This window comes from Phymastichus coffea, unplaced genomic scaffold (assembly GCF_024137745.1).
Source record: "Phymastichus coffea isolate CEN01 unplaced genomic scaffold, Cenicafe_Pcof_1.1 PCOF00001, whole genome shotgun sequence".
Lineage (NCBI taxonomy): Eukaryota > Metazoa > Arthropoda > Insecta > Hymenoptera > Eulophidae > Phymastichus > Phymastichus coffea.
In genome coordinates, this window is record NW_026706812.1 from 3820011 (window position 1) to 3964189 (window position 144179).

Genomic DNA, 144179 nt, shown 5'->3' on the forward strand with positions numbered 1-144179 from the left:
AATTGATGGATTTCGTGAATCATCGTGTAACAACTATTCACTTCATGTATTTATGTACTGCATACAAACCTATAGCCGCTTTTGTATTCACATCAAAATGTGCTTTCTTGTCAGGCACTTCATGTTTCTCATCACTATTTATTGCAGTAACTGTTTGGCATGATCGACATTTCACATAAAAAATTGATGCCAAACTTATTTTTTTCTCGTCAACACAATCAACTAAAGACAGAATTGATCCACATTTGTTGCAGAATAGTTCTTGCGCCAGAGTGTCGAGATGGACGATTCGGCGTCCTTCAATAACAGATTTGGTTGCTGATGCTGTTACTGATGCTTTACTCTTTTCGATGTTCTCACTCCGTACTTTTTTTATATTTTTTCCAATCTGTACTTGCTTGCATCGCTGCTGATAAACTTTTTCTGTCACTCTTTTTCCTTTCCAAAACCACTTGTAATTTTTCTCACTCATTTTTTCAGTCCGTATAACATCAGGATACCTTTTATAGGTTAGCCCGCAAGCATAATAAATACACGCGGTAGCAGACGTACGTTGAGCGTTTAGAGCGGAGTATATGCGCGGCGTTGCCAAACTTACGATTGGTACTAAGCGAGTTAATATAAAGTCGAGGCGTTCTCTCAACTGACTAACTACGTACCCACCATACTCCCTTAAGTAGATTCAAACTTGGGTTGGTAGCAACCAAATTAAACCAAGGGAAAACGTTAATCGTTTTAAACCAGCAAGTCTAATCAACTCGAAATCGCGACAAACAAAAACTTATCATTATTGCTACCGCTCCTTCAACTCCAAATACCGGAGTCTGAACGCTCGAAGCTCTTCTACTGTGGGTGAAGAGGCGCTCACTCCGGAGAACCTATTGCCGGGAACCTCAGCCGCCTCGGGCTCAGTCACCCCGACGTCACGGTCAACCGAGAGACTCGCGGATACCGGCACCTGTCGGTCTGCGGCGTGAGCTCAATTCGTGTTGTGCTGGTCGCACTGGTTTGGGTTGGACCTTCCCTCGCGGTTAACGTTTTGCGTGCGAGCTTTTCCCGGTACCTCTTCCTACACCGGTGTCGGGGTTTCTTCGCTCTCGGCTCCCCGACAGAAGACTCGAGACTGGCCATCTCCGGCCTCGTCTCAGGATCCTTTGGTTCCGGCTCCACAATTTCCACCTGTAAAGCCTGAAGTCCTACGATCACTAGGGCGCTCCTGAGCCCTTTCCTCCTGCCTTAAAGGCATCACGGTAGCGCGGGTACTCGTGGACAAGGATGTCGAGTCGCCCGCAATTCCGGCAAACCAAACGTGAAAGAGGCTGGTTCAGGCAAACCAACCTTGGGTGTGATCCCGTTCTGCAATTAAAGCAGCAGAACGAGGGCACGTCTAACTCCGGGTCCAAGAAAACCAGAGCCAGGCCTTGCAGGAAACTACCCCGTAGCAAATGAAACCCGGTCTCGTCCACCCACGCGGAGAACGAGGCTGAGCTCGCCGCCGGGGAAGATGGGATAGGTCTTACTGGCTTAAGGGCTGGCCGTTCTGGCGCCACCGGCTCCACTATTCATGGGATCGGTGGCACCAAAACCTTCTTCCTCTTGCCGTCCCCTCTCGTCTTTCCAGCAGCGACGTCCATAACCATTCCTGAGGTCCCTTCCCCGTCGGCCGCCGAAGGAACCGGCAGCTGGAGGATGCGTGTTGCTTCAACAGCCGCTCCCTCCGCCGCCCTAGATGCCGTCGAAGCCAGACCAAAGGAGGATCTCTCAAAATTACATACGGGTAGGTTGAAACGCATTAAGAGTTTTCTCCTACTCGCATTTTATCGTGCCTCAGTCTCCTTTTTTCTCTTATCCTCCAAATACCCTGCTGAATGGTACTACGCAGGCCCACTCCTGCGGACCAATTAATACGCGCGGTCTGATCTTTGCTGCACGAGCGGTTTATAGGGGAAAGGAGCGAGGATGTGCTGCTGCGGAGCTACTCGAGCCAGCTTTCGAGCCGGCATCGTTTCTTCCTCGGAGTCGCTCGAGCTCAGAACAATCTCCAAAATACCATTGGTGGTATCTCGCACCGAAGTACTCCTATTCTCTCTTCCTATTGGGACCCTAGCTCTACGGCACCGATTCGCCGTCCTACCCGCGAGATAGCCAGCCGCGGCATCTCGAGAGTCCGGCGATTTCTCACCTTGGCTACTCCATTCCGCCTGCAAAAAAACAATCCCTTTCTTAGCCGTGGCAATTCTTGACTTCTCCAACGCTTCGCGAATGCAAAGCTTCGCGAGCCGAAATTCGGCGCTCCATTGTACCGCCTCATTCCAAGTGCCAGTTGGTGCAGCCAGACGGATAATCGATCCCGCCCTTCGGCTACCGGTCAACAAATGTATTCCTCGTCGGTCACTCACGAACGGCGTCAGAGGCGAAGGCAAAGGCGGCGGCACAGGAAGTTTCTTTGCCTTTCTGTTCTCGTCTCCACCAACCGACGCCTTAGCCAGCTACAAGGTACAGAAGGCAAAGCCGGTCGCCGAGCGGCTTGGCATGAGGTGGCAATGAAGCCTGCTGCTCAGCATGAGCCTCTCTTCTGTACATCGCCCTTTTTACAACTCTAAAAACCGTGTTCGCACCATCCGTAACACCTTGTCGCCTATATATCCAATGCGGTACTGCTGTGAGGACCCCCCTGATTTGGCTTATTGCACTAGTACTACGCTTGCCTTGATTTTGCGCGTATTGTTCGCGTGCGCGGTCGATCCTGCTATCCGACGGAGAGCGAGCCGATGTCGGCAACGCATTGTTAATACCGAGCCCAACTGCATTTTCGCCTGGCGGACGGATTGTTCGCAAGGAGCGGCAACACTTGCTCTCACCTGTCTGGCCTGCTCTTGTTCACGTGGTAACTCGGTCGTCACTCGGTGACCGTTTCTGGGACCATTTGAGGTCGACCTCGACCTCGAATGGTTGGGGCAGATACCGACAAATCCGAAGTCTCGGTGGAATTATTACCTACGGCCGTGGGGGTTGCTAATTCGATCCGCTCGCACTATAAATCCTCCCTCGGATCTTCGCACACTTCCGCGGATTCGTTCTACTCCAACGGCTCTTCATGCGGCTCGCGAGGATCGTTGACGGTCGCTTCCTCGCTTTCCTCTTCCTCCCCGGAACGTAATACGGCTTAACGTCTTTGGCATGGAAGAGTTTGAGCAGGATCTCTAGCTGATTACCCAGTCTGTACGTTTTGGAACCGCAAATCTCTTCAATCACGTACGGACCGGCGTATTTCAGCGCCAATTTGGTTGAAATGCCTTAGGCACCCGAAAAGAGAATCCTGTTTTTCTACCATACCAAATCTCCGATCTTAAACTCGGGTCGCCGTCTCTTCCGATCGCAATAAGCCACCTGACGCGCCGCTTCCTCCTTTAACTTGGAGTTGGCTAGCTCCCATAAATTAGGGAGCTTCTCCATATGTTCAACCCGATCTACCACAGCTTGACCCTCAGAAAACTCAAGGGCCTGCTGATCTTGGGATCTTTTGAACGTCAAAGGAAGTACCGGCTGACGCCAAAAATGAGCATCGTAGGACTATATCCGGTGGCGCTATGAGTTGCCGAGTTCAGCGCGAAGTTGAACTCTGACAGGTGTTCGTCCCAGCTCTTATGATCACAGCTCACGTACGACGTAATCATGCTTTTGAGCGTACTGTTTACTAGCTCTCTGGGATTCGCTTGGGAATAATACGCGGGAATCAAGGCGCGCTGAATGCCGTTCATCTGAAGGTATGAATCGACTTTCTAATTCTTCAACTCGGTTCCGTTATCCGACAAGAATACTTCTGGCGTACCGAACCTAGTGACAATCATCTCGTGTAATTTCTTTGCGATTGTCCTCCCATTGGCTTTGCCTATCGCTACACCCTCTACCCAGCGAGTAAATAGGTCTACAAAGACGAGAGTAGAAATATCTGATACGTACTCAAAACCTCTAGAGCTTTTGGGAAATGGGCCACTGATATCACCGGTCACCACTTGCCAGGGTCATGACACTTGTCTACGACCCATCAGCCCGCAAAGTGCCCCTTTTTCCACCTTGCATTGTTGACATACCGGGCAACTCTTCACGTACTCCCTCACCTGATGGTACATCATAGGCCAGTAGTACAAGCACCTAGCCCTTGAGAAAGTACGCTCTCGTCCTTGATGCCCTGCCGTAGGAGCATCATGGATCTTCTGGAGCACCTGGTGCCTTTTCTCCCTAGGAACCGCAAACTTCCACGCTTCATCGTTGTCAATGAACCCTTCACCGTCTTGATCAGTGATACAGCTTTCTCCTTCCTCCCCCCCCCACTACCTTCCAAGTAGGATGTGAGTGTGGGTCTTGGCATATTTCCTGGTATTGTTGCAAATACCATGCGTCAATTGTTTCCGGCCGACTATTTATGGCACTCACTTCATTCTGATAAGAAGATGGAGGAACGTCTGGAAGGCATTGAAAGGATTCTACGCAAATTGGCCAAAGAAAGGCAGGATAGCCCTCCAGAATAGTGTAAAAGCCGATGGCGTGAGGGAAAGAAGAATTCTCCTTTTCTTAGGTCTCTTGGCGAGCGTCGAGAAATGCAGAGGCGGAAGATCGACTTCACAAAGCCTCTCCAGTGTTCTGCTTGTGACAAACTGTGCCAACGGTCGTAAATTCTGCCCAGACTGCAACAAGGGAAACGGCAAGGATAGCGAAGAGAAGGGATCATCTTCGCGCCTCCAATAAGTACGACCTGTCGCTGCTGGTCGTCGATTAAAAAGAGCAAGTTGTCTGCGACCCAGGGATCTAAACAGGTTCTGGTAGGGATCAAGGAAGTCCAGGCCCTAGCGGTACATCGGAGCAGAAGGTGATCGAGCTGGATGCCAACCCTAGAATAGATTCTATTCTATTATATTATGATAATAATAGAATAGCCACTCCCAGAATAGGGGAGTGGTCATCCTGGCAGGACCAGGTGGCCACATACAAGTTATGGAGGAGGTTCAAAACTCGATTGATATGAGGATCGAGCAACCCGAAGACCTGAAAGGTTCGGGCCCCTCCACACCGAAAGAAGCCACGAGTACGAGCAAGCCCATTGTCGTAGTATCAGCGGAAGGGGAGAAGCCGCTGAGAAGTGCGACGAATGGAGGAAAATATGCGACTCGTGGATATGACCCAGAGGATGAGACCAGATGGTGGTTGCGGGTAGACATAGGTGACTTTAAGATTAGAACACTCTATGATACCGCGCCTCATCCGTGGTCATGGGTCAGTTAGGGCTAAGATTGGCATCGGAGATGGGACTCGGACTTAATATGACCAGGGCGGGCGATTGCAAGGCTCGCCGATGGGCGCCCATGCCCCATCATTGGTCACGTGATGTTCCCTTTAAGGTAGGGAGAATCACAAAGAAGATAAGAGTCTCCATTACACCCCTACTCAAGAATGTTTGCTACGTAGACGCGAACTTTATAAGAGAATTCCGCGTAGTTTTGGATCCCGATGAGGATGAAGTATGGGTGAAGGACGCCTAGGTAAAATACCTATGGAAGTGGCTGAAATTGATGGTACGGCATTTCTCGCACCGGTAGGACTGTGAGAAGCCACAGAAACACAGCTTGAAGAAATCGAAGACCTTGTCAGAAGATTGATTCTTGATGGAGGTCAAGCTTTAGATTGTGCCCTGGGGGTTGAATACAAAATAGATATTGGAGGTGCTCGATCCATAAAACAGAAATACTACATAGTTTCTGATAGGGTGCGAGAGGAAATGCATGTACTGGTCAAGGATATACTGGAAAAAGATGTAATCAATCCAGCGACCAGCGGATGGTCAAGTTCAGTGATGATGGTAAAGAAGGCTGATGGAAAATATAGGTTTTGTGTGAATTACCAAAAGGTAAACGCAATAACGAAACCAGATCCCTATCCTTTACCATATATAAACGACATCCTAAGACGGATAACGGATGCAAAGTTCATATCCACGCTGGACTTTAGTAGTGTACCATCAAATTTCCCTAAAGGAAGAATCGAGTCCGATATCGGCGTTTACAGTAACTGGATTGGGGTACTTTCAATTTAAGAGAAAGCCCTTCAGACTGTGATACGCGGGAGCGATCTTCCAGAGGTTGATGGATAAGGTGAAAGCCCCGGATATGGATTCATTCGCTTTTGCTTACCTTGACGATGTAATTGTGATTTCGTCGTCATTCAAGAAGCATAAGCAGCACCTAGAAATGGTATAACGAGAATTCTAGGTACAGGCCTAACCATCAACAAAGATAAAGTCACTTCAGCAAGACGAAAGTCAGGAAATTGGGAGTTCTCGTTAACCAGGACGGATTAAGACCAGATCCCGAGAAGATACAACCGATATTAGAATATCCAACACCCTGGACTGTCAAACAGGTGAAGCGATTCGGGGAAATGACGTCATGATATAGACGTTTTATACCCGACTTCTCCATGATCGTTGAACCTATAAACCGCCTGACGAAGAAGAATGTACGTTTCTCTTGGGAGGAGGAGCAAGAGCGAGCTTTCACAAGGTGGCAGGAGGCGATGACTTCCACCCTAATACTGCATCCACCCGATCATAGCGGTCAGTTTGTACTACAAACTGACGTCAGTGACAGTGGGATCGGGGCAGTCCTTATACACGATAGAGAGGAGCGTGTGATTGAATACGTCATTCGATCACTCAACAGCGCTGAGAGGAATTACACAGTCTCCGAGAAAGAGTGCTTGGCAGTGGTATGGGCCATTGAAAAGTTCTGGTCGTACATTGAAGGGCATCACTTCAGGGTCATCACTGATCATAGTTGCCTGAAATGGCTCCACAATATGAGAAATCCTACGGGAAGATAAGCGCGGTGAGCGCTAGCATTGCAAGGCAATGTCTTCGATATTGAATATCGAAGGAGAGATCTCAATGTGGTACCAGATGCTTTGTCTAGGGCCTATGAGGAGAAAGAGATAAAAAGTGAGTTTCATAAATAGTCGGCCGGAAACAATTGACGCATGGTATTTGCAACAATACCAGGAAATATGTCAAGACCCACACTCACATCCTACTTGGAAGGTAGTGGGGGGGGGGGGGGGAGGAAGGAGAAAGCTGTATCACTGATCAAGACGGTGAAGGGTTCATCGACAACGATGAAGCGTGGAAGTTTGCAGTTCCTAGGGAGAAAAGGCACCAGGTGCTCCAGAAGATCCATGATGCTCCTACGGCAGGACATCAAGGACAAGAGCGTACTTTCTCAAGGGCTAGGTGCTTGTACTACTGGCCAATGATGTACCATCAGGTGAGGGAGTACGTGAAGAGTTGCCCGGTATGTCAACAATGCAAGGTGGAAAAAGGGGCACTTTGCGGGCTGATGGGTCGTAGACAAGTGTCATGACCCTGGCAAGTGGTGACCGGTGATATCAGTGGCCCATTTCCCAAAAGCTCTAGAGGTTTTAAGTACGTATCAGATATTTCTACTCTCGTCTTTGTAGACCTATTTACTCGCTGGGTAGAGGGTGTAGCGATAGGCAAAGCCAATGGGAGGACAATCGCAAAGAAATTACACGAGATGATTGTCACTAGGTTCGGCACGCCAGAAGTATTCTTGTCGGATAACGGAACCGAGTTGAAGAATTAGAAAGTCGATTCATACCTTCAGATGAACGGCATTCAGCGCGCCTTGATTCCCGCGTATTATCCCCAAGCGAATCCCAGAGAGATAGTAAACAGGACGCTCAAAAGCATGATCACTTCGTACGTGAGCCGTGATCATAAGAGCTGGGACGAACACCTGTCAGAGTTCAACTTCGCGCTGAACTCGGTAACTCATAGCGTCACCGGATATAGTCCTGCGATGCTCATTTTTGGCGTCAGCCGGTACCTCTTTTGACGTTCAAAAGATCCCAAGATCAGCAGACTGGGTAATTAGCTAGAGATCCTGTCCGAACTCTTCCATGCCAAAGACGTTAAACGTATTACGTTCCGGGGAGGAAGAGGAAAGCGAGGAAGCGACCGTCAACGATCCTGGTGAGCCGCATGAAGAGCCGTTAGAGTAGAACGAATCCGCGGAAGTGTGCGAAGATCCGAGAGGGGATTTATTGAGAGAGCGGATCGAATTAGCAGCCCCCACAGCCGTAGGTAATAATCTCATCGAGACGTCGGATTTGTCGGTATCTTTCCCAACCAAGAGAAGTCGCGGTCGACCTCGAAAGTCCCCGAGACTGTCACCGGTTAAGCAAGATCTGACAACTCTCCCTTAAAGGTAGAGTTAGAGGGAGAGGTAGGCCTCGAAAGACCGTGCCCATCGTGTAAAGGACGTTTGGGCCGTTAAGCCCAAATGGTAACCGAGGAGGGCCAGGGCGTTCCCGCGATGAATAACGAGCAAATGCATAACTCGGTGGAATGCGGTATTGATATGGTTTTTCTTTGCGCAGAAACTTTCATCCGAGATTTGTTTTTGTTTTGGATGTTACAGATGGATCGGAGAATCGTCATGGACGCAGAAACCTTCGAGGTGGTAACGCAAACGCTACTAAATCTGCAGCTGAGCCTTGATGCGACGCAGTTAATACAAAATCTGCGTAGCTTTGTCAGAGTCCAGTTGGAGGGGGCCACCCGAAGGGAGAGCCTTAACGGATCAGTGGGACGGCGTTCTCCGGGACGCAACGTGGATCGCCTCGAAGAGGGCTTCCCGGGACGCTTGTGCCCAGACGGAAGACCAGAAAGAGGACAAGTGTTCCAAGTCCACCATGGACCGGAGGTGCAGACCCTCAAGTCCGGCGTACCGCAGACGTCGGACAGTGCGAGCCAGTGCCCAGGACCCACAAAAAGTGGTGGAGCATCGCACTGGGTCTGCAACCACCCCCGTATCCATGAGCAGCCAACTCTCCTTCTCGACTTCAGACACGTACGTCTGGAGATCATCGAGGTGGCGATTGCCTGGCGGACCTCCACTCTCAGGTGCAGGAGTACCTGAGACTCTTCTTGAACCGCCAGGGCGCTAAAGAACTGTTTGGGAAGTGGGCAGAGGTGTCTCAACACCAGTGGGCCTACGGAGAGGCCCTGCTGTAGGTGGAACAGGGACAGGAGTCTCTCGCAGCGTTCCCGGCGCCAACTCAGAAGAAGAGAGCCCCTGGAGCTCCTGGTGCTGGGCCGATGCTCACGGTGAACGTGGACGGGCGTGTGGCTCTCGACACCACAATCGTGGTGAGGTCGCAGGATGGACGTGTGACCGCCACCGTGGGAGGCGTAACCATCACCGCCTCCTAGGGAGTCAGCACTCAGCAGTTCCCTCGGTCTGCTGAGCAGATTCAAAACGATCGAAAAACTCAGTACCGATCGCAGTTGAGAGGCTGGTACATCTGTGGGGAACCTAGGGTGACCATCTCTTAACGGTGCCCGATGAGGGCTACACATTGGCGCTACCTGAAACATCGAGCGCCAAGTGTAACCAGGAAATGATGTAGGTTCTGGAGGGCTAATAAGAAAGTAGCCCTACATAAAGAGGGGAAGTTTTTTAATTCACTTGGCTCCTTTCGTTCTTTACTTTTTCAGGTTCCTGATGGCGGTGAATCGCGAGTATTCGTCCTGCACTAGTAGTCAGGACTTTTAGGGGGCTGCAACAGTAGTCGATTCGATTAATCGATCCGTTCGCGATTCGTCTACTCGCGATGTTAGTTCGAACGACTAAGAGAGAGAGGGCGTGCGAGGTTTTAAAAATAGTCAGTTAAGCCTCAGCTGCTTTCACGATAGTACCGTCTATACTTTTGCATAGTGTTTCGCCGTTATTTTGCAAATCAAAAGTTTCTAGGAATTTTATTGTGCGCGAATGATAATCAGCAGCATCAAAGTAGCAGCATGACAGCAACAGTATCTAAAGCAGTAGCAAGCAGCAGCAGAATTTTAAGCGAGGCAGCGCAGTTGATATTTGAGGAGCATCGACCGTTGATTCTCAACAACAATTACGGCTGATCCCTGTAATTGTACCGCAGGGTAGGTGCACCTCCCTTTATTATTGCGCCACAAAATACTTTCGAAAGTATTTTGTCAATCGCGGGCATAATTTTTTGTATTCGCGCCCAGCGTACTTGTCGAATTCTCTCTCTCTCTCTCTCTCTCTCTCTCTCTCTCTCTCTCTCAACGAATTATAATCAAAAATTGTGAATCCTATTCGTGTGCGTTAGTCTTTAGGCCCGTAACAGACTTGTAGTTTTTATTAATTAAACTTCATTAATGTTATTTCGCCGGTTACGTCATTTCGTTTCCTAATAGTTAATAGCTCTATAATGGCTTAAGTCTTAATCCGATTTCGTCTAGGGAATTAGTTGGATTAGGCATTACGTCATTTATACTGAAGATAGATCGAGTTTCAGAAGTCAAGTACTTAAGGTGAGTTCAACTCGGTTGAAAGGAAGACACTGAAACGAAAGTATCAAACTTGAAGGCGAAAACACGTATAACCATACATGTTTAACGGAGCGACGGTTAGCTCTGCATCATGGGTGTTTGTGCGATTATAAATTTCCATTTTATAGGATAACCAACCCGTTATATGGTGCCCAACGTGGGGCGAATCGACTACCGTTGCGGTACGTTATGTACAAATGTCAATATGCTTATAGCCAACCACTCTCACCTCGGAACTGTCTAAATCTTAAAATATTATACCTAAGATTATTGAAATTAGTGCCGACGCGTCGCTTCCCAACTGCTGTGACAAAGGGCCCATAAAAAAAATCCGGGCCGAAGCACGTTCATGGGATTGAGACTTCTTAATGACTCGCAGTTTCCGAGCTTTAGTCCGTCCGCACCACCTATCGTTTACGACCGTCGTTATTTATGGTACTAAATATACCAACGATTCCTCGGAACGCAGTACCATCGATGCATTTGTAATAGCGTCGGCGTGCAATACCGATATATTCACTACTATTACCAATTATTTATAAAGGGGAATGGCAAGGGAGGCGGTGTATCGCTCCAAGCAAAGCAGGAAGGAGAACAGCGGGAAAATGATTTCACACACACAACTCGTTGATAAACCGTTTATTACAACGCACTACCTTGAGTGCCGGCGAAAGTACAAACACTTATTAACAATAACGCGCAAACTTAATCTAAACGAGATGACCGGCACGTTAGCGCCATGTCACCTCGTTAACCGGCTCAAACAATTACTTAAATTACACACTGCCGAAAGCTACGCCGGCTCGGAAAAGCCTGGCGTAGCAACGCGAACCGTGAGAATCGCCGAGGAAAGGAAGAGATATAGAGAGAGAGAGAGGAATCGGTGACCTGACCAAATTCCAGTGGACGTCGCTGTTGCTGGCAGCCTTGAAGGTGTCCCACCGGCGGCTATGCTGGAAAACCCCTAGCTGCTGCGTGGACGGCGACCTGGCAGAAAAGGCTGTCGGGTAGTGCCTCGATGACGGCTTCTTGCAGGGCAACTGCTGCGTCGCTGGCAGAGGAAGTCCCGTCCAGCCAATCTGCTAAGGAATGCTGACTTCTTCCGGACAAAGGGCAGGCAGCGATGGTCACCAGCTAACTCGTACGACTCGTAAGACTGATTGCTGTCGCGCGCGCCGCGTAACTCTGTCTCGCGAGTTTGAGATATGAGAGCCGGCTTCTCACGCTTTCTCCCACCACTCGCCTCCTAATCGGCGGCACGCGGCAATGCCGGTCGCGACAAGTGCCGCGCGCCAAGCCCAACTTAGACTATAGTTTTTCTCTCTCTCTCTCTCTCGCACTCTCAATACTCGATCGCGTCGTCGCGTCCACGGCTTCTCCTTCCACTCTCGTGCGTTGCTGAAAAATAAATGGGCAGGCATCAGGCACGTGATAATAACGTGCGCTTGATGCCGGCCGTGCGCCTTTGCCTAAGAAGGAGAGGGAGGCAAGCACACGGTGCAGGCCATGACGGGCCTACACCGTCACACATTTTACACAAGGTTACAGGCCCTAAAACTAAATTTGGCAACTAGAAGAGGAACGAGGGTGAGCGTAGGGATAAACAAGTATTTTGAAATAGCTAGTATGGTTTCTTATATTTCTTCATTTTTCTGTCAGCTCTCGAATAAGCAAGACATTTTTTCTGACGACTGGTGCATAGCAACGTTTCTATTATAAATGTTTTCGAGTTTGCATGATCGACGCAAATTCGTCTGTGTGATTTTGTCAATGTAGAATAAAGTTATAAATATTTTTCTGCAACATCGATTTCAGTGATAACAAGTAAGTGATAGTTTTCATTTCACAATTTAAATATCGATCGATGTTTGATGATATATTACGAATAATACGGGGGCGTTGAAGAATAAATTTATTTTTGATTATTATTTATTCCGAGTAAAATTCATATTTTCAGTACGCCAAAATGAAATGATTTTCTTCTTAACGATTTTATTCACTGTGTGCTAATATTTTCAGTTTATTTTAAAATTATGGCAAAAAAATAATATATACTAAAAATTAATACGATTATAAATACTTTAACTTTGAATTTTCTCATTTTTCATATTTTCACATTCACTTGAACGATATGGAAAAGGGGACGTTTGGTTTACGAAGAGAAAGAAAGTGTCCAGATTTCGACGGTGTCCATAAAAAAGCCGTCTATGAAGAAAGTAAGCGTCCGTTTAAATTGCTCCGTGATTTAATAAATGGTTTACTAATGTCTGAAGAGTATAGAGACAAGGATGTTACTTAAAATAGTTATGTATGTAATAGTTGCTATGAAAGATTCAAGATCCTATCTGAAAAAAATTTGCAAGAAGCGCAAGATTCAACACCAACAGAGGCTTCCACCCAAGCGCAAGGATCTCAAAGTTCACTGCCTGCAGATTCTCAAGCATTAGTTGCCAGTATCCAGTTTTATGAAGAAGTGAATAACATTCTTGTTACGAACAAATTCCCTCTATCGCCATTCAAACGTCCTTCGAGCGTCGACCCGTCATCATTGCCGAACTACGCCAATCGCAAACGTAAGCAACTTTTCAACACCTTTTATGACAAAGTCGATTTTAAAATTATGAAACTACAGTTATATTAAAGGAAAACGTTCCCACGACTGAATAATACGTCGAGCGAAAGCATTAATCATACGCGAATAAACTATTACCGGATCAGTAGTGATTCTAGGTACAATTATCACAACAAGAAATCTAAATATATAACAAAAACTTTAATGATAAAACAATAAACTTAATAAGAATATAAACAATAGAAATAATGCCCCTGTTACATTAAATTCGGAACCGCGAACGCGCAGCGTATCGATTGCAGGGCTGTTCACCGAACCTCTATTTGTTTAATCGAGAAAAAAGATATAAAAAGAAAATACATTTTAAAAGAGAAGAAAAAAACAATTACACCCGAACAATGTCAATATACGACTTCGTAGCCGGCAGAGGTGCCGGGCTACGTAACATTCGATCGGCACCTCGGACAGAGAGAGAGAGAGAGAGAAAGAGAGAGAGAGAGAAAGAGAGAGAGAGAGAGAGAGAGAGAGAATCACAACACCGACCTTGCTCCGCGCTGTTGATATGTTGCTCTATCCTTTCGACTTCCTCTGCGAGATACCTCCTCTGGTTATATTGCACAATGCTGCGGTGATACAAAATTTCTTTGTTTACTATCCTCTTTGATTTTCTTTGTTATTGTTTGTTAATTATTGGTGATGTCGTTGTTATTAATGCCGTTGATGTCGTTGCTGTTATTAGTGCTGTTGACGTTGTTGCTGTTATAGGTGTTGCTGCTGTTATTAGAGTTGCTGTTATTATTGCTGTTATTAGTATTGCTGTTATTTCTTGAATGTCACTCTTGTCCTGGTATATGTGTGTGTGTATTGGCTGTGGTTGTTAAAATGCATTTTCAATTTTTTTTTGTTAACTATTTTCATCGTGATTAATTTGATTATTTAATTGCCCATAGAAACACATATTATTAGCATTTTTCCGATTTAATTTTTCCTTCGATTCCATTAAAGTAACTATTGAATAAATTCAGTGTGCCTACATATAATCTATAGAATCATATATTTAATTTTCAAAGTATTCATATAATTTTCAAAGAACACATCAACGCTTATGATGATAATGATTATGAAAATACTGTTATTCTCTTTTTCTTCGAAAGCTCATCATTATGTAACATTGCAATAGCCTCCAAATCATTGATACTTTTGCATAATATGTAATACGATGCATTACAAGGCTTTTCTTGAGAGTGTTACATTACTTGCAACATCTTAGGGAAGCCACCCCCATCCCATGCCGCCCCGTAACCAGCTGAATAAAATTGTTCTACTCGCGCCCTAATATAAGCCCTACTTTGTTTTCAAATTTGCCTACCCATGCCCGAAAAAACGATGCAGCAAGACAAACCGCACGATCCGACGGATGAGTGAAAAGTGGAGCGCACGATGAAAAGGAAGAGAGAGCAGTATGCACACACTCCCGTTCCGTGTTACCGGCTGGAGGAAAACACAGAGGAAATTTGACTTAAAAATACAGAAAAAATGCATGCACAGGAAACCCGCGGACACGTTACACATTCAGGCACTAGCACTGATACTCTAAGGAAGTTGTCACATCTGGGACGACCAGGAAATCGCAGATGAAGCGGCAACCGACAATCAGCTGTGTCAGGTTGCTGCGCACCATCGATGATACCTTGAGCGTCACACACACTGCTGCTGACCATTGGCGAATACCCGGGCACATACACACACAACACATGACCGAGGGGGATCGTAGACTGAGTGGGGCGAGCGAGACAGACAAAAACAAGAGCGAGTGAGACAGACTAAACAAGAGAAAGACAGACTATATAAAAGCGAGCGAACTAGCATTTAAATACAATACTAATTCGAACGCAAACTCGATAATGAGGATGCCACGAAAATAAAACCAACCTATGACTATTATATAATATGGTGAAATACCTAGCGATGCGACTTAAAATATGTAACGTACATAAGGAAAATTGAAACGCGACCGCTAGGATTTCCTAGGCGTACTCATAAGCTACAAATAATCTGTTAAATTAAATCCACATAATTGACTGATGAAATTTAAACCTCTGACGAATCGTGATGGTGACGTCATGATCAATAAGTGAAATAGAATAAAATTTGATTTCCGTCCGAACCGAAAAATAAATAGGACAAGGGGTAGATCTTTCTCATCAATCAATGCTGACCGACTTAAGGGGGGGGGGGGTAAGAGAGGGAAAATAGCGATGAAATAGAAGAGAAAGTGAGGGTGCAGTGACTTTTCTTATTTGCATATTGACCAATGACAGGGATATTCGGAGGGCGCTACAGATATCCGAATTAGCATATAGGCCAATAAAATGATTTCTTGTCGGAAAGAAGAGAAGTAAAGAATCTAGGACCGTGAAGAGCCATTACTCCTCCATTTTACCAGTGATCGTAAGCTCCGCTACAAGCAGATCCGTTACCACCCGAGAAAATCAAATGATTTGGGAAGCAATCGAGTGACTCTGCAGGTTTGAGATGCGTAAGTAGGCAAAGTGCCGCTCATTAGTAAGAGTTTGGTGTTTCTGCATGTGATTGCCGTATTTTTAATTCCGTTGTGATGCGTGGATCCGTCGACGCCGGAAATATAGTACTCCGACCGAATCGCGCTGATCAATCGCCATTTTTTTTTGACGAACTCGAGCTCAAGAAGTGTAGAATTCGGATAGCTAGATGAAGTGCTACTCGTTGTCGAGTATTTGGGGATTGTGTACAAAATTTATCGTGTGTTTGATTCGCCGGATCCGTTGCTGCCGTGCATTAAATAGCCTTGATTCCAATATGCATAATCAAATAATGTTCCTTTTCTGGCTATTTTGTAGATAGGTGAAAGCGTCTTCCATCAATAATCGATTTTTGCTTCTGAGCACCAACACTCAGCGATAAATTTGATTCAATGTACTTTTTAAATTTGTTTGCATGCGGATTGCGATGTTCTCCATTTGCTCCACACCTCTTCCGAAGATTAGTGTTTTCAAGAATTATTATATAATTTTCAATTTCTGATGAGTTGAATCATTTAAAATCAGGTTATTACGAAAAATAAATTACAGTAAAGACCATTTGCAGTCACGTTATCGTTTTCGAAGCAAATTGAAGAATTATCGATGTCATATGTATTTTCTTTCAGGCGAACACCGAATGTCTTGTCTAAATTAGTTTTCTGTCGAGTTCATGTAATAGTCGAACATAGTTTCCTAAAATCGAATCATCCAATAGCTGCTGCTAATGTTCTGTAGTTACATTTGAAGTAAGTTTGTCTAAATTTATAGCAGTATTATCAAATGTGATTCAGCAGTCTTATTAAATTCGTTATCATCATTATCATCATTAGAAATAGCCGATTGAAATGTAGTGAGCAGTATGGTAGTGCTTGAGCACTCGAGAGAGCGAAAGATAGTAGTTTTAGTGAGAAAGTTGCTGCGTTTGCTGTTGTCAACATAATGAAAGTTAAAAGTATGCTTGGTATGGGCGTGAAAATTACAAAACGAGGAAACAAACGAAGTAAGGGACTAAACATTGTCAACAATGAGGAAAGAAATATGTAAAACGTAAAAATCCATCAATTACAATGAAAAAAATATTAACATTATCTCGAGAAGTGTTATGCCTAGCAAAAGATTACTCTTCTTTATTCTTTGGGCTATAAAAGGTGCTAAGGAAATTGTAGAGAAGGCTGAAGGCAGAAAAAAAATATATGCCGCGTTTTCTACCGATTTTAAGTAAAGTAGGTGGAGCTCTTCCTTTTTTAATTCCATTATTTACTGCTTTAAGCGCCACTGGAGCTCTAGCTGAAGAAGCTGCTTCAATAGCAAAAGCTGTTAACAGTGTTAAAGCTGCTTAAAATGAATTGAAATAGGCTCATAGATATTATAAAACTATGGAAATTTTTGCTATTAGTAAAGGTCTTTATTTTAAACCGCACCGTAAAGGTTATGTTTTTCACCTAAATCCATATGCAACTGGAAAAGGTTTAAAAAAATCTCAAAGTAGCTTTACTTAATCGAACACTGATAGATAAAATATTGTATTGCTGTGCATTATAAGCTTAACCGGAGAGTGTTGTATTATTTAGAATATATAGAATATTTCAGGAAAGTCATCTTTGTCCTTTGTGCTCCCGTGGTATCCTGAGCACCATACACTTGCTGCTGCTAACTACAGGGCTAATGAACCCACACATGAAACACTCGATCGGGAGCGCTCCAGGAGGTGCTTCAGTGACAGGTAGCGAGATGACGTGTACACGCGAAAACGGTGGCGGCCATTTTTAGTTGCCGATACAGACTGAGCGGGAGCGAGTGAGACAGACTAAACACGAGCGAGCGAGATCAAATACTATAAAATAAGACGAAATTACGAATTCGAAAGAAATTAAAATTGGTGTGGAAAATTGACCATTCGTAGTAAATCACACACTAAATGACATACATGACTCACATATTGGACCGAGGCGAGCAAGTATGCGAGCGACAGAATTAAATTTGAAATAAAGAGAAATAATAATAAAAAATTAACCAACAATAGTTTTTTTGGATAACGGCATATGTAATTGATAAAATAGTTAATAACTACACTACTAACAATTAAATAGTTAACTCCATAACAATAGGATAAAAGTAAATCAAACAAGTTTTATTTTCTCATCTGAAAACTTTTGTTTATGTTTGGTTTACTGTATTTTTTAATTGATTCTGATTGATAATAACTGTAATAATTCAGTAATCTTTTTTCTAAACTTCATTTGTATTGCTTGAAATTAAATCACAAGCCTAAGGTATATCGATCAAAAACAATTATAAAACAGTAAAAATAAGTAAATTAATTAAAATAAATTATTTTGTAAGCAAACAGATAATAAATATAATTGACGGTATCTAAAAAATATTTACAATACTTTTGTGTCATTACTATTAATACTAAGGATATATGATACATTTTGTTTACCGCAATTACCGATTATTGACCTTAATGAATATAATAGATGTAATACTGTTAAAAATATTGTTTAGATATTTCATTGTCAAAAAGTACAACTATTATCATATATTTAAAAATAATATTATCAAAATCGTTTATAAATTGCGATTTTTATGAGGTTTTAAAAAAAAAAGTCCGTAATATTCTATTGCACTAAGGTATTGTAACCGTACGCGCACCGCGGAATCTTTTTTTAATTGGTACCACGTCTTTCAATACATCAGTCATTTGAATTTTATGACCTATTTCTATAGAAAAAATTAAAGAATCCGTTGACGCAAAAATTAAGCAAAAAAGACATACCTTTTGAGTAGTTCGTAATCTTTAAAATAAAAGTTATGGGCAATTCTTGGCTATTTCAAACAGTTTAAAACTTCAAATCACCAACTTTGTTGAAAGTTGGTAGACTTGTTATCTATACAGAGGTCAACATCTGTGCTGAGTTTTAGATCAAAATATTGATAAGGGGCCGACTTATCAACTGTTGAAAAAATATTGGACTTTTTTTTATTAATTCGGTTTCTCGGAGACTAATAAAGATATGGACATGATTCTTTTTTTAAAAGACGCGGAAAGAGTTTCACTTTTAAAATGTAAGTAATAAAATACCAAATCATTTATTTATGCCATTGTTATAAACAATTTTTTCAAAAAATCGACGATATCTCAAAAAACGATATTTTTTTTTTTTTTTAATTTTTGTACCATCGTGTTCCTTGTCATTTTTGACATAAGAAACCGTTGAGAAAATCGAGTGCCCGCTATTAGGATTAAGATAGCACTAAAATGAAACAAACCGCGCGCTAGCCGCTCGGCCGTCTGCTACTCGTGCGGTTCCAACGTTGCTTGCTGCAATTGCCTTCTTTAAAGAATAAATAATTTCATATTCTAACAGTCTATATGTATTTATTTAAATAATATATAAATGTATTAATTAAGTAAATGAACTATTTTTTTATACAATCTGATATAATATTGAAATTAAACATTTGCTCTCTGCGTTTGAGCGGGCTTGAGACCGACGCATATTTAGGATGCGGCCGCATTAAAAATGTTTTTTTTTATCGGACCTACACCATAATACTCTTAATAAGTTATTTACAAGTAATTTTACAAAAAAAACCCTTTAAATTATGCGTCTTATTTCAAATTCAGAAGAGTATGAAGTTTTTTTTTACTTTAATTTCCGTTGTATTGTAACAGGCTGTCGTTTAGTCGATAATCTCCTAAAAGTACCCGTATTTCAACTATACGAAGCCTTGTTATCTATGCGCTTGATGCGCATTATCCTACCTTACCTCGGAGTGCGCCTGCGCAGAGTCTCTTCAAAGTTCCGAGTTGGGTTCCCCCAACTCGCCACTTGGCGGCGCTGTCGCTCTTGCTAGTAGCGCTCGTGCGGCCGCCGCTGGAACTCAAGTCGTCGGTTCGCCTCTACCTATATTAGCGAGCTCCGTGCTACGCTACCGGCGAATTCGAACGAAATGTAAACAAGGCTGGGCGCGACCTCCGGACAAAGGATTAAACACAATAACGGAAAACTCGTCTGAATACAAAACCACGAATGATTTATTTAATGCAATCAATTACACGGAGGGTATGCCGAGAGTCTCACGCACGCACGCGTGAATGACAACACGCCAATCGAGAGAGAGAGAAAAGAAAACCGCGATTATCGCGAACTACCTACTCGCTCGCAACAACAAATTCTTCGCGCTCGCTGCGCGGATTCGCACGCCAAAACGTTACAACAGTTAGAAAGGGGAAGGTGCACCTACCGCGATACCGCTGAGGATACGGTGGCCAACCGTATCCAAATGACAAGTGGCTGAAACGCCGCTTCGTTTGTCGCTGCACCGCCTCGATCGCTGTTGTTGTTGTTGTCGCTACTGCTGTTGCTGCTGTTGTTGCTATTGCTACTGTTGATGCTGCTGCTGCTGCAGTTGCTGCTACCAACGCACCCACGCACTCAGTACCGCAATATCACCGGCAACAACGAAAGTTCGGAAGGCACGGTAACAGGTTAGGCGCACGGACTGACTGAGTAGCACAGTCATACTGCCGGTTGCTACCTCCCCTCCCGGTCAATGCCCCTTACGCGCTCTCTCTCTCGCGAACCGAGCGCGGCTACTTACATTTAGCCGCTCGTTAACCTCGCGCGAGTCACACGATTTTCGGCAATCGTTGCAGCCCCCTCCTAGCTTCGAACTACCGGATCGAACTACCCTATTGACTCGCGACCCAAGGATAGGATGGGGAAAGGAGAGAAACCAACACATCCTATTCTCAAAAAAATATGCTTTATTGGGCCATCCCGGACCACCGATGCCCCCCCGTCACTTGCCGGAGCCCCCTGGCGCCTTATGCCTGGGGTAGCGCCAGTGCTCCGCCTTGTTGGGGCACTTTGATGTTGTGGTGATGCCGGGGTGGCCGCAAAGGTAGCAGCCCCGGCCCGGTCTCCTGGCGAGGCTGGGCTCCGCCCCGTGGCCCTGGCTTCCGGACGGTTGTTGGGGCGGCGTGGCTGCTGACGCCGGGGCGGCGATGAAGGTAACGCCGCCCACCGTGGCGGATGTGCGTCCCCCTACGGTTCGCACCACCACGGTCGGGTCGGAAACCGACCCGTCCACGCGGACCACAAATTCCTGCCCGGCTCCGGGGGCCCCCGAGACCCTCTTGGGTTGGGTCTTGGTCGGGGGCTTGGCTGAAGTCCTGGCCGCATCCCTGTTCGATGGGGCCGCCGGTGGCAACACTGCCGGCGGGCCCGCGGCCTCAGGGGACTCCAGCCCCCGGTCGATGCGCATGAGGGCCTCTCCATAGGCCCTCTGCCGCCGGATTACAGGGGCCCACTCCCCCAGCATTTCCTGGGCGCCTCGGAAATCGAGGAACTCCTCCAGGTGGGCGTGCACCTGGCGCTGGAGTTCCCCGACAAACTCCCAGGCGTTCTCGAGTTCCTGGAGGCCTAACCTCACGTGCCTCCAGGTATTCTCGAGACCCACCTGCTGGGGGACTCGTGGGTGTGTGCAGACCCAGTGCTGCTGGCCGCAGGCCTCCCTTGGTCCGGGGCACTGGGTCGAGCTCTCTACCGTGGTTGCGCTCGACCCTGGGGTCTGCACACCTTGGTCCCGCGTGGACTGCGACCGACGGCCCTCTTCGGATGGACCGTCGGTCTGGGTGGATGCTTCCCGGGTCGAGGGTCTGGAGGTTTGGGCCCTCAGACCCTCCCGGAGGAAGTCATCCACCCGCTGGCGCGAGCGGCCCTCGCGAGCGGCCGTCTCGACCTGGGCCCGGACAAATCTTCTTAAATCGCCGATCAGGCGATCGGCGCCCGGACCCAATCCCAGGTCGAGCAGCAGCTGGGTGGCCGTCTCGAGGGCCTCCTCACTGATGACCAGCTTCCTCTCCATCTGCAAAAGAGAAGAAGTGGGGTCAAGGGATTTCTCAGGCTCAGCCCTTAACCTACCCGTCGCCGTGTAACGCTCGACGCTATTCTTTACGAGGACGTCCCGGTCCCCGGCGCTTTCCTCGTGAACATGGCCCGTTTGCGGGGGTAGCTGGCAGCACCACCTTCCGCACGTGCTGAGCGGTTCTACGTGGTCTGCCCCTTCTCCTTACCGCATTGCCATCCAGGTCGTCTCCACCTGGTTCTCGAGGTTCGCCCGCGGGGTTTTTGCGCGGCCTTCCTCGGCCCCGCTTAACCGGCGCCTCGATCGGTACTTCAGGAGCCTCCGCGGGCTTCTCACGCTCGTTCGAGGGGGCTGCATTCGCGACGCGCTCGCATATCGGATCCTCGCTGGATTCCTCGATCTTCGCTGGCGGGTCGCCTACGCCCTCCTCTTCGTCCAACGGTGCTGAGTCCCCGCCTCCCTTACGAAATTCGCGCCGACGTAGCAGTCATCAGACAGCAGTGGCGTTATAGCGACCCTTACATCTTTTGTGATTCCCCCTACCGTGAAGGGGAAAATCACATGACCCAGGATGGGACACGGACGGCCGTCAGCGAGCTTCGCATCTCCCGCTCGAGTGACGTCCAGGCCCAGTCCCATATCAGATGCCAACCTTAGCCCGAGTTGACCCATCACCGTTGTCCTCATCCGAAAAGGGACCGAGATAGGGCTTGAGGTCCTTGGCGTGGATTAGCTCGGGCAACTCTTCCTGCTGGTTACCTAGGCGGTAGGTATTCGTGCCACATACCTCCTGAATTACATAGGGACCAGCATACTTCGGCGCCAACTTCGCCGAAACGCCCTGAGCTGCGGAAGACAGGATGCGGTTCCGCTTCCACACCCAGTCCCCAACCCTAAAGTCGGCCTGACGTCTCTTCCGGTTGTAATAGACCGCCTGACGATCCGCCTCCTCCCTAGACTTAGAGCCAGCGCGTTCCCATAAGTTGGGCAACCGGCGCATGTGCTCACCCCATTCGATCTGTTCTTGGCCCTCGGAAGCTTCCCGAGCCAACTGATCCTGGGCCCTCTTGAAGGTCGAGGGGGGAGTGGGCTGTCTACCGAAGACCAGCATGGCCGGGCTGTATCCTGTCGCGCTGTGAGTTGCCGAGTTCAACGCGAAGTTGAACTCTGGCAGGTGCTCATCCCAGCTCTTATGGTCACGCTCCACGTACGATATGAGCATGACCTTGAGGGTTCTGTTCACTCGCTCGGTTGGGTTCGCCTGCGGGTGGTAAACTGGGGTCAGGGCGCGTCGGATGCCATTTTTCATCAAATAGGCATCGACCTCTTGATTTTTAAATTCGGTCCCGTTGTCCGAAAGAAAAATCTCGGGCGCGCCGAACCTGGTTACCACCCTCTCGTGCAATTCCCGTACGATGGTCCTTCCGTTGGCCTTGCGTACGGGTACACATTCCACCCACCGAGTGAACAGGTCTATGAATACCAAGATATATTCAAACCCTCTCGAGCTCTTTGGGAAAGGGCCAGTAATGTCACTGGCCACCACCTGCCAGGGTCGCGAGACCTCTCGACGACCCATCAGCCCGCAAGGTGGCCGTTGTTCCGCCTTGCATTGCTGACATACCGGGCAACTCCGCACGTACTCTCTGACCTGATCGTACATCTTCGGCCAGAAATACAGGTGCCTAGCCCGGGAGAACGTTCGTTCTCTCCCCTGGTGTCCCGCTGCCGGCGCATCATGTACCTCCTCAAGTACTTGATGCCTCTTCTCGGCAGGAACCACAAGCTTCCAGGCTTCCTCGTTGTCGATGGATCCTTCGCTCTCCTCAGCCGGATGGTAATGGTACAGTCTCCCACCCACTACCTTCCAGGTAGGCTGAGAATGTGGGTCCTGGCATACCTCTCTGTACCTTTGAAGGTACCAGGCATCGGCGGTTTCCGGCTGATGCGTCATGGCACCCACTTCTACCACCCCCTCCTCATAGGCCCTAGATAAAGCGTCTGGCACCACGTTGAGGTCTCCTTTTCGATACTCGATATCGAAAACCTGTCCTTGCAGCGCTAGCGCCCAACGCGCTAGCCTTCCTGTAGGATTCCTCATACTGTGGAGCCACTTAAGGCAACTATGATCGGTGATGACTTTGAAGTGGTGCCCCTCGACATATGGCCGGAACTTTCCGATAGCCCATACTACTGCCAAGCATTCTCTTTCGGAGACTGTATAGTTCCTTTCCGCGCTGTTTAAGGAGCGACTGGCGTACTCTATTACGCGCTCCTGTCCATCGACTTCTTGCGTCAATACCGCGCCTATCCCACTATCGCTCGCGTCAGTTTGTAACACGAACTGCGCGTTGGGATCTGGCGACTGCAAGATCGGTGCCGAGACCATTGCGTCTCGCAACCGTTCGAAAGCCTGCTCCTGTTCCTGCTGCCAAGCAAACGGGACGCTCTTCTTCGTCAGGCGGTTTATCGGTTCAGCGATGGTTGCGAAGTCGGGTATGAAGCGACGATACCACGACATCATCCCCATGAATCGCTTCACCTGTCTGATCGTCCGTGGTACTGGGTACTCCATTATGGGCTTGATCTTCTCTGGATCTGGCCTTACCCCTTCACGGTTCACTAGGACCCCCAGGTACTTGACTTCCGACTTACAGAAGTGGCTTTTGGTCTTATTCACAGTGAGGCCCGCACCCAGGATTCGTTGTAAAACCAATCCCAGGTGTCGCTTATGCTCCTCAAAAGACGGCGAGATAATAATCACGTCGTCGAGGTACGCAAAGGCGAAAGGATCTAAATCCGGGCCAATCACTCTGTCCATCAACCTCTGGAAAGTCGCGCCGGCGTAGGACAATCCAAAGGGCATTCTCTTGAACTGAAAATGCCCCAGGCCGGGGACTGTAAACGCCGTAATTGGGCGCGACTCCTTTTTGAGAGGTATCTGGTGGTACGCGCTACTCAAGTCCAGCGTTGAGATGAATTTAGCATCCCTGATCCTTCGCAGGATGTCGCTCATGAAGGGTAATGGGTAGGCGTCCGGCTTGGTTACTGCGTTTACCTTCTGGTAATTTACGCAGAACCGGTATTTGCCGTCTGCCTTCTTAACCATCACCACTGGACTTGACCACCCGCTGGTTGCTGGTTCAATGACGTCGTTGTCCAGCATGGCCTTGACCAGCGCGTGCATTTCGTCTCGCACCCTGTCGGAGACCGGGTAGTATTTCTGTTTACAGGGTCGAGCGTCTCCGATGTCAATCTCATGCTCGACCCCCACAGCACAGCCTAAACATTCGCCTCCGTCGGGAATTAATCCGTCGACGAGGCTAGCCACTTCTTGGCGCTGTGCTTCCGTGGCTTCTACCAGGCCTACGGGTGCGAGGCACGACGTACCAGTGACGCTTGCCACTTCTAACGGTACCGCCACTTTGGCTTTTGCCAAGTACAGCTGGTCCGTGTCAGGGTTCAGGTTGGCGCTGAATTCCCTTACGAAATTCGCGCCGACGTAGCAGTCATCAGACAGCAGTGGCGTTATAGCGACCCTTACATCTTTTGTGATTCCCCCTACCGTGAAGGGGAAAATCACATGACCCAGGATGGGACACGGACGGCCGTCAGCGAGCTTCGCATCTCCCGCTCGAGTGACGTCCAGGCCCAGTCCCATATCAGATGCCAACCTTAGCCCGAGTTGACCCATCACCGTTGATGAGGCCCCGGTGTCGTAGAGTGCCCTTAATTTATAGGCACCTATTCCCACCTGAAGCCACCACCTGGTCTCATCCTCGGGTCTGTACCTGCGGGGAGCTTTCGCCGTCCCTCTCCCCTCTGTGGACGGGGGGCTTCCACGGCTCTTCTTGCCTTGGGCAGCCGCTACTCGCGTCGATGTGCTCTTTCCCGCCGGTGTCTGGGTCGCCGGCGTATCCTCCGGAGCGTCAGGTGGTCTCCTGGAGCTTTTGGGTCCGGTGGTCTCCTCTCCGGCCCACTCAAACCCCTGCTCCACCACCTGAATCCGGCCTCCGTATCCTTCGAGGATACAAAATGCCCGGTCACCCAGATCAGGCATCTGTTCGGTCGCTGTCGCTTCTAATGCCGCTGTCCTGCTGGGTCTCGTGGGGTCCGATACCCCTGTCGAGACCTCCCTGAACCCTGAGGTCGTTGACGGGCCTCTGCCACGCTCAAACGACCTGCGACGAGAGGCCACCTTTACTGGGGACGCGGAGGGGACCTCCGTCCTCCGCTTCCCTGCCCGTTTCCCTTGTTGCAATCCGGGCAGTACCTTCTGGTAAAGCCCAGTTTGCCACAAGACGAGCACTTGATGGGTTGGGAGTAATCTATTTTCCTCCGCTGACCCTCTCGTCGCTGGCCAGGAGACCCTGGGGGGGTTTTATTCCTCCCCTTTTCTTGCGGCCGACCCCTCGGCCGCCTGGGAGAGTTAGCCTTCCTCTCCTTAAAGTACCGGTCCATATCGCGCCGCAGGGTCGCAATCTGCGACGACAGATCCTCAATGGGGTCTGTTGCCTGCGTCGCAGCGATTGTGGGCCGGTCCTCGGGTCTCTTGGCCGGGGTTTTAACCGGTGACTCGGGTTGCCGCTGCTCCCTACCCCGAGGCTTGCTGGTCATGGCCGCCGTACGGGGTCCTGCCCGGGGCGGTGGTGCCTTAGCTGGCACCCCCATGTGCTCGGGGTACAACGTGGACGTTGGCTCCAACCTGGTCCTCGGGCGCTCGTCGTCCCGCAAAGCGGTCTCAATTTCGGTCGCCCGGGCATGGAATTCGTCCACGCTGGAGAATGCATTCCTCCGCAGCTGCATCCGGATGGCGGGTAGGAGATTTGCATATAGCAAATCCAACTGCCTCTGCTCTGGTAACGGCGGACGCAGCTGGGCTAACATGAAGAGAAGGTGGCAGGCATATTCTCGTACCAGCTCTCCTTTCTCCTGGTACCGAGCTTGGGCCTCTTGCAGCAACCTTTGTTGCTGAAGCTCGCTCGACCCAAACCAACGTCGAGCGCCTGCCACGAAGTCGGCGTAACTTCTCCATTTAAGCTTGTTAAGCTCGTACCAGGTCCTCGCTACGCCTTCGAGGAGCTCTGATACCGAGCACAAGATTTCGCCATCTGTTAGCCCAGAACCTGCGCGTAGATCTTCTAGCCTCGACAAGAAGGTGTCTACGCACTCTGAGGCCGTGCCAGAGTATCGCAGCTTCCACCCTCTCACAATCCTACCCGCGTCCCGAGTCGCGTAGTACCCTGACGCCGCATTAGCGTCGTACCAGGCGGATCCTTCGGGGGTTGCTTGCCCTTCATCCATGTCGGCGTCTCTTGGTCCTCTTCTCGGTGGCTGCTCCATCCTTGAAGGCACCTGCCTTTGGGGAGCCTCTCGAGGTTCGCCAGGGGTCGGTCGCTGGGGTTCCGGGGTACTACCTGGTACCCTTGGGTCGTAGTGGCACGTATACGTGGATTGGAAATCCACGGTTCTCCTGGGCCGCTCTGGTACGACCGTTCGTCGACCGGTGGGGTCCCTGTTTCTCAACTGCTGGACCTCCACCTGCAGAGCGGTGACCTGGTCACTCCACCGTGCGCATACTTGGTCGTGCCTTTCCAGCATCTCAAGTATGCGGTTGATCCCGACACGGTTGCGCTCGATTTCCTCTTTCAATCGTTCAGTTACGCACCGTTCCTCTTCTTCTTCTTGAGGCTGTAACTCCTCATTCTCGAAGCGTCGGGCTCTTCGCCTATCTGGCGATCCGGTGGAGCCCTTGTGCTCACCTTCGACCCCCTCCGTGGGCCCCTTAACCTCGCCGGTCCCCCCTTCCTCTGCGGGCTCTCGCTCCCCCATCTCGCTCTGGCTCTCCTCTTCGAGGTTCTCGTAGACGGCGAGAGTCCGCGTTAGGTTCGCCTCCACCGCCTCATCTCTATATAGTAGCATGAGTGGGTGGGCGACAAGATCCTCGGCGTCGGCTGCTTCCAACTCGCGTCGCTTGGTCTCCAGCCACCTCTCGCGGCTCCGTCGCCTGCGTTGTGTGGCCTCCCTATCCAACGCCGCTCCTTGGAAGTCTAGGTCGATGTACTCGCCTAGCAACCAATATGCTAATCGGACTGCCTGCATCAGCCTAGGACCATCTGTGCGCAACTCCAGTTGCGTCAGGTATCTGTCCAGCTGTGTCGAAGGCAGTTCCGAAGCCCACCGGGTTATCGCGTCGGCGGTATCCTCCATGACGCTTATGCTGGGGTGTAGGTGACGGTTGAGGTTAATTTACCCTAGTCGACCACTACCGCCTCCTATCGCCCAAGGCGCGAGCGGGGTGTTGCGATTATTATCGCCAACCACCCAATTACGCCTTTATTCACAAGGCAACAATACGCGTGGCTTGTGGGTGTGTGCAGGTATCGCGCACTCTAAGGAAGTTCGAACTTCCGCTTCGCAACTACCTGCCTATAGGTGGAGGCTAACTGTTTGTTAGCTCCACCGGGTTAGTTAATCTAACCCTACACACACCCCTATTCTGCGCTCTGCTGGTACTGTCGCTCGGTGACTCACCCCCACTTAATTACCTTAATGTGTAATTAAAACACTTAAAAAAGTAAAAAGTTAACCTATATACCCTTAGTCACCTTTTATTTTCTCGTTAGAGCGACTACGGACGTCTCTTCGACCCTTGGGGTTAGTGTGCTCTCGGCTCACAAAAGCAGGTATTATTGGGTCGGAGAGGCGTCTTTCCCCTACCGCAGAGCACGTACCGAACGAGCCACGCGCTATTTTACCCGCTCGCACCTTATTACGCGCGCGCGCAAACGTCTCTCTCTCGCGCGCGTTGCTCTCTTTATTTGTGCACTTTCCCTCGTGTGTGAGTCCTAAATTAGTTGGGCGCCATGTAACAGGCTGTCGTTTAGTCGATAATCTCCTAAAAGTACCCGTATTTCAACTATACGAAGCCTTGTTATCTATGCGCTTGATGCGCATTATCCTACCTTACCTCGGAGTGCGCCTGCGCAGAGTCTCTTCAAAGTTCCGAGTTGGGTTCCCCCAACTCGCCACTTGGCGGCGCTGTCGCTCTTGCTAGTAGCGCTCGTGCGGCCGCCGCTGGAACTCAAGTCGTCGGTTCGCCTCTACCTATATTAGCGAGCTCCGTGCTACGCTACCGGCGAATTCGAACGAAATGTAAACAAGGCTGGGCGCGACCTCCGGACAAAGGATTAAACACAATAACGGAAAACTCGTCTGAATACAAAACCACGAATGATTTATTTAATGCAATCAATTACACGGAGGGTATGCCGAGAGTCTCACGCACGCACGCGTGAATGACAACACGCCAATCGAGAGAGAGAGAAAAGAAAACCGCGATTATCGCGAACTACCTACTCGCTCGCAACAACAAATTCTTCGCGCTCGCTGCGCGGATTCGCACGCCAAAACGTTACAACAGTTAGAAAGGGGAAGGTGCACCTACCGCGATACCGCTGAGGATACGGTGGCCAACCGTATCCAAATGACAAGTGGCTGAAACGCCGCTTCGTTTGTCGCTGCACCGCCTCGATCGCTGTTGTTGTTGTTGTCGCTACTGCTGTTGCTGCTGTTGTTGCTATTGCTACTGTTGATGCTGCTGCTGCTGCAGTTGCTGCTACCAACGCACCCACGCACTCAGTACCGCAATATCACCGGCAACAACGAAAGTTCGGAAGGCACGGTAACAGGTTAGGCGCACGGACTGACTGAGTAGCACAGTCATACTGCCGGTTGCTACCTCCCCTCCCGGTCAATGCCCCTTACGCGCTCTCTCTCTCGCGAACCGAGCGCGGCTACTTACATTTAGCCGCTCGTTAACCTCGCGCGAGTCACACGATTTTCGGCAATCGTTGCAGTATACAAAAATAAGTTGTATCAAAAATACATCAAAATACTGTAAAAAAAATTATTTATGTTAGTGATGGTGCCGGAAGCCAATATAAAAATAGAATGAATTTTCTAAACTTAGTTCGACATTACAGAATTTATTCTATTAGAGCAGAGTGGCATTTTTTTGCAAGTTGTCATGGTAAAAGTCCGTGTGATGGAATTGGTGGAGGTATAAAAAGATTAGCTCGACGAGAAAGCTTGCTCGGTAAAATCATAAGTAATTCTGCAGAATTTTACAAATGGGCGAAGCAAGCTATGCCTAAAATAAGGTTTATTTACTGCAGTCAAGAAGAATATGAAATTTTTGAAAGTAGCATGTATAGTCAATTAAAAGATGCTCTTACTATACAAGGAACACAATCACTGCATGCATTCATTCCAGTTAGTGATGACAATACAACGGAAATTAAAGTAAGAAAAACTTCATACTCTTCTGAATTTGAAATAAGACGCATAATTTAAAGGGTTTTTTTTGTAAAATTACTTGTAAATAACTTATTAAGAGTATTATGGTGTAGGTCCGATAAAAAAAAACATTTTTAATGCGCCCGCATCCTAAATATGCGTCGGTCTCAAGCCCGCTCAAACGCAGAGAGCAAATGTTTAATTTCAATATTATATCAGATTGTATAAAAAAATAGTTCATTTACTTAATTAATACATTTATATATTATTCAAATAAATACATATAGACTGTTAGAATATGAAATTATTTATTCTTTAAAGAAGGCAATTGCAGCAAGCAACGTTGGAACCGCACGAGTAGCAGACGGCCGAGCGGCTAGCGCGCGGTTCGTTTCATTTTAGTGCTATCTTAATCCTAATAGCGGGCACTCGATTTTCTCAACGGTTTCTTATGTCAAAAATGACAAGGAACACGATGGTACAAAAATTAAAAAAAAAAAAATATCGTTTTTTGAGATATCGTCGATTTTTTGAAAAAATTGTTTATAACAATGGCATAAATAAATGATTTGGTATTTTATTATTTACATTTTAAAAGTGAAACTCTTTCCGCGTCTTTTAAAAAAAGAATCATGTCCATATCTTTATTAGTCTCCGAGAAACCGAATTAATAAAAAAAAGTCCAATATTTTTTCAACAGTTGATAAGTCGGCCTCTTATCAATATTTTGATCTAAAACTCTGCACAGATGTTGACCTCAATATAGATAACAAGTCTACCAACTTTGAACAAAATTGGTGATTTGAAGTTTTAAACTGTTTGAAATAGCCAAGAATTGCCCTTATTTGCATTTGAAAAAAGTTACTATTTTTTGTTGTAATTATTTGGAAAGCTTGTAACGGGGTGGATATCGTTTAATTAATTTATTCGCACGATCGTACTGAAGGGCGCGCTTAATTACCTACGTCAAACACGAAAATCGGAGAGCAGAAGGGAACGGATGTCAGTCAACCAATGATTTGCTACCGTGAAATAAATACGTCGGAAATCTTTTCAGTATCGCAAGCGAGAACTTTTATTACCTCATATTATTACACTATGTTCGGCCCGCGTGTTTATGTTTACATCTCGCGCGAACGATAACAACATGCAGTGTCGGATCGCTCGCCGCTCATAGTTCGCTGAGTTATTACATGCACACTTTCTGTCGAGTCGAGGGATTAGTTCTTTAACAATTCTACCGCGATCGCGAAATTAAGCTGGCCAGCTTACCTTTTTAGCAGTCGTACGAAGAACGGAAGAACAAGTCGCACTCTTGTTGCGGTAAAGTCTGTCTTTGTCGCGTCGAGGTAGCTCGCGCTTCTCGGTTTTGCCCTCGATGGTGAAACTCCTCACTCGCACACTCTCGCTCGCACTCAGCTCCGTCAGGCTATCTCCTGTCGATCTGCCTTCGCACTCCAAGAAAAACTCGGGAAAACTTCGATATACTAGGTGGCACGGCTCTGCGATCGGGTTCTAATCCTCGACTTGCGGCTCTCCGTATTGGTAGTTAATCCTGCACTGGTTCGTTTTCAATCGCGCGCGTTCCGTCTCGTCGCGTGCCGAATTCCCTCATTACATTTTTCGTCTACCGGTAGGTGCTACCCCCGCAGGCAGCCACTAGGTTAGGCTATTAGCGCTAATATGACGATTACCGTCACAAGCTTAAGATGTTATACATATTTTAAAAAGTTTTCCTTTGATGTCTATTAGTTTTTAAAATATAGCCTTTTGAGAACTTTTTATCATTTTTTCTTAATAGTTGATAACTTTTGATATGATTAATATTTCAAGATGAAAATTTGGAAAAACGTTTACCTTACAGTATACAACAATTGTGCAAAATTGTTAAAGAATCCGTTATCTATTGTGGCTGAGGTCATCGAAATATTTAAGAATCCCATACATTAAAAAAATATATGACTTAAATACTCTATATATTATACATACTGTTCTATATTTTTCATTCAATATTGTGAAAATTGTGCGAAAAAAGGATTCAGGATACCAGGTGGAATGCACTTTTGATAATTAAATGGCTTAGAATTTATTGATCACTACAAGGAAATTCAATATATGAATGACTTACTAACTTATCCTGACAAATCGACGGCCCTTCAAACATTGAAGGCTATATTCATTTACTTTTGTACAGTCCATACACTCATGTATATACCCTACAATATTTAATTATATTTACAAAGCAGCTAAAACACTATCAATTTCCAGTGTTTAATAATATCTTTTGGCACCGTCAAAATAATCATTTTATTTGATCTAATTGAATTTGTTCATTAAATTCAAGTATGCCATGTCATAATTATAAAGTGGATCAAAATTCCTCCCATTTGGTTGACAATGTATGTCTGTATTCTGTTTCTGAATTTTGATTTGTAGTGTTCAGGATGAAAATTTGTGAATAGGACAGTAGGGCGAAACATTCCGTCCACTGAATATGAATACCAATAAGAATCGGACCACATCGTTAGAAAATGTCTATGATCCCGGCGTATCTAGATCTTTTTTACAAGCTATAAGAGAAAAGAATTAGTCGTGCAAAAGAGGAAAATGATAGTACACAATTCCACGATGCAAAGCTAATTGCCACTCTGTTAGCTATGTATGAGTATACGTGTTTTCACCTTTAGATCTGTCATTTCGTTCCAATTTTAAGAAACACTCAATAATGAACTCACCTTAAGTCACTTGACTGCTGACTCTTGTTACTCGTACCGTGTAAACAGGCTTATATTTGGAATTTATGTTTAAATTATTTCAAATAATAGGATTGAATTAGGCGTTAGTCTGGGAGCTAAAGATTATTAAAAGGGCAATTTAAACTAAATCTCTTTAATGGGAGTGAATTTACAATTTTACTGAGGACCGAAAGTCTTTCGCGCGCATATAGATTTACATTAAATTCCTGGGATAAATAGAGAGAGTCAGAGAGAGAGAGAGAGAGAGAGAGCGAGAGAGAAAATACAAGGCGAATTAACGCTCTGCGCGGCGTACTGAAAGGGTTATTCGGCGTATATACTATATAACTGCTTCGAGTTACTGTTTTGTGCGAAAGTCGCGATTAGGGTAGGTACACCTATCATGAGTTACGGTTACGGTGATTAGCCATAACAGTTAGTGCTGATGCGTCTACCCTCACACTTCTGTCCGATGCGGGGGGGGGGGGGGGGGGAGATGATGACGTTGCAACTGTTGCCGTGCGCTGGATACTGCTGGCAAGTGTCACTAATCGCTGCTACTGGTGAGATAGTGGCTCAAAACTAGACATTTCTATTCTGTTGCCTATTTTCAACTCACGAAAACCAAACGACGTCTCATGCAAGTACCACTCAGACTCTAGGCAGTAATCAACATCGTCTCGATTGCCGGTTCTATCAGTACTGCCGATACTTCCCGCGTGTGCCCCTTCTGTCCAAATCGCTAGCTTTCACTCCTCGAGTGCTACTGAATCGTCAACGTCTCCATACTTTTAATCGATTACTGCTGTAAAGCATGACTCTCGTTTGATACTTCCAATTCTAGTTTCCACTGTTTCCAGATTCTTCGACGAGCTTATATTTTCAATTAGTATTATAACACAATAGCACAAATTTCAAATAGTATATTTTAATAAATGGAGATAAAAGAAAAATTTTCAATATCAATAAATATAATATAAGTATAATAAATGAATACAATAATAGAAATCATCAACTACAGCAATGAGATATGTATTATATATTCTATCCTTTTATATTATTACACTAAGTATTCGATTCTTTGTATTATTTTTATTTTTTCAGGATTTCATTACCAGAATGGACTTCTAAATTTAAGATTGTGTAAGGAGTCTGACAAGAATGCTACCAGAGAAACCCAACCCAACCAAATGCGAGAACCTGAAGTCTCAAACATAAGTGATTTGGAGTGTATATTAAAAGTGATGACACGAGCATTATGCATTGCATATTAAATGTGGGAATGTTTGAATTCAAGTTTTTCAGAGATGAGGTTTATCGGTATATCTTGACGCAATGACTTTGGACAAGGGACAAAGATTACTCATGAATAAGTTGTGCCAAGCACTTTACTAATTAAGCATTAATTACAGCAATTAAATTGTTGTTATTCAATTTTAGAATTATAATATATATATGTGTCATATACATCTGCTACACCTGCTTCGTACTACACTAGCGCTCTCATATATACAGGGTGTCCCATTTTAAAGGAATCACCCCGATTTTCGACGGTTGGCGTCGTACAAAAAAATTGTTCAGACAACAGTTGTTTGGGACAATGGGGGCAACCTTTCTGTGAAATCCGATTTGACCTTGAGATTTATTTTCAAGGTTATTAGTAGATCAAAGTCATTTTTTTAAGAGGAACCCATATTTTTGATCCCGGAATCGGAAAGAGCGGAAAATTCTACGTTTAGATAACGTATTATGTGTGAGGTGCGGTTGACCCCCCCCCCGCACCTAAGGTACTGTAGGGGTCAAATTTATGATTTTCTTCATCTATGCACAGGGATGATCGGGCAAGAGTAAGGTTAATTGTAATAACCCAATAACGTTTAGATAAAGTATTATGTTGGGGGAGCGGTTCACCTTCCCATCCCAACGGGGCAAGGGTTAGGTTAATAAGGTATTGATTACCCAGCCAGTGAAGGTAAGGTATCGATTACCCAGCCAATGAAGGCAAGATATTGATTACCCATCCAATGAAGGTAAGGTATCGATTACCCAGCCAATATTATCAATACCTTTCCTTCACTGGCTGGGTAATCAATACCTTACCTTCATTGGCTGGGTAATCAATACCTTGCCTTCACTGGCTGGGTAATCAATACCTTATTAACCTAACCCTTGCCCCGTTGGGATGGGGGATGAACCGCTCCCCTAACATAATACTTTATCTAAACGTAGATTTTCCCGCTCGTTAGGAATCCGGGATAAAAAATGCGGTCCTTATTCAAAATATCTCTTGGTTATTGGGGTTATTGGGGTTATCGAGTTATTGGGTATTGGAGTTATTGGGTTATTACAATTGACCTTACCCTTGCCCGATCATCCCTGTGCATAGATGAAGAAAATCATAAATTTGACCCCTACATGACCTTAGACGAGGGGGGGGGGATTAACCGCACCCTACACATAATACGTTATCTGAACGTAGAATTTTCCGCTCTTTCCGAATCCGGGATCAAAAATATGGGTTCCTATTCAAAAAATGACTCTGACCTTCAAATGACCTTGAAAATGAATTTTGAGGTCAAATCGGATTTCACAGAAAGTTTGCCCCCATTGTCCCAAACAACTGTTGTCTGAAGAATTTTTTTGTACAACGCCAACCGTCGGAAATTTCGGGTTGGCTCCTTTAAAATGGGACACTCTGTATAGGGTATTTAAAAGGTAATGAAACACCCCACAAATTTACTTAGTAAACTATTATTTTAAAAGGTCAAGGTCATTCTATGGGTAACTTTTTAGAAGGAGTCGACTGGTAACCTTGGATTTGACCTTGAGCGTGCCCTTCAATGATATTTCAAGGTCAACTTAGTTTTTTAATTAGAACCCGCTATTTTGGTTTACGGCATTCGAAGGAACGGGAAATTTTACATTCAAAAATGTATTTTGGTTATGAGTCACAGGGTTATTGGGTCATGGGATTTCAAGCCTTTAGTTTTGAGAACGGATATCGAAGGAAGAGCGGAAAATTTTACTTTTAAGCTTGTACTCTAATTATTGGGTCAATGGATCATGGGGAAACAAGCAGCTAGTTTTGACAACAACAATCGCGAGAGCGGGAAGTTTTACGATTAATATTGTACTGAGGTGTTGGATCAACGAAGTCCTTCAAGAATAGCTGATGATTTTTAGATTTGAGCCAAGTATGGGCTGGGTACACGTAACCTTTAAGGTCATTTTATATTTAGCGTTGTCTCTCACATTCAGGTTGCTTCATTTACGTGAGTTCCCTTACCTCTTACGTTCCAGGTGTAACAAAACTCTTTCCTTTGTTACCAATTCTTTGCGGGGTAAGTGAGGCACTTTCGCTCAAGGCAATTGAGGGAAGAGAACGAGGAGAGGATGATAAATGAAATATAGAAAGACAGAAATCAAATCTCACTTACAACCTATTATTATTATTAATTATTCACACTAAACATACGCGCGCTTAACATAATCTAAATTACCGACCAACAAACTACAAATAGAACAATAAACTACTTAAGACAATCACAAATGACATTTCGCATTTCATCTTAATACCCAATCGCGTACTTAACCTATTACAAACTTACTTAAAAGCTACGTGAACTAATACCGGGTAAATTGCCCGGCACGTGGGCGCCTGGACAATTCACCGGTCGCAACTTACATCACTATAAATTAAACTTAGCGCGAACCTTAGTGCCAGGCAATCTCTTTCGACGCGCACCGGCCGTCGCACCACCAGAGAGAGAGAGTGTGGAGAGGAAGAAGAAAGGAAGACTTGACCTTTGTTCACCGCTCCTAGCAACGTCGTGGATCCCGGGCGATGTGCTGCCGCAGGAAGTACCGATCGTCGTCGCAGGTCAGATCGTTGCTGGCTGCTGGCTGCTATCGCCGACCAGGTATCCGCAGGCGACGTTGACTCTCATTGTAAGGGTGGCTGGCTGCGGTCGCAGACAAAGCCGTTGCCGGTAGGGTATTACATTTACTTCTTAATAGTAGGCTAAGTGATGATAAAAGACAGTAACAGCATTTTGAATTATTTGAGTGGGAATGAATGTTGATTCATCTGCGATCCTTTGTCATAATTTATCTAAAACTCGGGTTTTGGTTTGAATATCCTGTCCTTCAGATAACCCAAATAAAACTAATCTAGAGGCATCAAGTCAGGTGATCTGGCAGGCCATTCAATTTTGTCCCTTTGTTCTATCCACCGAGCAAAGAATACCTCATCTAAGTAAGCGCGAACGTCTCTTGCATAGTGTTGCAAATTGTTTCTAGCTATCTTTGTAATTACAGGAATTATTTGGTTTGCAAGCAAAGCTTCATATTTTTGAGCATTCAAGTTACTTTTAATAAAAATTGATACTGTGATTTATCTTCTCGGATCCAGTGAGGATTTTCATCGGATCTATATCTGGAATGATGTCTATTCAATGTTGCATCAAGTTAGAAAGATGCTTGATCTGAAAAGGTTATATTGAATGAAAAGAATAGATCATCTTGTAGAGATGTGTGCCACCATATCTTTACAAACTTCAACGCGGCGGTCGAAATCTTCTTCATTGCATTTGTGAACAAGTTATTCGTTGTAAGGATGGAATTTTGCTTATTTGATTTATTGCATACAAAATGTCCAGTAATTTCGGCGGTTGCAATCACGACGCTCTCAGGAAGCTCGATTATAATCCGCTTAGCAAAAACATGGATGATGCATATAGTGCACCATATGGCCAGCCTCGCGGCTGGCCAGGTCACTTTGTGCAAAAATCTTTTGTCAAAGCGGCGGACGACAATTGTCTTCCTTAGCAGAGAACGGAGACTCCTCAAACAAACAACTCGTTGTTTCGGGCGAGGATGTCGAAACTTCTCTCTTTTGTGTACGGGCATATACAAATGCTGAAGTACAAAATGCGTCACCGATTGCCCTCGACAAGCAACTAACGCTAGTCGACCCGAAGTGAATGCAATGTATATTTGAACGAAGACTTGCAATCACAAGTGCGGATGTGTGTACCTTCACGTGGTGGGGCTGAAAACGCTGTATCTGCAAAGAAACAGTAGGCAAAACACACAACGCTTGCCCTCAGGGCTATAGGCCAACCGGCCAAACAAAACATAACAACACGGACCATAACAATACGTGGTGAGGTGTGGCCTGTAAACGCCCAAACATTCATCGCGGAGTCTACCACACCTCAAGAGCTCAACTCGAGCCCAGAAAAGCCAAAATCCGGGAATCACTTGAGGGGAAATCTCTTGGGATTGTGGTACCGCGCACCCTCTTAGAGGACGGGAGACCGCTCCGGGAACTAGTTACAGAGGGCCAATGGTCCCGGCAATCCGAATATAATTCGGGTAGATAACAAATTTCCCCCTATCGACTAGCAATCGGTAGGTGCCACTACTGTGGGTAAAGAGTCGCGGCCGTGGTCATAGCAGCCACCCAAAGTTCTTTGCCTCGAGTTCCCGGAGTAAGGCCCGACACCAAATTGTGCGAGAGAACAGTCCATTGGGCCGAGTAACTCTCGATGACTAGAACGCACTACGGATGCCAAAACCCTTAGGAAAAATGTTTCCACAGAAGGGCAGCATCCTTCCTGCTAAGGAATTGCTTTTGAGGCCTAATAACTAAAGCAACTTTGCAATTGAAAGCGAAATTAGTGGCTGTCAGCTCCTTTTGAAAGCGAAAACCATGCACTGAAAGTCCATCAGATCCAGTGCTGCTAATGGCGAACACAGGCTAAGATGATAGTAAAGGCGGAAACCCGACACGCTCAGTCAAATGCTACTTTGGTTGCAACTCGTCTAACACCTAACCCGGACTTGACCAAACGAGGTTTGATTGAAAATCAAACCCAGCGTGAAACAAAAACACGCTGGTACACTCGTAATTAGTTTTAAGTTATATTATAATAAGATTAGTCCTAAGCAATTAACTATAATTTAAGCAATAGCATAAGCAGTAGTATAGTAAGTAGAAAATTAAGTAGTATTAAGATGCGTTAAATAAATAATAAGAAAGTTACCGATTAAAAATTAAGAATCACAAATCAAAATCAAATGAAAGAATAGATTATTAATTGGAAACAAGCAAACCAAAATCAAAACAAAAATAAAAAACAGATCAAAAGCTAGAAAAATAACTAGCTAATAAATCAAAATGTAAATAAAAGAGCCATGGGACCCCGAAACCATGGAGAAACCCGATAAGGTAACAAAGCTCAAGCCCAAGCAAACACGCACACGCACAAGTACTCACTGCTCGCACTTGAACGCTACTCGAACGCCACTTGCTTAGTTGAACGCGAAAGTTAACGCCAGGACTAAAGTCGAAAGCCACCCTCCAGATCGCCAGCAGCGATCCCAAAGGAGGAAAAATATAACTAGGAATTGCGTTGTACCTTGAAAGCGACATGGTCAACCACTCTAGGTTTAACAAGGCGAGGAAACGTAAGCAGGAGATGACCGTTGAGAAACCAGAGCACTGCTCTAACACTCCGGTATCAACTCAGTTTCCTTCGCAACCGATCAAAACAGAAGAAAGCAAAGACGATTGCCCACCAGTTAAGAGGGTTAGGTTGAACGCGCAACAAAACCCCGAACTGGGCCAGAAATTGAGGATCATACAATTGAACCTCAACAAAAGGCAAGTAGCCAACGACGAGCTGGGAGAAATCATGACGGACAGAAATCTTGACATACAGGTGGCACTGGTGCAAGAACCATATCACTGGAATAACGCGATTTCAGGTATGGGCAGCATCGCAGCTATTCATGGATCCAAAAAGGGTGAAAAGATTCAAGCCGCGATACTTTACAATCCGCACAAGGTCACCGCTGTTAAGATTTCTAATCTGTGCGACTCCCATTGTGTTTGCGCACAAGTGGTCGGAGCCTTTGGCGAAATATACCTCGTAAGCATCTACTGCCAGTTCAGCCACAGCAGGAAGACCTATCTTGACAAACTAGCTGAGACTCTGAAGCAATTGAAAGGCAAAAGAGTCTTAGTTGGAATGGATGCAAATGCCAAGTCAAAGATCTGGTCTAATACACAGGACAAGAATGGAACGGTCATTGAAGAATTCATAGACCAATTTGGGCTAATAGTGGCCAATAGAAGGGACCAACTTCCAACGTGCCGTAGCACAAGGGGCGAGACGGATATCGACGTAACTTTACATACGTCAAATCTGTCAAACTTCTTGGCTAGCTGGGCGGTGAAAGAATGGACCACCAGTGACCACAGGCCCATAGTGATCGAACTGGATTTTGCCTCACAACCAGCCAGACTCATACGAACAGAAGAAACACTAGAACCACGGTTCAACATGAGAAAAGCTGATTGGGAGAAATTCGGCAAACTTTACAAATTCGAAAAAGAAAACCTAGCTAAACTCCCTTTAAGAACCTCTGAAGACATTGAAACATATGTTTCAAAACTTGAAGAGGTCCTAGTAAGGGCAGCAAGGAGCTCTATTTCACCCAAACAGAGAAGAACACGCTCTCTACCCTGGTGGAACCCTGACTTGCGAAGTAAGAGGCGAGCGATACATAAAGAACGCAAAATCGTCGCTCTGAAAGACAAGGAAGGATCGAATAGGAAACAAAGAAAAGCCCTCCAGAGATCACTTGAGAAATTGAGTCAAATGAAATCCGAATATGCAGTGGCTGTTAAAAAAGCCAAACGCAACAGATGGAGAGACTTCTGCACTATCGAAAGCGAAAAGAATGCTTGGGCGTATCCATACAAACGAGCATCCAACAAAGTCAGAATCTCAAAAGCAATGTGCACGGTTAACTGTAATGGTTCTGTCACAAAAGATTGGAAAGAAACAAGCATGACTATACTAGAAAAATTAATGCCTGATGACGACCCAAGCTGCGAAAATAACACACATGCAAAGATCCGCAGAGATATGCGGCAGGTTCCAGTAACCGGCAACGCAGAGCCTTTCCTAATAAGGGAAGTTGAAATAGCCCTTAAAGCGAACAAGGCAGGGAAATCACCAGGCAAAGATAGAATAGAGTCGGAAATGCTTGTTAATGCAAAACCATTACACCAGGAACTGACACGACTTTTTAATGCCTGCCTAAAATGCGGAGTGTTCCCCAGAAGATGGAAAAGTGGAATGCTAATCACGTTGCTCAAAGGGGTTGAAAAACCAGAGAACGAAATTAAATCATATAGACCCGTATGTCTACTCCCCATAGCCGGGAAGACACTCGAGAGGCTTGTGATTCAAAGAATTTCCAACATTCTAAACAGCTCGGACTGGTCTTCGGAGGATCAATTTGGCTTTAAGGCAAATAGATCCACAGAGGACGCCATCAGAAGACTATATGAAATAGTAGAAGAGGCAGAATCTGATCCGTCGATCAAGTACGTAGCCGCTATTCCACTGGACGTCTCAGGAGCATTCGATGCCTTATGGTGGCCAAGCCTGCTTTCCCAATTGAAAGAAAGAAACTGCCCGAGAAACATCTATAAGCTCCTCCAGAGTTACTTCAGTGATCGAGAAGTGGGCATATATGCCCACTTCGAAGAAACACTGAAAACAGTGACGAAGGGGTGCCCCCAGGGCTCAGTTTTCGGACCGGTAGGCTGGAACGTCATCTTTGACAAACCACTCCGGTCAATCAGGGACGCAGGATACGAAGTACTAGCCTACGCAGACGATGTGCTTCCTATCATTAAGGCAAAAACACGCATTGACTTTGAAAGACAAGCCCAAGAAATCATTAACATAATGACGGACTGGTGCAAGTCTGACAAAATGAACTTGGCAGTACAAAAGTCAGCACTAATATGGCTAAAAGGCCAATTAAGCGAGAATAGGAACCCTACAGTCAAAATTGGGAAAGACAACATTAGAACGCACAAAACAGTCAAGTACCTAGGAATCACAATCTCGAAGGGCTTCCGACTGGAAGAACATATTCGAAACGTGATTCAAGACTGTAACAGTACCTACTTCGAGCTAAGCAAAATAGCAAGAGTAATTTGGGGCCTAAAATTCAATTCTTTGAAAGAGATATACAATGGCCTCTTAGTATCGAAAGTTACATATGCCGCTGCAGGCTGGTGGCAAAGGACCAACACCAAACAGCAATCTGCCTTAGAAGGATTGCAACGATCGGTCCTCTGCAAAACACTCAAAGCTTACAGATCGATCTCTCATGAAGCAGCACACGTGCTTGCAGCCTCTCGACCGATAGCTCTAGAGCTTGACGCGAGAGTTGCAAAGTACTGCGTCAGGAAAGGGAGATCGGTTAAAATGCACGGCATCCGAATTACATCAGAAGAACTTCGATCAGGCAGACTAAAAATCTCAAAAGCCATACAACTCATCAACGATGAAATCGAAAGGGTATGGCAGGAGAGATGGCAGTCGGCCACAAATGGCAGGAGAACGTACTGCTACTTCCCAGTAATCAAAGACAGATTAATGAAGAGGTGGTTAAATCCCAATCATTCCAGAATCTGAATCAGATTCTCTTTAACAGCGAAGAATTAAGGAAACTAATAAAGCCATTAATAGAAGCCGTTGAAGAAGAGGGCCACAAATGGCCTTGCCCGGAAACGACCCTAGTATCTAGCAGGAAAATCTACAAAGTCTTTGAAGACTTTGTTAGAAAAGTCATAGAGCCCAGGGAAGGAGCACCTATAACAAAGAGAAAGCGCAGAAAAGTAGTTACAAACTACAGTAGAAAGATACCACCTCTTACAAGGTCCCTAACCAAAGGACAAAAACTCGCACAATAATCTAATTTTTGAACTCAGACAAGCTCATAAAGCTTGAAATTTTTGAACGATAATTTTTGAACATCAACTTCAGAACTAAATTCCGAAGTCTGAATACTTGAACGCGACGAACCCCGTTTTGACCCAACGACAGAATTTTGAACCAAATGCATGGCATAACAGGCAAGAATACTGAAAACTGCCTGGGGAGTCGTCTTGTCGGCTAGACGAGAACCCGCCCTGACATAACAGTCAAAAACCAAATTGAAAGAGCAAACATCAGTATCAGCCAAGCCATAAAACCACTCTTTAGAAAGCGAGATCTGACTTTGGGACAAAACCGGGTAATAACAAACTTTCGAATGACGGATACCCACCAGCGTGAGCGGGGACGACCGAAACGCAATGGGGAGACGTACCCCGGTATGTCGAAGCGATGGACCTGTGAGTCGTGGGAGAAATCCCTTAATACAGGTACGCAGGGTGGGATGTTTTTCGAACGCGAGCCCAAGAGGGGGGACTTAGTTGGTTGATCGTCTTAGGAATCTTCCTCTGGCTGTCCTGGCTGAGTCTCCCCTCTGACATCCCAATTTGGGTTGGCCTCTGCGGAGTAGTGGTACCAGGTTAAGCAAATCTCGTAATATTTGTATGCTGCGTGCTTCCGACGTAGTAGACGTTGGGGCAACTAGAGTCCCGTCGCGCCCAAACCGAGGGTCAAACCTTTAGTTCCGCTCTCCTTGAGCGTCGAACCGTGAAAAGATCGGTACTCCTTCCGAGGAGGTCGCCGCTTTAGATTAAAAAGGTTCCGACTCACTGAGTTGCGCCAGGGATGTCGTAGCAAACTTGACTTCCGGATCCCCAATATTTGAAAGCGAAGGGGTGAAAGACAGTGGGCTATGCCAACTTATTGGCGCCCAGAGAGAGGGGTGGTCATGTCTTGGAGACGCCATATCACCCTCAAATCGGAAAAGTGTGAAACAACGCATACACTAGCTGTCCAGTAATTTCATGTTCTTGAGAGGATTTGCGGGTGGAATTATCTGCATCTTCAGTAAATGATAATAAAACATCTAGCGACTTCTCCTCATTTGTTGCTGATCTTGATCTGTCTGATCGAGGTTATTATTTAACATGGCCGAAATTAGCAAATCTATGAACAGTATTTTAAAGGTTTGATAATGCTATCGGAGATTTTTCAAACCTAAATGTGGTATTGAAAGCCATCCTTATTGTCCTAAAAGATTTTTGTAATTGATCCCAACCTCTTATCATAAGAAGTGTGACTCTTTCTCTTTCAGTGAGACGTTCCATTCTGGCTTCAATATCTAATCAGTACTTTATTTCCACTCTGAGTCAAAAAGGTTAAACTTAAAACGCAGATGAAATTTGGAAAAACTGGTAATCGTAGTCTGCTAATACGATTTTGAAAATGTACCTCTTTTTTTACTAGAAAACTAGTACACTCACAATTAATAAAAATGTTTGAAGGATAAAGGAATTTGCAATTCGTTGCTTCTTTTAGTACTAAGTGGTAATGACGAAGTTTCAAGTAATAATATGCAGTCCTTTATTTGTATCTATTCATTTATTATTCTATCAATTTTTTTGGTTTTTACTTACTAATTTTTATTTTTCGAATAAAATATTTTTATTTTTATTTATTGCTCATGTTAATTTTTTGAATAATGTTCTAGGTTTTTGAAATTGACATTTAAAATTTAATGCTTTCTAGTGAAAATACATGAAAATGGAATTTTTTATTTCAAATTTGACTTTTGAGTTATCTCTCCGTGAGGGCGGTTGCAATCACGACGCTCTCAGGAAGCTCGATTATGGTCCTCTTAGCAAAAACATAGATTATGCACATGGTGCACCATATGGCCACGTTGTGCAAAAACCTTTTTATCAAAGCGGCGGACAATAATTGTCTTCCTCAACAGAGAATGGAGACTTCTCAAACAAACAATTCGTTGTTTTGGGAGAGGATGTCGTAAAATTATCTTTCCTGTATGGCATATGCAAATGCAAATGCTGAAGTACAAAATGCGTCACCGATTGCCCTCGACATGCAACTAATGCTGGTGGACCCGAAGTGAATGCAATGTGTATTTGAACGAAGACTTGCAATCACAAGTGTGGATGTGTGTACCTTCACGTGGTGGGGCTGAAAACGCTGTCTCTATAAAGAAACAGTAGGCAAAACGCACAACGCTTGCCCCTAGGGCAAAAGGCCAACTGGTCAAACAAAATAAACAACTCAGACCATGACAACACGTGGTGAGGTGCAGCCTGTAAACGCCCAAACATTCAACGCGGAGTCTACCACACACCAAGAGTTCAACTCGAGCCCAGAAAAGCCAAAATCCGGGATTCACTTGAGGGGAAATCTCTCGGGATTGTGGTACGTGCACCCTCTTAGAGGACGGGAGACCGCTCCGGGAGCTAGTTGCAGAGGACCAATGGTCCCGGCAATCCGAATTTAATTCGGGTAGATAATAAATTACTCCCTATCGACTAGCAATCGGTAGGTGCCACTACTGTGGGTAAAGAGTCGCGGCTGTGGTCATAGCAGCCACCCAAAGTTTTTTGCCTCGAGCTCCTGGAGTAAGCCCGATACCATTGTGCGAGAGAACAGTCCATTGGACCGAGTAACTCTCGATGACTAGAACGCACTACGGATGCCGAAACCCTTACGAAAAATATTTCCACAGAAGGGTAGCATCCTTCCTGCTAAGGAATTGTTTAAGCCCTAATAGCTAAAGCAATTTTACAATTGAAAGCGAAATTAGTGGCTGTCAGCTCTCTTTGAAAGCGAAAACTATGCACTAAATGCCCATCAAATCCAGTGCTGCTAAAGGTGAACACAGGCTAAGACGATAGAAAAGGTGAAAGCCCGGTATGCTCACTCAAGTGCTACTTTGATTGCAATTCGTCAAACACCTAACCCTGACCAAGATAAGGTTTGATTAATATCAAACCTAGCGTGAAGATAATACGCCGGTACATTCGTAAGTAGTATTAAGTTATATTATAATCAAATTAGTTTTAAGCAGTTAATAATAATTTAAGCAGTAATTTAAGCAATAGTATTAAGAATATGATTAAGAAAAGTTACCAATCAAAAATCAAAAATTAAAAATAAAAAATAAGAAAGAATTATAGATTTAAAAATTATTAAATCAAATCAAATCAAATCAAATGAAATAAATAAAATCAAATTAATTAAATAATCTAACAATAAGTTAGAAAGCTAGGAAAATAACTAGCTCAATCAATTGTAAAATATAAGAGCTATGGAAAACCATGGGGAAACCCGACAAGGTAACAATCGAAGCTCAATTCAACACGCACAAACATACTCACTACTTGCACTCGAACACCACTCGCTTAATTTGAACGCGCACGTTAACGCTAAAACTAATAACCGAAAGCCACACTCCAGAAATGCCACTAGCGATCCTAAGGAGAAAATATATAACTAGACATTGCGTTGTACCTCGAAAGCGATATGGTCAATCATTCTAGGTATAGAAAGGCGAGGAAACGAAAGCAGGAGGCGACCGTTGAGAAATCGGAGCATTGCTCTAATACTCCGACGTCAACTCAGTTTCCTTCGCAATCAAACAATTTAGGCGAAAGCAAAGACGATTGCCCACCAGTTAAGTGGTTTAATTCAAACGCACAACAAAACCCTGAACTGGGCCGGAAACTGAGGATCATACAATTGAACCTCAACAAAAGGCAAGTAGCCAACGATGAGCTCGGAGAAATCATAACAGACAGAAATCTTGATATACAAGTGGCACTGGTGCAAGAACCATACCACTGGAATAACGCGATTTCAGGTATGGGCATTATCGCAGCCATTCACGGAGGAGAAAAAGGCGAAATGCACTGCTACCAAGATTTCTAATCTGTGTGACTCCTACTGTGTTTGTGCACAAGTAATCGGAGCCTTTGGTGAAATTTATTTCATAAGCGTCTACTGCCAGTTCAGCCACAGCAGGAAGACCTATCTTGATAAACTAGCTGAGACTCTGAAGCAATTGAAAGGCAAAAGAGTCTTAGTTGGAATGGATGCAAACACCAAGTCAAAGATCTGGTCTAATACATAGCACAAGAATGGAATAGTCATTGAAGAATTTATAGACCAATACGGGCTAATAGTGGCCAACAGGAGGGGCCAACGTCCAACGTGCCATAGTACGAGGGGTGAGACGGATATCGATATAACTTTACATACATCAAATCTGTTAAACCTCTTGGCTAGCCGGGCGGTGAAAGAATGGACCACCAGTGACCACAGGCCCATAATGATCGAACTGGACTTTGCCTCACAACCAGCCAGACTCATACGAACCGAAGAAACATTAGAATCAAGGTTTAATATGAGAAAAGCTGATTGGGAGAAATTCGGGAGACCTTGTAAATTCGAGAAAGAGAACCTATCTAAGCTCCCTTTAGAAACCTCTGAAGACATTGAAACATATGTTTCAAAATTTGAGGAGGTTTTAATAAGGGCAGCAAAGGACTCTATTCCATTAAAAATGAGAAGAACGCGCTCTCAATCCTGGTGGAATCCTGACAGACCGAATAGAAAACAAAGGAAAGCCCTCCAGAGATCACTTGAATAATTGAGCCGAATGCAGCAGCTGGCGAGATCTCTGCACTTATGAAAGCGAAAAGAATGCTTGGGCGTACCCATACAAACGAGCATCCAATAAAGTCAGAATCTCAAAAGCGATGTGAATGGTTAACCGTAATGGTTCAGTTACAAAAGACTGGAAAGAAACAAGCATGGCTCTATTAGAAGAATTAATGCCTGATGACGACCCAAACTGCGAAAACGATGCACATGTAAAGATTCGGAGAGATATGCGGGAGGTTCCAGTAACCGGTGACGCAACGCCTTTCCTACCAAGGGAAGTTGAAATGGCCCTTAAAGTGAACAAGGCAGGGAAATCACCAGGCAAAGAATAGAGTCAGAAATGCTTGTCAACACAAAACCATTACACCCGGAACTGACGCGACTTTTCAATGCCTGCTTAAAATGCGGAGTGTTCCCCAGAAGATGGAAAAGTGGCATGCTAATCACGTTGCCAAAAGGGGTTGAAAAGCTCGAGAACGAGATTAAATCATATAGATCCGTATGTCTACTCCCCATAGCTGGGAAGACACTCGAGAGGCTTGTGATTCAAAGAATATCCAACATTCTGAACAGCTCGGACTAGTCTTCGGAGGATCAATTTGGCTTTAAGGCAAATAGATCCATAGAGGATACCATCAGAAAATTTTATGAAATAGTAGAAGAGGCAGAATCTGATCCGTCGACTAAGTACGTAGCCGCTATTCCACTGGACGTCTCAGGAGCATTCGATGCGTTATGGTGGCCAAGCCTGCTCTCCCAATTGAAAGAAAGAAACTGCCCGAGGAACATCTACAAGCTCCTCCAGAGTTACTTCAGTGATCGAGAAGTGGGCATATATGCTTACTTCGAAGAAACACTGAAAACAGTGACGAAGGGATGCCCTCAGGGTTCAGTATTTGGACCGGTAGGCTGGAACGTCATCTTCGACAAACCACTCCGGGCAATCAGGAATGCAGGATACGAAGTACTAGCCTAGGCAGGCGATGTGCTTCCCATCATCAAAGCGAAGACACGCATTGATTTTGAAAGACAAGCCCAAGAAATCATTCATATAATGACGGACTGGTGCAAGTCTAACAAAATGAAGTTGGCAGTACAAAAGTCAGCATTAATATGGCTAAAAGGCCAACTAAGCGAGAATAGGAACCCTACAGTCAAAATTGGGAAAGAGAACATTAGAACGCACAAAACAGTCAAGTACCTAGGAATCACGATCTCGAAGGGCTTCCTATTGGTAACGTGGTTCAAGACTGCAACAAAACCTACTTCGAACTAAGTAAAATAGCAAAAGCGAACTGGGGCCTAAAATTCAGTTCCATAAAAAAGATATATAATGGCTTCCTACTATCGAAAGTTATATATGCCGCTGCGGGCTGGTGGCAAAGGACTACCATCAAACAGCAATCTGCGTTAGAAAGATTGCAGCGATTAGTTCTTTGCAAAACACTCAAAGCCTACAAATCGATCTCTTATGAAACGGTGCACGTGCTTGCAGCCTCCCGACCAATAGCTCTCGAGCTCAATGCGAGAGTTGCAAAGTACTGCGTTAGGAAAGGGAAATCGATAAAAATGCACGGCATACGAATAAAATCAGAAGAACTTCGATCGGGCAGACTAAAAATCTCGAAAGCCATACAACTCATCAACGATGAAATCGAAAGGGTATGGCAGGAGAGATGGCAGTCGGCCACAAATGGCAGGAGAACGTACTGCTACTTCCCAGTAATCAAAGACAGATTAATGAAGAGGTGGTTAAATCCCAATCATTCCAGAATCTGAATCAGATTCTCTTTAACAGCGAAGAATTAAGGAAACTAATAAAGCCATTAATAGAAGCCGTTGAAGAAGAGGGCCACAAATGGCCTTGCCCGGAAACGACCCTAGTATCTAGCAGGAAAATCTACAAAGTCTTTGAAGACTTTGTTAGAAAAGTCATAGAGCCCAGGGAAGGAGCACCTATAACAAAGAGAAAGCGCAGAAAAGTAGTTACAAACTACGGTAGAAAATCGCCGCCTCTTACAAGGTCCCTGATCAAAGGACAAAAACTCGCACAATAATCTAATTTTTAAACTTAGGCAAGCTTAAAGCCTGAAATTCGAACTCCAGAACTCAACTATGAAGTTCGATGACTTGAACGCGAATTAGAATACCCGATTTAGCCTAGTGTCGGAGTTTGATTCGAATGTGCGGCATGACTGGCATGAATACTGAAAACTGCCTGGGAAATCGCCTTGTCGGCTAGACGAGACCCCGCCCCTACCTAATAGTCAAAACATTAAATCGAAAGAGCAAACATCAGTATCAGCCAACCATATAAGCCATTCCTTAGAAAGCGAAGCCCGAAATTAGAGCGAAAATCGGGAATCTTCCTTTCGAATGACGGATACCCATCAGCGTGAGCGGGTATGACCGAAACGCAATGGGAAGACATGCCTCGGTACGTCGAAGCGATGGACCTGTGAGTCGTGGGAGGAATCCCTTAATACAGGTAGGCAGGCAGGGTGGGATGTTTTTCGAACGCGAGCCCAGGAGGGGAGGCTTAGCTGGTCGATCGTCTTAGGAATCTCCTCTGACTGTCCTAGCTGAGTCTCTCTTCTGACATCCCAACTTGGAATGGCCTCTGCAGGGTAGTGGTTCCAGGTCAAGCAAATCTCGTAAGATTTGTATGCTGCGTGCTTCCGTTGCGGCAGACGTTGGAGCAACTAGAGTCTCATCACGCCCAAACCGAGGGTCAAGCCTTTAGTTCCACTCTCCCTGAGCGTCGAACTTTGAAAAGATCGGTACTCCTTCCGAGGAGGTCGCCGCCTTAGATTTAAAAGGCTCCGACTCACTGTGTGCGTCAGGGATGTCGAAGCAAACTTGACTTCCGGATTTCCAAAGTATTTGAAAGCGAAGGAGTGAAAGACAGTGGGCTATGCCAACCTATTGGCGCCCAGAGAGAGGGGTGGTAATGTTTGATTACGCTGTGCCACCCTCAAAACGGAAAAGTGTGAACAACGCATACACTAACTATCTCTCCGTGAGATAGATATTGAATGAATGGTATCTGTAAACGAAACGTCAGGAAGAATTGGTAATCGATATAAATATTTTAAAGTTAGACTCTGAGGAACTTACATAAATTTAGCACCTTTATCGTGAGACTAAGGGATCTCAGGCAAACTGAGCACCTCAAAAGGAACAGATTTTATTACGTCCATGTCGTTCCTGGGTATCGCTAAATGTAAAAGTAATGACCTTGAAGGTCACGCGTACCCAGTCGATGTTTGGATCAAACCTAAAACCATCAGGCAATTTTGAAGGTTTTCGTTGATCGAAAATTTCAGTACTTTATTCCTGATAGATTTTGTGTTTGCTGATTGAGAATCAAGCATAAATTTTGAATCATCCATATTTTATTTGTTTCTGTCAGTTATAATCAAGATTTATTATCAGCAATCACAAAAACTATTTCAAGGATGGCTGTCTTGCAAAAATATAAAATTTTATGTAACGAGGTGGTAAATTTTATCTAACAAAATAGGGAATTTATTAACACACAAACTCCCTAAATACAGAGATAACCGCAACTCCGTTAAGCACGTCACTTGACTTGTAACACTTGATCTATCTTAGGTGTGAGTGACCTAATGCTTAATCCGACTAATCCCCTATACGAAATCGGATTAAAACTTAATCCTTTATAGATCTGTTAAACTATGAGGAAACGAAATGAAGTAAACGGCGAATAAAATTAATAATGTTTAATTTATAAAAAACTACAGTATTTTACGGGCCGAAACTAACGCACGCAAATAGGATTTATAATTATTGATAATAATTTTGTGAGAGAGAGAGAGAGAGAGAGAGAATTCGAAATTTGCCGCAAAATCTAATGCTCGGCGCGAATACAAAAAATAACGCTCGCGATTGACAAAATACTTTCGAAAGTATTTTGTCGCACAATAATAGGGAGGTGCACCTGCCCTGCGGTTCAATTACGGTGATCAGCCGTAATTGTTGAAGAAAATCAACGGTCGATGCTCCTCAAGTATCAGCTGCGCTGCCTCCCTCGTAATATCTGCTATTACTCTGTTGCTGCTTTGATTGCTGCTGCTGTGATGCTGCTTGCTGTGATGCTTATCGCTTTCACTCGCACAAGTCCAAAAAATCCAGGAAATAACTTTTAGCAAAACGGTAAAACACTATGCATACTAAATTGGCGACACTCTCTCAAAAGCAGCTGAGGCTTTGCTAACTATTTTCAAACTCTCACGCGCCTTCTTAGTCGTTCGAACTAACATTGCGAATATACGAATCGCGAACGGATCGATTAATCGAGCGACTTTCGATTGCCGTTGCATTTACAATAATTTGTTCAAATTATCTTCAAAAAGTTAATCTTACAAATTTAAAATCAGTGAACTCAAAAATTATTGGAAATATGTGCATTTTGCAAAAATTTGAAGGCTTCAGAAATTTATGTCAAGATATGACACTTTTTTAAGTAAAAATAAAGAATTTTAAAATAAAATTTCAGCTTAAACAATTTTTGTGATTATATTTTCAATAATTATTTTTCAATATAATAATATTTTTTGATATATTGACATCCCCTTCTTGATTATTTTGTTTGTAACTGACCATGGTGTATTAATAATAGATCTCAAAACCTTATTCTAGAATATTACAATATCCATGTTTGAGTTTGCAGCTGATCCCCGTAGTTGAATTCGATATATTAGACTGGTTTGATTATGTATTTATATATTAGTAATTTATTATTGATCTATAACTAGGATTTTATGCTTAGCAGCCAGTAGAATTTTATTTTCAGTAGAATACGAGGGTCGTTTGAAAAGTCCGTGCAAAAATAAAAACTACTTGATTTTTTTTAATAAATCTTTTTTATTTTTCAACATAGTCTCCTTTTAGGCTTATACACTTCATCCAATGCTGCTCTAGATTGTTAATCCCTTCCAAATAATAGGATTTATCCAAGTCTGTAAAATAGGCATTGTAAGATATGCTACTAACTGAAAATAACCTTGATACGCACTAGTAGCGCCATCTCTCTGACTTTGCACGGATTTTTCAAACGACCCTTGTAAATTGTTTACGCTTAGTCCAGATGTAATTTCTCTATGTTAACCGGTAATCTCAATGCATCTCTAAGTATTTAGCTTTGTTACCTTGAGAAATTAATTTGTTGCTTCTAAAAAAGGTAGAGAAGCCAAGCAGCGAAAGCGGCCCTCCATGAATAAAGTATATTAATGGTATATCTGCGGACGGGGTAAGCGCACTCATTGCATGGTCTCTCCACATTTCGGATAAAGACAGTATGAACGCGTTCAGTTTTCTATCGGGCTTAATCGATTGTCAGCGCTAATTCGGTATTCCCGACGAAGAGTTGCTTATCGTGATAGGCACTACGTTTCGCGATAAAGCGCGCTCGTGGTATGAGGTTCATTGCGGTATGTGGAAGACACTGAAAGACTTTAAAAGAAGTTTTTCTAGCGAATTCTGCCGGCGATTAAATAGAGAGCAACTCTCAGGTGAGTTGCGTCTCCGGACACAGGGTGAAAACGAGAAGATAACGGATTACGTTGCGGCTTTCCAGATGATTTTGTATTGTTTTGATCCACTGGTATCGGTAAAACGCGAGCTAGCGATGACCATAGAAGGTCTACCAAGATCCAAGATATAAGCGATATCTCGAAACTAAGACCTTCTCTGATCTAAATAGTTTTAAAGAGGCGGGTTTAGCTCTTGAAGATCGGATGGCTGGTTGTAAAAGGTGGCAAAAGCCACCAACGGCCGACGCGACGTTATTCCCGAATCGGCGTATGCAGACACGAAGAAGTTTACCGGTAAACAGAAATCAGTCGAAACCATAGACAGTTTAAACGACGCGATTGATGAGGTCCTAACGGCTGAACCCTCTAAAAAGAAAGCCCAGCAGAGCAGAACAAGAAGCTAGGAAAGAAGGGCAAGAAGCAAAATGGTGAAATTGCCGTGTGTTTCGTAGAAAGACGAAAGTATTTCCTATATAATGAAGGGGAAGTATAAGGTTGTAATATAGTCGCGCTTTCTCCTCTCTCCTAGTGGCCACGTACTATTTCTTTCTCTCTCTTTTCTCTTCTCCTTTCTCGGTATACTTACTCAGCATGCCTAACTACGATCTAACTATATGACTTTTCTTTCTTTCTTACTTAAGGAGAGTAGGGTGACAGCGCGTTATCGGTTAGTTGTGGAGGTCAGGCAGTATAAATCATTCGTCCGAACTGATCACACGTTTTGAATTCTACATTCGTTAAACAGAATTTCTTTAACCTATTTAATTTATCAATGTAGTATAGTTAAGCTTAATTAGTTTCAATTAAAATAGTATTTAATAGACCCGTATTTATTCTAGTTACTAAAGAACTCTTCCAATCAGTTCTCTTTGTTTGAGTCATGCTATTTTAGCAATCGCCGCGAGACAAACCCTCCTCAGGTAAAACAAACACAATTTACACAAACACTTATACGTATCATTGGTTGACTAGCCACAAAATAGTTAATCAAGTCCACAGTGACTAAGAAACTATCAATTCATCACGTACATTATATTGGTCGACTAGCCAAGGGTTTTTCTCCATTTAGGCGGGTTCCGTTTGCGCTTACGTGCAAACATAGTTTGCATGCAAGATCAAACCTAACCGAACCTTGTAAAGTTTTTTCTCAATTATTCAGGCCAATAATATATCGATCATATTGGCCTAAACTACGCATTCATTATTTTATATCCTTTCATAAACTACACATACATTCACGAACAATCCTTTCAGACTGAGAAATTTAATGCTAACACCGTGGCTACAGCTGATAAGTAACAGCCACAGGCGACGAACCAGCTTGCGAACGGAGCCACGCTTGCTCATCACAGCGCGTAGGCTTCGTATGCCCCGGCTGCAGGTGTAGCCCTTAGCTTGGTTCCGCAGCAGCGCAATCATGGAGGTAGCAATTCAAATCGGCCATTTACGGGGGCCTGTTTCAATTGCAACGCGTTAGGGCATAGAAAGGCTCGATGCCTAGTAGCTCAGGTTGATCCGCGGATAGTTTGCTACAAATGCCGACAACCACGACATTATGCTAACAACTGCCCGACGCGAATTTCCGAGCCGACGCTTTACTGTCAGGTTTGTGGATTAATCGGCTACGTGTATAGAGATTTCGCTACTTGCAACCAGGTGAAGCAGGGAAACCTCAGTGCGGAAGCCGTCGACCGCTCGACGACTCCTCCCTAAGATGGATCAAGCGGGCCATTGAGGTAGAGAATGTGCTTTGCGCAAGGAGCAAAGGCACCGTGCAAGAAAGGAATATAGTTGAGGTAAAATGGGAAGGCAAGAACAAGGCAGAAATTGCCAGCTCTGCACCTCTTCTCATAGACAAGGTAATAGGGGAATATTTGAAAGTCAAGGCTAAAGTCAAGCGTGCAGTATTTGTAGAATATGGGGATCTGGAAAAAGGTAGTAAGGAAATTGTAGAGTTTAAAAATGTGTTTAAAGGCGATTTTAGAAGTTCGACGTTGAAAGAGTTTCGGACGCAGAGTGACGAGGACGTGAGTTTCCCTAGTAGGATCAGCATTGAATCCGAAGAGGAAAATAAACGCGACTCGATACAGCAAGACGCGGAAAGTCTTCAAAAAGGTCGACACACTAATACACGGGAAATTTTGCCCAATAAGGATGCGCATTATGCGATGGGGTTTAACAAATTTTGCGCGAAAGTTCGCCCGAGAAGTGCCCAGCAAGGCAAAGTGAGTTACCATCGTTGCGCACGAACACGGGTGAGGCAAGTTCGAGTATTTCGCCCACGGTTGGGCAGGCTTCGGAAAAGACCGTTGCTTTAGGAAATCAGGGCGAATCTGCCGTAAAATTTGTTTGTGAGAAAGCGAGCTCAGGCGCTGCGCACCCGTCGGAGCGGGTTGCGACAATGGTCTTGGTCACGCGCGATAGAGGTGAGCTTGTAAATAATAGGGTTTTGTTGTGTGGACGTTCGGTTTTGGTGAGGGGAGGGTCTGAGTGGAACTCAGAAATCCAGAAGAAAACGGCAGATGAATCGGACGCAGCGTTAGTTGTAGTCGTAGGTTCTTTATCAAGGTCGACATAGGCAGGCAAATCTATATAGCGCTGCTAGATTCAGGTGATAAGATATTGATTGTGGGACCGAATCTCGGCTTACGGTTTAGGGACCGTTCAAAGCCGTCTACGATATTTGTACAGGGCATCTCGAGTGAGAAGCCGCGAACGTGGGGCGACTCAAAGCTGAGTTTTGAAATTGGTGGTAGGATGGATTGGTTAATGGCGACGGTAGTATCTACGCTTAAGCATCAATTAATTTTAGGAGCCGACTTTTGGATAGCGTGGGATATAAATATCAGCTACGGTAATCGCGCTTGGCGAGCAGGTAACCAAGGCGATTGGTATCCGTTAGCAGAGCAGAGTAGTAACGAGATAATCGTTTTTGCGGAATGCGCAGGTTTAAGTTACTACGAGGAGGCTTAGCGAGAGACAATTCTGGCGTTAGTTTACCGGATTGTCCCTGAGTCTGGTGAATCTCCGGCGGTTCCAAGAGTTATCGAGCACATCATTGATGTAGGTGATGCGCGCCCTATAAGACTCCAGAACGTCGAATGTCGCCTCCTATATTAGCGTTTACGCAAGAAGAAACTATGCGGCTATGGAAGGCGAAAATAATTAGGCCATCGAATAGTCAGTGGAGCAGCGCGCCGGTAATAGTACATAAACGGGATGACTGTTTCGTCGTCACACGTTAATTCGTTAGTTTGTAAGTATGTATTTTAGAGAGTGATTAGGGCGTCTCGTGGTGGCAGCACATGCCGGACGCGGCTAATTGCTTGCTCGCCACGCGGTTGCCGGCGTTCAAAAAAAACATTCAAAAAAAAAAGAAAAATAAGGGCATCATGCCACCTGAGGCATCATGGCTCAATAGTTACAAGATAAATCATTTTGGTGCCTCCTGTGAGTTTGAAAATCTCGCTTTGTTTAGATCGTGTTGTGTCTATGGGTGATGTCACGTGCGCGCGTGTGAGTGTTTTTTCTAGAACAAAGGAAAGCGGTGAGCTCACCAAAAGAAATTAGTGCGGCGAGCGCGCTGAAAGAAACAGTGCGGCGATGGCGCCGAAAGGGATGATATGACGTAGTGACGTCATGCAGGTTATACGCCAAGCAACGTTGTCGCTAGCCATGGATAACCTCAACACCCAGTTAATCACCGCTACAAGGGGAACAATAAGATAAGTCATCATTTTACGGAATATAATTCTTTTTATTTTCGTTTGTCAACATCGCGGAGATGCGCGATGGAATTAAACATCTTGAACAAAAAATAAAAACGTTCAAGACCCTTATTCAAAGTTTAGCTACTTATCTCGAGGGTCCAAAGGTAAATCGTGTTAACGTGAAATTAAGGTTGTCAAATCTGTCAACCCTTTTTCAGGATTATTTCGAGCAATTTGAGAAATTTTCAACGTTAGATCCGGAAAATCCGCTAGTCCCGGAATTTAAAACAATGGAGACGAGCTACTACAACGTATCAACAAAGGCGACGGAAATTTTGTTAAACCCAATAACCCTGCGAACAGCCCCCGTCGTTTGTAAACTCTACTTTAAATACTTCAATGACTGATCGACATCATTATCCCAAACTGCCGGCGATCGAGATCCCAACATTCAATGGTGACCCATAAGAATGGATTGCGTTTAAAAATAAATTTGTCGCGCTCGTCCATTCGCGAGCAGATTATAGCAACTTGGTTGAACATAGCCGCCTTGAGCATGTGCTTAAGGGCCAAATTAAAGCTGAAAATTTTTACTCTCAACGAAGAAAATTATCCGAAGGCGTGGCGAACGCTTCTTAAGGTATATGATTCAAAGTTCGTGTTGATTACTAAACATTTAGATGAGTTTTATGACCTCCCTTTCGTAGATCCTAAGAACATCGCGTCTACTTTGTCGTTTCTCGTTGATCTCACTAAGCAACATTTGTATATGTTGGAGCGTCTTGATATCGTCATGGGAGAGGAAGCAGTTGTTCGGTATTTGAAGAGGCGTTTACCAAAGTTTATCAATTCCAAGTGGCAAGAAACGCTCAACATGAATAGGTATCCTATCCTACAGGAGTTTTATAACTTCAGTGCAAATACGGTCTTCAGACTCCGTTCGATAGAACGCGATGCCGGTGAGAGCGACTGTAGAAAAAGGGCAAATGACGGTGCGCAGCAGCAGGCAAACAAACGCAACAAATCGGTTAGGTCGTTCGTCACTTCTGCGTCGCGAATAATTGATTCAGCAAAGTCCTCTTGCTCATTGTCCGTTTGCCGTTCAAAGAGAATAAACACACCCTCGCAGAATCCAAACAACAGTCTCTGCGTCGCTTCTACAATCTAGAAAGGAAGTTCAGGGTGAACTCGTCGTTAGAGAAGGAGTACTCCAAGGTTATGAACGAAATGATTTCGTTAGGTCACGCAGTTCTGTGCGAGGATGATGACAATGACGGTTATTACCTTCCCCATCGTGTAGTGATCAAGGAGTCTAGTGAAACGACAAAGGTTCGGTCGGTGTACGACGCATCGGCTAAAACATCGACTGGCGTATTCCTAAATGACATCCTTATGGTAGGCCCCACTATTCAGGACACTGTATTTCAGCAATTGATTCGGTTTCGTGCACACTCTTACGTCATCACAGGGGACATTGAAAAGATATATCGTCAAGTGTGGGTTTATCCAGACGATCGCAAATACAAAAAAATCTTTTGATATCATCAGGGTAGGATTTGTGTTTTTCACTTAACTGTCGTTACTTTTGATGTAGCAGTAACTCCCTATTTAGCAATTCGGACTCTTCAGCAACTTGAGATAGATGAAGCGTTGAGTTTTCCTCGAGTGAGCACTTCTACTCAAAAATTTCTATGTAGATGATTTCTTGGCAGGAGCAGATACGTCAGATGAAATCAGCCCAATTCACGAGGAGATAACTGTTCTTCTTCAACGAGGCGGTTTCCTCGTTCGAAAATGGGCATCAAATGATCTCGAAGCATTAACTTCCATTAACAAGGAAGTCCTCGATCTTGACCATTTGGTTAAGGAGGTGCCCTTGCAAAAAATATTAGGAGTAGTTTGGGAGTCTAGGGCTGATATGTTTCAGTATTGCATCACTCAAATTGATCCTCAACTTAAGGTAACTAAAAGAACTCTTCTCTCAGCTGTTGCAAAAATCTTCGACCCACTTGAACTATTAGGACCCATAACGATGTTCGCGAAATTCCTGATTCAAGAGTGCTGGAAATCAAAGATTGACTGAGACGAATCCGTCTCTCAACAGACTAACCAAATGGCGAGCTTTATTTAGCGAGTTATCCCTGATAAAAAACATCAATTTCGATCGAAAAATAGTTCTTCCAGGCGCAGTGCGCATCAAAATACACGGTTTCTGTGACGCTTCTCTTCTTGGGTACGATGCCTATCTATTTGCAAAGTCCATCGACGCTTAGAAAAACGTTCTGGTTAGGCTTATTTGCAGCAAATCTAGAGTAGCTTTCTTAAGCGGATTAACTATTCCTGGGTTAGAGTTATACGCAGCATCAGTCCTCAAAAGATTTGTACGTCCAGGTCCGATCTCAACTGCAGATTTCTGTTCACCAGGTGATTTGATACTCTGATTCCTCAATTGTTCTGTGTTGGTTAAAAAAGGAGCATCAACAACTGAAAACTTTCAAAGCTAATCGGGTATCCAATATCCAATCAGTGAGAGACCAGGTTGAGTGGTTGCACGTTCGTTCAGAAGACAATCCAGCCGATTCTCTTTCACGAGGTCAGTTACCGTCTGAGTTCATAAAAAAATCTCTATGGCAATCTGGGCCAGTATGGCTCGCTAGAGAGAGAGAGAGGATTGGTCTCCAGTCGTAGTTTCAGTACCACGAGAAGTTCAAGGATTAAAGGGGGAAGTATGTTTAGTCAATACCAAATCTTCTTCGTTTTCCGAAGCTTATTCACAATTCTCTTGTTATGAACGATTCGTTAGAGTACTAGCTTACATCTTGCGTTGGAGAAAAAACTTATGCTTTAAAGGCAAACCAGCTCAAATGGATTGTGAAATTCAACATGATTCCGTGCGAAAACTAGAAATTAGCAAACGAATGCGTCCGCTGACTCCGTCTGAAATCAAGGAATCCGAAAGGAGGATTTTGGAGTTAGTTCAAAGGGAGGGTTTTCCTGTAGAGTATGATAGTCTATCCAAATTATCCAACAGTTTAAATATGGGTACATGTTTCGACAAGTTGTGTAGATTCACTAGCGACAACCTAATTCGCGTAGACGGTCGCCTCAAGAATTCTAAGCTTCCTTACGGGCAACAACCCCCGATACTCTTACTTCAAAATCATCCTGTGACAAAAATAATCATTCGTCATCATCATGAAGGCAACTTGCACTCCGGGATTCATTCCACTCTTTATTCAGTTCGTCTAAAGTTTTTCATTTTGAATGGAAAATCGCAAATAAGGCAGGTAATTCAACGACGCGTTAAATGCATTCACCAAAGACCGAAGATTGGCCACGCAAAAATGGCAAATTTACCTGCTCCACGGGTCTATGAATCGTTCATTTTCAGTTGCCCAGGTGTCGATTTTTTTGGGCCGTTCAACATTAAAGAAAAGGCTTATACGAATAGATCGTTCATTAAAACCTACGGTTGTATTTTTATATGCTTGGCCTCCAAGGCCGTCCATGTCGAATTGGCTATCGATCGTCAACAGAAGGTTTCTTGGCTGCTTTTCGTAGATTTATTGCTCGCATGTCTATTCCGATAACGGAACCAATTTTGTCGGGGCAAACAATGAATTGTCTCTTTGACACAGAGGCATTTCGCACGGAAATCAACAATTACGCATTTTCAAAAAGAATTGAATGGCATTTTAATCCACCTGCTTCACCACACTTTGGAAGTCTGTGGGAAGCGGCTGTAAAGAGCTTTAAACATCATTTAAGGTGCATTCTTGATAAGCAGCTCACATATGAGCAATTTAATACTCTTCTTATCGAAATTGAAGCGATACTGAATTCGTGGCCATAATACGCTCTTTCAACCGATCTCAACGACCCTCTGGTTTTAACCCCCGCTCATGTATTGATAGGTCGCCCTTTTAACATGTTGCCTGAACAAGCATTTTCGTTAGTTCCAGAAAATCGGTTGTCTACCTACCAGTTTTGGACCAAAGCCAGACAGAACTTCTGGGAGAAATGGCATAGAGAATACCTTTATGAACTCCAAGTTCGTCAGAAATGGACAAAGGGTGATTCCGAGTTAGCTCCAGGTATGGTGGTACTGCTCATTGAAGACAACGCCTCAAGTGGACAATTGTCACTGGGTGTAATCATAGAGGTGCATCCTGGTAGCGACGGCGTAGTGAGAATAGCTTCAGTCAAGACTGCGAAAGGCGTGCTCAAGCGGAATATCATACGCTTATGTGTGCTTCCTATTATAAACTCTGAATAAGTTTAAGATTTTGTTCATAGGATAAGGTTCTCGATGCGTTCTATATGTGAATTAGGTTTAAGACTGTATGTAATCAACCAGACAGTCCCTCCAAAGGAAACTGTCCCGTTTAAAAACTTGTCTAGTCGCCACTTAGTCAAGCTTTTCCAAAAAGCGCTGTAAATTAATACTAATTTCTTCATAAGCGCGTTATTTTGTTCATAATTATTTATGGTTAGATTAGATGCGCTTGGTCAAAGCCTCAAAACTCTCTTCTGAAGACGTAATGATTGCCCCAGATGTGTGCGCTGTGCTTTGCCCTAAATAAGTCGAGCCATGTTGTGTTTGAGAGTGCAACTAATAAGCCTGGTCCGAGAATGGTCAAATCCGAAATTTCACAGCCAGAAGCTCAGAGGTCACGCCGAGAGGGTGGCTTATGTGAAGCGATGATCCCGAATGGAGTTCAGAGAGAGGCTGAGGTTATGTGCTGAGCACTATTGTTCCAAGTTACTTTGTATTGTTTCACAATCTGCTTCATTAGTTATCAAATATCTGTATTCCACAGCGTGGGCCGGGAGTATGTTCCGTCGTCACACGTTAATTCGTTAGTTTGTCAGTAAATGATTGAGAGAGTGATTAGGGCGCCTCGTGGTGGCAGCACATGCCGGACGCGGCTAATTGCTTGCTCGCCACGCTGTTGCCGGTCAGTCTCTACTAACACTGTTCCGGCTTCCAGTCGTGAGCACGTGCTTACAAGGAAACCCCCCCAACCCGACCTCACCGATTTCAATAATCTTTTGATATGTTATAGTTCATCAAAAAATAAGACATACGTATTTTTTTTTATCGGCGGAAAAACACTTTGAGGAGGTGAAAACAACCCTCAAAGTTCACCCCCAAAAATAGATTTTCCAATGTATCTCAGCATCTAATTGATATTTTACGACCAAACAAATTTCATATCACTTCTCATGTGAAAAGCAAACTAGCACATGCAATTCCGACCACAAGGGATGCAACCCTTATTTTTTTTATTTAAAATACTATCTATTTCATGGCTATTTTTATGAAAAAAATTAAAATAACCCGAAAAAAATTGGAAAAAATATTACCCTACATAAAATACAAAAATAAAGTTAATCTAGTCAAGCTTTTTTTCAAACTACCCCCTTAAAGTTGAAAAACCACCCCTAAAAAATTGTTTTCAATACATTACAGGTGGTGTTGATAATTTAGTGTAAAATACGTTAAGCATCATTTATACTGTACAAACACAACTATCTCGTGCAGTTTCGACCACAAGGGTTGCAACCCCTAATTTCTGTCATCGAAATTTGTACCTTCTTTATTCCTATTTTTGAAAAAAAGTTCATAATGAGCTTAAAAAAATTGGAAAAAATATTACCGTGGATAGAATAAGAATAAAAAATTTACCTGTTCAAACTTATTTTCAAAACCACCCTCAATGTTGAAAAACCATCCTAAAAAAAGTTTCTGACATATCGTTGTAATCTCTTCTAAATCAAATAAGCTATGATTCCATAGCTATTTTGTTGCTCTCTTTTAAATTTTTTACGTTCTATCGTTTATTAATTCTATCAAAAAATAAATAACTTTTATTATATAAAAAAACAAGTCAAGAATAATATAATATTATAAGTATACCTAGAAGATAAGTATAGTTTCTCGGATGTGCAAAAATTTTGGTATATGAATGATAGTATTATCAGAATTTTATTTACGTCCTACTATCAACGTCTCTGACGAATGTCTGTTATTTTCATGATTGATAAATATGAGTAAGTAATTCTTCATCAGTAGCCAACACAACTTTCTTGTTGTTGGACGTATTGTATCGACTATTGAACTAACAGCATAATAAATAGTAATAAGAATATAAGATTATAAGTACAAATAATAATAAGATACTATTCCGTTAATTCGTATTTCGTAGTACCTGCTACGTAAGTATAACTATAAAATTATTTTTTATATGCAAATAATTTTACGGCTTTTTAATATTTGTTATTAAAAAAATTGAAATTACACTGATTATGAGGATTTATTAATTAATGATGTTTATAATTATTGTTTACTTATTGATTTGTTTATTATTATTGTTTATTAATTAATATGTTTACTTTTTAATTGATTAATTAATTTTTTTCATGAATGTTTTCTATAAGTTTGTTTATCATTATTGTTTACTTATCAATTTGTTTATTTATTTGTTTTTATCCTAATTTGTTTATTTGTTATTCAGTTTATTTCTTATTCCCCAGCGATATCAGGAGAGACCTATACAGAGGAAAAATAAGGAAAAAAAGGGGACGGATGGATGGACGGACGCACGGAGAATTTCGCGCCTTCTGTTTAATATAATAGAAGATATATAAGATATATATATATATTTTTTTTTTTATTTCAGATTAAAAAATGAAAATTAACGCTCTGAACGTTTTAAATTTATTATTAGCTTACTTTCAAACTCTACAAATACCTGAAAGTAAGACAAATTATAAAGAGATTCAATTGTCGGAAAAAATTAAAAGCATTTTAATAGATTCCGTGAATGATTTCAATGAAGTAGATATGATCGTTGAAGATACATTAGATTTTCAAGAAGATTACAAAGATCATGCTGCAAAAATAGTAGAAGATGAAGTTCAACACCATTTTCCTGACGATTTCGAAGCACCCACCGACCATTGTACCAAAGACAATGAAGATGTCAGTTTTGAATATAAGCAAAGAGCCGTAGAATACTGGAGAAGTGGCAAAAAAAAAATTTAAGTGTTGAAAGTGTACGTCAAGAATTTAAGAAAGTTTCATCTTTGAGTCAGTTGAAACGTTGGGCTCATACAGTCAAGAAAGGTGGTACTTATAGAGAAAAAATTGCAAGAATTTGTCAGTACACTTTTGATAATTTTAAAGCAGCAGTAGACGCTGGTTACATCATTCATGATCGTGACATACGTCGATGGGCATTGCAAGCTCAAAAGATTATAGGATCAGAAGATGTAAGATTCAAAGCTTCGGATAACTGGCTTTGTAAATTCAAGAAAGCTCATAGAATAGTATCCCGGAAAATAAATAAGTTTATAACCAAGAAAACACTAGAAAGTAATTCAGAACTAACGATTAAAGCAAATACTTTTATTGCTGATGTTAAAGCAGGCATAAGAATAATTGGAATTCATAATGTGTTTAATTCTGATCAGAGCGGATTCCAACTGGAAATGCACTCCGGAAGAACGCTAGCGGTTGAAGGAGAAAAGCAGGTACAGTGTTTAGTACAGTCAGTTTCTTCAACAACCCACAGTTATACTATACAGCCACTCATATCAGCCACAGGAGAATTACTGTCACCACTCTTTTTAGTTTTGAAGGAATCTAGCGGTGAGTTTGGACCCATTGTTGAAACCACTTTATTTAGACCCGAAAATGTTTACGTAGAAGCATCTAAATCTGGAAAGTTGACTACAGGTATACATAATCCCATCTAGTTACAATTAATGTCATTATAAATGATTTTACAAATAAGATTTTTGATTTTAGATCTCTTTAAAATATGGCTGCAAAAAGTATATTTCCCTAATGTAGGTTCCAATACGATGCTGTTGCTTGACTCCTGGAGCGGTCATTGTGACAGTGCCATAGAAACTGTAACTCCACGTGATAAAATTATAAATTTTAAAAAAGTACCGACTGGCACAACGGGAAAAATTCAGCCACTTGATGTTTTTGGATTTCGCATATGGAAGAACTTTGTCCGCCAATTTTCAGATACCGTAATTTTGATGAATTACACAGGACTACAAATGGGAACCGGAAAAAGTCCTTCGGCAAAATTGATACCCTATATGTATTTCGACTAGCATCTAGATTGAAAGAAAAAAATTGTCTGGCTCCTGGTACTTCCATCACATTTTACCGAAATCATGATCAACAATTTAGAAAATTTTTTTCGAAAGAATGCGATTTAGTTTATTGCAACGACGTTGCAGGACTGATAAATGAATTTGGAAACGTAGAGTATGAAGCTATTGATTGGCGTCTGTTTATTGATTCTTCTACGAGAAGCTTGAAAGCAGTTTTACTCCATAACGGTAACATATACGCCCCTATACCAATTGGTCATTCCATTGTCTTGAAAGAGGAATATAGTAATCTCGATTTACTGCTACAGAAATTGCATTATGATACTCACGGGTGGCAGTTGGTTGGAGATTTGAAAATAACAACAATTTTGTTGGATCAACAAAGTGGCTTCACGAAATATCCATGTTTCATTTGTGAATGGGATAGCCGTGCCCGAGATCAACACTATGTGAGAAAAGAATGGCCACTTCGACAAAATTTGACCCCAGGTAATAAAAATGTTTTACACGAAAGTCTTATACCTGCAAATAAAGTCATCCTCCCACCCTTGCATATTAAGCTTGGTTTGGTCAAACAGTTCATTAAAGCAATGAAAAATTCACAAGACGAAAGCAACGCTTTTATGTATCTCTTCGAGAAATTTCCAAAACTTTCGGAAGCAAAGATCAACGAAGGAGTCTTTGATGGTCCACAAATAAGAGAACTATTACGAGATGAAGAATTTGAAAGAAGAATGACGATAAAGGAACGCAACGCGTGGCAAAGCTTTAGAGAAGTTCAGCATAAATTTTTAGGAAATAATAAAGACGACGATTACGAAGATATAGTAAATGAGATGTTGGGTAATTACAAAATAATGGGTTGCTTGATGAATTTGAAAATTCATTTTCTTCATTCTCATATTGATTACTTTCCTGAAAATTTAGGAGACTTTAGCGAGGAGCAAGGAGAGAGATTCCACCAAGACTTCAAAGACATCGAAAGAAGATATCAAGGCTATTGGGATGTGAACATGATGTCAGACTATTGTTGGTCTCTTAAAAGAGACACTACTACTCCACACAAAAGAAAAGCGCTCCGCAGATCGTTTGCTAATAAAAGAACGCGTCATTCGTAAATCTTTTTGATCGACATCACTATCTGAAATCAAGTCTATATATCAAGCTAGGTGAATTTTAATTGCTGGAATCGATTGGCAATATCCGCGCGAGAAAACCATAAAGAGAGCTAACACAACCATGAACTAAGTTCTCACCGTAACTCATATTTGAATTTGAGACCGAGGATCCTCAGATTTTGATTTAGCGCGTCGAAATACCTAAAGATACGTGACCAAATTATAGTTAAAAATCTGTAGTGTAATGATGTATATGGAATACATGAATTTTATCGATCGGTGAGTCATTTGACCCAACCCTCAGATGACCTTGGAGGATCATGTTGGAAAAAATAGAAAATACATATTTGGACGTAAAATTTCCCGCTCTTACCGAATCCGTGGTCAGATTTTATGTTTTTCCGTAGTAAATGCGTTTGACCTTCAAATGTCCTTGAACACGACGTGCTGGGGTTATGTGGACCTCGGATTTGGAATCAGCGCGTCGAAATACATATAGGGTATCAATTTTGCCGAAGGACTTTTTCCGGTTCCCATTTGTGGTCCTGTGTTATGATTTGGATTTATATAAAAGAAACAACATTATTAAACTTCAGTCGTTAGTCCACAATCAATTATCTTCACCAAGATATACTAATCTTTTTAAATATTCCTGGTTCAAGAGTGGTTACCTCACTAAAAAACCAGAAAATTTTGACAATCCTGTTGCTTACAGTTTTGGAGATTCCTGCAATACACATTGTGACATAGAAGGATGCAAAAATGTGGCTATTATACGTTGCGGTTGGTGCAAAAAATCATTATGTTTCGAGCACTTCTATGAAGAATATCATTATTGTAAGAAGTATGAACAATAAATCCGTCCTAATTTTTTTGATTGTTTTTAATTGGTAACTGAATGAATTATAGTAACGCATGTAAAAATCAATTAAATATATATTACTTGGCAGTTTACAATTTTAGTCACAAGAAAGGAGAAAAACTCAACCAACAAAAACAATGGCAATGCTATCAACCCTCCTAATCACCGAATGGCGATGGTAATAAACCTCCCCCTAATAACCCTCCTAATATCCCCCAATGGCATTGCTTACAACCCCCCATTAACCTCTTAATAACTCCCCCCCCCAATAAGACCCTCCCCCTAATAACCCCCTAATAACCCCAGTAGTTAGCAGGGTTGATAACGTTGCCATTATGTTATTCGGTGGGTTGCAAGCATTGCCATAAGTTTGCAAGGGGGCTCAGCTATGTCTTCGGGCTATTAGTGGGGGGCTAACGGCATTTTCATTGAAGGTTTTTAGGGGGTTATTAGGGGGGGTTGTAAGCATTCTGATAGTGCGGGTTAGTGCGGGAAATTGCCATTGGGATATAAGGGGAGTTTTAGAAATTGCTACTGGGTGATGGATCATTTTTGGACAGATTCGGAATCGGCGCAACAAAATACTTTGGAAAAACGTTGTCCCAGTTCTGGGTCTTGTTGGGTGATATAATCTTGAATTGGTACATATTTTTCGTATTCTATCCACGACAATAATTTTTCCAATTTTTTAAGCTCATTATGAACTTTTTTTCAAAAATAGGAATGGAGAAGGTAAAAATTTCGATGACATAAATTAGGGGTTGCAACCCTCGTGGTCGAAACTGCACGAGATAAATGTGTTTGTACATTATAAGTGATGAGCAACGTATTTTACAGTAAATTATCAACACCACCTGTAATGTATTGGAAACAATTTTTTGGGGGTGGTTTTTCAACATAAGGGGTGGTTTTAAAAATAAAAGGTAAATTTTTTATTCTTATTCTATCCACGGTAATATTTTTTCCAATTTTTTTAAGCTCATTATGAACTTTTTTTCAAAAATAGGAATAAAGAAGGTACAAATTTCGATGACAGAAATTAGGGGTTGCAACCCTTGTGGTCGAAACTGCACGAGATAGTTGTGTTTGTACAGTATAAATGATGCTTAACGTATTTTACACTAAATTATCAACACCACCTGTAATGTATTGGAAACAATTTTTTGGGGGTGGTTTTTCAACTTTAAGGGGGTAGTTTGAAAAAAAGCTTGACTAGATTAACTTTATTTTTGTATTTTATGTAGGGTAATATTTTTTCCAATTTTTTTCGGGTTATTTTAATTTTTTTCATAAAAATAGCCATGAAATAGATAGTATTTTAAATAAAAAAAATAAGGGTTGCATCCCTTGTGGTCGGAATTGCATGTGCTAGTTTGCTTTTCACATGAGAAGTGATATGAAATTTGTTTGGTCGTAAAATATCAATTAGATGCTGAGATACATTGGAAAATCTATTTTTGGGGGTGAACTTTGAGGGTTGTTTTCACCCCCTCAAAGTGTTTTTCCGCCGATAAAAAAAAATACGTATGTCTTATTTTTTGATGAACTATAACATATCAAAAGATTATTGAAATCGGTGAGGTCGGGTTGGGGGGGTTTCCTTGTTAGTGTCGCGTTCTTAAAATTACGTTTCATTTTTTAGACATTCGTGCCCCAAGCTTAAGTGAAGACGCAAAACAGCGTATTGCGCACCCTTATTCGATTGTAAATTAATTCAAGTAAACCAAAGGTAAATTATTAGTGATAGTCAAAATATTGCACCACGTGGTGCAACACACTCACTCGATGTCCAGCGTTTGAGAAGCCATTCAAGTTCACCGCATTCATTGCTACTAATTTCACAAAGTTTATTATCAGGTGTTTTAAGTACGTCTTTGTCTCAATAAAAACTTATGTGTCTGAGATTTCTTTCAACTACGTCATTCATTTTATTAGTGTGCAGTGCTCTGAATGTGTGTGTGTGTGTGTGTGTGTGCGTGCAAGCGACATCATTCTGTTGTTCCTTGTTTCATTTCTTTGTCGAATTTAAAACTTTGTATTCAGTCGTCGTGTTGCGTGTTAGTGTCAGTTCAGTGTAATTTTCTAATCAATAAACTCATAGGTTTTTTATGCCAGTCAAGGCTTTTTCCCATTACTTGAGTGTAATTAATTTAACGCCTACTATCAATATTAATAATTAGCATTTACATTCAAAAAAAAAGAAAAATAAGGGCATCATGCCACCTGAGGCATGATAGCTCCATAGTTACAAGATAAACAATGACGGCTATAGATTTTGTCTCGATTTGAGACCGGTAAATAAGGTTACAAAAGTAGACGCGTATCTGATGCATAGCATTAATGCTATTTTGGACAGGTTATGCGGAGCAGTCTTGTAATAGCGTCAGCCGTCCTTGGCCGATAATCCTTTCCCGCTATCACCAAATTCTTTAAGGGGGAGGTAGGGGAGGCGGTGTATCGCTCCCAGCAAGGCAGAAGAGGAAAGGCGATCGTAATAAACATTCAAACCTTTTACCAACCAAGTACGTTTATGCACCCCTTTTACTTGCACTGCGATGGCTCTTCCTTCGTGGTTGGCGCGTGTTTGGTCAAGGTATTCGACGACGGCGAGCATCCCATATGCTACGCCAGTCGGATGCTAAACGCGCACGAGCGAAATTACACGGTGAGCGAAATAGAGTTTCAGGCAGAACTTTTTCCGGTAAAAAAGTTTCGGCCTTATATAGAATGCTCACACTTTGTCATCGTTACGGATAATAGTGCGCTCACTAGAATTCTAAATAAACGCGAACTAATAGGTCGATTGGGAAGATGGGTACTAGAATTTCGACAGTTATATTGCGAAATAGTACATAGAAATGGAGCGCTGCACCATGTGCCGGACGCACTTTCGCGAGAATTTGAGGACGAGCTCGAGGTTTGCGCAATCGATAAGATACAGCATGCTTGGTATCTACAACGCGTGAAAGATGTTCTTCAAAGACCTAAGAAATTTGAGAATTGGAGAGTAGAGAATAACATCCTGTATCGGTTTATGCGCGATCACTTGCTCGATCCGGTAACTAATCATGAGGAATACTGGCGCCTGGTGGTGCCGTTGGAGTACCGGGAAAGGATATTGAAAGACGCTCATTGCGATCCGTTCTCCGGACACTTCGACCTGAAAAGACTTACGATCGAATTACTCGTGAGTATTACTGGCCAGGAGTATGGTATGATGTGAAAACATTCGTAGATGAATACTCTCAATATTAGAAGTACAAGGTAGACCGGCAGGCACCTAAATGCCTAATGGGTAAACGCATAGTAGAAAGACCATGGGCCGTGGTAGTGACTGACGTGGTAGAGCTGCTCCGTAACAAGAAAGGGTTTAAATACCTGGTGGTTTTTCAAGACTTATTTATCAAGTGGGTCGAGTTAATACTGCTACGTTCGGCAAACGGTCCTGCTTTTGTTGCCGCGCTTGAGATGTTAATCCTGTTTAGGTGGGAAACTCCGGAATATATCGTTAGTGATAATGCGAAGGCATATAGGAGCAAAGTGTTTCAAGACAGGTTGCGAGAATACGGTATCGAACACGTATTTTGCCCTGCGTATCATCACCAAAGTTATCAGGTTGAGCGTTTAAATCGAACGCTTAAAACGATGATAGCGATTTTTGTAGATGCCGATCACAGAAGGTGGGGATAGATACTTGCATGAATTTCGTCATGCTATCAATACGGCGACTCAGGCGTCTACAAAGGTATTGCCGGCGTTTCTAAACTTTGGTAGGGATCCGCGTACGGTAAAGAGTTTAAGGCGCGAGGTTGAGGTAAAAGCCCCTACTGTTAAGATAGATACGTAGACGTGGGAAGACAGGCTATCACGTTTAAATGCGTTACGTGACTTTGTAGCTAGGCATATTGATGAAGCTCAGAAAAAGCAATAGAAACACTACGATAAGGGTAGGCGTCAGGTACTTTTCCAGGTAGGTGATTTGGTTTTGCGCAAAGTGCATACGCTTTCGAGCGCAGCGGATGGTAGAAACGCGAAACTCGATCCGAAATTCGACGGACCGTTTGAAATTATTTCAGTAATTTCACCCAAGATCTACGAGTTAGTAACAAACAGTAAACATCGTACTACTCGAGTGCATGTCTCTGAAATTAAGCATTATGTGCCTCCGCGAAAGGTAAATGAATAGGTTCATGGGATGATTCAGGCATGATAATTTTTGTTCGATTCTTTCTTTCTTTTTTTTAAGGTTTAACGAGCGCAGCGACGAAAGTGGTAATGGTTGGGTCCGGAGACTCGATCCGTATCTCTCACATCGTCGAGGCTTCACGATCGCACGGGTAGATTCGCCGGAAGCTGCTGAGGTGATGGAGGTTAACCAGGCGTCGAGGTCTACCGCCCCGCTTTCGGGCTTACGGTAGGCGGCCTCTTACGAAGCCGGGATTGCCTCCTGCACCTCGTAGTTGTCCAGGACGTCGATTGGTGGAGGTGAGGACGGAAAGGCGAAGGAAATTCCGTTGCCGCCGACTTCGCCCTCATCTTCGACGCCGTTCGTAGACGATTGACGAGGGGTACGATTGCTAACGGGTAATCGAAAGGCAGGCTCGATAATCCGGCTGGAGGCGCCAACGCATACTTGGGATCATGCGGTACGTCGGAGCGTAGCGTTTAGGCATACGACGCTTTGCATCCGCTAGACGTCGGAAAAATCGAGGGTTATCGCGGCAAAAGGGGGAATTGTCTTTCCGCAGATGGAATCGAGCAACCAAAGCGAGAGATCGCCGGGCTGGCTACCTCGCCGGTAGAGCGGCGGATAAGAGCCGAAGCATGAGGGCTGCAATTGGTAGAGGGAGCAGGAATCCCTTGTTGCAAGGTGCCATCAACAATATATTGGAGGTGGAGCTGAGCACGAACGACTCCGAGGAAGAAACGATACCGGTTCGCGAGCTACCTTGAGTAGCTCTGCAGTCACACGTCTACGGTCCTCTCCCATACATGCCGCTCGCGCATCAGAGGTCGGACTCCGCGTACCAGTTTGTTCGCATGGGTGGGCCCGCACAATTTCCTCCAGCCGGTTATTTGGAAGAAGCTGAGGCTCGGCAGAATGCGGGAAAGAGGAAGCGCTCCATGCATTTCAACCTCTCCGCATGTAATTTCGAGAGGCTAGTCGAGTTCTCCAGTCAGACGATGACAGCATCCCGGGCGGCGGAAGGAGCTGTTGTTCAGGCGACAAGCACTCTCCAGCCACCGGTTGCTTTGGCGGCTAATGGTGGAAAGGCCTCGGGAATTGGTACGAGCACTGCTGCCGGAAAGTTGAACGAAAACCCGGTAGCACCGGTGCTACCAGCCTTTAAGGCGGTACGATCCCTTACGTCTTCCTAGGCGGCAAGCTCAACCTCCCCCTCAGCGCCTCCTTGTTGGGTAAATGAGGCAGGATTTCGCCTGGTCCGAGGTAGTTTTCTGCAGGGTCTAGTCCCGATCCCCTGGCACCTGGAGTTGGATGTGCCTTCGTTCCGCTGCTTCAATGGCAGAACGGGGTTACATCCCAGGTCGGCGTGCAGGGAACCGCCTATTCCGGGTCCGGTATGCCGGAATTACGGGCGACTCAGCGTTCTCGTCTACGACTGTCCGCGCTGCCGCGATACCACCTTTAGGGCGGACTAGGCGCGCAGGATGCTCGTAGAGGAGGGAAGGGCTCGGGTACGCTCCAGTGATCCGGTAGGACTCCAGGCTTTGCGGTCGGAAACCTTGGAGCCAGAGTCAAGGATCCCTGAAGCGAGACTAGAGATAGCCAGTCCTAAGTCTTCTGTCGGAGAGCCAAAGGCGATGAAACCCCGACATAAGTGCGGTAAGAGTACAGGGAAAGGCTCGCGCGTAAAACGTTTACCGCAGAGGGAAGCCAAGCTGGAGCCAGTACGGCCAGCACCGCGCGAGTAGAGGTCGTGACGTGGACGGAACAGACGCCGGTATCCACGAGGCTACCGGTGGATCGTGACGCCAGGGTAACTGAGCCAGAGGCGGCTGAGGTTGCCGGCTATAGGCTTTCCGAATTAAGCTCACCTCCACTTACGGTGGAAGAGCTCCGAGCGCTCAGACTCCGGTATTTTGAGTCGCTTGAGCAACAACAATAGTGGCAAATTCTTTTTGTCCAGTTTAAGTTTTGGTTAAGTCGCGACCTTTGGGCCATCGTGGATTAGTCGATTCTCCGCGATGACGGGCTTGGTATTTCGATTTGACGTTCCGGGTAAAACGATAAACTTTTGTCTTTGGTCTAATTTAGTTGTTACCAAACTAGACTTCAGTTTAATTAAGATATACTTAAGTTATTTATTTAAGTATGAGCGTTTAGCGTTGGTTGCCGGTTGCCAGTCGAGAGAGAGAAAGATTGTGAGAGTGGAGATTAGGCCGTTCGCAGGTGTGAACTTTTGTCTGGAAGAGGGTGTGACGAGAGCAATCGTTGCATTTGTTCTTGTCGGTATTTTCTCCAATTCCCCCTCTCTTTCGGCAAAGCACGGTGACAACCGTTAGGCGCATTTAAGAATGCGCCTAATGCATGGTCTTTGTTTCAGCCGACGGAGATAGCCGAGCGAGGCCGAGCCTGCCCGAAGCTATTACGCTGATAATAGAGGAGAGAGGTGTTAGAAAGAGAGAGAGAGTTAGGGGCGTGCACGCAGGAATAGGCAGGCGCGCGTCGCGAACCAAGTAGCACATTAGTCGCGCGCCGCCTAATAAGTAGATAAAGTAGGGAGAGAAAGAACGAGGAAGAAGCTGTCGATCGCGGAAGAAAAGACGAGCGACACAGACGGTAGTGAGTCGAGCAGTCAGTAAGAAGGTTTCCAGTCAATCAGGTATTAAGACGGTTTCGACGGTCAGCGGTTAAGAGTCGAAAGTGTAGTTGAGAACAAAGTGTCAACCGAATGCATACGCCGCCAAGGAGCCGAGAAGAACCGAGAGGAAAGAGGACGACTGCCTTGTTCCAGCATCTGCTCGGGATGCTACCCGGAGAAGCCGGCAGGAGTTACACAGCGATGGCCAGCAACATCGTCCGCAAGGCGCAGCCAGGCCTCCCGTTCCTGCATTCAAGGTCAAGGCTCGCAAACTAATTTCTCTCTCTCTCTCTCTCTCTCTTCAGCGGTATGGCACAGAGCGTAATTGTAAGCGTCAGGTAGGTAGCAAGGCGTGCACACGCCGGCTGCCTGCCCTAATTATGGTCGGCGTCATAAATTGCTAAAATAGAATGTGACACTGATGAATCAAAAATCTAACGCGTTATGGGGAATGGTAAATCCCACGAGCAATGAAAAGGCCCGTACCCAAGCGTCGTATCACAAATTACTTTTAAAGGGGAAGGTAAGGGAGGCTCTTTCGTTCCTCTGAACGATGACGATGGATCTCGTCATTAAATTAGCATTTTGGGCTTCGGCTTGAGAGGAAAGGAATGTATGGCGCAACAATAATCACTCGCGATAACCATTAACAATATTTATTCTCGACTTTAACAATAAAGAGAGACGACGCGAGTTTACGCGTCGTTCTCAACGTCGCGTGCCTGCGCTCGTGCGGACAATCGCACGGGGGCACGTTACAAAGATTTCGAGATAATACAAAGGAGGGACTCGTTATGGAATTCGCAGTGTTCGCGGAAGATCACGATGACTTCACCGATGCGTCACGCACTCGTGGATGTAAAGAGAAAGAGATTGATAGATTGATAGAGATTTATTTATGCCATAGCCACATTTTGGTCTTATGGCAATTTGCATAATGTAATACATACAAATAAAAATACAATATAAATAACGCATAACAAAAACGATCAGTCTGTAGTAGAACCAGACTACTATTTACAACAGTAATAACAATAAAAGCCGCCGACAGAAATTACAACAATGATAGTAGACGTAACATTAATAACAACGCGGAGCAAAACGTAAGCAAAACGGGACAGACGTGGCAGTTTGAGAATTGAGCAGTAAATAACAAATAAGCACAGTATACCCCTTGTGTTAACGCTAGACATTTAAAGCCAGACCAAGACAAACTTGTGCGCCAACTGCAACCAGCAACCATCTTACCAATCTATTCCGTGAAACAAATCTATTCCGTGAAACAAATCTATTCCGTGAAACAAATCTATTCCGTGAAACAAATCCATTCCGTGAAACAAATCTATTCCGTGAAACAAATATCACGTGATTTGAGGTACTCCAACAATCCCAGCCTAAAATTTGCATTGTTTCTCCCTGAGGCGTAAAGAAGTGGGCAATGAGTCCCAAAGAATCATGGCTTGTACTGTAAATGAACTTTCATATGCGGCAGTACGAGCCAGAGGGATAGCAAAGCTAGATTGTTGAAGACGCCCAGAGCGCCGAATGTCGCCTCTCGGCGGCGGGAATAAGGCATACAAGTACTCCGGCTTTTGAGTAGTAAGGGTTTGGTACAGTACCGAGGCCATAAAGTACCTTCTTCTCGCTCGGATCGGTAGCCAACCTAACTTGTCGTAAAAAGGCTTAAGACAGACGTCTTTCTTAAGTCTGAAAACGAATCGAACGCAAACATTTAGCAGTCGCTGGAGCTTAATGTTAAGATAATCAGGCGGATCGCAATAGACCAGACACGCATAGTTGAAGTGTGGCAACACAAGGGCAACAACCAACTCCTTGCGAAGGGCTAACGGCAGAGTCGAACCTCTTCTCCGCAATTTATGCAGTGCACCGTGCACACGCGATAAAACCTGGGCCACCTGCGAGTTCCTCTGAAGACTATTAGACATGATGAGCCCTAAGTCCCTTACAGTAGGCACGAGCGGAATGACGTTATCTCCAATGACGATTGGATATAGTGCACTCAAATCCAGAAAGCGTAATTGTTGGACTGATCCGAATAGCATAGCCGTTGTCTCAGCATAATTGATATCAATTCCACGCATGATTGACCAATTTACTACATGATTTTCATCCTGGTTTAGTTTCAAGATTCCATCGTTTACCTCATTAGGTTTGCACTGAATATAAATTTGGAGGTCGTCGGCGAAAAGCATACCAACAGAATGGAATAGGACAAGTAAAAGAGAATTTATAAATAACAGAAATATGATAGGGCCAGGTGCAGAACCCTGTGGAACCCCTAAAGTGACTACGAGGAACTCTGAGATGGTACCGTCAAGATCAAGCACTCCCTGGAAACGGCCCGTTATATAAGAGTAGATAAACATAACAGCATCATCCGAGAAGTTTAACTTCCTAAAAATGACAAGAAGCACAGTATGATCGAGAGAGTCAAGCGCCCGTCCACATGGACCGTGAGCGTCGGTCCAGCGTCAGTAGCTCCCGGGGCTCTCTTCTCTTGAGCCGGCGTCGGCAGCGCTGCGGAGGACTCTTGTCCGTTATCCACCCGCAGCAGGGCCTCTCCGTAGGCCCTCTGACGCTGAGCCATCCCTGCCCACTCCCCGAGCAGCTCTTCTGCGCCCTGGCGGCTCAAAAAGCGTCTCAGGTGCTCCTGCACCTGAGATTGGAGTTCTTGAGCGGACCGCCAGGCACTCTCCACCTCGTTGATCCCCAGACGCACGTGTCTGAAGTCGAGGAGGAGAGTAGGCTGCTCAGGGATCCGGGGATGATTGCAGACCCAGTGTGAGGCCCCACAGATTTCCCTGGGTCCTGGGCATTGGCTCGCACTTTCCGACGTAAGGAATACGCCGGACTTGAGGGTCTGCACCCCCTGGTCCACTGTGGATTTGGGACGTTCGACACTGTCCTGGTCCTCGGTCTGTGTCGAAGCGTCCCGAGAAGCCTTCTTCTGGGCGACCCACGATGAATCCCGGAGAACCTCTGCCACCGAGGCATTGCGTCTCTCCCTTCGGGTGGTCCCTTCCAACTGGACCCTGGCGAAGCTCCGCAGATCTTCAATTAGATCTAACAGCATCTGCGTGACCACCTCGAAGGTCTCCTCTTCGACGACGATTCTCCGGTCCATCTGAAACATCCAAAAACAACAAATTTCGGATAAATCTCCCTGTGCGAAGAAAAAATCCTAATAATAGCCGCATCCCACCGAGTTATACGCTCCCTCGCGATTCTTTGTGGGAACGTCCTGGCCCTCGTCGGTTACCGCTCGATTTTATCGGCCCAACCGTCCTTTGTACGACGGGCACGGTCTTTCGAGGCCTATCTCTCCCTCTATTCTCCTTCACGGGAGAGTTGTTGCCCCTCGCAGGACCGGTGACCGTCTCTGGAACCTTTCGAGGTCGACCTCGACCTCTCTTAGTTGGGGCAGATACCGGTAAATCCGACGTCTCGGTGGGAACTTTATCTACGGCCGTGGGGGCTGCTAATTGGATCCGCTCGCTATCCGATAAATCCCCTCCCGGATTTTCGCGCGCATTCGCGGAATCGTTCGCTTCCTCCGACAGCAGTTCATCTGGCGGTTCGCGAGGTTCGATGACCTCCTCGCTTTTCCCATCCTCACCCGGACCGTAATATGGTTTAAGGTCCTTGGCATAGAAGAGCTCAGACAGGATCTCCAGCTGATTGCTTAGCCTGTACGTGTTGGAACCACAAACCTCTTCAATCACGTACGGGCCGGCATATTTCGGCGCTAATTTAGCTGAAATACCTCGAGCAGCTGAAGATAGAATCCTGTTCCTCTTCCAAACCCAATCTCCGACCTTAAACTCGGGTTGCCGTCTCTTCCGGTCATAATAAGCCGCCTGACGCGCAGCTTCCTCCTTTGACTTGGAGTTAGCTCTCTCCCACAAATTAGGAAGCTTCTCCATATGTTCGGTCCAATCTTCTACAGCCTGACCCTCCGAACATTCAAGGGCCTGCTGATCTTGGGTTCTTCTGAACGTCAAAGGAGGTACCGGCTGACGCCCAAACATGAGCATCGCAGGACTATATCCGGTGGCGCTATGAGTTGCCGAGTTCAACGCGAAGTTGAACTCTGACAGGTGTTCATTCCAGCTCTTATGATCACGGCTTACGTAAGACGTGATCATGGTCTTGAGTGTCCTGTTTACTCGCTCTGTGGGATTCGCTTGGGGATGATACACGGGAGTCAAAGCGCGCTGGATGCCGTTCATCTGCAGGTATGAATCGACCTCCTGATTCTTAAATTCGGTTCCATTATCCGACAAGAATACCTCTGGCGCACCAAACCTAGTGACGATCCTCTCGTGTAATTCCCTTGCGGTTGTCTTCCCATTGGCCTTGCGTATCGCAACACACTCTACCCAGCGAGTAAACAAGTCTACAAATACTAAGATATATTCAAAACCTCGAGAGCTTTTGGGAAATGGACCAGTGATATCACCGGCCACCACCTGCCAGGGTCGTGATACTTGTCTACGACCCATTAGCCCGCAAGGTGCTCTTTGTTCCACCTTGCACTGCTGACATACCGGGCAACTCTTTACGTACTCCCTGACCTGATCATACATTTTAGGCCAGTAGTACAAGCGCCTAGCCCTGGAGAACGTACGCTCTCGTCCTTGATGTCCTGCAGTAGGAGCATCATGGACTTCCTGGAGCACCTGGTACCTTTTCTCCCTAGGCACCGCAAGCTTCCACGCTTCATCGTTGTCGATGGACCCTTCACCATCCTCATCAGGCTGATAATGATACAGTCTCCCTCCCACCACCTTCCAAGTAGGGTGAGAGTGTGGGTCCTGGCATACTTCCTGGTATTGTTGCAAATACCAGGCGTCAGTGGTCTCCGGCCGACTATTTATAGCACTCACTTCAATCCCCTCCTCCTCATAGGCCCTAGATAAAGCGTCTGGCACCACATTGAGATCCCCTCTTCGATATTCGATATCGAAGACATTGCCTTGCAATGCTAGCGCCCATCGCGCTAATCTTCCCGTGGGATTTCTCATATTGTTGAGCCATTTCAGGCAACTATGATCAGTGATGACCTTGAAGTGATGCCCTTCAATATACGGCCGGAACTTTCCAATGGCCCGTACCACTGCCAAGCACTCTTTCTCGGAGACCGTATAATTTCTCTCGGCACTGTTGAGTGATCGGCTGGCGTATTCTATTACACGCTCATCTCCATCGACATCCTGCGCGAGAACTGCCCCGATTCCACTGTCACAGGCATCAGTTTGCAGTAAAAACTGACCGTTCGGATCGGGTGATTGCAGTATTGGGGCGGAAGTCATTGCCTCCTGCAATTTCGTGAAAGCTCGCTCTTGCCCCTCCTCCCAAGAGAAACGTACATTCTTCTTTGTCAGGCAGTTTATAGGTTCAGCGATCATGGCAAAGTCGGGTATAAAACGTCTATACCACGAGGTCATTCCCATGAACCGCTTCACCTGTTTGACAGTCCGGGGTGTTGGATATTCTAATATCGGGCGTATTTTCTCGGGATCTGGTCTTACTCCGTCCTGGTTCACAAGAACTCCCAAGTACCTGACTTCCGTCTTACAGAAGTGACTTTTATCTTTGTTGATGGTTAGACCCGCACCTAGAATTCTTTTCAATACCCTTTCTAGGTGCCGCTTATGCTCCTCAAAGGACGACGAAACCACAATTACGTCGTCGAGGTAAGCAAGCGAATGGATCCATATCCGGGCCTATCACCTTGTCCATCAACCTCTGGAAGGTCGCTCCTGCGTATGACAGTCCGAAGGGCATTCTCTTAAATTGAAAGTGCCCTAATCCAGAAACTGTAAACGCTGATATTGTACGCGATTCTTCCTTTAAGGGAATTTAATGGTACGCACTGCTCAAGTCCAAAGTAGATATGAACTTTGCATCCCTTATTCGTCTTAGGATGTCGTTCATATATGGTAAAGGATAGGCATCAGGTTTCGTAATTGCATTTACCTTTTGATAATTTACGCAAAACCTATATTTCCCATCTGCCTTCTTTACCATTACTACTGGACTTGACCATCCGCTGGTCGCTGGTTCGATAACATCCTTTTCCAGCATATCTTTGACCAGCGTGTGCATTTCCTCTCGCACTCTATCTGAGACTGGGTAGTACTTCTGTTTGATGGGTCGAGCATTTCCAACATCTATTTCATGTTCAACCCCCACGGCACAATCTAAAACCTGATCCCCGTCAGGAATCAATCTTCTGACGAGGTCTTCAATTTCTTCAAGCTGTGACTCCGTGGCTTCCCATAGTCCTACCGGTGCGAGAAATGCCGTACCATCAATTCCAGCCACTTCCATTGGTACTTTCACTTGGGCGTCCTTAAGCCATAATTCATCCTCATCGGGATCCAAAATTGCGCGGAACTCTCTTATAAAGTTCGCGCCTACATAGCAGTCATCTGTGAGCAGCGGCGTAATGGCGACTCTGATTGTCTTCGTGATTCCCCCTACTTTAAAAGGGAACATCACGTGACCAATTATAGGGCACGGGCGTCCATCAGCAAGCCTTGCATCCCCCGCCCTGGTCACATTCAACCCGAGTCCCATCTCCGATGCCAATCTCAGCCTTAATACACAAGTAACAGCTGAGACGTAACTGCTAATTCAAAAGATCGCGCGCCCCCTCTCTCTCTCAATACTTAGAACTAACGCGCGAAAATCAGAATCGCGAACGGTTCGATTAATTGAATCGACTACCGTTGCAATATGTGTGGCTGCGTGATGGCAAGATTTATGTTCGAAAAGACGATAAATCGGAGCGCCGTGTGATTGTGACCGAAGTTGATCTTGATCGTTTGGAATGACCCACAAGCTCTACCTGCCCAATTAGCGTTTTCTCGAAAGAGTTGCGTATAGCCCACGTCAATATACCACCATCGTGGTCAGGTCGCAGGATGGACGTGCGACCGCCACGGTGGGAGGCGTGACCATCACCGCCTCACAGGGAGTCAGTGCCCAGCAGTCCCCTCTGGCTGCTGAGCAGCCATCACAGGACCGGGAGGCTGCTCAATCTCGGTCGCAGCTGAGGGGCTGCTACATCTGTGGGGAGCCTGGGGTGACCAACTCCCAGCGGTGCCCGAAGAAGGCTACACACTGGCGCTACCCGAAACATCGCGCGCCAGGTGTAGCCAAACGATGATGTAGGCCCTGGAGGGCAAATAAATTAGCCGAAATAAAGAAGGGAGTTTATTATTTTGTTTCCTTTCCTTCTTTATTACTTTCAGGTTCCTGATGGCAGCGAATTGCGGGTATTCGTCCTGCCCGGGTAGTCAGGACTTGGAGGGGCTGCAACGGTAGTCGATTCAATTAATCGAACCGTTCGCGATTCTGATTTTCGCGCGTTAGTTCTAAGTATTGAAAGAGAGAGGGGGCGCGCGATTTTTTGAATTAGCAGTTACGTCTCAGCTGTTACTTGTGTAGTACCGCCAAAATAGTTTAGCACAGTGTTTCACCGATTTGCCAATAAAAAAGTTTACTGGGATTTGGGATACGTGTGCAAGGGTGAGCGAGGAAGCAGCAACAGTAGCAGCATCACGGAAGCAGCAGCAACAGCAACAGCTATTATACAGCAGATTTGCGATCGAGGCAGCACAGCTGATTCGGATTGGAGGAGCACCTTTAATTTGCTTCAACAATTACGGCTGATCACCGTAATTGCACCGCAGGGTAGGTGCACCTCCCTTAATTATCGCGTGACAAAATACATTTGGTATTTTGTCCAACAGTGTTAGCGTTAATTTTTTGTATTCGCGTCGAGCGTTAGATCGCGCCAATATTCGTATCTTCTCTCTCTCTCTCTTTCTCACCGAAAGTTATTTAATTGTATATCCTATTCGCGTGCGTCAGTCTTTCGGCCCGACAAAGACTGTAGAGATTTTTTATTAATAAAATCTATTAAACTTATTCGCCGATTTCGTCATATAATTTTTCCTAATAGTTTAAACAATTGAAAAAGGCTTAGGTTTTAATCCGATTATAGCTAGGGGATTAAGTGGATTAGGAGCAAAGTCGATTACACTTAAAACTCATCGAGTATCACAAGGCACGTGACTTAAGGTGAGTTCAACTCTGCTTGATCGAAGACAACTAAGTTAAGTCAGCTGACGTTAAGGCGAATACACGTATTAACATACGTGTTAACGGAGCGGCGGTTTGCTCTGCATCGTGGGAGTTTGCTCTTAAATAAATTTCTCATTTTGCAGATTTACCCCCCCGTTACAATATTTATAATTTAAGGCCTCTGCACGTGATTTCTTCAACATGCGTAACTCATGCACCGACTGTGGAACCAACTCGTAAAGCCCAATTTCGCTGTGGGGCGAGCCACCGACAAGAGCAGACAGCTTAATGCTGCCGAATTTACGCTTAGCTTCAAGGATGAATCTGCGCACCTCGGGGGACTTTAGCCTAATCACCAAGGAGAACGATTCCACTCGCGAGGGCGGGTTTCGCTGCCGGTTAGCCGCCCTACCATCTGAACCCAGCTGGCTTGAAGTGTCTTGCGGCATCACACGACGCGTGAAGGGCCTTGTCTCAATGATATCCGCAGATAAATGGTTAATACCAAGAACTCCTAAAATTCGTGTAGCAAGATCATCGAGAGGCACGGCGCACGACGATGGCAGACGAGTCACTCTTATTTGGGTACTAGGTACAGCTCGAGCATAGAGATCCTTCAGCTGGTCGATCTCACCACGCATAACCACATTTTCATTCACCAGATTGTTTATTATTCTATCCTGCGTTTCAAATCGTTCAGCAAACGCATCTAGCTTCGCACTTGTTTGCGCAGCAATAGCATTCTGGTTCCGAAAAATCGCAGCCAATTGATCGGATTGAGAAAGTGTGCCCCAATTCTGCGGGAGATCATTATTATCTGCGTGCATGTTGGATGAGCTATCAGATGACAGATTCATATTGGTCTCCACAACATTACGCACACTATCAAAAGTGGAAGAACGGGCCGCAGCAGATAAACTAGCCGAGTTGGTAGCGTTGAGCAGCGCTAAATATTTTTGTCTCGTGATAGTCCGATCCAAATGGAGTGCGCAACAAGCTTCCGCTGATTTCGACTTAAGATAATAAGTTACGCAGCCTGGATGAAAAATACGAGCGCAAACCTCACAATATCTTAGTGCACCGGCAATATTACTAGAGCAACGCGCACACAATGTTTTATTACACTGCTTATTCATATCAGGCATTAGAAGCAACGGAAGACTCACTCATTCATTCATATAGGCACGCAATGACATCTGTAGTAAATTCAAGGAACACCGACACTTAACAATCGGTAATCGAGACGCGGCGCCCTCTCGCTAGACAAATCGGTATGCAAATTATATTTAAATTTCGCGCACAAGAATCCAAATACGCCAACGTAAACAGTCACAAACGAGTGACTTACGCATAGATTTAACGTAAGATTATGATATAAACAAGCACTGATAAAATGCAAAATACATACATGAACTAAACAAACGCCATCACAAGTCTCAAATAGGTATATAAAAGTAGATTTCACTGGACCACTGAGTTTCTCATCTCTTCTTAAATAGAGCAAACCAGTCGATGGTCATCAGAAGAACGTAATCACAGGCGCAGGCAAGTGATGACAAGGCCAATGACGGTAAATTCTCGCAGAAAGATGGCTCCAGAGCTCAGCAAAAATACACAAAATGTTGTGTTTGAGACTTTACTGGCTTAAATATAAAGGCCTGGTAGCACAAATTATTATCAAAAGCGTAGGCCAGTAAGAAACGCACCACCTGCGATCAAAAGTTGCTCAACTCGCAAAGCGAGATATCAGTACCACGCAATAAATAGCGGACAAATAAAATATACGTGCAGACTCACCGACAGAGAGAGAGAGAGACGACCTGACCTGGTGAAGCTGCTGGCAGGAATCGCCGCTGATGCCGCTGCAGGAACTGTTGCTGGCAGGAACCGTTGCTAGTAGTTGCTGGCAGGAACTGTTACTAGTAATTGCTGGCAAGAACTGTTGCTGGAAATTGCTGGCAGGCAGGAAATACTGCTGTACTGCTGGCAGGCTATACTGTTGGACTGCTGGCAGGCTCGGATGTGGCTTCCACGATGCTAGCGTCGTTGGAAGTCCTCTCTCTTTGCTGCTAACTGCTTGTCATCCTCTACTTCTTTGTCCGATGTGTTCTCTTTCGCGTGCGCACGCTCGGCCGTCAAACGATCCGTTTAACTCAGAATCTCAGATATTGCATCGATAAATAGTAATACAGAACTTGATAATTCTAAGAATTATGCCAAAGATAAAAATACATTTAATGATTCTCTATTAGTATCTGATGAGTCCGAACAAATGAAAATGTTACGTAAGGTATTACTGAAACATTAATTACACCACGGCTGTTTCTTAATCACCATCATTTTATTATAGCTTATCGTGTCTACATGGTTCTCGTAGATTGATGTACTTTTTATTCTAAACTATTTTTACTTGTTCCAATTGCTCTTTTAATAAATCTGATCACTTAAATTTTCAATTTTTTAACTACAATTTTTTTATTCATTTTAACTACAAAAAAAGAATTTAATTATGTTTAAAAAGAAAAATTTGTCTTCAAAAATATTATTCCACTTATATTAGATTAGTTTCCTTTTAATCAAACAAATTCTACTTCAAATATACTTGAGCAAAATATAACTGCGATGAAAAATTTATCGGTAAAATTAACGTGAAAAAATTAATCGATTCCATTAGATTTATTTTGTGACAATATTTAAGACATCGCATAAACTATTGATACATTTCATTTAATACAGGGTGACCCATTTTAATCGGTACACCTGGATTTTTCGAATTCCAAGACAGATAGGAAAAAATGGTTCAGATAAAAGTTGTAGGGGACGAAGGGGGCCAAACAATGGTCCTAACAAATTTGACCTTGAACTTGACATTCAAGGTTATTTCAAGGTCAAGTGGTTTTTTAAATAGGAACACCTATTTTCGACCCCGGATTCGGAAAGAGCCGAAAATTTCACGTTCAAAACCATATTGAGACATTTTTTTCACGGTCATTTCAAGGTCAAATCAAGGTCAAACTCCGAAAAATCCATTTTAAGTCGTTTTTCCACGAGTCACAGGCTTAAGTGGTTCAAACTGATCGTAGATTTAGTTACATCACTTAATTAAAGTAAGCCTTCGCCTCACACTGTACGGCATGCTTGATTTAAGTGAGTCCCTTCGCCCCTACCTTGAAATACTGATTTCCGATTGTCGCACCACGATAATTACTTCAGCTTTCTCCTTTAAGTAACGTCGTGTCAATAATCTTTTTAGGCTGATAGTCAACCATTTAAGAGCCAGCTATTAATTACTATTAAATTTAAATAGTAAAATGGTATCAAAAATATTAATAATTATAATATTCGCCTGTATGTGGTTGCGACTAAAAAAGAAAAACGTTTGTCACACTTTATTAATTGTAAATTTTATAAAAAACTTATTTGATGCTTTTTGTAAAAAACAGAAATGTTGTATCTTTATTTATTTTTTCGAAAGTTATGAGAAAATTGAAGATATGAGCTGTAAATAATGTGATTGTTTAAAAAGAATAGTCATAAATTTCGAAACAATAAATATGCAACATTTCTTTTTTGTACAAAAAGCATCAAAGCTATTTTTTCTAGAATCAAACTATCAAAAATAAAGTTTAATATTAAAAATGTGCGGAAAATATTAAAATCGGTCAGCAGTTCAGATATTATTACAAGAATCTTTGACTGAACAGAATTTATTTGTAAATGTGCTTTTAATGATTACATTATCAATATTAGTATTTTTTAAGTTTGAACGGAAATAATTCACAATATTTAAAATAAAAGCAAGTTTTAGTATTATGTGCAATTCAAATTAGAAATAATTTAATGATTATTACTTTATTATAAAACTTACAATTACAAAAGTGTGACAATCGTCATCATACATTTAGTCAGATAAAGTTACCGTAATCTAGGAACATTTTTCGTTTTTGGTCGCGACCGTATACGGGTGAATATTATAATTACACAGGCCCACAAAAAAAAATAAACTTGGATGTCCATCGACAAAACCCATGTACTCCTACGTATTTTTGCGCGCTGAGTCCGAATCTGGCATTCGTTTAACCTCAGCACGTCGGGTTCAAGGGCATTTGAAGGTCACATTGCAGAAATCAGCAATAACTAATACAAGACATCTGTCTGTTAAGTTTTTGGGGTCGCTGAGTTTAAATCCGGTATTTGTTTTTCTCCATGAGGTAAGTTTGAAGGTTAGTTCAAGGTCAAAGTTGTTTACTCTAGGAAAAATGAATTTTTGACTGCAGATTCTGAAAGAGCGGGAAATTTTACGTCCAGATACATATTCAATTTTTTTTAATATAACCCTCAAGGTCATGTGAAGGTCACTTAATCTTGTTGGATGGAGGATTCGTATGACAATAAGATAATGGAATTTCATGGGGCAAACTACCATGTCGTTATGTTTTCAGGGTCGCCGAATCCAAATCCGCGGTGTTCGTTTGTCTCCATCAGGCCGCATTGAAGGTCGTTTAAAGGTCAAATCCTCGACAATTAGTGAAATCGAGTCAAGTTATCATTCTAACATATTTTTTGAGCATCTGAACCCAAATATAAAGACCGCTTAATACCTCAGGGTCAAAATCAAGGTCATCCCAAGGTCAAATATACATTTTTTTTATTAAAAAAAGGAAATTTTGACCACAGTTGCATGAAAAATAGATAATTTCACATATTAGTGAATTATGTGCCATAAATTAGTATTTGAGAAAAATACTGAAGCTGACTAATCGTCGCATGACAAACAGCCACATATGGAGACATGGGTATCATGTATTACAAAACTCATGATTTTCTTTTTTTTCTTGTTCTTTTATCTTCGAATGATCTATGTAGGGGATTCCGCTTTCGTTTCTTTCCGTCGATAATATGTTCTCTTTTCAATGTCCAACAAAAGTCCGCTATCATATTTATGTCCCACCGGCCATGGTATCGCTGTTCCATTACTTTAATATCTTGGTGAAACCGTTCCCCTTGTTCTTCGCTATAATCTCCAAGATTTTGTGGAAAGTAGTCTAAGTGTGAATGAAGAAAGTGTAGCTTGTAATTCATCAAGCAACCCAAACTATTGTAATTTTTAAGTAAGTCTTCAACTAGTTTTTTGTAGTTCTCGCTCTTGTGATTCCCTAAGAAATTTTCCACTACATCCTTGAAGCTAATCCATGCTGCTTTCTCTTTATCGTCCATCTTGTCTATGAATGCTTCATCCTTTAACAATGTGCGGATTTGGGGACCGTCAAATATACCTTCTTTCAATTTAGCGTCAGATACTCTTGGAAATTTTGTTTCCAGGTACGAGAAACATAGCCCTTCTTTATTCAACGCTTTAACGAATTGTTTTATTAAACCAAGTTTAATATGGAGAGGAGGAAGAAGGACCTTGGATGGCTCTACTAATGGCTTGTTAATGATGTTATCCTTACGGGGTTCGAACGTTGATCTATCAGGCCATTCTGCTTTTACATAATGATTCTTATGATCCCTGCTATCCCACATACATAAGAAACATGGAAACTTTGTGAAGCCTGATTGCTGACCTAGCATGATGGTAAGAATCTTGAGATCACCACAGATTAGCCAGTTGTGTTTCTTGTACTGTATTTTATTTAATACCAACTCAACATTTTTGTAATCTTCTTTCAGGGTAACCGAATGGGCCAGAGGTATTGCAGAATATTTATTAGTGTTATGTAATAATACAGCCTTCAGGCTTCGCTTAGAAGAATCCAGAAATAATCTCCATTCCTCAGATTTATAAACATCCTTCTTAAATTCGTTCATCAGATCCTTAACATTGTTGCAAAATACGAGATCATTCTCCGTAGAGAAATATTTTCTGAAGTCTTTTCCTCTATTCCGATAGTAAGAACATTTAGTACCTTTCGCCAGTAAATTTTTTTCCTTCAACCTCGAAGCAAGCAACTCTGCTCCCTCCTTTGATAAGCCTAACTCTCTAACTAGGTCATTAAGTTCTTTCTGATCAAATTCTCCTTTTATCTTTGTTTGTGATCCAGATGGCACATACTCGTCATTACTCTCGTCCGTTTCTTCTCTTTCACTCTCGGCCTCATCAGAACTAGAAATCTCTAATTCAGTGAGTGCAGAAGAAAGGTCACTTTCTACATCTGTATCTCTTTCTTCTGTTGGAGCTATAAACGGCTTGATTACACTAGACACACTCGTGTATACAATTTTGTGGACATTAGATGAGTTAAAACCTATAGTTTTTGTCATACAAAAATAACAATTCTCTACATTTTCTGGCTCACTCCAAACCATAGGTTTGACAAATTTTAATGGAGTTTTGTCCTTTTTGTACCGGCTAAACATCAGCCTACAGCTATTGCATATCAATTGTGGCAGCCAATCTTGCTCACCATCAGTGACTTTACAACCGAAACACTCATCGTATACTAGTTTCAAATCATCTGTGAATTTGCGAAGATCCGACTTTTTCAAAAAGTATTTGCCACACACATAGCAAAAGGAATTCACTTTTTGCTTACAACTATGAGAATTAGAGCGTATTCTTGTATTGTTGTACTCTACAGAGACCAAGTTTCCAACCACTGTAGAGCTGCAGTCGCATGATGACGACGATTGCGGACCTGCTTGCTCATCCTGACCAATCGCCGATACTGGGCATCCGAAACCCTGCATCGTACCTCTTCGTGTGCCAACCATGACGGCATCATGCCTTCACCCCAGGGTTTTGCCGGAAAACAAAAAGCCAAAAAAAAAGCCGTTTTCCGCCGTCACCACGTGGAGGTACCCTGGGTTGCGGCAAACGATTATTTCGGGAGTGTGATCAAAAAAATAAGTAACGATCACAGCTAGATGTAAGATTTTCCATTTTCTCTGAATCTGTGGTCAAAATTTTCTTTTTTTAATGAAAAAATGTATATTTGACCTTGGGATGACCTTGATTTTGACCCTGAGGTATTAAGCGGTCTTTATATTTGGGTTCAGATGCTCAAAAAATATGTTAGAATGATAACTTGACTCGATTTCACTAATTGTCGAGGATTTGACCTTCAAACGACCTTCAATGCGGCCTGATGGAGACAAACGAACACCGCAGATTTGGATTCGGCGACCCTGAAAACATAACGACATGGTAGTTTGCCCCATGAAATTCCATTATCTTATTGTCATACGAATCCTCCATCCAACAAGATTAAGTGACCTTCACATGACCTTGAGGGTTATATTAAAAAAAATTGAATATGTATCTGGACGTAAAATTTCCCGCTCTTTCAGAATCTGCAGTCAAAAATTCATTTTTCCTAGAGTAAACAGCTTTGACCTTGAACTAACCTTCAAACTTACCTCATGGAGAAAAACAAATACCGGATTTAAACTCAGCGACCCCAAAAACTTAACAGACAGATGTCTTGTATTAGTTATTGCTGATTTCTGCAATGTGACCTTCAAATGCCCTTGAACCCGACGTGCTGAGGTTAAACGAATGCCAGATTCGGACTCAGCGCGCAAAAATACGTAGGAGTACATGGGTTTTGTCGATGGACATCCAAGTTCATTTTTTTTTGTGGGCCTGTGTTATTATTATTTTTTATACCATTTCACTATTCAAATTTAATAATAATTAATAGCTGCCTCTGAAATGGCTGACTACGCGCCCAACGAGATCGTTGACATGACGTTGGCTTTAGGAGAAAGTCGAAATAATTATCGTGCTGCGGCAAGAATTTATGCTGAACGCTATCAAGACAGACGACACCCCGAAGCTATGGCTATCAGACGTTTAACTCAAAGAGCTTGTGGTGGACACATCGTTCGTCAACGTGGGCGCCATCAATATGATGAAAATGATAATCGGGTTGTGACTATTCTGGCAATAATTCATCTTGACCCACAGATAAGCGCTCGTCGAGTCGAAAGGGAAATCGGTATTCCAAAAAGTACATTTTTAAGAATTATGAAGGTGCTTAGATATCATGCATATCATATTACTCTGGTCCAAGAGCTACAGTTTGCTCATTTTCAACAGTGTATTGTGTTTTGCCAATGGGCTTTACAAATGATAGAAAATGATCCAGACTTTTTTAATTTTGTTCTTTTTTCTGATGAGGCAAAATTTCAAAGAGATGGGGAATTGAATTCTGGGATTATTAATGGATATTTGATTGGCCCTTACTTTTTCGAAAAAAATGTTAGTCAACACACGTATTTAACGCTAACAAGAGATGAACTACCTGTATTGATGGAAGATGTTGACTTAGAAACGCGACGGAGAATGTGGCTCCAGCAGGACAGCGCAGCACCACATTTCGCTCGAATTGTCAGAACTTTTTTAAATAATCAGTACGGTAACAGATGGATTGGTCGAGGTGGTCCGGTTGAATGGCCTGCTTGCTCACCCGAGCTTACATCACCAGATTTTTACTTATGGGGGTACTTAAAAAATGCCGTTTTTGCGGAAAGGCCCACCACAAGATTAGACATAATGGACAGAATTCGTCGAGCTTGCGATGCCATTCCAAGGCAAACTTTGCTAAACACCGTTCGACACTTCCAAAGGCGTTTGACTATGTGCCTGGAAGCAAATGGTCGTACTTTCGAACATTTGCTCCGAGGCTAAATAAACACATAAGTGAGAGGCGACGGGACTCACTTAAATCAAGCACCCCGAACAGTGAGAGGCACGGGGACTCACTTAAATCAAGCACCCTGAACAGTGAAAGGCATGGGGACTCACTTAAATCAAGCACCCCGAACAGTGAGAGGCGAAGGGACTCACTTTAATTATGCACCCTGAACAGTGAGAGGCACGGGGACTCACTCAAGCACCCCAAAGGAAACAGTCCTTACTACGTCCACGTCGTTGTTTCTGGGTAGCGCTAAACGTAAGGTTGACACATTTACAACAGAAGCTTCAATGATCATGAAGTTTCCGTTAAACAAACATCATACATGGGATAGAGATGTGTGGGACTGGGGGATGTCTGGTGTAACAGTTTAGCATGTGAGGCTATGAAGAGAATGGGGTTCGGATGTGCAAGTTCGATTTTTGTTTACTAGGATGTGAAAGTTTTGGGTGTATGGGTTTCCGTTTTAAATCAACGATCAATTTGAACCACTTAAGCCTGTGACTCGTGGAAAAACGACTTAAAATGGATTTTTCGGAGTTTGACATTGATTTGACCTTGAAATGACCGTGAATAAAATGTCTCAATATGGTTTTAAACGTGAAATTTTCCGCTCTTTCCGAATCCGGGGTCAAAAATAGGTGTTCCTATTCAAAAAAAACCATTTGACCTTGAAATAACCTTGAAGGTCAAGTTCAAGGTCAAATTTGATAGAACCATTGTTTGGCCCCTTTCGTCCCCTACAGCTTTTGTCTGAACCATTTTTTCCTATCTGTCTTGGAATTCGAAAAATCCAGGTGTAGCGATTAAAATGGGTCACCCTGTATATTCCATTTAATATATTCCATTTAATATATTGATACAGTTCGATATTTTTAAAATTATGTCTGTGACTACATTTCATCAACTTTTAGTAATTAGGGTATTTTATATTAAAGAAGAGTAATTGAAATTTAATTTATTATTAATAACTATTGTATTTAATAAAATTGATACTATTTGACTTAAAGTTATACGAATGAAACGTACGAAATTAATAAACGTATTGACAATGCACAAATTAACATTATTAACAGTAACTTTATTCCTTATTATTGTGATGTTCGTATCACTTATAAATCATTCAAACTCTCGTTTCTAGTTGCGCTTATGAGTGAGAATTCGTTTCTAATAAATCTACTCTACTTGTCAAATAAATTGAAAAATCAAATATATATGCGAATATGGCTAAGGTTTTAAGGACAGTCAGACTATGCCCTAGTTTCTTATGGTGCGAATTGTCCCATAAGCAGAGCTAAAGTCTTTGGGATTGGATAAAATTCGGCCAAAGTTTCTTATAGCGCGAGATGTTCTATAAGTTGAGCTCGAATTATAGGAGAGGAAAAGTTTTGTTCAGTTAATTACAATGAGAGAAAGAACTTAGGTATTAGCCAAGTTTATTCAGACTCACGTGCTCACTTTGCAAGGCTAGAAGTGAATGTCAGCCTGTGCAATAGTGGGCGTATTTATAAACAAATTTTCCCGCCTATTTTCGCAGGAGCGTTTTCTTTGAGAAGTGTCACGTCGATACAAAAGAAAAAGTACGTGACGAATTATGATACGTAAATAACGGGTTATGGTGACAAACGGGGTATCGGTAATTTAATTTCCTATCGTATCAACCCTCCCGAGAACCTTTGTAAATCTATCTAGCAGCATAGATTAGTCTAAGCACGTACTCCATAATATATTTTATACATGTTTACGTCTAGCAGTAACATCTCCTCGTCTAGACATAACAGAAGTTTTCGAATATTCGAGAAACATTCACGAATTTTAAGAAATGAGTTTTCTTAATTTACAAATAAATAAACATTAATAACACAGCCCCACGGGAAAAAAAAGTGGCCTGTGCGAAAGACAAGACCATGATACCTTTACGTTTTCAAGGTCGCTGAATCTGATTCCGGGGTCCGCTTGACCAGGTTGACTCTCGTTCAAGGTCAAATGTAGGTCAAATTCAGAGAATGCATTGCAAATAAAATATACCAGTATATTTACATGTTTTTGAGGTCGCTGAATTCGAATCCGAGGTCAGTTTAACCCGGTCAGGTCAGGGTCAAGGTCAGGTCAAGGTCAAAATGATAAAATGCATCACATTCAAAGTGAACAAGGTATCTTTACATGTTTTCGAGGTCCCTGAATCTGATTCCGGGGTCCGTTTAATCCCATTGGCCCTCGTTGAAAGTCGAATCAATGTGAAATTTAAAGAATGCATTCCAAACAAAGTAAAAGATATATTTACATGTTTCTCGATCCATACTCTCATAAAACATCTTTCTAATTTATTTTCCTTTGCTATACCGCACTCGTTTATTAAGAAACGATCTCAAGAGTGGTTTTCTTTTGCGTTTGGCGCCCCTATTCTCTGTTTCTCTTTTTAAGTTCCAACAGAAATCTGCCATCATATTGACATTCCATCGTCCTTGATACCGTCTTTCCATCTCTTTGATGTCTTGATGGAATCTCTCTCCTTGTTCTTCACTGTAAGCACCTAAGTTGATCGGGAAGTAGTCAATGTGAGAGTCAAGAAAATGTAATTTCAAATTCATATTGCCACCTAATGCCCCGAAATTTGTAACCATTTCGGCTACTATTTCTTTATAGTTTTCACTTTTTTTATTACCCAGGAAATTTGTTACAGTTTCTTTGAAATTATTCCATGCAGCTTTTTCTTTATCATTCATGTGTTCAATAAAGCTATCATCTCTGAGCATTTTTCTAATTTGTGGTCCATCGAAAACATATTCTTTCAGTTTTGCATCAGATATTTTTGGGAATTGTTGTTTTAAGTACTTGTAACAATTTCATTCCTCTTCCTTATTCAGAGCTTTAACAAACTGCTTCATCAGACCTAATTTAATATGTAGGGGTGGAAGGAGTACTTTTGTAGAGTCCACCAGAGCTTTACGGATTACATTCTTCGAATTAACCTGAAGCGAAGTCCTTTGAGTCCATACTTTCTCGGAATAATGATTCTTACGATCACGACTATCCCACTCACATAAGAAACAAGGATACTTAGTAAATCCAGATTGTTGCCCCAAAATGACTGTCAAAATTTTAAGATCTCCGCAAACTAACCACTTATGTTCTGCATATTTTATTTTATTTAAAACTAACTGTATTTCTTCATAGCTCTCTTTCAGTTCTGTCGAATGTGCTACAGATATTGGTGCGTAGACTTTCCTATTATGAAGTAGCACTGCCTTCAGACATCGCGTTGAAGAATCCAAAAAAAGTCTCCACTCATCATATTTGTAAACACCAGGTGCTAACTCATCCATAAGCCCATTTACATCGTTACAATATACTAATGAGGGATCTTCTGACATAGTAAAGAATGGCCTGAAAGCCTCTTCTCAATTATGAAAACTGTCTATTTTCACGTTTTTCTCCAACCAATTTTTTTCTTTCATATATGATGTTAAATATTCTGCTTTATCTTTTGGCAGACCTAGATTTCTCACGAGATCATTCAATTTCCCCTTTGTAATTTCTTTTGGAACTTTATCTTTAACACTATAAGGAGTGTAATCTTTGTCATCATCAGATGATAATGCATTATCGCTATCTTCAAATTCTTCTTCCTCGGTGTATACAATGTCAATTTGTTCTACTTCTTCATTGTCATCGGAGCTAGAAATTTGAATGATCTCGTGAGAAATCTAGGTCTGCCAAAAGATAAAGCAGAATATTTAACATCATATATGAAAGAAAAAAATTGGTTGGAGAAAAACGTGAAAATAGACAGTTTTCGTAATAGAGAAGAGGCTTTCAGGCCATTCTTTACTATGTCAGAAGATCCCTCATTAGTATATTGTAACGATGTAAATGGGCTTATGGATGAGTTAGCACCTGGTGTTTACAAAGATGATGAGTGGAGACTTTTTTTGGATTCTTCAACGCGAAGTCTGAAGGCAGTGCTACTTCATAATACGAATGTCTACGCACCAATACCTGTAGCACATTCGACAGAACTGAAAGAGAGCTATGAAGAAATACAGTTAGTTTTAAATAAAATAAAATATGCAGAATATAAGTGGTTAGTTTGCGGAGATCTTAAAATTTTGACAGTCATTTTGGGGCAACAATCTGGATTTACTAGGTATCCTTGTTACTTATGTGAGTGGGATAATCGTGATCGTAAGAATCATTATTCCGAGAAAGTATGGACTCAAAGGACTTCGCTTCAGGTTAATTCGAAGAATGTAATCCGTAAAGCTCTGGTGGACTCTACAAAAGTACTTCTTCCACCCCTACATATTAAATTAGGTCTGATGAAGCAGTTTGTTAAAGCTCTGAATAAGGAAGAGGAATGAAATTGTTACAAGTACTTAAAACAACAATTCCCAAAAATATCTGATGCAAAACTGAAAGAATATGTTTTCGATGGACCACAAATTAGAAAAATGCTCAGAGATGATAGCTTTATTGAACACATGAATGATAAAAAAAAAGCTGCATGGAATAGTTTTGAAGAAACTGTAACAAATTTCCTGGGTAATAAAAAAAGTGAAAACTATAAAGAAATAGTAGCCAAAATGGTTACAAATTTTGGGGCATTAGGTTGCAATATGAATTTGAAATTACATTTTCTTGACTCTCACATTGACTACTTCCCGATCAACTTAGGTGCTTACAGTGAAGAACAAGGAGAGAGATTCCATCAAGACATCAAAGAGATGGAAAGACGGTATCAAGGACGATGGAATGTCAATATGATGGCAGATTTCTGTTGGAACTTAAAAAGAGAAACAGAGAATAGGGGCGCCAAACGCAAAAGAAAACCACTCTTGAGATCGTTTCTTAATAAACGAGTGCGGTATAGCAAAGGAAAATAAATTAGAAAGATGTTTTATGAGAGTATGGATCGAGAAACATGTAAATATATCTTTTACTTTGTTTGGAATGCATTCTCTAAATTTTACATTGATTCGACTTTCAACGAGGGCCAATGGGATCAAACGGACCCCGGAATCAGATTCAGGGACCTCGAAAACATGTAAAGATACCTTGTTCACTTTGAATGTGATGCATTTTATCATTTTGACCTTGACCCTGACCTGACCGGGTTAAACTGACCTCGGCTTCGAATTCAGCGACCTCAAAAACATGTAAATATACTGGTATATTTTATTTGCAATGCATTCTCTGAATTTGACCTTCATTTGACCTTGAACGAGAGCCAACCTGGTCAAGCGGACCCCGGAATCAGATTCAGCGACCTCGAAAACGTAAAGGTATCATGGTCTTGTCTTTTGGCACAGGCCACTTTTTTTTCCCGTGGGGCTGTGTAATGAGCTTTCAACACATGTGAACTTTACAGAATTCGTTATTTGTTGATTTAGTGTAATTTACAATTATCGCAAATAGTGTCGTCATAAGTTATTAACTAATAAAGTTAATTAATGTAATATTACCATATTCACAATGGAAAATTATTAAATTTTTACATAATCCTATAGTTTATTAATTTTAGAAGTATTTTTTAAAAAGAAATATTCAAATTAGTTAATAACAAATTAATTATAATAAATTTCCATATTTTTAACGGTTTTTTCTATAATCTTATAACGTAATTATTAGATTAATTATCTAAGATTTATAAATTATAAAGTTGTCATTATTATGTATAAAATTAACGCTTTCGTTCTATATACAACTTATTGTTTAAATAAATTATTAATTGTTTATTTATTAATAACAGTTATTATTAAGCTGTTATCAATGAAACCAATTCTTACTCATGTTTATTTCTTATTCATTTTGCATTTGGACTATTTACATTTTTCTAATAATTCATATTTTTAGTGTAATAAATAAATTAACTTTGCATATTAAAATTCATTATTATTTAATAATTAAACGCAATTCGTATGACTATATTCTAAATCTACGTACTAAAATCTATATAAGAAATACTTTGTTATATCAAAATTATCTCTAATTAACATATTTTTCTTAAATAACAAAAATCATTATATTTATATCTATTACTTTGTGACGTCACGCTCTTTATTTTGGTTATAAAATTAGACTCTTATACTAATACAATCAAATAATCGGTGAGGTGGCGCCGTTTTATGTGCTGATTTGAGTAAACAGATAGATGCGTTTGACGGGTTGCAGTGATTCAGTAACATAATCAACTAGCTCATGTATAAGACTGTTACATTATTCTTTATTAATTGATTATTATAATAAAAAGATGTGATTTAAAATTATTCGTATATAATAATTGAATATTATTCATTGTGAGTCTTTTAATAAATTCAAATAAATATATTTGACTGTATAATTAATATTAATTGCTAAATCAAGAAAGAACATAAAATCTCATTAAATATAGTGCATTAAATTTAGCTATTTTGCATTAAAATATATTAAATACTATTAACTTCAAATCAATTTTAATCCCAATAAACTATAAACTTAATCATGATTGAAATTGATGTCAATAGAATAATATTTAATAACTTGCAATAGAAAATATCTGAATTTAATTAATTATAATTAATGTAATTTAATTAATTTTTTAAAGGTGTGACGGTAAACCTCTTCCTAGCGCTATCGTCTCTATCACGCGGCTACCTGCGAGGGCAGCACCTACCGGTTGGAGAAAATAGAAAAAGGGAACTCGGTATGAGACGGGACGGAACGCGCGCGAATATGAAAGAACCAGTCGAGGATTAGTAATCCAAGCATACAGGTGCCTACTATAGTCATCTGAGTTTTCCTGAGTTTTTCCGAGAGTTTTTCCAGCGGAATCACCGAAACATATACTTTTATACTTTTGTTGTCACTGTTACCAGTGTATGCGAGTGTGTGAGTGTAAAGTTTCGCCATCGAGGGCGAAATCGAGGGGCTGAATCGCCTCTTTCAAAGAGACTGATAGACAGACTGAAAAGCGGATAAACGAACTTGTTTCTTCCCCCCTCTAATAGTGTGACTAATACCGAGGTAAGCTGGCCAACTTAACAATGCGACTTTTTTTGACATATGACTGCGAGGGGTTATTCAGTCGGTGAAATCATGGGACACCTCCAAATGAAATCTTACGAAATCATGAAGAATTGTTTTGAAATCGTGCAATCAATTGAAATCAATTTCAAATTGAAATCAATAATGAAATCAAATGAATTGATTTAACCTTATTTGAAATCATGTGAAATCATGAAATCATTGCAATCATTTCATTTTTTTTTCAATTTTCAAACGATTACTCATCAAGCCTCTTTTTGTTTGTGAACAACAAAACGCCGCGCCGATGGTGTCGTTTTCGCCTCCTCGCCACGCGGATGTTTTGGCTGGATAAGAACTTCTTGGCGCCTGGACACAGATGACGTGTTTCGACTTGACGAGATCGCGATCGATCGAGGTTCTTATTCTTGCGCCGCACTTGACTAGACGCAGCTCGCCGAAGCAGTACTCATTATTTCGTTGCAGTCTTTAGTCATAGAACTTGGGCTTAATACCCAGTTAGTTTCGTGGAACTTGTGGCAAGTGCACTGTTTTCTGCACGTGTTTTGTGCGTGTTATTGTTTATAATGTCTAAAGTTTAAGCGTATTATTCAAGTTATTAGTAACAACTGTAGAACCGAAAAAATTACAGTATTCTTTCGAATACTCTCAAAACGAGTATTTTATTCTTTCATAAGTGGCTATACATCAAACAAGTAAGTACTTTTTTCAACTTTGATTAAAAATAATCAATCTGTTTTTCATAAATTACTGTACCTATTTTTCCGAGTGCTTTTTATTCATTCTATCTATATATACGATCGTATACGATCTCTTCGTGATCTCTTAACCTCTGAAATTTTTAGATTTAATTGTGAAAATTAGATAAGCTCAATTGTTCTATGCCGTTACTACGAAAATGATACACGAAAATTCAACAAAATTATAGTGCTATTCAATTAAGAAAGAACCTCGGGAAAAAGTGTCGATTTATTTGTACTTAAAAGAGAATCGAAATTACATTCGGAATGCGAGCCGTCAAGCGCGCGCTCATATTGAATTTACTATTGACAGTAACGTGCGCGAACTGAGGCGTAAATAATAAATTATTGGATATAAATAACAATTCGGTTACGTACATATTACAATGGATTTATTTATCAATTCTTTTCGTTGCTATGATTATAACCTTATTTTCAAATATCTGAATTATGAACTGTGTAAAAAATTAATATCAAAAGTGTCTTCTCAAAAATGAAAGTCAATATTTTTTAATATAATATTTTTATATCTTTGCAATGAAATGAAATAATTTAAAGAGTATTGATCATATATGTGGTATTTCTTTTTTCTGATTTGTGTTAAGAAAAAATACGAAAGTATCACGTCATAAGAGTATAAGAATTGTTACTTTTGAAATGTAGATTTGGAATAACAAGAAAAAAATTACCAGAAATAATTTTCGATAACAAAAATAATTTTCTTATTTTATAGGAAACGTTTATGCAGACAAGAAATTAATTATGGAGAAAATCGACGAAACAAATTCAACTCAACCAGGTGAAAAGGCCAAGACACAATCAGAATCTAATAGTGCATCCAAGAGTGCATCAATATTTTGGACAATACTAGAAAAAGAAAAAGGTTTAGAAATTCGCAAATACATAAAAAATTTGTTGGATCTGTGTAACTTGGGTAACTATGTAGCTTTCAAAAATATAACTAGTGAAGTTTTAGTAGAAGTTGAAAAATTTGCTCAAGAAGTTGCTAAGAGTCAAATACCACCAAATCAAAATTTTGAATCCTATTTTGGTCCTCATCATGAAAAACCAGAAAATTTTAGATTTGCAATCGGTGATAGATTTTTGATTTTAGATTTAGTTAAATTTGTTAATGATAAACCAGATAGTTATTTCAAAAGTTTGCAAGGTGTTGAGATTACAAGTCTTGTTTCTCAAATGTCACAATCAAAGAAAATACAGCAGTCACCGAATCTATCAAACTTGGATGTAAACGAAGAACAAAAACAATTATCAAAGCAAGTTGCAAAGTGTATTTCCAAAATAGTTTTTGATGAAAAAAATCTAATGGCAAGTAGTAAAGATAAAAAGTCACTTTTAGAAAAAGCTGAAGTTACAGTGTCAATTTCTGAAATTTACGATTCCAGTAATTTACCAAAGTCATACACCTATAAATCGAAAATTAAATGTCCTTTATGCCCGCGCGTAACTAATTTAACAAAATTTAGTTCTGTAGGAAAAAGTTCGCGATGGGTTATTTCAAATTATGAAAGACATTTAAAAGAACAGCACAGAGACTTTGTCTTGAAAAGACCGTGCCAAAAAATTTCTCTTAAAACAAAACAAAATTTAGATGAGTTTGCTAATAAAAATAAAGAAAGTAGTTCTGACTCAACTTCAATAGATAGCGATGTAGTTGGTGAAAATTCACAAGGTTGTACAGGAAATGCAGTAACAGAACCAGAAAAATGTTCATCTAAAACAGATCAGAGTAGTCCTTCAAAGCAGGGGGAAAATTAAGTCAAAATGATGAACGAACGAATTATTTTGACTTTTCTTTGAAAAAAGTTCGAAATATTTCAGAAGATTTTGTGCGGTCCAAACGAAGAAAAAAGCAAATGTATGATTCCACATCTAAAAATCAACCACGTATTACTGCTTTCTTTCCTATTTTGAATGAAGTAGAAAAGTTGATCAAGGAAAATAATGAGTTACGTGAAAAAATACAATATTTTATAGATGCAACTACTGAACCTACTTCACAAATCAATAAATCGTTAGATCAAATAGACACTGGCAACAATCTTATCACGCCTTTTTTGAAAAAATTATACAACAATGCTGTTTTTAATTGCAACAAAAAACAACAAGGATACCGACATGATGAGTCTTTAAAACTTTTCGCAACTTATTTATATACAATAGGTGGGAGACTGTTGTACGAAACTCTATACGCAAATTTATTTCTCCCGTCACCGAGTACGGTTAGTCGAACTTTAAGTAAATATAGTTGTTATATTGTCGAAGGCCAATGCAGAGCGAATGAACTCAAAGAATTTCTGATTTCAAGAAAATTACCCTTAAAAGTATGGCTAAGCGAAGATGCAACGCGCATCACAGGTCGTATACAATATGACAAACAAACGAACCAATTGATTGGGTTCGTACTGCCATTCGACGCTAATGGAATGCCCATTACAGATTCCTTCAATGCTACATCAGTCCATGATATTCAAGAATATTTTCAGACAGGTACTGTCGCCACTTTGCTATACGTTATTATTGCACAGTCGCTAGTTGATAAAGGACCATCTTTTTGTTTGTGTGTGTTTGGTACTGACAATAAATTTGATCATACAATAGTGAAAAAACGATGGAAGTATACTATTGACTGTTTAAAGAAAGAAAATATCACAGTAATGGGCATTTCATCAGATGGAGATCCACGTTTACATAAAACTATGCGCGAACATTGTAAATTAGAACCTCAAAATTTCACTTCAGAAGAAAATCGTTGTCCTATCGTAGGATTTTGTGCAGAATTAGATACAAATTTACTTGTAATGCAAGATACCATTCATATTGGCGCGAGGTTGCGAACGCGTTTGCTAAAACCGTCAACTATTTTGCCAATGGGTAACTACTTGATTTCGTCGAACCACTTGTCAATATTAATAGATACAGTTTCAAAAGATGAGCATTGTCTAAATTTAACAGATTTATCTTTAAAAGATAAAATGAATTATACATTAGTTGAAAAAATCAGCGACTGCAAAGTGCTTGATTTACTTTCAAAACAAATCTTTGATAGTAATGCCACGATGCTTTATTTAAAAATTATCAATTTATTCACTAATGCTTTTATGAACCATCAGTTAGATCCTTCAACGCGAATTCACAATGCATGGTTTTGTATTTTTGTTTTACGATTTTGGAGAGCATGGTTACAAGGTCAAAAATACTCAATCATAGATAATTTTATTACTTTGAATACATATATTTGTATAGAAATAAATGCTCACGAGCTTGTAAATGCTGCTATAAAATTCAAAGCGGATGATTCATCAGAATTATTTTTACCATGGCTTTTCTGCAGTCAGCCTTGTGAAAGTTTTTTTCGTCGATTAAGATCAATGTCTTCCACATTGTCAAAGATAGTCAATTCAAATGTTTTAGAAGCTATGCATAGAATGCAACGGATACAATTGCAAAATGATATATCTAGTAGCTCTTGTGAGAACTCTACAAAAGATTTTAATTTTCCACGATTTCAAAATCCTGTTAAACCTACTAAAACTTTTACGTTGCCTACTTTTGAAGAAATAGTTGCAATTATCGACAAAGCAAAAATAGCAGCTCACTTTGAAATTAGTTTGTTAGGAATGGAAATGGATATTACCAAATGTGAAAATATTTTAATTAAAAATTGTGATAACTATTACTGTGAGGATGATGAAGAATTTTTAACTGCTAGCGAAAATCTTGAAAATGATTCGATTGAGAATGTACCTAAAGATGCAAAAGTAAAAGCTATCGATGAAAGTAGCGAAGATGATGGTGAATTAGTTCACGATTTGAATGTACTTTCTTGTATAACTGGGGAAATAGAGCTTAAAAAGTATGACAAATATATTAATAAAATAAACCCAAAGAGTGAATTTGTGTTGATCAAAAATAAAATGGGTCATGAACATATTGTTAGAAAACAATCAATTTGCTGGCTTTTAAGCAAAAATAAAACTGATCTTAGCAGTGATAGGTTACAACGGGTAAGAGATTCTGAATTAAATAAATATAGTAAAATGTGTAAAAGAAAAAATAATGAAGAAGTAATGTACAGCAAAAAGTGTTCTGAAATTCACATAGGTGAATGGTGTATTTTTAAAAGGTTAGATAATGAAAATTGCTATCTTGGCCATATTGTCAATTTTGGATACATGGCTGGACCAACAAATAAAAGTTTAGAATATTCAAGTTCTTATGCATGCATCGAAAATAACACAAAAGATATTGGAGTTTTATGTTACTGGTACGAACCTGTTGATAATAAAAGTAAGAATATTTTCGTATCAGTACCAATGGAGAAACATGGATATATTAACATAAAAAATTATATATGCACTATATCAAATCCTACAATTGTCAAAGAAGGAATTATGTTAAATACAACCTTATTTCAAAAAATAAAAAAATTTTTTTAAGTAAACTGTCTTATTCTTATTTTCTACAGCTTTAAACGACTTTAATTAACCTATTTATAGAGTATAATTACATAATTAACTTGTTAATATATTATTTTTATTGATGACAAATGATTTCAAATGATTGCGAAATCATGCACAACATACTTTGAAATCAGATAATGATTGCTTGAAATCATATGAAATCATTGAAGACCTTAACCTATTTCAAATTTATCTTTAATCTCAACTTTTACGAAATCATTGTTAAAGTTCAATGAAGTCAATGAAATCATTGAAATCATGTGACACCTACTTCAACAGTGAATAACCCCTCGTATGACTGCGCGGAACTAATAACTAATCCTTCGTACTCTGTAAGAATCGGTAGCGTGCATGTAAGCTAACGTTGTGAACAAAAAGCTGCGAACGATCCGGCGATGCATGTTATTGTCGCGCGCACGCTACGTAAACATAAACACGCGGGCCAAGTATTTTGTAGAGCATAGGATAATAAACTAACTCGCGTGTGATTCAAACGATAATATCGACGTTGTTATTTCTAGATAGTCGTAAATTGGTTGACTGACTCCCATCCCCTCCTGCTCTGCGATTAATAAATTCGAATATTTTGATGTTACTGCGCGCGTTCCGATATGATTGTGTGTCGAATGAATTAAGGAATAAAAACGGAGTAATCATCCCGTTACAAATGGTCTATCAAAAATAATTAAAAAGAAAAGGACCAGTGGGAGAGCGCCTTTGTCACCGGTAACAGCGTGCAGGAGTCGAAGAGTAACGCGAGGTTAAGTTGCAGCTAGAGTCGAGGAGTACCGCTGACTTTGTTAACAGCGTACAACGTGTGAGATCCAGGAGTACTTCTAGCATCGACGAAGGCGTGCGTGAATGTGAACGTATCAAGGTACGTGAATACTAGACTGCCAATAGTTTTTATTGTTACTGCGGTCTCGAGTGGATAGCTGAAACGCCATCTTAAGCCAACCATGAAGTTGCTGAATCTATTTGACGGAAGCGGCAGGACGACAGAGAAAGCCTCGTGTTTTAATTGAGAAAATCGGCAACCTGAGCCACGTGTCAAGAGGCGACGATGAATTGTTTCCCCTGACAGCGCGACTAGTCGTACAAGGTAAGCTGGCCAGCTTCGCGTTATGATTTTTGTAAATTAACCACGCATAATATTTTAGCTCTCCCCTCACGTCTGCAAATGTAAAGAAATCGGTAGCGAGCGAGCATGCAAGCGAATAACATGAACGACCTACTGTAAATAAAATGGCGGCGCATAAGATTATAGCGCACATCGCATAATGCACGAGCCAAATGCGTTGTAAATTACATAGTAAATAAATTAGTCTATGTGTGATTGAAACATTAAGTTACTTTTGTCTTTTGCTATTAGTAAGTTGGTTGACCGATACCTGTCCTTCCCCACTCCTCGGTTAGTCAACAAAAAATTGATTATTTCGATCTCGTCTCGCGCATTCCGGCACGACTGCGCATCAGGCGAGACAAAGAAATTAATACGGAATTCATACCCCGTTACAGACTCTATACAATGATGCATTTAAATTATAGTAGTTAGATCAACAACGGTTGATGGCTATGGTAAGAATCTTTTAAATTATTCAAAAAAATCAGTAAAGGATATAAACGTTATTGAATTAGATTGCTTATTCAAGAACGATCTATCCTTTTCATCCGCAGATTCGTTGCCATCTATACCAATGTCGGATGGTATCTACTCGTATATAATTTTAATGAACTTTGTAGGCATCGAGTGGGTTATAGTGTTATACAATTGTTTGATTTTGAATATATAGTAATTATCTTTGACGTTAGCTTTTATAGATTTGAGGCTTTGTAATACATACAATGAATCTGTGATAATAATGAAATTATAACGTTTGCTGTCTTTGATAAGTAACAGTGCCTTGTATACTGCCAAACTTTCAGTTGTGAAAATTGAGCAAACGTTTGGGATGGCTTGTCCTTGTTTTTTTATTTATGTCAAGGTAAATTATACCGATGCTTACAGAATCAGATTGTCTTTTACTGCCATCGGTTAATATAATATAAGTTTGCTCGTCTGCTGCTTTTTTAGTGAGCTTATATGCAGGGTTATGGCTTGTTTTTAGAATGTGACCAAAGTCAATATCAATAGGTATACTTGTATATATAGTGGAATAGTCGTGGCAGTGCTTTTTCTGGTTCTTGATATTGAGTTTTTTTACTTCATCAATACATGATGTTATAAACCTTTTACTGCTATATTTATTGAGATCATTGATGAGTATATCACGTATAGATTTGTATATTAGGTGACTAGTGATTTATATAACTTTGGTGAAGTAGCATTTGGCTAAGCATTTTGTACGTTCATGAATAAATTGTAGTTTTGATTTAGCTAGAATTGTATTTGTTTTTGTAGTAATTCTGAGGCCTAGAGCAGGTCTTAGACTGTAAAATTCTATTTTTTCTAAGCTGTATTGCGAAGATAAAATGTTTGGATAATATAAGAAGTAACCGAAATAAATTATGGAGCGTATCAAGCTTTTGTATAAAATTATAAGTGTACTTGTATTTGAATGTGATCCCTATTTGACTCTGCATAGAAACTTTATTATTATTAGAAAGTTATTTTTATTATGACATTTTTGTGTGATCATTTTTATATGTGGCTCGAAAGAAAATTTATAGTCGAATATGATTCCTAATAATCGAATGTTATCTGATGAAGTAATGATATTGTTGTTAATGTTAATTTGAATAGAGCCAGGTTAGATGGATTTTTTGTTAATATGTAATAACTTTGATTTTATTAGTTCAAATTTTAATCTTATTTTTTTTGTCGCCCGGGGTGCGTTTGAAAGGTCTTTTTAAGAGATTTTAAATAGTATAACTCATGAATACCATTGATTGATTTTTAATTGCTTGCAAGTAGTAAATCAACATTGAAAATTTGGAAAATTTTGTGCTAATTTTTAAAATTTGCCAAATGTGGAAAAAAAATCTTATAAAAATTTGAGTCAAAGCATTTTTTAGCTTTTATCAAGCTTTATCTAAATCACTGGTTAAAAAATTAGTTTCGTCAAAACCGACGTGTGCACGGGCATTTTTTCTGGGAAGTGACAGTTTTTTTAAACATTATTTATCTCCGTAAATTCTACAAATTCAAAAAAATGAATAGGAGAAAAAATGTGTTTTTTGCAACTAGAATACTGTATTATTTTTTTTTAATTTTTTCGAAAAAAAATTTTTGTTGATTCTAAAAAATTTTATTTTTCACAGCTGGTACGTTAAAAAAAAGAAAAACTACATGACATTTTTTTTTCACTCACTCAACATTATTCCATAATAAATATAAATTTTGCAAAAAAATGAATTTTTTTTTTTAATTTTTCTCTAACCAAAAAAAGGAGAAAATTCAATTTTTGGAGTTTATTTCAGTTGGAGACCTTCAATTTCGAGCATTACGCTATCAACTTCGACAATCTATTATGTGTATCATAATTTAATCATCAATAACAAGGTATGATCAATTTATTGATATCAATTAACGTATATGTGAAACACGTCGGTGACCAGCTGGTTGGTTTACAGAACTGGTAACGCTCATTGTGTAGGTTAAGAATCGTTTGTGGTGCCCGCCTGCTAATTGCCATTTTAGCTATCCGCTTGTCGCCGTGTAACCGCTCGGCAAACACCAGCGCCTTATTGGCCGTCATTTAATTTAAATAATTAACTTATTATATGTCAAGTATTACCTAAAAATATCATAAAAATGTTGTAATCATTGCATCTTACATCATCTTTTAAGACAAATCGAATAATACCAAACTTTTTAGACAATGAAATTAATTAAAGTTATTTAATTAAAATTACTTTTTAACTATTCAATACATTTATGATTTTTTATAGTTTTCAAATTATCAATTATAAATATATAAAAAAATATATGTTTCAGTAAACGTGACAATTATGAAGTCCAGAAAACATCCGAACTTATTGTCTGCCCGACAAATGCGTCGGAGAGTGGCGGCGAAGAAAAAATTATTTTACAAAACAGTCCCTATCAAAAAAATCCAGTTGGAATTCCACAATAGATTTCCAGCTGGAAATCCGGCTGGATTCCCATGTAGATTTTTATGGATTCTATATGGATACTTGTAGATTTCCAGGATAGATTTCCTGATGGATATTATGGATAATCCAGGTAGATTTTCTAAAATCCCAGGTGGGTTTTTTATGATATTCCAGGTGGATTTTTAAAGAAATCCAGATGCATATTTTCAAAATTCCATGTGGATTTCTAAAGAAATCCAGATGTACGTTTTTGAAATTCCAGATGGATTTTTTATTAAATTCCAGGTGGATTTTTTAAGAAATCCCAGATGGATTTTTTACGTAATCCAGATGCAAATTTCTGAAATTCCAGATAGATATTCGTAAAATTCCAGGTGGATTTCTTGAGAAATCCCGATGCATATTCGTAGAATTCCAGGTGAATTTCTGAAGAAATTCAGATGCATATTCGTAAAATTCCAGGTGGATTTTTTAAAGAAATTCAGATGCACATTTTCCTAATTCCAGATGGAATTTGAAAAAATCCAGATGCATGTATATAAAATCCCAGGTGGAATTTTTGGAATATGCAGGTAGTTTTCATGAATAATTCTAAGTGGATTCCTTATAAATTCTAGATGAATTGTATATTTCGTTAAAATGAATTCGAGATGGGTACTTTTGGTAAATGCAATATGTATAAATTAAGTATTATGAATAAATCATGTACAATTCGCATATAAAATACATTTCATTTTGTATAAAGTTGACAATAATAAATCCTTAAGGCTATTGCAATATAAAATCATTTCCAATACATATTCGGCACACTTGAAATATAATTGTTACAACCTACATTCAAATAAACACATGCTTTATGAATGTCTTTAGTGTTTGTTATTTCAATATCAGAATTAATTTTATAACTTGCTTTGTGCAACGCAATTCATCATTTATCAGATGACCATCATCGATTACTCTAACCTTCTTGTACGTAATATATTCTTTTCCGTTCTCCATATTCACGAGAAATAGTTGAATCTCTACGTAGTCTCCATTTTTCAAAGTTGCAAATGAATTATCCGATCTATACAGTACCTTTTCACATGACTTAAATAGACATCCGTCCTTGACAACTTTTTTATACGCTCTTACTTTATCTGTTGGAAGATCGAATTTTCTTATAACATCTTCATTAGTTTCCGATCTACCGAAATATCTGTATGTAAATTTCACACTTTTTTCTGTGACAATGTTGTCTAAACATCTGATGTAATCTATACACTGTGAATTTTCTTTCATTTCCACGTGTTTTTGTAATTGTCTTGTGCTTTCTTCATAAGACAAATAGCGACATACTTGGCTCAAAACACCATTGGCTGCATAAATAGTTTTTTTTATTTTTCCATTACCTGCTTCAAATACGTAGCCGCTATGTGCATACAACGGGCCCCAGTCTGCAACACTCTGTGCTAAGTGCAGCAGTTGATGAATATTGTACGTCATCGCATCTGCTGTATACAACAATTCAACACCGGAAACGAACTTTTTCAAAAGGATGGCAGCTCTTCGTAATTCCGGTACAGTTATTTCAGTTTGCAGAAGAATATAATATGCTTCTACCAATAACGTCCAGTGATTGAAATATTGTTCAAATTGTGGTATTTCTTCAGATATTAAATTAATAAGGATTAAGATATTAAGATATTAAGATTAATATTGGCACACTATAAAAGAGAATCCAATTTGACCACTCAATTGCTTTCCAATACGCACGGTCATTAATGGAACGTGACAATCGTGTTAATTGAGTAGGTACTTTTATGTTTTTCATATATTGATCAACGGTAACTTTAATATTCTTTGGAAGCGAATAGGGCTCATTTGATGAACCAAACCAGTAGTTACAAAATTGTTTACCTATGCCTAGATCGATGCAGTGCATGGGGCATGGGACAAATCCATCAATTATATCGAAATTATTCAAAAGCAACAAAGGTGTCACGTTCTTTATATCCAAAATCGGAACAGTAGACTCTACTGAATTCTGCATTATACGATATGTAGCTTCGGCCGTACGTCTTTCAGGATGTTCATCGAGTAAAGGATATTTTATAGAATAGCCAGTATTGTGACGAACTCTTACCCCTGGATAGTAAGCACCAGTTACAACCATAATAACCATTAAATTGAACAGTACCCTGCATCGGCGCACGTGCAACAGAATCAACGCAACAACACAATGCGTACAAATGTAATGTTCTCGATGTATTTTGCAGTTGACATTGTATTCCATTTTTGGAAAGTTCGTTCATACGATCAACAAAAGCTCGCAAAAAATATGTCATGTTTGGCTTATTTCGCCCAAACCATAATGCACAAGTAATTGTTTTCTCAGACCGACTATCTTGCGGAATTTCATTGATGACAAATTGTATAGGCCATATTGAATATTTTGAACTTTTAAAAGTTGGGCTTTCATCACTATTGAAAGTAACAGTAAAATAAGATTCTTTACGATTTTCCGGTAATGAAGCAACAAACCGCTGATATCGTTGACCATCGTAAATATCACGAAAAGATACATTAGGTACTTTATTTCTTCAAGAAACAACATCAACATAGTAATCCGCATTTGCTTCGATAACGTTTTGTATTTCGCTGACTACATCGATTATGATAAAATAATCTGTATATGAAGGATCTTTCAAGTTTACATATTCATCGCATTGAGCACAAAATATTATTCGCTGTCCCTTACCAAACATATCAAGGTAGGCTTTACATTCGGGGCATACTGCATGGTACTCTTTACCGTCTTCAGGATTAAATAACTTGTCAACTTGATAAGAATTTTCAGGAAAAATTTTCTGATTAAGAAACATGTTCTGCATTTTAAACATATCTACTATTGCTGCGTTTGGCATGTGATATTTTTTGGAAAACTTCATCATAGCTAAAAGCATTTCTATTTTACTAACCGCTATCTTTGCATCGAGACGTTCATTATATTCTTCATTTTCAATGATTTCTTTCAATTTTTGGAATCTATTCCTAACCTTGTCATTCTCATTATTTGATAGATTATTGAAATCTTCTTCTTCGTCGCTAGTTTCGTTGGAATAGTCTTCATTATTAATTGCAATTGTATCAAGACCCTATAAAAAATAAATAAACTAATGTTACTACCCTATGCAGACGATATTAGTGTAAATAATGAACAAATAATAGCGATCTATTTATAATTATTAACTTAGGTAAATGATACTAACATATGTCCTACAACTCCTTTTTATTACCTGCCTTGTTCATGAATATCCACGTGGAAATCCACGTAGAAATCTTAAGTAATTTTAACTTGCCCGAATGTGGCGTCAATAAGAATCCTTGAACGAATTATGCCAATAAATAATAATTCATTTTATTTTTACAAATTATTTTTGAGTGTAAATGTATATTTTAATTGTAAATATGTACTGCCTCAGAAATGATAAGAAACAAAAAGCTAGCTTTTGTTCATTAAAAAATCCGATTAATTCAACATAAAAAGGCATTTTTCTTCACGCGGTACGTAACGTTTCTTTTGTATGTCCTCTCAGCAGGGAGTACAGGACCGCCTGTATTGTCTATAGACCATATTGAAAAAATCCAATTGGAAATCCAGGCTGGATTTCCACATAGATATCCAGTTGGATGGATTTCTAGGTGAAATCCAAGTAGATTTCTCAAAAAATTCCAGGTAGATTTGTGTCATTTATTATAAATATATAAAAACGTTTCTCCTGTTAAATTATTATTTAAAATATCTCCTACTTCAAAGAATATCAATATTTAAAAAAAAAAAAGAAAAAAAAATTTTCCCGTGGCGAAGTTTGAACTCATGACCTCATACGCTTTAGCCCAATAGTCTACCACCTGAGCTAGTTTATCATTGTGATTCATTCAGTAGTATATTTCACCCAGATAGCGTATTCTTTCATTACATACTAATCGTACAAATCATTTTTTTTATATTTTGTACAAAAAACACATGCACAAGGTGAAATATTAAAAAATTTCATGAAAAGAGATTAAATATAAATGCAACAATAAGCTATGTACACGGAATATAATTCTGAAATCACAATGGTAAAGTAGCTTAGGTGGTAGACTGTCTAGTCCGGTTATACGGACTATTGACAGCGGGCATCTTTATAATAGCAATTTTTTTTGCGGATTTAGCTTACATAACATGTCAATATAATGGCAAAAAAGTCTTGGCTTCTCAGACGCACCGGAACGTATTGCAATTTGCAATTTATTGAAAAATAAAAACTCTTTTAGTTTTTTGCTTATAATTTGGAAACTATTCATGCAATCCTAAAAATAACAGCGCCAATCGATTTTGCAGGAAATTCTACAAAAGGATAGGCTATTTAAAAAATTAAAATTTTTTTTTGCAGATTAAATTTTAATTAGATTTAGATTTAAATTTTTTGTCAATAAACTGCTTATAAACAAATGAAAAAGTGGTAATTTCGACCGCAAACCTTAAAAGACTGAATTAAAATTTGTTCCTATCATACTTGACAGCCGAATTATGATTTTTTTTCTAACAGCGCATTACGGCCCATCTATTGTATATTTTTTAACGTATCTTACGTTAATTTTAACGTTCTCGAACGTACCTTTCGAACGTTCAACTTACACGTAAATTTTTTTCGAAAAGTTTCAGGCATTATTTGTGCTTGAAAATATTGATTTCTTAACATGCGTTCGCGCAACTTATCGGGCGGACGGCCGACGGCTGCGTGAGTCGGGTAGTGGGGGAAGCCACGTGATGATGTAGCTGCTTCGCTGTGTCGTCCGATAATTTGCGCGAACACATGTTAATAAATCAATCTTTTCAAGCACGAATAATGCCTGAAACTTTTCGAAAAAAATTTACGTGTTAATTGAACATTCGATAAGAATTTCAACATAAGATACGTTAAAAAATATACAATAGAAGGGCGGTAATGCGCTGTTTGAAATAAAATCATAATTCGGCTGTCAAGTATGATAGGAACAAATTTTCATTCTCAACATGTAGGTCTCGAAAAATCCTAAAAAATGCCGTTTTTCGCGATGAAAAAAATTTGACCGTAAGTGATTTTTGGCATTTTGCAACTAAGCGATTTTACATTTTGCATTACAGCGCCACCGCAAATGACAATAAAAATATTATAACGAACGGCATGTAAGTTCGTTATGTCTCTCTCTCCCCAGGAAGCCATCAAATAATAATTATCTATAATAATTAATTATCATGTAAACATGTTTAAATAATTGCAGCGTGGACGTCAGCGAACCGGTAAGCGACGCGATTATAGTTCGATTATCGATATCGACTCGCGGCGCGAACCTCGCGGAGAGGCGAGCCCTTCGAGGAGAGAGAGAGAGTAGGGACAAAAAAAAAAAAGTAAGTCTGCTTCCGACCGGCAACGAACAAGCAACCGGCAACGCGAGCTCGCTAATTACTCGAGAGAGCAATTAGGTTTAATAGCCACACACGTGACAACCATCGACGCTGCTCCTGAAGAGTCTTGTGAACACTCGGGGATAGCGGCAGAGAGAAAAAGCGTGAACGCAAGAAGCGGTAACGCGACTAACCAATCCTTTGTAAGCGAGCGCGCCGAGAGTTACTCACGAATTAACTATAGAGCGACTCGTCTGTTCCAGCACGGTAAGTACCAGTTTGTTAACTTGGCTTCTCTCTCTATGGCTCTCTCCTCCTGCGTTGCTTAAACTGCGTATCCTTATTGATACTTTGCCGCATAGTTGATTATTTCTTTTCTGTTTTCGCTCGGCCTACGAATAGGCTTCCGTTACACGCGTACTGTCGCTTCGTCCGGTTTACAACGAGCAAGTGCGGTTGCCGTCTTCATCTAAGTCAAGTTACCGAGACACTTCGGCCGGCTAAAGAGCCGACACGAGTAAGCGATGTTGCTTTCTCGTTCGAACGGCGCGCGCCGGCTAGCCGTCGCCATTGTGCCTAACCGCTCTTACAGGGCGTGCGCGAGCAAGTTCCTCGCTGCGTAGCGTGTGCGCAGCCTGTCGGCTGCACTGAAATTTGACCCGAGACCATCCACGCTGCCCCTTATACTGCGTGCGAATTACGCTACCGTTCGTTTGTTGAATAAATGAATTGAACTCATCCCTTTGCTGTCTATCATTTTCCTCGATTCCTAGTTGTACATGCGATTACGCGCTTTAGCTTCTCTTTGGCTGTCGCGCTTTGTCACGCGAAAGCCTACGACACTCTCCGCGGGCCAAGTTTCCGACTCGGGAAGGAGGCAACTGAGCTGCTGGACCCAGGACGTTCGGTGCAAGAGTGCTGATCTGCTCTGGAGAGCCATTCATCTACTTTTCCGCGGCTACTTTTATATAGCGTGTCCCGCTCGAAGCTGAGCAGGAACCCCGTTATAATATGAAAATGAGAGAAATATCTTGCCATTGCTTTTGAGGTTCCATAGTTTTTTTTTTTAAATTCTAATTCAGTCTTTTAAAGTTCGCGGTCGAAATTACCACTTTTTTATTTGTTTATAAGCAGATTATTGACTAACTAAAAACGCTATCGATACTGCGTTTCGGCATTTCGTTGAAGACAAATTGGCTTTCAATGCAGTATTGTCGAATAATAATTATCTGGAAACATATCAAAATGCTAAACTAATTTTACACTTTTCCATTTTTCCAATTCTTTATGCAAAAATGCCTAACCAATGAAGAAAATTTAGGATTTTTAATCAGCCTATCCTTTTGTAAAATTTCCCGCAGAATTGGCGTTGTTATTTGTAGGGTTTCATAAAGAGTTTTCAAATTATAAGCAAAAAACTAAAAGAAATTTTTATTTGGCAATAAATTGTAAATTGCAATACGTTTCGGTGCGTCTGGGAAGCCAAGACTTTTTTTGCCATTATATTGACACGTTAATAAATCTCAATCCGCAAAATATTACTATTACAAAGACTGTTCTCAAACCGTAAATTCTGCTCCTCATCTGACCGGACTAGTCGGGCTAAAGTGCAAGAGGTTGTAAGTTCAAACCCCGCTAAAGGAATTTCTTTTTTTTTTTTTTTTTAATATTGATATTTTCCGGAGCAGGAGATATTTAAGACAATAATTCAACTGGAGAGAAGTTTTTGTACATTTATAATATAAGACTCAAACCCACCTGGGATTTTTGAGAAATCTATGTGAAATCCACATGAATCCACATAGATATTCAGGCTAATATCCATGTGGAAATCAAGCCTGGATTTCTAGCTGGATTTTTTTAATAGGGGCAAAGTGCCTTACTCAAAACTTTGTTTTATGGAAGAGGTAAGAATTAGAATATAAAAACACAATTTATCTTTTTAATTTACAGACTAACTAATAATAATAATGTAATGAATTGGAATCTTGAATATATGTGATTACGCATACCATTACAATTATAATTCTTTTTTTAAATAATTCGATTTCAAATCACATTTACCCCAACAAATAATTCAAATTTGGAATAACATATATTCATGCACTTTGACAAGTGTTCACTCAAATGTATATTTAATGAATAAAATACTTTTCTTATAATGGGTGGTCATAAATATATACTTGAACATTAACTCACAATATCCACAGCAATGCTTTCATTTTCATCAATCTCAAAGTCACCTAAAATTAAATGAAATAATAATGTTTACTAATAATTGTCGACAATCTTTGTATTGACTTGTGTTGAAAAACAATGTAAGCAGTACCGTTATCTGGGTTTGGTTGATCATTCTCATAACCACCTAATGAATGACTTGAAGGTATATCAATGCAATCTGGACTCGACTCTTCCATCGAACATGTTGCTAAAAATATAAATACAATTTTGTAAATATAAGCTTTTGTTTATATTGATGTATGAGAATTATATTTTTTTACCGTGTACCCTGCTAAAAATAAAGTTTTGGAAATGATTAAAATAGATTAAACTTGAATAACTTTCAATCATTTTTAATGAAATGATTGATTTTCAATCAAGACAAGGATTGAAGTTGAATCATTTTTAATGCAATTGAATATTAATCACAATTAATACGGAAAATTAGAATTAATTTGAATCTTTTTGAATCATTCTTAATAGTGTTCTATTTTAATAACATTTTATGCAATCTTTTTCAATATCTTTCAATATTTTTCAATCAAACTCCTTATTCAATCACATTCAATCGAATAATAATTAATATATTCCAATAACTGCTTTGGGATTCAATTTCAATAACATTTAATCGAATTTTTCTTAATTCTTTTTTAATATTTTCCAATGAAACACACGATTCAATCACATCTAATCGAATAATTATCAATATATTCCAATAACTGCTTGGGGGAATCAATTTCAATAACATTTAATCAAATATTTCTTAATTCCTTTTAATAATTAATCACATTAAATCGAATAATTATCAATATATTCCAATAAATGATCGATACTTCTATTTCAATAACATTTAATCAATATGTTTTAATACCTTTGAATATTTTTCAATCAAACGCGGTAATTAATGAGATTTGTTCAATATTTTTTATGCTTTTCAATATTTTCCAATAAAATGTACTATTTAATCTCATTTAATCGAATAATTACACAGATCTCACGGTTTTGGTCTTAGACAAATCAGGAACATTTTTTAAGTAATGTTTTGCGTAGAATTTAGGTTTTTTCAGATATTGCAACCTAAAAAGGAGAAAAAAGTAATTTTTTAATATGTCGAAAGTCTTATACTATAGCAGAGAATCTTTTTTCAACAAAGAGAATGATTTGAAAAGCCAACTATATCCTTGAAAATCCATTTTCAAAATTTGAGATATCTTAATTTTTTTCGTTCAGATATTGTTGATTAAAAAAAGTATTTCAACAGTTTCTAAACAGTTAATATATCACAGATATATGCAAATCAGTATAATATATGCCAATTTTCCTTTAGAAAATGGCTTTTGAATGGTAAGAGTGTATAAGTGGACCCTGGTTGTTTTTGAAAATAATATAATCTAACGATGTATATAAATCAAGCCTGGAATGTATCTTTTAGAGTTTTAGGATAGGATTATTCTAGCTATAACCTCATGTGATATGGGTAATTCTGAGTCCAAATACGGTTTCTACGCCAAAAATTACTGTGGAAGTATAAGTTACCACTTATTCTATAACAATCAGCACTTCATATTTTGACCGGATAGCGGACTGGTGATTATAGATAAATAACTTTCAACACAACACAGATAATTATCCTACTTTGCAGTGATTTATTAATACATAACTCAAATAGAATCTAAATATTATACTCAAGACTTAATAAGACAAAGAATAATTTCGAGAATTACTGATGCAAGCTTTAGTCAAATCAGATTGCAAGCTGCGTGCTCGCACGCCGTCGACACCGTATAGCTTATAGTGGTCGAAGTGCCCAACAAGACCGTAAATACTTAATTCGGTAAAGCCTATATAATTCTTACAAATAACTAATAATAAAATTCTTAAAAATAACAGAGGTTCATTAAATGTAAATTAGTATAAAAAATAATCTTTTTGAACTGCACATTTCAATGCTCGCGTATATTTACAATATGGAGTTCTTAAGAGCAGCAAAAATAATGACTGGATTTCAAAATTATTAGGCAGCTTACATAAATATCTCGAATTCCGAGCATTTACTAATATGACTTTACATTCAATTTCACTAAAGCGTCTAATTATTGTTTCTTTACGTTCACCTTCAATTTGTTTAATGTGATGAACTCCTGAGAAAGGATCTTCTGGGAACGTATTAAAAATACGTATTTGGACATGCGCTTTCGAAACATGTTCTACTATATTAATTATTTTTCCGTATTCTCCTGAAGTTAATTGAATTACAGAATCATTAGTTTTCTTCAATTGTACGTACTTTTCACTGTGATACAGAGTATTTTTAGATATGCATCTATTGTATACTAAGCTTACTCCAAGACCAATTATAGTTTTCAACGCACTCTTACCACAATAAATAATATCTTGTCCATGGTGAAATGATTTACTAAACCTAATTGGATTGAATAAGCTGGAACAAAAATGTACGGCTTTCTCTGACGAAGAAACTTCTTTAGTATTGCCTGTTTTGAAAATTAAATTTTGCAAATATTTTCTAGACATTTGTCTATCCATCCCCTTTGGACCGCTGACATAAGTTTTTAATTTATAGATATTGCTTTCATAAGGAAAAGCTGAATTATAACATAAAGACCCTGTCCTTCTTATAGAACTGACGATATGTCTCAGAGAGTGAACATTATATGTCATTTTTTCTTCACCATAGTGTTCTTCAAAACCAACTTCAAATTTTAACAGATCATCATCACACTGGTTCAGTTCGTCGTCAGTTTGTGCAGGCTTTAATGCAGTAAAAGCACTGCTTACTAGTAGACTGTAATGCTTTAAAGCATCGTCATCTAAAACATTTTTTAAACAGGGTAGGCTATAAACTAACAGCCAATGTTTTAATTCAGCAGCCTTCGGTTTACCCGATCCTGTAAGAATACCACTTCTTGGGAGCCTATGAATGTCATGCGTGGGTGTTATATGTAAAAATCTCTTTTCTATGAAGTTAATCTGATTCTTGGTGATTTTGAATTTGGACTCAGCATTCTTCCATTGGTTTAATATTTGCAGAATAACTCCACCCAGTCCATGCAAGTATTCGTAGGAAAAAGACCAAACCATGTCCAAGTGAGGTAGTTTTGCCATTGCAGAATCACCTTTCACTCCTCTGATGACTTTCTCGGTTAAAACCGCATTCGCAACATCTATTTTATGACTGTCATTACTCCTTTCAATGCAGTCCGATTGACTAACAGGATAACGTACCCCATGCGCACTATGGATGTACTTTCCTACTTGATAACCCCAGCTGCACCCATAATATCCATTAAATTGGATTCGATTTTGAATAATGGGGCGACAAACGGAGTCTACAGGGCATGCACGAGTACAAAATTTAAAGATAAAGTTTTTTTTTTATATGTCATTTCTATACCTTGTTCGTACAACTCAATCAATTGATTAATATATACTTCTTCAAGATATAAATTAAGTAAATTACTTTTTGGTTCGGCTTCCGTTAATAAAAAGCCACTTACTAATACGTTTCGAAATCGGAGTCTCGGTGATAAATCGTTCAAATTAATCCGTACAGGCCAAAATCCCTTTTTTCCACTCTTAGTGAGGGGCACCATCAGTATTCATATTTACGGTTAATAGAATATCATGCTCATTCTCTGAGCTTGCAAGTATACTTTTGTGAATCGATCCAGCGTATACGTCATAAGTATTTGTTATTCTTGACACTCTCCATTTTGTTAAGCAAAATTTTAAACCAATTTCAGAGCCAACCCGTTGTGAAAAAAATATTAATCAAACAATCATCTCAGGTTACACACATGTGTTTCGTTGGTGAATATCCAACCTCATCAGATCTTTATTAAAAAACAAAACGAGAAAATGGTTACAATAACAGATATAAACCAAAAACAAATAAAAATCACGCTAACAAAACATTTACCTCAATTCGCAAGTCACAATCAAATAAAGTCAAAAATACACTGTCAAACATAATATTCGCTCAACTACACAAAATTCAAATCGGACAACGACTATGAAATAATGCAAATCAAAACAGTGTCTGTTGCCTTTTATACCAAAACAAACCACCGGTAGACACAATCAGATGTATCCCCTCTCCTATGCATGAAAACGGTACATTAAGCATCATTGTACATCAAAACAAAATAATAAAAAATATTGTAAATAAATATGAGATCAGTCAGCTAAGATATCAAATAAATCTTTATATTGTTTACTCAGTAAACTAGTGTCTTCTTGTCTTTTTACAGTACATTTAACAGACAGTGTATTTTTGACTTCATTTGATTGTGACTTGCGAATTGAGGTAAATGTTTTGTTAGCGTGATTTTTATTTGTTTTTGGTTTATATCTGTTATTGTAACCATTTTCTCGTTTTGTTTTTTTAATAAAGATCTGATGAGGTTGGATATTTACCAACGAAACACACGTGTTGTAACCTGAGATGATTGTTTGATTATTATTTTTTTCACAACGGGTTGGCTCTGAAATTGGTTTAAAATTTTGCGTCATAAGTATTGTTAATGTTTCTAGCTTGTACATTACTTAAAATATCATCCATTATATTAGGATCAGAGAACAACAGCTTTATTTGATATTTTAAATCAAGATCTAGAAAGTAATTTCCGGACTTCGAAGTTATTTTATTTTTTGTTCTGCATGCTTCACATATAACCTCTTTATTTCTACTTTTTTCCGTTGCTGTAACTGAATAAACTTTTGCAGCAGAACAATGGTTACAGTAAAAGTGGTAAGTAACATGTTCGTCTTGGGGCGAAAAGCACTTGTCCATCATGTACTTTGAAAGATTCAAATTATCAAATCTTTCACCAGCCAAAACTTTAACAAATTTTCCTATTTTTAACTTTCCTTCATCTGACACTTTTAAATCTAACGATAATGCGGTTATCATTGTAATGACATCACGTACCTTTAAGTTCGATTCACGAAACATGATTTGATCCATGAAGTCAATTTTCTGATCAACATTACCATCATCTTCATCATCGCTATCAGTGAAACTTGCTTCAGACTGCAGATCATCAATATCAGTATTATCTTCCAGAAGTTCTTCAAATATATCTTCTTCTGAAGAAGAAATGAGTTCATCGGTATTGAGAACGTACTCTTCGGTTTGTTGAAAATTAGTACATGATTTAGGCTGCTGGCTATGGTTTATCATTTCACCAGTTTCATTAACTGTAACATTATGGCATATGCGTATTTGGATAGAAGTATCTGATTCAGGTGAAGTATTTGAAGTTTCTCTATTTATTTCCATAGGAGGGGTTTCTTCGGCTGTTGATTGCAAGCCTATAAAGTAAAATTTTATTTTGGATCATTAATAGATGAGGGAAATAGGTACGTTCTATAGATACATAAATATGAATACATTCAAAACAATTGATGTTTATTGATATGTAGCTGATAAAATGTTATTACAAATAATTAAAACTTAAACGTTATAAAAACTTATTAAAAGGTATTAAAAATGTATTACAAGATATAAAAACTTATTTAAAATTATAAGGCCGACTGCATTCAAAATCATGCAGGCTGTCTCTATTGGTATGAAACTTTGGCTTTTTTAAATGATAATAGATTCTAGGACGCATTGAACGTGCCGTAGCATATATTCTACTGCTTGCAAATTATTTTTTATCATATCTACAGCCTATTATCGAAGATTTTAAGCAAACGGAATGTCTCTCTCTCTCTCTCTCTCTACACACACACACACACACACACATATGTATATATGCATATACGGCAGTTCGTAACCGCAACCTCTCTAATTCGAACACCTCCTTAATTCGAACTTTTCGCCCGGTCCATTGCTGTTTGAATTACGGAGGTTCGACTGTATTTAGAAAAAAAGAATGACTCTTGGACTATACTTATAGCGTATGGGTAAAATAGTTCAACTTTCGCAGGCTGTAATTTCTAAACTATGGAACTTAGAGCTTTGGGCCTATCAAGACTTTTGTTCTACTTGTTACAATAATTGTACAAAATTTGAAAAAATTCAGCCGAAAGCCATTTTACATGAGGATTCTACGGGATCTTTTTCAAACTGTCAAAAGGAAAATATTTCTTTGCTAATAAATACCGCAGTCTCTAATCCGAGCCATGGTTCGCCGGCTTAAATTCATATACCCAGAGAAATCATCACCGCCACAAATAGATATAAATAGGAAATAATCACCGTCAAAATTTAGGTATATAGGATATGCTTGGTGGTCTTTGCATTTCAACGAAGTAAAAATGTCGAATAAACTCCTGTGCAACAACCTGACCAATCTATTTACGAAAGCCATTTATCTAGTGGATTTATTTTGGAAGACTATTGATAACTATTCAACCATGTGGTACATGATTTTATTGATGTATTTTGTTACGTAGGATACGATGGCGCTATTGGTTTGATTATTGAAACCATCATAAAAGCGCTAGAGGCGGAAGTCGTAATCGAAAAATAAAAACATCATGAATTTATTAGAAACATAAAAATGAAAAGTAGCATATTCTCATCGATTGTAATAGCTTGCTTGTGAATTGTACAATATATACAATTTTCAGAAAAAATTGCTTTTTTAATAAAATAGAGTTATAAAATAAATTTTTTCGGTTTTTTGTTAATAACGAGTTATAAAAAGATGGAATTTGAAACCTGGCGAAGGTTTCTGAAACTAGTTCAAAAACTCGCAAAGTAATAGCAATTTGAATTTCGGTATCAATTTTATATTTTTTAAAGATTGTGTGTGCTTCAAATCTTGAATATATAGGCTGCACGTGTGATAAAAATTTTTTTAGCAAAAACCCTACGATATAGGTAACCTTGAATGCGCCCTACAGTTCATTTTCATTATAAAAGAGTTAAAAGTAAATATAAAAATATCAATAGTGACAGTCTAATTAAATCTGAATGGAATCGGCCATACGATTTATAAAAAATTATAAAAACTTATCAAAAATTATAAAAACGTATTAAAAGTTATAAAAACTTATTAAAAATATGAAAACCTTATAAATAACTATTACAAATTATTTGAGATGACAGAAAGCTACAGAGAATTATAAACAGTCATTAACAATGATGTATACAGAAAGCTACATATTCATTGAAATTTTGCTCGTAATCATTTGTGTAGATTTAAACAAACTAAAAAGTTTAAATGCATTTTTCTGGAAAACTGAATTTCTCAATTTTCCAATTTTATGGATGAAATTACTCTGCAAATTTTAACGTATAAAAAATAAACATATAACTAACTTTTTTTTGATGTTTGCATCCGTTGCTCCCATCTTCTTCGAGTGCGGCTACTGACATCACTTGCTTTATAATCAACGTTCAAAGGCAACTTATAAAATCTTTTAGGCGGAATGATTTGTTCATCTTCCGTACTCCTAGTACTGCTATTATTTTCCATATTTACATATAAGGATATATAAAGTTCTTATATCACCTGAAATTAACGTTATAATCCAATTATTAAAATTATAATTAAAAGTGACAGCAATTTTTTTAAATTAGAGACACTATTTGTTTCTTTTTACAACGTATATATAATTTTCAATTCATTTTATTCTTTAATACTCACCAATTTATAAATTTTATTCGTCAAACAAAATTTTCTAATGCAGCGTGCAGATGCAGATATCCCTGCTGAAAAAGTTCCATTGGAAACCATTAAAAATAAGTCAATGCGTTTCAATCCTCGATGTGGAACGTAAAAATGACTATTGAATCCTATTTGCGGAAGATTGTGCCGATCACCCCTACTATTGAAATCTATTCATGATCATGCGATTGATTACAATAGCTTATGATTGAGGCTATTGGTTAAGATTAATTTCCATTGAAAATGTTTGGTTATGAATCATTTTGAATACGAAAGGTTGCTATTTAATAAACGATTTTCAATAGAATTGAATAGAATACTGATGTGTGTATTGCTCAATCGTCATTAATCGTACTTTTTCGTCTTTGTATCGCAGATAGGAATTCATTGGTGTAACAGAATCAATATCGTTGTAATATTTAATGGTAAAATCTAATTTAAATGAATAAATAATAGCCAATCAAATAGTTTTCAATCATAGCGAATATGAAAGGAAATAATTGAGTGAACGTATTTGTATCGAATTCAACTTTTTTTTGCGTTTGCAGAATTAGTGAATTTCAATCATTTTTAATCGATAACCTTAGTTTTCAAACGTTTTTAATTGCATTCAATGATACTGAATATCATAATCAGTCGCTCACAGTGAATTTATGTAGATAGAAGTCCATATTTTTCATGCATAGAATCAAATTCTATATTATTTATCCATAAAATAGAAAATAATATGTAATCAATGTTTTGAAATTACGCTATGGGAAGCGTCCAACAGTAGATTTACTTCATTAGTTTTTATTAAATTAAAGTGACCATACATGTACGGTGTATATAAGGAACAATAAAAAAACATTCAGTGATTGATCCATATCAGTCCTGAAGCGGGTCAAGGGTTTCTTCTTCAGAATGTAGCTCCTCTTCGTCTACTTCTGAATTTTTTTCAGAACCAGTATCCTTCGGAGGACTAACAAAAAGTATAGCAGAGGATCGTGGAAGCGTTTCCGTAAATCTATCACTTATTTCCTCTACAGTTTCTTCCGTCTCGCCAGACTCATCTAATTCCTTAATCTATTAATCCAATTTTATATTTAATCATATTAAAATATAAGTTTTTAAAAGGAAATTCATATAATTTTGTATATTGTTACCTTAGCTTTAGAAGGCTCTTTAGGTTTTTTTAGATTCGAGATCCTATTTGTGACATACTCGTCGAATCTGTTGTACTCTACAGACGGTTCAAATCGAAGTTGATCTTTTTGACTCAAGTAAGACTTATAAGAAGTCTCCAACCAAAATTTGTAATACGCTGAAAAGTATACAATTATTCATGCTAGACGTATCATTAGATTTATTTGCATATACATAAACTCATTATTTACCTCTGCATGCTTCCAGAAGTGTAGCATCTATTTTTTTTGGTTTGTTTGAAACAGCGACCTTCCCTGCTAAAAATGTAGGATTAAAAATGATTAAAAATAAACCAATCATTTTGAATCCTATATCTGAATCCTTCAAAATTTAATTGAAATGAATGAAGATGTTATATTATGAAGCAAAATGATTGAAACTGATTAATATTGATTAAATTAATTAAGATTCAAATAGATTAAATCAAATAATAACGAATACTTTTTAATGACAAATATTCGCATAGAATGTACTCCATTCAATAAATTTTGATGTAATCCTAATATGTAGGATTAAGAATGATTAAAAATAGACAACAATTTTCAATCCTAAATCTGAATCCTTATGAAGTCGATTAAAATGAATTAAGACTATACAACATATAGCAAGATGATTGAAAGTGATTAAAATGGATTGGATTCATTAGGATTTGAATGTATTAAATGGAATAACATCGAATACTTTGGAATCAAAAATATTCGCATTTAATGAATCCCATTCAATGGATTTTAATATATTCAATTCTGACGTAACGTTCTATCTATATCAATCTTATTGAATAATTTCCAATGACTTAATGGGGATTATTGAAATAGATTGAACTTTCATAATTCTCAATCAGTTTGAATACTTTTTAATAAAAAACATTCGCATTAAATGAATCCCATTCAATGAATTTTAATATATTCGATCCCAATGTAATATACTATTAATAGCAAGCTTATCTAATAACTTTAAATGACTTAATGGAAATTATTGAAATAGATAGAACTTTCATAATTCTCAATGGGTTTTAATGTAATGATTAATTCCAATCAAAGCTTGGATTAAAAGTCTATTTCAATAATTTCCAATAACGTAATTTTGTATTTTATTTCATGAATATTAATATATTTACTATCTCGGCATGACACTCAATTAATATTAATATTATTGTTTGGCATTCAGCAATATCCTCTATATTAAATAGATTAAATGTTAATAATCTTATATTTTATTATATTTTAATTATTTTTAAGAAATTTTTTAATATTAATTTAAGGTAATAATGTAAATATGATGTCGCTAGATTTATTTATGAAAATGAATTTTTTATCTACATCATCGGCCTCACTTACCTGTATAATTAGTTATCATATACTCCAGAAATAAATAACCGATTGAGGAGACAGGTATTAAAGAAATAGTAAAAAAGAGGTAAAAAGAGTACAGAAAAGATAGTTTACAAAACTATCATTTTTATTATACAAAAATATATTATATAAATATAATAAATATTATTCTATTTTCAACTACAAAATAACTTCGGAGCATCTCGAAAGAGAACTTTTAATTATTAAAATAATATTAAATAATATTGTAATATTTTGAATTTCGCAAAACTAAATAAATAAATGAATATAAATGGTTAAGGGAAATGAAATTGAATAAATACACACTACTACTATGAGTCTGAATTGTCGTCCTCTTCCTCCTGCTCATCATCAGAAACCAATAAATTTTCATCCCATATGTCCTGAAAACCCTTCTTTTCCTTAGTACTTCCCACAACGGAATCCATTTGACAGTTAAGATTATTTGAATTTGTAGATGCAAATTCAAAGTTTAAAGGATCGACTTCATCTAGTAAACATATTTTTTTGTTTTTCTTTTTTAATTTTGGTAATTGTTTCATATTGGAAATTTTCTTGGTGGCGTAGGCTTTGAAATTTGCTATTTCCGTTGAACGATCATACTTCGCCTTTTGTTTCTTGGTTATTTCCTTTTCATAATAATATTCAAGCCAATGACAGTAATATTCTGAAAAATGAAAATTCAAGATTTTTTATCGTTTTCCAGTTTGATTCACATATTTATATATTTTTCAATAAATTTCTATGTTTTATAATTTTTACCTTTGCAAGCATTGACCTTCCTAGGATCTAATTTCTTTGTCTTACTGAGTTCTTTCCCTGTTTCACCCTCTAATACAGTTTCATTATCGTCACATTTTTCACCTTCTGCTTTTCCTTCTTTACCGATTTTATGGTTGCTCTCACGGCCAGTCATTGTACTGACCATCAAGACTTCCTTTCCAAAAGTACTGAGAAGTATGTTACCGACAAACATGCTCGGGCTTGTAGAATCGGATATTAAATTTGCATGCGTGATTTCATCCATGTATTCCCCAAGCCCCAAGTGTATCTGTAAAAAATATGTAATTCCCATCCTACAGATCTCATCTTAATAAGTATTTTAAATCTCGTGTTTATTAATATATACATACGCCTTTGCCCTTGACAAAATATCCAACTGGATAATCATTGAGTAGAGGATCAATGCTTTTACCAGAACTTTCAATTTTACTTTTCTGTTCAAAGAGGACTGAAATAAAAATACAAAATATATTACGACTTGAAAATACTTCTAATTCAGTTATATTAAAAGAGAAATACACACTTTTGTACATAATGATTTGTGAGGATAATGCTATATATCATAACAGCAAAACCAAATCGTTTAATTGGAAACGTAATGTTACTATGTAATGTTATATGTAATACAAATATATACTTTCTACAGTTGAAAACAATTAATGTGAATAAAATATATCTTCTTCCGCACGGATAATCACATCGTATTATTTTCAGCTTGTGTAATAAGCTGACTCTCAGCGCATCCATCACCGGGTCGGAAAAAAATTTACTTGCAGTTTTACTGCGCACTATATTATTTTACTTTTGTTTTATACTATTTCTGTGAAAAGCAGGTGAAAAGCATCTTTTTGTGAATGAGATGAAGAAGTAGAAGCTAGATCCCATTTATTTATCTCTCTAGCAAAATGAAAAATTGTAGAATTGATTCAAACTTTGCATATATACAGAGTAAATATGATTATGAATGACTGTGCAAAATTTTAAATCGATTCGCCGCACCGTTTTCAAGTTATTGTTGATCACAGTTGAACATTTTTATACGCGAGCAATGGTAGTGGCCGATCAGAACCTACGGTCTTTTAGTATAAATATCTAACTAATATGAAGATCAAGTTGCAAAATTAAATATAGCTAAATCAAACTATGCATATATATAGATAAGTTACAATATATACTTTTTTTTCACCGCGTAATTAATTCACAACCTTTACTATAAACTTGTAAATTGATGGTTTTTTATAGTATTGTGACGGCTAGCCGTAACTTAGTTTTTTTTATATTTAATTATTAAATATGACGAACGGAGTGGGAACCTTCCTGATTTCCCACGATGAAAACGCATTCGAAATATAAACTTTGATAGTGGCCCGAGCCTGCGTACTCAAGCTTACAATCAACGCTCTATCCTGCTTTGTCCCACACGTATGTGTTGACAGGGGCCTACGATCATCGCGTATACATCGTGAAGTGTTATCACGCTGATAATGGAAGGGGACCATAAAAATGCAATCTATCTTTTTTTTTCCCACCGATTTTTAAGAAAATATCCGTAATATTAAATAGATTTTCATCAATTTTGTAAGCCATTATAATGCGCACCTTTTTATCACCGAATAACCAATAAATAGAACACTAATGTATTTTATAATAAATCGTAAAAGGTTTGAATTTTTCTGAATGTTCATAATAGTCACTATGTGTCGCATAATTAATTAAGTTTAGTACAATTATGTATAAGTAATTATAAGCTATAGCGTTACTCTTGCTCTTAAAAGTGGCACTCCGAGAGCCATCTCTGGAGAAAAGGGCCCAAGTTAAAAAGGGACCGCCCTTTCTCTCTCTGAAAATTCACGCCCACAGACCAATAAAGAAATTCTGGATATGATTAGAAAATTTCCCACCAATACAAAATTTAGCCGTTATCGCTTCATGAGCCTGAGGAAAGGGATTTCCACCCAACCACCCACGGCTTATAAAAAGCTCTGTACAAGGCTGGAGAGTTAAGTCAGAGGAAGTCAGAGGAAGTGAGAGGAAGTTAAGTTCAGATAGAGTAAGTGCGGAGTGAGCACCAGGAAGTCCCTAATAAGAAGTTTTTACCAGTGAGTGAGTCCCGGAGGAAGCATCAAAGAAGAAAAATCACCCAAGTATATTCAGAGCATATAGAGAGAGAAAGAGGCCAAAGAGCAGAGAGAGAACGCAACTTTAATAATAACTAAATTGATAAAATAAAAGTAAGTAAAATCTTAAACCTGGCTATCCTTTTCTTTCTTTAAGTAATCCGCCTTTCTTTTGGAAATTCATTAAGCGTGAGTCTGGTGAATTTCCATTAAAGTCCCTTAAGAACACATTAAGCGTGAGTCTGGTGTGTTCGTAATAACATTTGGTTATTACATTCCGCGTTAGCATACAGTTTTCTCAACGCAACAATATTGCTCGTCCCGGCTTATGTGTTACACGATAGCCAAATCAGAGCAACCCTGAGTTTACGCTTGCTCCAAGCGTACCTGAGAGTGACCCCGACGTCACATAAAAATTTTGGAGGCCCCGGAGGGATTAAATTGTTGCAAAGAAAACTGTTAGGGTTTTCCTTTCTTAAATTATATCAGTGATCAGTTAGAGTAAAAGAAAATTAAGAATAGATACTACTTAAAGTATTTTGTTGAATTTGAAATCTGTGAAGAATAAAATAAAGTAATAAAATTTTTTTTTGAATAAGAATACAAATTTATTAGTCAGAAAATCACTGATTTAATTGAGAAAATAGAAAATAAGTTTTGTGTTAAACAAAGAGATAGCTTAAATTGAGAGTGAAAATTAATTGGAGTTTATTTGGATTGAACTTAGGAAAATTTTGGGAAAATTAATGGGAATTTATTTTATAATAAAGAATAGTGAAATAATTTAGAAAATATTGAAATTTGAATGAGTAAATTAATAGAAGAGTTAGAGAAAAATAAAGAAAATTAAGTTGTTTAAGAAAAGAGTTTGAAAAATATTTGAAATTTGAAAAAATTTTCAGAGAAGAATCATTTTTTATGAAAGTAAAATTATTAATCAGAATAGAAAATTTGTCCAAAGAAAAGTCTTCTTTTGTGCCTTGAAGAGAGAAATAAGAATAAATGCTTATTACAGAAAAAAGAGGGTTTTGAATTTATGTTTTGTTCTAAAAATTGTATTTAGAAATAAAAAGGTTAATTTAGAAAGATCGAAAATAACATACAGAAAAAATTTTGAGATAATATTACGAATCTTGTCTGAGTCGGAAAGAAATACATTATAAATAAAAATTAATTAGAGAAATTAGAAATCCTGCGGAAGAAAATTTAAAAATAAATATATAAATAAAACTCGGAGTAAAAATAAAAGAGTTTTAGAATATTGTGTTTAAAAGAAATTTAGGAAATCTTGCTGAGAAAAATAATATAAAAGTAGAAATTTTGATAATTTTGCAAATTAGAAAAATTTAAATAAGAAAATTGCCTGTTATAAGTAAAATAAATAATTTTAAAATAAATAGTATTAAAGAATGAAGGGTTTCATTAAGAAAGTTTAAGTAAAAATAAAGATAAATATCTTTTTGTAAGAATCAAAATTTATATTTAAGGAATGAATTGCCGTAATATCTGTAAAAATAAGATTTTGATAAAACGTTCACATACAGTTTTCATAATTCTACAAACGAATAAGTTTTAATAAAATTTTGTTGTTAGATAGATAAGATTTTTGGTCTTTCTTTTAGTTGTAATGCCACCGTTCGTAAGTTTTAATACTTTTTCTAACGACATAGTCGACACGGTAGATGAATTAATCGAAGACATTACACATTTAAAGGACAGTCAAATATCCGTAATTAATAGGGTTAATAATCATAGCTCCGATATCACAAGAATAAACAATAACGGTCGTAGTCTTAGCGCTCGTGTCGCGAAACTTGAATTAGAGAATAAGCATAGAATTGAACAAATAGCTAGTTTGGGAAATATTTGTGTAGATTTAATCAAAACAAATACTGCCCTAAAGAAACAAGTTAAAAATCTTAGGAAGCAAGTACAAATTAATAACAAACTAATTAATAGGAATACGATTTCAAAAAGGGCTTTAGCAAATAAAGTAGATAAATTAGCAAAGTCATTTGAAAATTTACAATTATAAGTAAAATAATTCGCGATAATCCTTAGTTTATACATAGAAATAGATAAGGTTTTATTATAATAAATTAGATTGAGATTTCTAGTAAAAGTATATTTATTAATGAGCGAAAACAAAGAAAAGCGACTTACACGCAGCCAGTCGAAAACCTCGAGCGTCAGCTGGACAAGTAGTAAAGTTGGCGGAAATCTATAGCGATCAACAGAGTCACTCCCTGACTTAAATGATATTCAAGACAGTCCTGCTTTAGATCCAGATTTTAATCGAAACAGAGCTTTGCACCAAGTCGAAACTGCGTCCACTTCACATATCTTAAGCGACTCTATTATTGATTTACCGATCCCTTTTATTAATTATAACAAAATGCCGCCGAAAATCAATAATAATAGCGAAGCAGAAATATACGCCGAAACCAAAGCATTACCAGGACATGTAGTATCGTTAAATGATGCATTAAGTGTAGTGCCAACATTTGATGGAAGACCAAACCAATGGACCCAATTTGTAGAAGGATGCAAAGAGGCATTAAGTATAATACCGCCAAACATAGAAGAAAACTTAACCAAACGCTTAAGATCGAAATTAGAAAGAGAAGCACGTGCTACAGTAGTAGGACAAACATTTTCTAGTGTAGACGAATTATTAAATCATTTAGCTGACATATTCGGTCCTATCCAAACACTAAATCAATTATTAGGTGAATTAGGCAATGAGTTCCAAAGGAATGAAGAAAAGGTATTAACTTTTGGAAATAGGTTACGACTGTTAAGTAGTAAAATTATTGAAGCCAAAAAGAAAGAAGAGAATCTAGAATCTTTAACGCCTACACAAAAACAGATAATTGAACAAAACATATTTGAATGCTTTAGAAGAGGACTAAAGCCCGAAATTCGGCTAAATTTACCTAGTGACACTACTATCCTGAAGGCGCTAAAGAATGCCATAAAAGTCGAAAAAGACCTGGAATTGCAATCAACATTGCAAGCACGAGCCTCTAATAATTCTCGTTCTTTCAGATCAATAACCCTCTGTCAAAATTGCAATAAAGAAGGCCACAATGCCCTAAATTGCAATAGTATAATTAGAGAAAGTAAACGATGTAATTTCTGCAAAAAAGGTCGGTCACGAAGAAAATTCATGCTTCTCCAAGTTAAGGAATAATATTACAACATGTCAAATTTGCAATAGGAAAGGTCACGTTGCTAGTGATTGTCGAACACATCTCAAATGTCAAATATGCAATAGAAACGGCCATATAGCTGCAGACTGCCGAACTCGAACACAAATAAGAATGATAAATCAGGTTATTTGTCAAATTTGTGATAAACCTGGCCACTCAGCGAAAGAGTGTCGCAAAAACTTAAGCATCAACCGTGATACAGAAGTTATTTGCCAAGTTTGTCGCAAGCCAGGCCACTCAGCAAAAGAATGTTATAATAGTAATAGTGTTACTCCAAACACTAATTATTTTTATTGCAAGCAACCAGGCCATTATATCGCTTATTGTCCAAAAAGACAACCATATCGCCATCAGTTTCAGGGAAACGGGCAGCAGTCCTCTCATCAGAGCGCGATGCAGAGGACCAACTCGAATCAAGCGCATCAATTACAAGAGACGGAAGTATCGCTCAGTCTTATACCGTAACAAATGAACCAAAAATTTCAGCCAAAGTCCCAATAATTAACGCAAACTTCTTAGGTGATATTAAATTTCAAATTATGATTGATACAGGCTCAGAAGCTAACATAATGAAAATAGGAATGATTCAAAGTTACACAGAACATATAAATACCCTGCTATAAAAGTTCCATTGAAAACCATTGAAGAATTTCTGAATGGTTTTCAATCTTCGATCTGAACACTCCAAATGACCATTGAATATGATTCCTCATCCAACAAGAAATGTCAAGATATTAAATACTATTGGTTCCAATAATATAGATTACTATTGATTCCTAATCGAGATTAATCATTATCAATAGAAAAATATACTATTAAAGTAATGGTTTTCAATAGGATTCAATGAAATTTCTCATGTATGTTACCCAATCGATTTCAATGGTAAAATTCGTGGTCAAATCGAAGATTTGAAACCATTCGAATGCGATAATCAATTTGATTGAATTGATATCAATGGTTTGTTATTGCAACATTCAAGTCTCGTATCGTTGAATAATTTTCAATAGTTTTGAATACGAAAGTCGTAACAACTCAATAATATCCAGTAGAAAATATCAATCTAATTGAATGGGGATTAATGGTTTGTTATCGCAGAATCAACTTTTTTTCTGACGTTGAATAATTTTCGATAGTTTTTAATGTGAAAATCACATTAATCCAATATTATGCAATAGCAGAAATTAATCCCATTGAATAAGTATGAATGGTTTGTTATTGCATAGTTAAGGATTGGTGCATGGTTTACAAAAAGTGTATTTATAAAAGCACTGTATATCACAGTGAAGAATACAATCGAGCGAAGAAAACTGATGATACTGTCGTTAGACTTACTAGTGGACAATACGCTAGAATAACAAAAATTCTCGAACATGACGACGATTCATACATTGTTGTACAAACGTACAACGTATTTCCAGAATATCCATTTGAAGGAGTGACTCATATCCGAAAAATTCAAAGCGAAAACGAGATTGATCTCATCAAACCCATTGGTGAAATAGATTGCAAAATAATTTTGGTAGACGTTAGAAATGCTAGATATTTATGCAAAATGCCCAATTCATTTGAAATCCAATAATAATGTTCATGTCAATTTTTGTAATTTGTTGATGTACATAAAAAACCATTTATTTACAATTGAAAAAAAATCGAATACCCATTAAAAATTATATTCGAATATGTTTTTACTTAAAAACTATTAAAATTGATAAAAGTCTATTCAATCAAATCATATACGGAGTTTTTTCATTCATGACCTATATAAAATTATAATATCCAAAGCATAAGATACGATTCTTCAATTATAGTATCGAACAACTATTCAAATTTATAAAAAATCATTCAATTATGGAAATTTTTTCTTTCATCATCTAATGAAAAATTATAGAATAAAATTATATTTGATAAGTTTGTAGAATGAAGGATTATTCAAAACTATACAAACAACTTCTCAATAGAATACGATTGAGTTTTACTTGCATTTACCAATCATTAGATTTCATTAAAAAATATTCAATTGAAAATATTTGAAATTTTTTTGTTTGCCTTTCATAAGAAATTATAGAATACTATACCTCATTGAATGCGATTGGGTTATTTTTATATTGACCAATCATTAAGATTAAAAAAAAAACTATTAAATGAAATATTGCTAAAGTTACAGTATTGCTTTTGCTCATATTGGCATATATGGAAAACCATTCTATAAAATATTATTGACCAACCGTGTAATTGGATAAAAATTAATATCCATATAATATGATTCAATAAAATATGATTGGACAATTATTGTATCGAAAAATTATTAAAATTCATAGAAAGATATACAATAAAATATCATTGATTAATTATTTTATTGAACTGTGATTGATATTCATTCAATGCAATTGGATAGATTATCATTGAAACCATTCCTATACAAAGTATTATTCAGAAAGATTGAATTCTATTAAATTTAATGGTAAGTTTTACTATTAGTTATGCTTACCATGAAGTATTATTGAAAATCATTCAGTTTCAATCGTCATCGGAACATTGAACCATTCAGTTCATTGATTACCATTGAATATGAATGATCCCGAATAGGAATGAATGGAAGTTTTTTAGCAGGGTAGTACTAGATGCAAACAGTTAAAGGGAATAGGGTCAGAGGTGTTTATCACATTAGGAACAATTACACTATCAATATTTGGTTTACCGACGGAATTTCAATTAGTACCAGATGATTTTCCAATACCTTGTGAAGTAGTTTTAGGGGCTACATATTTTTCAGAAAGCAATTCTGTAATAAATTTCGCAACACGACAATTTATTGTAGGAGATCATGTCATACGATTTCAAGAAAATAATGTTCAATGTAGCAATTTTTGTTATTTACATAGTACAGAAGGAATAGAAGAAGTTAGTATAAATGCAATACAAAAGATTTCTCCAAAAGTCAAAGTTTTAAATCCAGCAAATAGTACCAAAGAATATTTCCTAATAGACACCGGGTCCGAAGTCAATCTAATAAAGAAACGTCTTCTGTCACCTGGAAACGAAATTGATACCACGCAAAAAACACAAGTCCGAGGAATAGGAAAAGAAATAATATCAACTCTTGGTACAACCGAAATAAGGATATTTGACACTTACACTATCTTTCATGTAGTCGATGATGCTTTTGGAATGACTTACGAAGGAATATTAGGCGCTTTATTTCTCGAAGAAGCTAAAGCCATCATAGACTTTGGATTTAATAATTTTAGAGGAGAAAACTTTGTTGTACCTCTATTATTAGAACGAGATCTCGGAAAAATCATGCCAAGACCACAAGTCAATAAAGTGCAGCTTAGTCCTGATGAGTTTGACAGAATATTAAACGAATTGATACCCTTAGATTTTGGAGTACCGTTTAATTCGGCCGTCAGACACGTTTATAGTATTGCACAAGACAGCGTTAACGAAGAATTAGATATAGAAGATGTAGATAATGATTTAGGGATAGCCGACGTAATCTTAGATGAAACCAACGAAGATAGTAATAAAAACATAGAAGATTATTTAGATTTAGGTCACCTGAACGATACTGAAAAATGTTACATTGTTAATCTCATTAAGGAAGTACGAGATGTGTTCTATCTTCCTAGCGACAAGTTACCGGGAACCGATCTTGTCTTGCATAAGATAAGAACAATCGATGATGTACCAGTAAATAGTAGACAGTATCAATTTCCTCACGCGATGAAGGATAAGATTAACTATCATGTCGAAAAATTACTAAAAGCTGGTATAATACAAGAATCTACTTCACCATACAACATCCCCATATGGATCGTACCTAAGGCAACAGACAGTAATGGAAGAATGGTGTTGGACATGAGAGGACTGAACGAAAAAACAATCACTGATTCGTATCCAATACCTAACATTACACAAATTTTTGACCAAGTAGGAGGTGCTAAATTCTATTCCGTACTTGATCTCGCCATGGGATTTTACCAAATCAAGATGCACCCAAAAGATGCGCATAAAACGGCTTTCAGTACTCCTTTCGGTCACTATGAGTTTGTGCGTATGCCATTCGGATTGAAGAATGCACCCGCGACTTTTCAACGTTTAATGGATACGTTGCTCCGCGGACTTCAAGGGTTAGATCTGTTCGTGTATTTAGACGATATAGTTATATATGCAAATACACTTGAAGAACATGATCGCAAATTCCGAATGTTAGTGGAAAGATTACGAAAAGCAGGATTGAAATTGCAGATTGGAAAATGCAAATTTTTAATGCGACGAGTTAATTACTTAGGTCATATAATAAGTGAAAATGGTCTAGAACCAGATCCGAAAAAAATTGAAGCAGTTAAGGAATTCCCAAGACCAAAGTCGGTTAAAGCTGTACGTCAATTTTTAGGGTTATGTGGCTATTATCGTAGATTCATTAAAGATTTTGCGAAAATTGCTAAACCTTTGACCAGACTTTTGCAAAAAGATACGGTGTTTGAATGGACAGATAAAATCGAAAGTTCATTTTGTGAACTTAAAGAGCTGCTGTGTAGCTCTCCATTATTACAATTCCCAAATCTTGATAAAGATTACATAATCCGTACGGATGCCTCTGGAATTGCAATAGCAGGAATACTTTCACAAGGCACTATTGGATCAGACCAACCTATCGCATACACCTCTCGAGTACTACGTGGTCCAGAGTTGAATTACGAGGTTTACGAAAAGAAAGCGCTCGCAATTATTCACAGTATCAAAGCATTATTCAAATCATATGTCTTCGGAAGGAAAATCACCATTATTACTGATCACCAACCTTTAGTTTGGTTTAAGTCAGCCGACCTCAATACCAGGGTTTTGAAATGGCGTTTCCAAATTTCTGAATATGACTATGAGATAATTTATCGCCCAGGTAAAGCCAATGCGACAGCCGATGCATTATCACGGAATCCGATAGAACCAATTAATGTAAAACATATACGTCAGAATGATAGAGAAATTAAAAGTCTAGTTTACTCTTATATTAGCAAACAGACAGGTGAAGAGGTTCAATTCTTAATTGATTCTACTTCCACTACCAATATCATTAAATCCTGTTGTGTACCGGACGATATACCTATCCAAATGTCCAATATCTTACCCATGCAGAGTATTTTTGCTGAAGATGATTACCAAGAATGTGGATTTGTCAAGTTAACAATAGCCGGAAATGAAATAGTATTTTATGTTGTTGCAAATTGTCAAATGCCATATCACGGAATCATAGGTAAAAATTTTTTATACAACACCAGTACGAAGATAAACTATAATAACAATAGCATAAACGAAAGTAACGCAATAAAACCTGTTGTTAGTGATAGTAACATGCAAAAATATAGAAAAATTTATAATTTATATACGCCACTCGTTGACGAAGAAACTCCTTTATTGAATATATATAATCCAAAATACGGATGGACACAGTATATAATTGATAGTTTATCTGAACAGAGTCTAATAAAGGAAAAGTATGCTTTAGGAATTCGTGATGAGACCGATCAAATTGACCTAATAGATATTAATGGATTAACCCATAGAACTTTAGGATCAATAACACTGAAATTATTTGAGATACCAATGAAATTCCATATTGTACAAAATGACTTTCCTGTAAATTGCGAAGGCATAATAGGATCTGATTTCCTTTTTTCTAGTAAAGCAAGTGTTAATTTTGACACGAAGACAATAAAAATAGGAGACACTTACATTCCTTTTAGAAGACGGAAAATACCAACACAAGAAAATGATAGTTACATATCTGTAATCACCGAAGCAGACAAAACACATCAAATTCCTGAAATAAATGTAGTTACTAGAAGGCAAAGACAACGATTGGAACAGTCATCTGACCCTTTGGTAGTTCAAAAGGAAACTGAAGAAATCAAACCAATAAAACGTCCACGCGGACGACCCCGGAAAATTACTATTAATAATGATAATAAAAATATTATCCCACACCCAAGAACACCTCCCGTAGGGAAGTTGCCTATACCTGAATCTGTCGAAGTTGTTTCAAAACGTTACCCCGAAAGAACTCGAAATGAGATACTTGATTACGTAGAAAGTGATCTAGACGATAGTGAACTTGAAGGTGAGGCACGAGTTATACCCAAAATACCTGTGCAACCCAATCAGAATCTACCTCACAATATACAAGATCCCGATTCCGAAGAGGACTCAATGAATAATAGTTCGGATGAGTCCGTAAATAACGACAACGATACCGCTAATATAGTTAAGGTTAAAGAAGCCATACATGTGCGCAACGACAATGTTGCTTATTTTATAAGCAGCAATGGACAACCTTGTGATGAAGGCGCTCGAAAATTAATAGAAAATAAGAAAATTAATACTAAGGTAATCTTACAAGTGGGTGAAGTCTCAAAAGAAAAGAAGAAGAAGAATTATCATCAATTTGGACTCTGCATACGAGGAGACCGCCCAGAATCGTTAACTTATATTAAGGATTATATACACATTACTTTAAAAATATTAAGAGATTTACTAATTAATACTAATCAAACTGAAGTCTGTATTGCTCAGAGTAAACATGTAGAAAATTTAAGTTGGTTAGAAATAGAGTATTTATTAGATAGTGTCTTTAGAAATAGTGGAATAAAATTAATAATTTGTACAGATAAGTTAAAGTATGTACCCTTAGAACAACGCGACGGAATCTTTTATGAATTCCATAAATCCCCAATTGGAGGACATCGTGGCGTTTCAAAAACCTTTCACCGGATTAGACAAGAATATTATTGGGAAAATCTAAAAGACGCTATACAAAGGCGAATCCAACAGTGTCTAGAATGTCAATTAAAGAAATTAACTCGTTTACAAACCAAACAACCTATGATAATAACTGATACATGTGCTACAGTGTTTGATAAAATTGCTATGGATATTGTAGGCCCTCTAAAAATAACAATAAAAGGAAACGAATACATTTTAACCTTACAGGATCAATTAAGCAAATTTTGTCTAGCTGTCCCATTAGCAGACACCTTATCATCAACAATAGCGGATGCATTTCTTAAGAAATTCATTTGTGTTTTTGGATGTCCGAAAGCTGTGCTTACTGATCAAGGCAGAAATTTTTTGAGTTCGCTAATGACGCGTATTTCCAAGCGATTCAAAATAAAGAAATTAAAAACCACAGCATTCATGCCTCAGTCGAACGGTTCCCTAGAGAGATCTCATCACGTGTTAATTGAGTACTTAAAGCAATACACCGATCTTGACAACGATTGGGATGATTGGCTCGACCTAGCTATCCTAAACTACAATACCTGTGTACAAGAAAGTACCAAACATACGCCGTATGAAGTTGTATTTGGCCGCTTAGCTCGAATGCCCTCAAATAATCCCCTTCGTGAAAGCGATACGTTACCTACATATAAAGGATATATAATAGATTTAGTTGCGCGTTTATGTAGTATACGAAAATTAGCTTACGAAAATTTAGTTAGCTCTAAAGAAAAATCAAAAAAATATTACGATAGACATATAAATCCAAAAGACTTTAGTTTAGGTGATTACGTTTTCTTAAAATCAGGACCTAAACCAGGGAAATTCGGGGATCATTACTCAGGGCTTTATAAAATAGTTGGTATTCTTCCAAAACATAATGTAAAAATAGAGACTAAAAAGGGCATAAAAATAGTTCACTCAAATAGACTCCGAATTTCGCATATAAACAAATCAACCAAAGAAAATAAGCCGAAATAGAAAAGAGAGTAGAGAGGAAAAATATAATATAATATAAAATAAAATGAGATAAATCATAAAACAAAATATATATATATATTATGAAACAAACAATAGATAATTGAACAAAAGGAACATTTAATGAAATATTTTCTGATTACAGAACCGAAAACATGATGCATTCTTCTCTATTATCACTGATATTTTTAACAATAACTAATCCAGTTACAGCCATCATAGGATACGACTGCGGAGCAAGATCTCTTAATATAACCACTATATCTTTATTAAGCGTGGAAGAATGTGAAATGCCTTCTACAAAAATAAACGCAACAAGAAAGTACATTCAATTGTTACAGTTAAATAACTATGAAACTGCTCAAGTGATTCAATGTAAAGTCCAAGTAGACCGAACTGTTTATTATTGTGGAATGCATTCACATAATTCCATAATAGAGAATGGCGCAATAGAATATTTAATGGATGTAAGCCAACAAACGTGTTATGATTTACACAAAAGCGGTACATTTTATTTTGACAATTTACATGTATTTCGAGATATTAAAGTTAATCAAACCACAGTTAGACCCGCTATACTTGCAGGAAGCGTAGATCATAATGGAGAATGTACCTATGGTAGTTATTCCGATGCTTATGGAAGCTGGAATTCTGTAGTTGTCCAAGCTAAAATAAAAGTAACTTTACAAGACTATACCGCTTCTGTCGATTTAGATAATAACCAAATAATATTACGTAGTGGCGTTAGATGTATTTTAGGTAGTGAACATTGTATAGATTCTGAAGGAGGATACACTTTTTGGGAAAGTGTACCTAAAGATGTATGCAAATTTAATCGGTATCAAATATTGTATGAAGGAACTGCTAATCAAATTGAAGGTGAAATAGAACAAACATTATACTCATTAGTAACACAAGACATTGCTTTTGCGTTAATATCCAAATCTAAACGTAATCTATGTGGTTACGAAATAATAGTTACTGAACACCCAAAATTATTTGTTTATATTGTCAAAAATAATGCATTTTTTCTAAGTAAGAAAATATCAATGAACAACCTAGATATATTTGCGTATGTAAATTCTAAATTTGTATATGTAGAACGTCACATAAAAGTACAATTAAGTCGTATGTACAAGGATGTTGTCGTACATCGCTGTAAGCAAGAAAGAGAAATTATGAAAAATGCACTTGCAATTGCTAGTCAATCTCCCGATCAGTTTGCCTATAATCTCATGAAAGGTCCCGGATACATGGCTGTGACAGCAGGAGAGGTAGTACACATCGTTAAGTGTATACCCGTTGATGTGAAGGTATCGCAAGGAGACGAATGTTATGCTGAACTAAAAGTAATCCATAACAACCATACCAAATTTTTATCTCCAAAAACACATATTTTGAAGGCTTATGGGACAGTAGTTGATTGTAATGCTCTCCTACCCACATTTTATTACTTTAATGATGACTGGTATAAGTTTTTACCAAGAGCAGTAGAAGCAAAAACTCCCACCACTCTTAAGCCTTTTTCTGGATTAACTTGGAAGTACCAGAATATTCCCTCACTAGTCACCAGCGGAATATATACAGAAAAGGATCTACAAGATTTAATGAACAGAATCCTGTTCCCCTTGGAGCAACCTGCAGTAATAAATGATGTAACCAGAGAAATTCGTGGACACACCATAAGAGACAGTAACGGAATAATTGGAAGGTTAATAAACGAGAATGTAATGGAGCAGTTAATAGTCAATACCTGGAACAAAATGTGGATGAAATTTATGACCTTTGGTACTTTCAGTGCCGGTATACTTGCAATTATACTAATTGTCCAAACTACAAAAAAATTAATAGAAGTCCTCGTCAATGGAATAACTCTACATAGCATTTATGGATGGTCTTTTCATCTGATTGGGGCCATATGGAACAGTTTAACTACGTTTCTGATACATTTAGCACCAAAACCCACAGAAGCGAAAAGGGATGTAGAATCACCAGCAAATATTGCCACCGCTCCTGGACAGGAGTTATATCCGACTCTACATACAACAGAAAATGAAATAACACAACACAACCAGAGTAATTCGATTCCAGCATCACAATCTCAAGCAGTTAAACCATCGTTTGGGTTCCTCCCATGTTAGGGTAAGATCTTCGAGATTAATAAAATAATAAAAATAATGATAAAACCTTGATTACAGCATGATACGACAAGATCTTTATAATTAGAATAAAAATTTCGATTGCTCTTCCTCGTTGAACTCCTCTAGCAATCGTTTAAGTGTGGGGGTGTGACGGCTAGCCGTAACTTAGTTTTTTTTATATTTAATTATTAAATATGACGAACGGAGTGGGAACCTTCCTGATTTCCCACGATGAAAACGCATTCGAAATATAAACTTTGATAGTGGCCCGAGCCTGCGTACTCAAGCTTACAATCAACGCTCTATCCTGCTTTGTCCCACACGTATGTGTTGACAGGGGCCTACGATCATCGCGTATACATCGTGAAGTGTTATCACGCTGATAATGGAAGGGGACCATAAAAATGCAATCTATCTTTTTTTTTCCCACCGATTTTTAAGAAAATATCCGTAATATTAAATAGATTTTCATCAATTTTGTAAGCCATTATAATGCGCACCTTTTTATCACCGAATAACCAATAAATAGAACACTAATGTATTTTATAATAAATCGTAAAAGGTTTGAATTTTTCTGAATGTTCATAATAGTCACTATGTGTCGCATAATTAATTAAGTTTAGTACAATTATGTATAAGTAATTATAAGCTATAGCGTTACTCTTGCTCTTAAAAGTGGCACTCCGAGAGCCATCTCTGGAGAAAAGGGCCCAAGTTAAAAAGGGACCGCCCTTTCTTTCTCTGAAAATTCACGCCCACAGACCAATAAAGAAATTCTGGATATGATTAGAAAATTTCCCACCAATACAAAATTTAGCCGTTATCGCTTCATGGGCCTGAGGAAAGGGATTTCCACCCAACCACCCACGGCTTATAAAAAGCTCTGTACAAGGCTGGAGAGTTAAGTCAGCGGAAGTCAGAGGAAGTGAGAGGAAGTTAAGTTCAGATAGAGTAAGTGCGGAGTGAGCACCAGGAAGTCCCTAATAAGAAGTTTTTACCAGTGAGTGAGTCCCGGAGGAAGCATCAAAGAAGAAAAATCACCCAAGTATATTCAGAGCATATAGAGAGAGAAAGAGGCCAAAGAGCAGAGAGAGAACGCAACTTTAATAATAACTAAATTGATAAAATAAAAGTAAGTAAAATCTTAAACCTGGCTATCCTTTTCTTTCTTTAAGTAATCCGCCTTTCTTTTGGAAATTCATTAAGCGTGAGTCTGGTGAATTTCCATTAAAGTCCCTTAAGAACACATTAAGCGTGAGTCTGGTGTGTTCGTAATAACATTTGGTTATTACATTCCGCGTTAGCATACAGTTTTCTCAACGCAACAATATTGCTCGTCCCGGCTTATGTGTTACACGATAGCCAAATCAGAGCAACCCTGAGTTTACGCTTGCTCCAAGCGTACCTGAGAGTGACCCCGACGTCACAGTATATGCATCTAGAATAACTATTTCACTATTGATACTTTTTAATATCTTTTAATAAATTTTAATAAAGTTTTATACTTTTTAACGATTAAAATTTATATTCACTCGTCACCAGTATACAAGTAATCGCAATAGAATATACTTAGTAATGTTTGAAGAAAACTCCATAATAATACAATCTACATTAAAAAAATGAAAAAATAGTATTGGAGAAAAAAACGAAAACAAAAATACAAATCTAAAAATAAAACGAGAAATTATAAGGCAATACATGATACTTCAAAGTTGTTGAAGTCGATTTATGATAGTTTTTAATAATTAAGAGTTACTATATGGCAATGAATGAATTATTATTGAAAAGGGAATAAAAGTTCACACCAAACCCATGCGATCGTAGCTAAAATTACCATAACCAAAAATAAATGTAATAATCGTCAGCTAATTAACAAAGGGATAAATCTTACTGAATTCGCCAAAAAAAACACCATGGTGGAACATCCAGTTCACAAAGACCTGACGCTGAAATTTTTTCATTATTATTTTCAGGTAATAGTCCATACAAGTTACTATCTATAGTCAGTAATTTTATAAAGTACTACCAAAGTACTTATAACAAGTTTTGACGAAAATAATAGCAATATTTAATTTATATGAAAATAAGTTTTGCAATAAAAATGTTTGTCTTTGAAATTTACGTACCTTTCATTTCGTTGACATCATGGCAAACATTGTCAATTAATTTCAAATGTGCAGTATGCAAACCCTCGTAATTAGCATTCAATTGCTTCTGTTCTTCTTTCAAATTTTTGTATTTTTTTTCTAAAGATTTGTTCTCTTTTTTCAATTTAGCCATTTGTTTATCTTTTAGTTTTAATACGTCATTAGGTATCACAACCTGACAATTCTATACAACAAAAATATTTTCATTATAACCAATGAAAAATTATCGAATACAAATTGATCATTGCTTGTTGGATATCAAAGAATATGTTGAATTTTTGGAACTTACTTTCATAGTGGGTTTTGATTGTGGACATATCTGTTTGACGGTAATCTAATAAATGTGATTTTAAACTTTTATTATCTTTAAATAAGGAATAATATTAATTAGGAAAAAAGTATTGATTACCGGCACATTTTCTTCGTGTTCATTACTTTTATCCCGAGCAGTTATGGAAATCATAGATTCAGGTCTCTCTACTAAAGAAGAATTTCTCTTTGCCCTTTTGACTTCATTATCAGTTTCGGAAAGCTCGCTGCTTCCATCTACTTGAGTATTTGAACTCAAAAGAATTACTTTCGGAGGCATAATCGCATTGTCATCATATCCGTCGTCAGAATCACTCTACAGTTTTTTAAAATATATGTATACATGATTTACATGTGCGAATATAATATGTGGATTGTTGTAACCGTTTTCTAACTGAAAGCAGCGCACGCTTTAACATTATTTAAAGACATAATTTTGAATAACTTTCAATTACGCTTCAATCATTTTTAATCTTTCCAATATTTTTTAATAAAATTCAGTATTTCTCAATACATTCAATAAATCCTAATACTTATGGTCATTATAAATTACCGAAAACACTTGTTATTTATTTTATTTAATATATTGTAGAAATTTAAAAAAGATAAACATATACGTATGATACTTCATCGTTAAGTACTGAGCGTAGCTGATATTCAGCACAAATTGGTTTTTGACTAACCTATCTCTATTTTTAAGGTTTGCACCCCCTAGACATTGAGGGTAAGTAGACAGCAAATTTTAGGGTTGAAAGTAGTTTTAGGGATTGTATTGCTCTTAAGTATGAGATCATAGTAGTATAGACTTTTCCGGGTTATTTTTTTATTAAACCAGTAAAAAAAAATTAATAAAGAAAAAATGACTGAATTAATATATATATATATACAGTGCCGGTCAGCCACTTTTACCCCCCCACGGGCAAAATCAGTCTAACTTCAAAGTTTTATATCTCTGGTAGAAATTAACGTACAGAAACGCGCGTGGGTGCGTTTGAAAGGTCTTTCGGAGAGCTTTCAAGTGATATGACTCACGGTTGCCATCGATTGTTTTTTTAAATTTTGCAACAATTATGCAAAATTGAAAATTCTGAAATTTTTTTATTATTTTTGACAATTAGCCAATTTTGGAAAAAAAATCGTACGAAAATTTGAAGTACACCATTTTTTAGCTATTACCAAGCCCTGTCTGAATCACTCATCAAAAATTTATTTTCGTCAAATATGACGCGCGCACGGGCATTTTTTCCTGGAAGTGACAGTTTTTTTCAACATTTTTTATCTCCGTCAAATTGTAACAATCGAAAAAAATTTATAGGAGAAAAAATGTTTGTTTTTTCACGTAGAATACTGCAATAATTTTTTTTTCGGTTTTTCGAAAAATTTTTTTTTTTCGGTTTTTTTCAATTTTTTTTTCTCACAGTCGGTACGCTAAAAAGATAAGAAACCTCAAAAAAAAATTTTTTTCCACCCATTCAATAATACTACATAACAAGTATCGTAAATTACATCAAAAAAAAAATCTTTTTTTTTTTCGACCTTGAAAAATAATTTAAACCGAAAAAAACAATTTTTCGAAAAACCGAAAAAAAAATTATTGCAGTATTCTACGTGAAAAAAACATTTTTTCTACTATAAATTTTTTGCGATTGTTACAATTTGACGGAGATAAAAAATGTTGAAAAAAACTGTCACTTCCAGGAAAAAATGCCCGTGCGCGCGTCATATTTGACGAAAATAAATTTTTGATGAGTGATTCAGATAGGACTTGG